Source organism: Python bivittatus, unplaced genomic scaffold (genome assembly GCF_059951505.1).
Source record: "Python bivittatus isolate LINGU-HERP-01145 unplaced genomic scaffold, Pbiv_v1 ctg000750_np1212, whole genome shotgun sequence".
Classification (NCBI taxonomy): Eukaryota; Metazoa; Chordata; class Lepidosauria; order Squamata; family Pythonidae; genus Python; species Python bivittatus.
The window spans coordinates 206,104-348,086 of record NW_028277102.1 but is presented as its reverse complement, the minus strand read 5'-3'; the positions used below and the strand labels follow the sequence as shown (position 1 = coordinate 348,086).

General features: G+C 41.8%; 7 protein-coding genes, 1 long non-coding RNA gene and 1 pseudogene across 13 annotated transcripts; 7 read left to right on the top strand and 2 right to left on the bottom strand.

Moving 5' to 3' along the window:
- The first annotated feature begins 24,046 nt into the window (after positions 1-24,046).
- LOC112542431 (uncharacterized) lies at positions 24,047-40,075 on the top strand. The gene is made up of 3 exons (XR_003086190.2): positions 24,047-24,229; positions 28,625-28,812; positions 39,628-40,075. It is a non-coding gene; the product is annotated as an uncharacterized LOC112542431 (long non-coding RNA).
- On the bottom strand, positions 34,064-42,950 carry NFKBIL1 (NFKB inhibitor like 1). 4 transcript variants are annotated; one of them, XM_015890520.3, is made up of 5 exons: positions 42,870-42,945; positions 41,620-41,937; positions 39,601-39,716; positions 39,205-39,322; positions 34,064-37,797 (listed from the first exon to the last, which is right to left on the bottom strand). In XM_015890520.3, the coding sequence occupies exons 2-5, from the start codon at positions 41,894-41,896 to the stop codon at positions 37,259-37,261; spliced, it is 1,050 nt and encodes a 349-aa protein (XP_015746006.1). In that variant the 5' UTR covers positions 41,897-41,937; positions 42,870-42,945; the 3' UTR covers positions 34,064-37,258. The 4 variants fall into 4 exon arrangements, with proteins under 4 accessions (XP_015746006.1, XP_025031044.1, XP_025031040.1 ...); XM_025175276.2 differs by lacking the exon at positions 42,870-42,945 and adding an exon at positions 42,789-42,864; XM_025175272.2 differs by having other exon boundaries at positions 34,065-37,797; positions 41,620-41,997; positions 42,870-42,950.
- Positions 42,951-44,871: 1,921 nt separating this feature from the next.
- Positions 44,872-54,415, bottom strand: GPANK1 (G-patch domain and ankyrin repeats 1). Of its 2 annotated transcripts, XM_007443743.4 has the most exons (4): positions 54,114-54,415; positions 52,213-52,312; positions 47,761-48,369; positions 44,872-46,724 (listed from the first exon to the last, which is right to left on the bottom strand). In XM_007443743.4, the coding sequence occupies exons 3-4, from the start codon at positions 48,345-48,347 to the stop codon at positions 46,262-46,264; spliced, it is 1,050 nt and encodes a 349-aa protein (XP_007443805.1). In that variant the 5' UTR covers positions 48,348-48,369; positions 52,213-52,312; positions 54,114-54,415; the 3' UTR covers positions 44,872-46,261. The 2 variants fall into 2 exon arrangements, with proteins under 2 accessions (XP_007443805.1, XP_007443806.1); XM_007443744.4 differs by lacking the exon at positions 52,213-52,312 and having other exon boundaries at positions 44,873-46,724; positions 54,114-54,414.
- Position 54,416: 1 nt separating this feature from the next.
- Positions 54,417-60,499, top strand: CSNK2B (casein kinase 2 beta). Its single transcript, XM_007443742.4, has 7 exons — positions 54,417-54,574; positions 55,071-55,153; positions 55,414-55,516; positions 57,724-57,839; positions 58,119-58,194; positions 58,514-58,703; positions 60,122-60,499. The coding sequence occupies exons 2-7, from the start codon at positions 55,082-55,084 to the stop codon at positions 60,210-60,212; spliced, it is 648 nt and encodes a 215-aa protein (XP_007443804.1). The 5' UTR covers positions 54,417-54,574; positions 55,071-55,081; the 3' UTR covers positions 60,213-60,499.
- Positions 60,500-68,077: 7,578 nt separating this feature from the next.
- On the top strand, positions 68,078-74,102 carry LOC103067589 (16 kDa beta-galactoside-binding lectin-like). 2 transcript variants are annotated; one of them, XM_025176616.2, is made up of 4 exons: positions 68,078-68,476; positions 70,098-70,171; positions 71,138-71,309; positions 73,904-74,102. In XM_025176616.2, exons 1-4 carry the CDS (start codon positions 68,468-68,470, stop codon positions 74,048-74,050), a joined length of 402 nt encoding a protein of 133 aa, XP_025032384.1. In that variant the 5' UTR covers positions 68,078-68,467; the 3' UTR covers positions 74,051-74,102. The 2 variants fall into 2 exon arrangements, with proteins under 2 accessions (XP_025032384.1, XP_025032383.1); XM_025176615.2 differs by having other exon boundaries at positions 70,095-70,171.
- Positions 74,103-81,482: 7,380 nt separating this feature from the next.
- On the top strand, positions 81,483-92,712 carry LOC103048739 (zinc finger protein RFP-like). The gene is made up of 5 exons (XM_015891158.1): positions 81,483-81,884; positions 83,281-83,376; positions 84,690-84,920; positions 91,205-91,208; positions 92,195-92,712. Exons 1-5 carry the CDS (start codon positions 81,483-81,485, stop codon positions 92,710-92,712), a joined length of 1,251 nt encoding a protein of 416 aa, XP_015746644.1.
- A 12,791-nt stretch (positions 92,713-105,503) lies between these two features.
- Positions 105,504-116,449, top strand: LOC112543164 (zinc finger protein RFP-like). Its single transcript, XM_088128578.1, has 6 exons — positions 105,504-105,770; positions 109,336-109,569; positions 112,310-112,332; positions 113,612-113,724; positions 115,167-115,199; positions 115,895-116,449. Exons 1-6 carry the CDS (start codon positions 105,504-105,506, stop codon positions 116,410-116,412), a joined length of 1,188 nt encoding a protein of 395 aa, XP_087984704.1. The 3' UTR covers positions 116,413-116,449.
- Positions 116,450-119,644: 3,195 nt separating this feature from the next.
- Positions 119,645-127,327, top strand: LOC148214100 (E3 ubiquitin-protein ligase TRIM7-like; annotated as a pseudogene).
- A 2,394-nt stretch (positions 127,328-129,721) lies between these two features.
- On the top strand, positions 129,722-141,570 carry LOC107326649 (E3 ubiquitin-protein ligase TRIM7-like). Its single transcript, XM_088128577.1, has 8 exons — positions 129,722-129,788; positions 131,348-131,640; positions 133,929-134,024; positions 136,577-136,807; positions 137,008-137,017; positions 137,083-137,137; positions 138,539-138,657; positions 140,855-141,570. Exons 1-8 carry the CDS (start codon positions 129,722-129,724, stop codon positions 141,370-141,372), a joined length of 1,389 nt encoding a protein of 462 aa, XP_087984703.1. The 3' UTR covers positions 141,373-141,570.
- Positions 141,571-141,983: the final 413 nt, after the last annotated feature.

Sequence of the window (141,983 nt, the reverse complement as noted above, 5' to 3'; positions counted from 1 at the left end):
TTGTATTTATCAAACAGTATTGCATGCTACAGAAAAATCTTTCATGAAAGGAAGAATCAAGCAATGTGGGAAACTTCATTGTTATCTTATTTTAAGCATTTTTTAAATTAAGGTAATATACATTGTTTTTTGGGACATAATGCTATTACACACTTAATAGGCTACAGTACACTGTAAATATAACTTTTATGTGCACTGGGAAACCAAAACATTTGTGTGATTCACTTTATTGCAATATTCATTTTATTACAGTGGTCTGGAACCAAACCTGCAATATCTCCGAGATATGCCTGTACTTTCACACTTGCAAGATTCTGTTCATGTAACCTTACAATAAAGCTAGAGTTAGTACTTCTGGGTGTACTTCTTGTCTGCACTACCTCACAAGGCTGACATCAATCTTGCAAGTCTCAAAGTACATCTCTCTCCCCTTCGCCTTTATGGTCCAAGAAACCAGAGAGGGACCCATCTGAGATGTTTGCCATCTCCCCATTCCTTCTGTGGACTCAGCTGCTGCTTTTCTGACCATTGTCTAGTCTGCGTCTCTTCCACCTCTCTCCCATGGTCATTCCCACATATCATTACACCACCCCTCTCCTACCTCTGCTCTATACAACTAATAAGCTGGAGAATGTTAACAAGGTGCACCTTTATTTAAAAAAAAGAACGGTGATCATCAGGCCCATCTCCAGAAGGGGAAATGGCACTTAGCTAGAAACATGAGCAATATATATTGTATATATATTCCAGTATATATACTCATTCCAGTATATATACTCATTTAAAGAATATTCAAAAATTAATTATGTATCGCCAAGCCAGGTTACATTATGTCAAACACACGCTGTTCTTCTAGAACAGTGTTTCTCAACCTCAGCCACTTTAAGATGTGTAGACGTCAACTCTCAGAATTCCCCAGCCAGCATCTCCATAGAACTTAAACTGGCTGAGGCTGAGAAACACTGTTCTAGAAGATTTATAGCATCTGCATTCTGTACAGACATTCTCCCTTTATCTGCAGAGAAGGACTGGTTCTGACCACTTAGGACTAAGGTGGCCATACCAACACCTAAGGTTACTAGAGTTTACTTCAGGAGATATCTTCAAGGCCATCTAGTTCCTGCTACTGTCCACATAACCTGTTTTCTTCATATTTTCCCCTTTATTAAGCAAGCTCCTTTCCCAGTTCCCTGTCACTGCCAGTCACCTTAAGGTCCATCCAAGATAACAATGACAAAGCCTAACAATTTTTACACGTCTCAAGCTTGTCCTTGCACGGGGTCAGAATAAGGGGGGGGGGGGGGGGAATATCACTGAGATCTTCTGCCTGGCAGCCTTAAGCCCACTTGTCTCTCAAGAAGAAACTAGATGGAAATGAAATTGGCTTAGGAATTTGCTGTCCGGATTTCAATCCATTTTTCAGTTTTGGCACCAATGCTCGTTAGATACTAGGTTGATGGATCTCACTGCTTTTTTATTCCTCCCACCCCTGGTGGGAAAGCAAACCCCAATCCTTTTCCTTTCCATGGGTAGGTCTTTGAGGATATGTGGTTTCCACTGAAATGAAATCACTGTATAAGTTCCTCTCTTCTGATGCCTCCTCATACCTGACACCTTCCCATCCAACACGTCTATCAGTAGTGGAAGAGAAGCAACCCAATTCACTTTTATGTTATTCCTATTATTTGGGCCTGAAGGCAACACAGGCAGAACTCTTGTTATTTATATCTGGTTAAAAAAGGAAGGCCCACATTTTTTATTTATTTTTTTTGGCAAAAAGATCCCACATTTTACCAAGAAAGTCCCTTTAGAAAGGAGCAGGCAGTCCTGCAGCTGAGCGGGAAATGCTGGGGAACTGCTGAGCAAGCAGGACCAGAACCGTTGCAGCCAATTGGACCAGAGGAATTTCCTTTCAATGAAATGAAATGCATCACCTCAATCGCACAGCACCCCTCATGTCATCAGAGGTTGGAAAATGCTACTGTCGAAGTGGGGTGAGAAAAGATAGGGGGAGGTTGCCTTCACAGTGAGCCTGGGATGGGTTGGGGACAAGACTGTGTCTTTCAGTTCTTGAGAAAGAGTTAGTGGATTATCCTCAGGCTGGGCACAAGTAGAATGGGGTGACAGATGCTTTAACACCAGTACAGGTGAGGATGACGTAAGGCTCATGGCTTGAGGACAAGATGAAGCCCTCCAAATGATCATTAATTATCTTGGCTGGCCCTCAGGGATGCCTGAGGTAGGGGTAGGGTAAAAAAGTCAAGATGGCAATGATTTATGGACCCATCTACCCAATCACTTGAAGATCTGATATTGGCATTCTACAAATGAGTTGCCTATAGGTGTAGATTATGTACGGATAGTCACAATGATATATGGTGATTTCTTAATTGAAACTGTTATGTAAACACTTTTCATAGATATCTCTATATGCATGAGAAACCCTTATAGGTATAACTGATCATCTTTCAATTGCTCCTTCCTTCCTTCCTTCCTTCCTTCCTTCCTTCCTTCCTTCCTTCCTTCCTTCCTTCCTTCCTTCCTTCCTTCCTTCCTTCCTTCCTTCCTTCCTTCCTTCCTTCCTTCCCTCCCTCCCTCCCTCCCTCCCTCCCTCCCTCCCTCCCTCCCTCCTTTCTTTCTTTCTTTCTTTCTTTCTTTCTTTCTTTCTTTCTTTCTTTCTTTCTTTCTTTCTTTCTTTCTTTCTTTCTCGCCTGCCTGCCTGCCTGCCTGCCTGCCTTCCTTCCTTCCTTCCTTCCTTCCTTCCTTCCTTCCTTCCTTCCTTCCTTCCTTCCTTCCTTCCTTCCTTCCTTCGTATATCTATATCTATGAATCTATATTTTCTTTTTTTCCTCTCTGTTTATTAAATAAACAAAAATAAATAAAAAAAGAAGATGGCCCCAATCACGTCACTGCAACTCTGTCTCTTTTGAAATGGACCTGAAGTCTGCAAAGCATATTTAAAAAATTCAGGGCTTCAGCTGCATGGTCGTGATTTCCATCTTGGCCTTTTTGACCCCTCCTCCCCATCCCAATGTTGTCTCTCTCCCTCTCTCTCTGTAAGAGAAGCCTACAGGTTTCCCACCCCTCTCCTGCAGGTAGTCTGGCCTAAGCTGCCTCTTGCCTTTGAGCCTTGCATTCCTCATAACACTGCAAAGGGGATTTTTGGTGCCTTCAGCACTGCCCCATCACAAGGGAGACTTCCTCTCTTGCGCCTGGTCTGACTTTACCAGTCCTCTTCATGCCCGTCAGCTCAAGGCTGGGGCTTCAAATACGGAATTTCATTTCCCCATCGTCATCACCACCGCTGGATTGACTTCAAAACAGTAGATCCTGCCCGTAAATAGCAGGCTGGGGTGTTACATGCGATGCTTTCACTTCCTCATTGCCTGAGAACCATCTCAGCCTTTGTTGGTCAACAAAGCCACCTCCTCTCTCACCGGAATTTCTTGCATTTTGGCTGCACATTGGAGCCTAAACTTCCTTTTGGGGTTTCATTTCGGAGACGTGCAACCTGATGCTAGGTACGCTCAAGTGAAAGTTCGCTTTGAGCTCCCTGAATTCATTTTTTTTTAAAAATAATTTTTATTAAAGAAATGTATAACAAGATAAAAACAACGCAAATTTTAGAGAATAGATAAAGAAAATAAAGAAAAATAGTGAATAGATGAGAAAGAAAATAAGAAAAAGAAAGAAAAGAGAAAAAAAAGAAAAAGATTATTGTATAAAGAAGTGGTTTCTGATCTTCTTAACAGCAGTTATAAGAGCATTTATATTTTATCCTCTCTCTCTAAGATTACATCATAATTTCCTTCTTTCCATAGTCACTTCTAATCATCAAACCCATAAATCACAAGTTCATTTTTTTTTCTTCAGCAAAAAGTCCATAAGGGGTTTCCAGTTACTAATAAATGTGGTTATTGTCCTTTCCCTAATCAGACAAGTTGACTTTGCCATCTCTGCTATCATCTTTACCGACCGTTCCTCCCAGAGTTCAAAGCTCTCTGAGTTCAAAGGGATTATTCACAAGTAGATCAATATGCACAGAAGTGCAACAGAAGAGCAAAACTGATGTTCACAGAGGTCTCATGCCAGTGTTACATGGCAATTAGCTCTTGCAGAAAAATGAGATACTGGAGATAAAAATAAGAGGAAGGGTCTTTGTCAGACCAGCTCCTGTTGTCTCTTGAACCAAACTGATCTCAGTATGGACTTCTACCAGGCCAGTATGGACTTCTACCTGTAACTGGTATGTGGGAAAGATTTTGGGAAAGGGGCAAAGAGATGCTACCTAGAGAATGGTCAGATACGAGAGGGCGTAGCCCACAGCTGGATAGTGAGCGGAGCAAGAAGGGACCCTCCCTAGTTTCTCAAGCTGTAAAAGAGATGGCGGGAGATTTGTACCTCCAGACTTGCAAGATTCTATTAATGTAGCCTTACAATAAAGTAGAATTAGCTGACCTGGTCGTGTTTCCTCTCTGGTCTATCTGGTAAGGCTGACATCAGTCTTGCAAGTCTGAAAGAACAAATCTCCCACTGTCAGCTTTACAGCCTAAGAAACTAGGGAGGGTCCCTTCTGAGCCTCTTGCTTTGCCCACTATCCAGCTGCAGGCTATGCCCTCTCTTATCTGACCGTTCCCTAGGCAGCATCTTTTTGCCCCATCTCTCAAGGTCTTTCTCACATACCATTACATACCCTTTCCCACTCTGGATTAACTTGTGCTTCCTGGTGTCTTTGCCAGCTACGAGGAGCCTCATGTTAGCCGGGGAAGGAAAATGCTTGAATGCAAATATATTTTCCTTTTGAAATAATCCAATATGGGGGAAGACTTGGCTGCACAAAGTTCATTATACGTACACAACTCCTGAGTTCCGTAAACCATCCAGGGAAATTTCTCCAGGTCCAGCTAAACTCCTGCTGATTTTATGAACACATCCATGGAGTTTTCTTGGCAACATACAAACAGAAGTGGCTTCCCATGGCCTTTTCCTGGCCATTTTCCTCCAACTTTTCATTCTAGCCTTACAGCCATGGTAGTCTCCCACCAAGTATTGACAAGACCTGACTCTCCTTACTTTTGGAAATCAACCACATCAGCTAGAGACCCAGCATGCAGAAAACATACAACAGCACAGATCACATACCTACACACAACTTTTATTTACAAAATAAACTTAGTATTTTTTCAATGTTATCATTATTTTTTTAGTTGGGTCTAGATAAAAACTAGGTTCTGTAGCCCACCCTGCAACTTTGGCCAAGCTTTTGTTGATTTTCCTTAAAATAAATGAAATGTCTTTGGATAATTTTCCAAATGCTTGGCTGGGTTTTCAAGATCTTTGGACTGGAATGCATGAGTGAAGCACTGCAAAATAGTCCAATTGCTCTGATGCCAAAATTTCTCAAGAGCTTAGGAGAAAGAGAAGAAAGAGAAGGAGGAGAAGGAGAAGGAGAAGGAGAAGGAGAAGGAGAAGAAGGAGAAGGAGAAGGAGAAGAAGGAGAAGGAGAAGGAGAAGGAGAAGAAGGAGAAGGAGAAGGAGAAGGAGAAGGAGAAGGAGAAGGAGAAGGAGAAGGAGAAGGAGAAGGAGAAGGAGAAGGAGAAGGAGAAGGAGAAGGAGAAGGAGAAGGAGAAGGAAGGAACTAGAAGAGCTTTTAGCTTGCTCTTGATGATTTTCAATACTACTAGGTGCTTCTGATGCTCCCCATTTCTTGGGAAATTAAGGGGTAATCAGGTGGTATCTCAGTAATGGGGCAAAACATGAGAGGAGAAGGAAGAATAGAGGGCTTGGATTGGCAACTGTAGCAGACTATGGTCTCACAAGCAGAATTCAAATGTCACAAAGGGAATGTGGTGACAAATTGAAAACCTGCCTAATAGAGTAAGCTACTCCTGGGCAACTTAGTTCAGGGGATTCAAGATTTCCAATCCTTGTTTAATGCATACAAATACTACTATAATTTGTGTGTTTGTGTGTGTGTGCATGCCTTTGAGTTGATGTTGACTCCTGGCAACTACCTGGAAAATCCCTGTAGTTTTCTTGGCAAGGTTTTCAGCTGTGGCTTGCCCTGGCCTCCTCCTCCTTCCTAGGGCTGAGAGAGAGGGACCAGCCCACGGTCACCCAGCTGGCTTCATGCCGAAGGTGGGACTAGAACTCACGGTCCCCCAGTTTCTAGCCTGGTGCCTTCACCACTATACCAAACTGGCTCTCTTTCCATGAAGTAGTATATGCTAATATAAGGAATCCCTCATCTACTTTTTTCCCCCAAGTTAATTGTTTTATTGCATTATAAAATACAAATAATACATTATAGAGTACAGATAATAACTGAGCACAGTGATATATAGAAACTGGAAACTGTTAACACAGTGATGATGAAGCTAAATCAAACTTTTAAAGATAAGAAAAAAGATTTATAGCAAGGTGAAATATGATTTCCAAGATGTTAATGAACATAAAGTTGCTTAGGTGGTGCAGTTAATGCTAAATATAACATTGATTAAAAGTTGCAAAATGCATTCAATTATTTTATAGCATGAAAAAAGTTTAGATCTTTGAGCTTAACACTAAACATTTAATACTTAAGTCTGTTATGTATTGTTATTTATGAATATTAAAAGAAAGAGAAAAAAGAAAAGAAAAAGAAAAAAGATCTGCTTGGAAAAAGTAGATAGGTACTTAATTCTCTGTACACCAACTGATTTACAGTGTTTATAAATATTTAGATCCCCTTAAAAACTGTACTGTAAATGTTTGTATTTGCTTTGCTGTTCGACGTATTGTATATATGGAAACTATTCTATTCTATTCTATTCTATTCTATTCTATTCTATTCTATTCTATTCTATTCTATTCTATTCTATTCTATTCTATTCTATTCTATTCTATTCACAGGCTATTTGTCAGGTTCAGCCCAAAGAACTCCAAGAGACAATGCAAATACAGTTCTGTTGCGTTTATTAGCTTCAACCTCCAGACAGAAATCTCCCCCAACTGAACCCTAGTTCCCAAGCCAGCCAGCCACAACACCGTGAATTCCTTAGGGAGGTGCCAGCCTCATCTTCTTGAACTTCCCACGCTCCTGTTGGGGGCTGAGAACATGCTTATCTCCCTGAGCCTGGCCTTCATAAGTCCATTCCATCACACTATCTGAGGGACCGCCTCTCCCCAGTTTCATCTGCCCGTCTTACCAGATCCAGCAGAGAGGGCGTGTTATGGGTTCCATCGCCTAGGGAAATCCATTTGGTGGGCCCCAGGTGGCGGCCTTTCCTGCTGTGGCGCCTGCGCTGTGGAATCTTTTGCCCCCTGACATGAGACTGGCTGCGTCCTTGTTGAGCTTCTGGAGGTCCCTTAAGACTTGCTTATGCCAACAGGCCTGGGGACCCCAGGGGTCAGGTGAATTAGCGAGGTGGCTCCCTTATTTTTAACTTCCTTTTCTTCTCTATTTTATTTTGCTTTTTATATTTTTAATGTATTTATTGGCTATTTTTGGCTTTGTTGTACGCCACCCAGAGTCGCCTGTGGTGAGATGGGTGGCTATATAAATTGGCTAAATAAATAAATAAATATTCTTGCTTAAATTTGGTTAAACTTCTGTTGTGGATCTATACTTTTGTCCTTTTCTGGCAATGCATTTCCTCATTTGGGGCAATGTAGTAGGGACAATTCAAATGGTGGAAAAATAGACATAGGAAAAACTCTGCATTTGTTCTTATTAAGTTCTTATCTATCTGAAATGTTTACCAGAAACCTGAAATAGTAGGAATTATAAGCTGGCTAAAGAACTTTACATCTTGTGATTGGAACATTGTGTATTTATTATGATTCAACGTGCTGTCGTGTAAAAATGGAAATTCAGCCTTTAAAAAATCAGTGTTTTTCAAAGGTTAGTTTTGTGTTTTTTAAATGCACTGATTCTTAGTAACTAAAACTGCAAAGGAAGACTTTCATTAAAACACATACACATGGACAATGAAAATTATGGACCTTAAGACTGCAAATACAAATAAAATACAGTACAGTTCTGTGGCTTTGATTTTTTTTTTTTTTAATAGAAAAAGCTCTTTGAAGCTCCAGGAGCTGGCGGAGGAGAAGTAACCAAGATTCGGTGAACAGATGACATCTAAAACCTCACTCTCCTTCTGGGCTGTTTGATAATTCCTATATCTGGGCTTGGAAACTAAGAAATGGAAAGATGGGTTAGTGTTTGGAGGGGGGACAGCCAGGGACTAGGAAGTTGAAGAACATCCCAGAAGAACTATGGCAAATTAGGTCCATAATGCTGCCAAGAAAACTGCACAGATGGTCCAGTAGCATCTGTAGTGAGGAGTAAAGGGGGCGGGGGTATAACAAAATGACATCCTTTTATATATATGTTGTGATGCTGTACACAGTTACAAAAGGTAGAACTTGTGTTGAAACTGCACAACGCTGGCTTTGTAATTTGCTGAAAGGAGGGAGGAAAGGAGCTTCTGGAGGTGTCCATGGATGGATCCATAAAGTCACCAGAAATCAAGCCTGACTCAAAAGGGTCTCCCTTATAAAAAGCAGACACCAAACAAAGTGCGTGAAGTAAGTGAATACACAACACAATGGCTGTAGCTTTGTTCTGGTCCAACCTAACAAAAGAGTAGTAGGATAAAGGAGTCTACAACAGATAGAAGGTGTTCTCTAGCTTTTGTGTAGAAGAGGCTTTCTTCTGATGAATGAACATCTGCTATAGCATAAAATACAATTGAGCTTCCACCTTCTGCCCATAATGTTCATCTTATCCATCAGGTTTTTGGTTCCCATACCAACCCATCACTCATCCCAATTTTGGGGTGTGTCCTTTCCCTCACCTCTGATTGCACACACACTTATTTGCCATGATTTCTAATTTTTTGAGATGAAGCATCAAAGCAAACATTGCCTGAAAAAGCTATGGAAACCATAAAGGTATTTTCTACTCAACTGTAAGAATTCTCCATTTATAAAAAACAGGGATTCCTCTCCATGTGGCACTTTATTGAGCGGGGAGAGGGGGAGGGCTCAGTTTGAGGCCCCAGGGCTGCCATGTATCTCTCTGACAGCCCAGGCTGGTCATTTTTAAGTTGACAGAAGAGATAAATGTTTAATCTATTGGGAGTAATAATACTGACTGTGGCTCAAATACTTGACTCTGCCTCTTTCTCCTGTATCTACTTTTGGGCAAACTGAAACAATATTGGACATCTATATTTTATGCCAAGGCCAAGCAACTTCTATAGTTATTCACTTGACTTTATAGCTTGATTGATGATGACATGCCATCAAGTTGTTGTTGACTCTTAGCAACCACATAGATATTCTCCATGACAATCTGTCCCTAACCTGATCCTTCAGGATCCCCATTGCCACTGTAACTGAGTCCATCCCCCTTGCTGCTGGTCGTCCTCTTCTGTTTCCTTCCACCTTTCCCAGCATTAGAGCTTCTCCAAAAAGCTGGATCTTCACATAATGTGTCCAAAGATAATTTGAGCCTGGTCACTTGTGCCCCAAGTGACAACTCTGGGTTGATTTGTTTGATGATCCATTGCTTTGTCTTTCTGCTCAATCTCTCTAGAGGAGGGGGCTTTGTATTGAATCCAGGAAGGGCCACAGACAATATTTCCTCAATCCCCATTGCAAGGTCCAATCAGGTGGCAACATTTAGCCAACCTATGCAAAATCAGGCTTGGTTATTATTTAGAAAGGAGATCACAAGAAAACCCATGCTCTGGGCTAGACAGCGAAGTTGAAAAAAAAAACAGCTGGAAGAAGACAGTTGCAAACCGTTTCCATTGTGTTGCTGTGCTGAGCTGGAACAGGAGCTCATGTTGAATCAATGGTATAATCTGAGTGCTTTCTTATATGCACGTAATGCATATATTTCTTTTTACGCTGCAAACCCCGTCTCCTATGTAACATACCCACAGTCACACCCTTTAGAAATGGAATTTTTAATATTGTGCCAACCTGTGCCTGGTGATGACTAAGTGATAGTACGGCTCACGCCTTGAAAGAGTCAACTATTGCTGTGTAACAATATAGCCATCAGGACCTTGGTTTGACTCACAAATCAATCTTACTGTGCTTCCTTTCTAGCAATACGTCTGTAATGATTTCCCCCTATGAAGAGGGCCTTGTGTCTCCCTTTCTGGTTGTCTTGTTTCCTTATCAGTTGTAAAGCAATTGTGTATTGAGGGTCCTCTGCTAGCGTAGACTCACATGCTTGAACTGTCTCTGAACCATATTCTATAGAAGATCTATGGAAACTTGTGGCTTGCGGCCTTGGCTTCTCTCTATGCAGGAGATCAATGACTCGCTGTAACTTGCTAGTCTGGGGGTGGGGGTTTCCACCACATTGCCAGGAAAATAGTATCATCTTGTCTGGGAAGTCATGAAGACCAGACTTCAACTTGAGGGAGATTTCATCCCTGAAATGTTGCAGCATTATTGAGGTGAGGTTGAGGTACAAGGGATAGGGAACGCTTGATGCATGCCATCCATGAGGAGGGGCAAGTGGTGTTACAGGTAGTCCTCGCTCAATGACTGTTCAAAGTTACAATGGCGCTGAATAAGGAGACTTACAACTGGTCCTCAATGATGTGGCTATTGCAGTGTCCCATGTCACAAGTCACGTGATTGCAATTTGGGCACTTGGCAACCAGCAGGTATTTACGACGATCGCAGCATCCCGCAGTCACATGATCACCATTTGCGACCTTCACAGCTGGCTTCTGAGAAGCAAAGACAGTGGGGAAGCTGGCAGGAAGTTGCAAGTCACAGTCACATGACATTGTGCTTAACAACCCACAGTGATTTGCTTAATGATTATAGCTGGAATTGACGAACTGACATCCAATCAATCCAAGTTTATTGATTAGCCCTTAGGCCATATCAAAATTCAAAATTTCAAACACAAAGTGTTAATAAAACCCAATGTAATAACCAATTAGGTAAAATGGAAATAAAATACAACAATTAAGTATACAGATAAGTGAGAGTACAGATCATATTTCCGTGTCACCCCTACAAGTTACCCCAATCGACCCCATGTATGCAGATCTCAGCTGTATTGTTTTACTCAGATACCGATCTGTATTATGTTATTTTCGAGTTCTGACCACACATAAGATAAGTTGTTTTAATATGTGGTTCCCAATGGGTCATTCGGTTAATGTACGATCCAAGGTACATATCTCTCTCCTTCTTATTCAAGTTACAATCAAATAATATACGTGCTAAGCCTTCTGTCTCTGATGCTCCACAGATACAAGTGCGTTCATTATAAGGGATACAGTGGAACCTCCCATATCTAACCGTTGTGTCAAGCTGGTCAAATCTCGCTCGGGTAAATACCTCCCTAAGGTGTTTCGGCATTTGTGTCTTTAAGTAGTTGGCAGTTCGAAAAGTTTGTTTATTAAGGCTCAGCCATTTCAAATTGCCAACCTTACTAAGGGTGGCTGACGAACTGACGTCGTAAGTCGGGTGCCGTCATGTGACTTTTTGCTTTATTACCATGTGGCTTAGTGAGGGAGTTGTTGGTCCCAATTACCTGTATATGGAATCACACAGATTTGTGTAATTTGTACAATGACATCACGATGCTCAAGATGTTGTCATGGCTTCCAGTGGGGGCCTATGCCTAGATGATTCTGGTTAATCAAATTTCCCTTTGTTTTTCTAAAATCACTTCCCCAAAACTCATTCTAAAGCAAGGGCCCCCTCATTACTTCCTTGCATTCATTTTCCAATCCCTAGCTGCTTGCTGGACCATTGTGGGAAATATTGGCATTGGCCCCAAGCTTAGCATGAAGTGGAAAGGGATTTAGATCTGGGCTGATTAAATGCCCACGTCACATCCACAGATTGGGGATTTTATAACTGAATCAAGGAGTTTCCTAGCAGAACTCCTGGGTTGTCGTGCACTTTGGCACTAAAGAAAGTTGGCAAAATCTACCAGGAAAAGCTTCAGGGGGAACAAGAATCAGCAGCTGCACCCAGATGAAATGAGGTCATGACTTAGGGCTAGGCACTTTATTAGAAAAAAGCCCCTGTTGACACAGGTTGGCAGTGGAGTTCCCAGAGACGAGACAGAGATAAGGTGGCTGAGACCATGAAATGCACATTAAAGACACCTTTGCCCCCCTCACTTCTCCTCTCCCTGAAAAATTAAACAGGGAGTCATGTTCTTTGAACGTGTGTGCACCCAAGGAGGCCTCTTGCTCCAGATAAATGGTCTGAGCCAGCCATTCCCTTAGAAGGAGCTTTATCTGTTCCTCCACTCCAACTCCCTAGATTAAGAAGTGGCACGGTCTGAGTGTGCAATGAACTTGAGCATGCAATGAACTTTTGACATATTTCCTAGGAAACCAAGCGTGGGTTTGCCAAACAACACTGCCGAGTCACGAAAGAACGTTGTGACACAATGTGGGCGTCACAACGTAGAGACCGGCCCAATACAAAAGGCTTCTCCTATAGTTTCTATCGCTGCAGCAAGAACAACGACTCGGAAATACACACACAGTTCCAACCAAACACGCACAGAGGGAAAATTACCGACAGTTATGACCTTAGGGCTGTTGAGCTAAATCGGTCATTGCTTTCAACAGGCACTTACGCACGGGCACAAAGAATTCAGTGAATCAAGGAACTTCCAAGAGACAAACAATTAAGGAGACAAACAAACAAGCAGAACACAATGCCCTAATCAAGGAACGACCAAGGAGAAAACCACACCCCCACCAACCCTGGCAGGGCTAGCTACTGTATATAAACAGGGAGCAAACCCCACTCTCTTCTGGCACTGATGACGTTCCCTAGTCAGGTAATGAAACGTCTGCAGGCAAACCACCAAGCTCAGAGAGCACCAAGGACTCCACCGTTCAACCCTGAGCTACAGATCTTTCTTCTTTGGAATCTGTATTAGTCCCATGACATTTTAATTTGTTTTGGATCTTTTGCGTTTCTCTGACCCGTGTTCTGGTTTCATTGGTTCCCTTTAAGTTGGTGTTTATGATGTGCTTTTAGCTTCCTCCTCAGCGTTACCGTGAGTTGAACTGATTCAGCAGCTTTTACCTTGAATAAAATGAAATAAAAATAAAATATGTATTGGTATACGGTTAATGATGATTTCCCAGCGCCAGCCATTTTGTGAATGGGCAGAGCCCCGAGAAAAGCTTTTTTGCAAGAGGGCTCACAAGATGTTCTCAAAATATCAACTGTGTCTGCCTTTTCTTTAGCAGACTGGGCTGAAATTCATTAATCAAGCGTATGAGAATCCAGGAACGTCTGAGAAGTAATTTCTGGTAGAAAAGTGACAAAGCCATCATGAACGTGTTCCAGCAACTGCTGGCTATCGAATGCAGGTTCTATTTATAAGAATCAATATTCAATTTTTTTTACCCCTTTTTCTTCTGCCCACCCTGACGCAGAAGACTAAAAGTGATTTGCTTGGGGGAGGAGATTGGTGGCAGCTACTGGGGTTCAAAAAAGTCAAAATGGGGGTTGTGGCAGTACAACAAAGTTGTGCCCCTTTGTATGGGCATGCAACGTTGACACATATTCAAAAGGGCAAGGCTTTGATTATGCTGGTGTGACCACCCTCTTGACTTTTTTGAGCCCCCCAATATCAGGTTGTTAGTTTCTGACTATGTGATAACTAGCTTCCATGCCACCAGCCAGAAAAACTTAGGGACACCCAAAATAAGGTGGCAGACATCAGCAGTTACTAGCCAAGTTGTACTTGGCAAGTGTGAGTAACTTTTTATTAGCCAAGAAGGGTGCTTGCCATTCTGGGGCCTACACAGGGGTGTGTTGGGAAGAATACTTCCAGTTGGAAGTGTTTAAACAACAGCAACAACAAAAACCCAAGCAAAAACAACAAAACAACAACGAAAACCAAAAAAATTGTGATAATATTTTTATCTACAGTATAGTAACTTTTTATCTTTTTAGAATGCTTGTTTTTATCTACCTGTGATTTTATTTAATTGTTGTACACCGCCCAGAGTCGCTTTGTGTGAGATGGGCACCAAATAAACAAACAAACAAACAAACAAACAAACAAACCCTTTAATTTAATTTACATTCAACTAAAATGAATGATCATAAATATGAATACCCTCCAGCCATGTATTCAATGGTTTCTTCTTCCTGTTCCTCCATTAAAATTACAATTTAATAGGAAATTGGGGGGGGGGGTCTCTGGGGACCACATTCAAGGACCACATTCAAAGTTTTCATGGGTTGCAGGTGACCAGGGACCGTCTGCATTATGGCTACCTCGTGGTCTTTTCTCCCTTGCTTTCTCTAGCTCAGTGTTTCTCAACCTTGGCAACTTTAAGATGGCTGGACTTCAACTCCCAGAATTCCCCAGCCAGCATCTGGCTGCTAGCTTCTCATTTCCAGGAGTTGCATCCTCAGTAACACATCCAGGGCAGAGCAAGTGGACAGAGGCTGTTCTACCCAGTCTCTAGGACAGAGACAGCTTGGACTGGAATGTGCCGTCCTCCTCGTGGCCTGCCTATGGCTCCCCATGTACATCTGGATACCACTGGAAAGACACCAAAGGCTCAACTGGGTGGGGCCCTTTCTGTGTTCCTAATTCAGGAAGAACAACAGTTGCTTGACTCATAGCAACCACTGGTGCATTTTCAAGAGGTGAACTGGGTCCAAACTACCAGATCTCCTACAGATCTGATCTCTCAAAACCACATTCACTGATATCAGATTCAGATCAGCAGGCTGCTTGAAATAGATTACTGTGATGCATTTTACAGGGCCTTTCAAGGAAACTGCAGCAAGCACAGGGATCTGTGGTTTTACTGGTAAATAAGAAGCGAGTAATAAAAAAGGGCATCCCGTGGGGGAAAGAAGGAGCAAAAGACCCCTCGTGATGTTGTGATGCAAATCCTCGCTTTGGTATTTGCATCACTGAAGTTTCAGGCAGGTATACAAGGGGTGAAGCTCACATTGTGATGTCATGATGCACATTTTGACCATGGTGGTTTGCTTCGGACACATCTCTGACAATAAGATCTTTCACATCTTTTGAAACAGCTCCTAGGGTGTTTCAAATTTCAATTCATCGTTTGGAGGTGGTGATCACCTTAATTTAGACTCGCTCTGCAGTCAGATGGGTGGTGACAAATTTGACATATAAATAATGATACAAATAAATAAAATTTGGATTCTGCTTTGAGCTGAAGGTTGGATGCCCTAAATACTTCTTTCAACTAGATGATTCTATATATAGCTTCATCCTTTCATAGAGGAGGAGGCTGATTGATTGACTGTCTTCTGGTAAAGTGATTCCATTCCCCATAGATGCTGTCCCGAGTCTTTTCACTGAATGAAATTTAAGCAAAGTTCATCATGGAGGAAAGTGAAATTGAATGTACCGATTTAGAATGGGAGATGCCAGAGTTAAGAATAGCACATGCGAAAAGGATTTTGAAACCGTAACTCATTACAGTTTGAATGTGAGCCAAATATAATTTTAGGTTGAATCAGCTGAAAAACAGATTTTAGATCATGGGAAGGAAAACTTTCATTATAATCTGCCTTGTTTAGACCTCCTTCAAGTACTGGGTCACGTTCTGCCTACCATGTTTTAAGAAACTTTCAGAGAAACTGGAATAGATACTGAGAAAAGCAATGAGGATGACCATGGGACTTGAAACCAGGACTTACGAGGAGAGACTGAGAGATCTGGAGATATTTATCATTGTGAAAAGCTGATTGAGGAGATGGGGTAGCTATTTTCAAGAACCTGAAGGTCTTTTGAAGGACCATCCTCGTCCAAAATATGGAATAACAGATTTCAGTTACAGGAAGGCAGATTCCAGGGGAATTTAGGGAAAACATTCCTAAGCCCAAGATACTTCTATTCTGGAACAATCTGTATTGGTGATGAATTCTGTCACCGAATGTGTTCATACAGAAGCTGAATAGTTGTCTGTTGGGGATGCTTTAAATGGACTGAGTGCAGAGACTGGAACCAACGCCTTGAATGCCCCCCTCCAATGTTATTACTTCATGAGGACTCTGCACCAATTTAATAGTAGCTCTGGATCTCTGAGATTCTACAGTATCAACTGAGTTTGGCATCTGAGTGCATTTAATTCAGATTTACCTACAATGGCAAAACTTACACAAAAGGAACATCAATGTCCAGTGTAACATGTATAGAATCACAAATCCTAATCTTCTAAACTTGATACCCATGCTGTCTGTCTGCTAATCAAATTTGCAACAGAACAGCCCTACCATCTAACTTTACTAACTGCCCTTCTCAATATCTACTCACCACCACCTTCACCAAACAGTCTGCTTTGTTAAATAAGTGATGGACCCTCTGTTAAATGCATGCAAAGATGTGTGGAGTCAGAGTAGTGGCCCCAGGTCCTCAAACCCATGCAAACAGGATGGAACAATATGTAGAAATAGAATTGATAGGAGCCCCTGTTCCTATTGACTGTTTTATATAAGCAGGATCATGCCAAGATAGGAGCTGGGATGGGTAGACAGGCAGAGCCTTAAACATAGCATCAAGAGCTTAAATTGAGCTGTGAGCCAATGAGAGCCTCTGGCTCTAATATTTTTTTCCTTCTGGCTCACTTAAGCTCTATACAGCTCTATGATTGGCCATTTCCCTGTTGGAGGAGTAGAGTTAAGTGGTCAGAAGGAAAGCAAAAAGAGAGTTCTGTTTAAGCATCACAGAAAGGGTTAAATTCACCAAGCAATCAGCCCCATTCCAAGTAGTAGTTCCTTATCAGGCTAATCTTCTAAGGCAGTGATGGTGAACCTATGACACGCGTGCCAAAGGTGACACGCCATGACATTTGGGGTGACATGCCAGTGTTCACCCACACCTGACAACAACTGTTCTCCCTGTTTGAGTTACCAAAGAACTGAGTTTGTTTTACTTGTACTGCATTTTTGTAATTATTTGACCTTTCTTGTAGCACCACACATGATTGGACTGTATTTTTTAAAAAATAAATGAATATGTAAAGAATTGTTTCTCTTTTGTTTGGGGGGAGGGGGGGTTATGATATGCCAGCAGAGTCAAGTTAGGCATTTTCCGAATTTGTGACATGCCAAGCCCAAAAGATTCGCTATCACTATTCTAAGGCATCCATACTTTTCAGTACTGATAGCTGCAGCCATTTTCATCTTAGGTTAATTGTTTTGTTTTCAACATTTTAAAATTTTTTATCATGGAGTATAAGACAACCCAACTGAAAAATAATTATTTGGTACTGGGATGTCAGAGGTGAGACCCTGCCCCTTGGTACATGAGCCATGCACACAACACACATTAAAAAGGGTGGGGTTGCAATAATGCAGTCCCTGTTGTCATTCTGACCTTTTTGATCCCCCAGAGAGTAGCCCTGATGTGACAGAAAAACATATCTTCTTATCTGGTAAGTACAGTATACAAGGGTCAGTATGTCCATGTGATTTTTATTTATTTATTTTTATTTATTTATCCAATTTCTATAGCCACCTGTCTCACATTTTGTCAGCCTTCCCAGGCAGGCCAGACAGGAAACACAACCAAATGAGCTAATTCTATTTTATTCTACTTTATTGTAAGGCTACATTAACAGAATCTTGCAAGTCTGAAAGCACAAATCTCCCGCTATCTCCTTTTTACAGTCTGGGAAGCTAGGGAGGATCCCTTCTGAGCCTCTTGCTCATTCTATTATGCAGCTGCGGGCTATGCCCTCTCTTATCTGACTGTTCCCTAGGCAGCATCTCTTCACCCCGTCTCCCAAAGTCTTTCCCACATACTGTTACACATTTGTAACTCTGGGCGGCTCACATAATTAAAAAACAACCAAATAACACAACCAAGAGACAAAATACACAAATCAATTAAAAACACACACACACAATAAGCCCCTTTAGAACCAAACTGAAAACCCAAAATTAAAACCAGAAAACTTAAAAAGCAGGCAAGTGCAAATCATGGATCAATCAGTAGAGCCATCCAGCAGGCTCCAAACCATAGTTGGATCCCCAGGTATGTTGATGCCATTGTTTGTCTTGGTTAATTGCTTCTATGATTTCTATTTGATGTTTTTAAGTGTTTATGGTTTTTTATGATTGTTTGCTTCATGTATTCATACTATGGTGATTTCAATGGCATAATTATAACCTGCCAAGAGTCTCTTGATTACAGTGGGTCAACAATAGAAACAAATTAATAGCAATGATAACGATGTTGATGGATATTTGACCACTGAATATGGAAGACCAACATATGGTAGTGTTTTGAAAACATTGTGAAAATCAGGAAAGACTTGAAACGCCAGAAAAGGACCGGGAGATCTGAAACAGGAACCGTAAAGGTTGCAACTTCTCTGGCACTAATTGTAAGTCTCTTCTGTTCCTGCAAATCTTCACCTTTATCCTGCAAATCTGTCACCCTTAACGACAGAATCTCCACTGTCAGCAATCCATGTCGCGCTAGAAACCGAAACCGAAAGCAACCCCAATACCAGCAGAAAGATTCTTGTGGTTTACCACCCTTCGGGCAAGGCTCGCACTCAGACTTGGAAAGGGGAAACACCCATCAGGAGAACTCAATTCGCATGTATAGGACATTTCGTTCTTCAAGTGATACAAGCAAACCTTTCGGGTCGCAACCGTGCGGGAGTTTCCAGTGCTGGCTCTGCTCGGAAGCGTCCAGTGAAAATGCAAGGGAAAACAGTCTCTGGGTAGGACAGGAAACCAACAGCAGTGTGGGTTTCATTGTAGATATCGGTGCCCGCTTGCTTTCTCTTGCTTCTGCTTATCCTCTTTTCCAGGGGCGTCTGCAATTGAATGAGATACATGCTTACAGCAGCAAGAATGAACTTTGCTCAACACCAGAAGGAAGACATGATCCCAACAATATTTGGCTGGGAACTCAAACTCGGAGAATATGCAAGACTAGCAGTGTACTTACGCAATAGGAGCTTCACTAAATTTAAGCAAAAATGGTTCCCATACATACCACACATGGTATATATATATACTGTATACATATATAACCCCTGACCGTCTGGCTTTTAAGGGAGCCTGAATGTCCACAAATATCACAAATTAGCAAATGTATAAAAAGGGGGGAGTCAGAAACCAAGCGTTCTTTCAATTATTGTTGTTTTCCTTTTTCGTTCTTTCTTTTTTACGTTTGAGGCGTTTCAACTGTTGTTAAATTTGCTTCGCCTGTCTTGTTTCCTTTTATCAATGTGTTTGTGCGAGTGTGTGTGTGTGTGTGTGTGTGTATACACATTGTAACAATGCAGTGGCGATTTTAAGATTCAGTAATTCGTTTAAGGTTGAAACAATACAAGAGAGATTTTAATATTAAGTAATTCGTTTAAGGTTGAAACCGTCATCATGTAATCAATCCTTTAATGTGAGTTGCAGCGATTGTTCTGTTTAACTTCGGATGAAAAAAACCAAATAATTATCTAAACGGTAATTAATACGGATATAATTTTTTTCTTTCCACTTGCTACTTTCAATGCTCTAAGCCAGTGTTTCTCAACCTTTGCAACTTTAAGACGGGTGGACTTCAACTTCCAGAATTCCCCAGCCAGCCATGCTGGCTGGGGAATTCTGGGAGTTGAAGTCCACCCGTCTTAAAGTTGCAAAGGTTGAGAAGCACTGGTTATCAAAATAATAGAATGTTAATCATCTTTAATCATATCATATGAACATCACTGTATTGAAACAATGCAGTGTATCAAGATTTATAACCATACAATCAAAAGGAAAAAAAAATTAAAATCTGCAAGATGGCACTTGTGGAGTCATGATCTTGTGAGCATGGGCAACATCTTGTGAGTATGGATAACATCTTATATGTGTGCAAAAGGGATGGATTGCAGACTACAAACACTGCCCCTTCTCTGCACACCACTGCTCTTTGCATTAAAATTGCATTTTTCTCTGCTTGTCCACATTCATTCCACGTTTTGCCAAACGAATTAGAAACCGACTGGAGAGATGAAAGCTTGACAAGAAAGGTTGCCAGGCGTCATTTTTTTTAAAGGGGGATTGCGCAATTGATTAGAATTAAGGTGGAGTTTGTTGCTCAATGCTGCTTTTAGGGAAGCATGAAAAATCGAGCCAGACAGCCTGAGTGTGTTGGTTTGTTTTCCTTCTGAAGAAATTGAGCAGAAGATGAAGTTCGCCGAGAGGGTTGCTGGTAAAATCTGCTCACCCTCCTCGCCACCAGCATCCCCTCCCAAACTTGTCTTGTCCCTAAGGAACTCGAGTATTTATTTCTCCTGGGGAATGATGTGCAGCGCAGAGTTTCTCCTAAAAGCTTTTTCTTGGAACTGCTGAGCTCAACTATGCAACCACAGAGAATCAGAGTGTCCAGACTACCAAAAAGCAGAGAGGGGAGCTGGGCGGTGCCAATCATTACTTACAACAGGCCACACGCTGCCCCCTTTTCACCCACATGTGCATGTCTTAACATTTTTCCATCTTGTTTCCCTTTAGAAAACATTCCATCAGGGGACACAAATGCCTCTCCTTTTCTTGATAGATAACTTGCAATCATTTACCCTGTGTTTCCCTGTCAAGCCCAACTACCTTGGTCTTTGATATATTAATTCTCAGATCCATACGCCTCGCTGCATTATACATGCTTACTAAAATTCACTGCAAATTATTCTGGGTCTTAGTCAACCACACGGCGTAATTTGCTTGCAAAAGTACACGTGCAATGAGCCTCCCCAGCCAATGTGTGTCTAAACGTTGCATGTCACGGGTCGATCAGGTAGCCCTATACGTCCCTCAGACAAATCAATACATCACCATATTTATCCATAAATACATTCAACAAGCAAGAGACCATCACACATCCATGTCTTACTTCCTGCTCAATGCTGAACCATTTGCTAATCATTCCACTGATTCTCGTGCGTGCTCCACTTTCATCATATGCTGTTCTTTCTGCATTTAGCAAAGGGGCTTTCAACTCTATATTCAGGCCACACATTCCCTCATCTCAGTTTGTTTACTTTACATTTTTTCTCAATCAACAAATGTACAGTACAATTTCTTCTCACGCTTGTACATTTCTCAATGACCTGTTGTAGAACAAATATCTGGCCCGTGCACCCCCTGCCAGCTTAAAACCACTTCCTAAGGAAACCCGTGTTTTAGCACTTCTTCAGTTACATCATCTTCATCTGTGGCATTACTACTTTTCATCATTCTCAAAGCACTCATGACATCCAGGCCAGATTTTTTTCTTGGACCTTAATATTTCTAGCATTCCTTTTAATCCCACGCTTCACTGTATCACCTTCATTCCCACTTAGATCTTTAAAACACTCCTTTCAGCATACTGTACTCTCAATTCAGATTCACTGCTTTTATTTTTAATTCCATTCATTCTTCTAGAGCAGTGTCTCTCAACCTTGGCAACTTTAAGATGTGTGGATTTCAACTCCCAGAATTCCCCAGGCAGCATCCTGGCTGAGGAATTCTGGGAGTTGAAGTCCACACATCTTAAAGTTGCCAAGGTTAAGAAACACTGTTCTAGAGGCTCCTCATTTAGCTGCGCTCACCATCTTCCCAATTTTTTTGTTATTTTCACTAAAATCACTCTGAAGTTCTCTGCTGTTTGAATCTTAACCATGTCTCGCTCTTTTTGACCACATTCTTTGCAGCAATATTTTTCTCTATACACATATTATCATCCTCATTTTTTGTGGTAATCAATCTTACATGTGTTTTTTTTCATCATTCCACCAAGAATACTTTCTCATACTTCTCATCAGCATATCTCCACATACTTTGGCAGCTATCTATAATATTATTTTCACTCTATTCCAAGAAGTTTCCAATATCTCTTTCTTTGCATCCATTCTCCATTCATTCTTTTGGGAAGTTAATCTATCTTCTAATACTTTTTCATATAGGCTATGTACCCTGCCTGGAGTCATTTTACTTTTCTTCATTTTTCTTTCACTTATTTTCTTTCCTTCCCTGTCTCATTTTTTCTCAAGATCCACTCTTGACACTACCAAAAAATGGTCTACCCCACATTCAGAACCTCATCTTTCACCAATTCTCTCAATCTTACATCATAAACAAATCAACCACGCTTTTAGATTTATATTCCATCCTTTGTCGTGCATACTGTAGGGACAGACTAACCTGGAGTCCTTGGGGTTCTCTGAGCTTGGTTGTTTTCTTGCAGACGTTTCATTACCCGGATAGGTAGCGCCTTCAATGCTAGAATGGAGTCGAGTTTGCTCGAGAGTCCTGTCCACCTTTGGTCATCCTTGCCATTTTTTATTTTTATCTATTATTATGTTTCCCCCCTTGTTTTTATGGTTTTACTTGTGAACCATTCAGAGTCATTGGGAGTTGGGCAGCATACAGATTTAATTAATAATAATAATAGTTCATCAAATGCACTCTATAAGATCAGACACCTTCATTCAGGTCTATTACATCAACTTTTCTCTCAGTTTCACATATAAGCATCTGTTTTTCCCCTTTTATTTGTTTCATTTGTTAATTCTTGTTCACCAATTTTTCTTAAATTGTGATCATCATCAGATGGTCCCATAAATAGTCTTCTACATTGCCTGTCATAGCTTTCAAAGGTTTCACATAATGCTTTTTGGTAAATTAGAGGTTTAGACTAGGTTATTATCCTCAATTACATTCATTCATTCATTCATTCATTCATTCATTCATTCATTCATGCAATTTATATGGCTACCCATCTCACTCACGGTGACTCTGGGCAGCTTACAGAAATAAGACCCCAAATACAAAACCCACTACACTCCCACCCCCCTGGCGACAACAATACATTCAAACAAACCACTTGATGGGCTCTGTATCAACCTGGGATCCTCAGGCCCGCTGGCAAAACCATGTCTTCAGGGCCTTTCGGAAGAGTATCAAGGTGGGGGCCAGTCTTATCTCCACAGGGATGATGTTCCACAGGGAGGGAGCCACCATGGAGAAGGCCTTTCTTCTCAATCCCACTAGATGGACCTCCTTAATGGTGGGGGGGGGAGGACCTGTAACATACCCTGCCTCGCCAATCTGATGGGTTGGGTAGATATAACTGGGAAAGGGCAATCCTTCAAATCACCTGGCCCCAAGCCACATAGGGCTTATGCCCCAAGCAGCATTCCCTTCTAATGGTAAGGGCAATACCAGTCAGTTTTGGCCAGGGTGTCACAAGTACAACCAAAATCTAGTCTTCCCCTAACTGGACTCATCCTGTTCTACCCAAGCTAAGTAATCTAGAGTACTGTAATGGAACGTGGGAAAGACCTTGAGAGACAGGCCAAAGAGATGCTGCCAAGGGAGTGGTCAGATAAGAGACAGCAAAGCCCACAGCTGGATAGTGGGCAGGACAAGAGGCTCAGAAGGGACCCTCCCTAGTTTCTCGGGCTGTAAAGGAGACAAGGGAAGTGTTGTACTTCCAGACTTGCAAGATTTTGTTAATGTAGCTTTACAATACAGTAGAATTAGCTTATCTGGCTGTGTTTCCTGTCTGATCTACCAGGTAAGTCTGACATTTGCTATTTGTTATGCAATTTTCCCATATAACCTTTTCTCAATATATGCTTCCTTCTGTGCAACAGTTCCTAATATACACCCTTTGCACAACATTTTCAGCTGAGAAATTCAGCACAAAATTTGCATATTGCATTTGCAAAGCGTGTGAATTAGCTCAAGTCACTTACAAACGCAGATTATATTAAATTCTTCCCATTTGTAGGGTGGTTATTGTTGTCTAGTTTTCATCATTATTACGGTTTTGGCTAAAACCAATTGTGAGAACTTTTTCTGTGCATCTGCCTAGCTCGATATTTTGTCTGTCCCTTAAGTTATGTCCATCTTTGGCTGTAAAAGCTGAAAGGCTGTTGAGCAAGCAATTAAGAAGCTTTAGTGGGCCTCTGAAGGAGGGCGGGATCAAACTGTGCTCGATTTCATACCAGAGCTCCCCCTTAGCCAATCCAGCTGCTCGCTGGACTTGACATCACACAGAGGAAGTTGAAATTGTACCTCGGAAATCAGCCAGACTCATTTCTAAACAAATGCGCAATGCCAGATTTTCCCACAAGTTAAGCTGGGGTCAGGAAGATGGGAAACAAATGCGTTCCCACATTCTCAGGAGTCTGCCTGTGAAAGCACACCTTGCTGCAAGATCAGGAACATTCCCATTTTCACGACGACTCGCAAGGTCAGAAGAAATACTGTTTGCTTACATTTGCTCAATATTAGCCCTACTGTTGGGGAAAAAAAAAAGTATCTGCTTTGATGCTGTTTTGAAATCAACATTCCATTTTAGGGCAAAATTTTCACTGGGGAATTTCAGGATAGTGACTTTTGTGTTGCCAAATACCGATTTGTCCCCACGATAAATTTGGATCCTTAAGGAATTCATCACTTCCTTCATTGGTCTATGTTGCTACACTCTGCGTGGTGAGAACTGTACAGATGCAAATGTTCCCCAGCTTTTCTTTCTTGGGAGCGAGGGCACTTCTCTTCTTTTTATTAAATTATTTACTTGCTCACTTTAGGCTTAAAGGTCGTTCCAGTCCCCAGGGACTCTGAGCAGCTTACTCTCCAGAAGCAGTACTTAAGATTAAAGCCTGAAACGATCCTGAAATTAGCAATCAAAAAGACAGCATACAACCAGAAGACCATATTCCATTGGGGCATCATCTCAGGAGGAAATCAAAATCCGTCTCAGCCCCCAAAGGTTCTCCAGAAGAGGCAGGTCCTAATAGTCTTTCAGAATCTCAGTAGGGTGGGGTTTGCTCTAATCTCTGGGGGGATGTGATTATCATGTATGATTCCACCCCCAACAACAGATACTATTTTCCCAGTGGATTTTTGGGTGTGATCACCCGTGTCTTATAGAGACCAACTCAGTTCTCTGGCTCCCACAGCATAACTGCAGGCTTGCTAGTTTCTCGCTTACCAAGACAACCTCATGTTTCCTCTTCCTGTCTGATTGGGGGAGATGGGGGTAATGATGAGTCATCTCAAAGCACCTCCTGAACCATCTTGGGTCATTTTTTCTCCCACTGAGAAACATCACTTGAATAGTATAGGTTGTCAACCAATTCCTTTGTCATCATGTCTTAAGGGGTAATTATCTCAAGGGAACTCAAACATAAATGTTGGAAGGGGATTTTGAGCAACCACAAATGTTATTACGGTATGACTCCTCTCTCAAATCCTTTCACAAGCCTCTTGTTCTCCTTTTCATAATGCAGCACAAATTCTTTGCCCCTTCTTTTCAAGCTCTCCTGTGGGCTTCATCGCAGGAGGGGTGGTAGCATCTAATTGATTCCTTGGGCTTGGAAATTAAATCAGGTGTGCTCTGGTTAAGACTTGGATGGCTGGCCACCAGAAAATACCAGGATTGTAGGCCTGGTATGTGTGTGTGCCTCCAAGTCATTGCTGACTCCTGGCGACTGCCTGGACAAGTCTCTGCAGCTTTTTTAGCAAGATTTTGGAAGTGATCTGTCTGTCTGTCTGTCTGTCTGTCTGTCTGTCTGTCTGTCTGTCTGTCTATCTATATTTATATAGCTGCCCATCTCACATAAAAGTGACTCTGGGCAGCGTACAACAATTAAAAAGAATAAGATCAATTACAAGTAAAAATAATGATAAAAACACACAAAACAGGAGAGTTCTGTATTAACTATATTAACTGTAGTAAGAGAGCCACTGCAAAATCTCCCTGGTCCCCTGGGTGCCCCAGGCCTGATCACATAGCCAGGTCTTGAGGGACTTGCAGAATGTTGAAAGGGATGGAGCTAATCTCACTTCTGGGGGGAGAAGATTCCACAAGGTGGGCACCATGGCAGAGATGGCCCATCTCCTGGGACCTGCCAAATGGAATTCTCTGGCAGATGGGACCCTCAGCATGCCTTCTTTGCCAGACCTGATGGGATGGGCAGATGTTTGCCCTTGCTTTCTTCTTCTTAGGGCTGAGAGAGAGCACCCAGTCAGCTTTTGCACCTACGGTAGGACAAGAACTCACAGTCTCCTTGTTTCTAGCCTGGTACCTTAAACTACTACACCAAACTGGCTCCCTCTAAGCTAGTCTGGGAAGTGGAAAACCACCCCAGAAGAAGGCAGTGGTAAATCACTAACCATTTCCATGAACCAAGAAACCAAGAACCGAGAAAAATGCATGGTTGTCTACAGAACTGAGCTTGAAGGCACCTGTTTTCAGTGGCTTTGCCCCAAACCTTTGTCAGCATGGGAAATCTCTGAGCCTGTTACTGAGACCTCTCCTATTAACCTCTCCACTCCATGTTCTGACCCATTAGGCAAGAGGGTTTCTGGAACCACCATTTTAATTTCCTATTGTGCACTCTAAGAGCTTAAGGGAAAGTGGATGATATATACCATTCTGATCGCCCTACTTGAGATGGGAGGGCTGTTGAACCCAAACCTACTCAAAGGATAAAGGAAGAGAACAGGCAGTAATTCTGCAACTGCTGTGGTGTTCTTTTAAAACTCCAAGAAGGTCCATTTGTGCAAAGTAGATTGGGAATCCCTGTTCTATATTTGAACTTGGAGGCAATGCACTAGCTACATCTTCCTATGAAACACTGCAAAGCAGCTTGATGGTATTGCTCCAATAATAACAGGGCTAAATATATAGATCTTTTCTGGATGAATTAGGAATGACTATCCATGAACTAGAGAGCACCTTTTCCCCATCTCCTGATTTTCATTGAAATCTTTTGCATGTGCTTTACCAGTGATTCTTCTCTCAAAGAGATATTGGGGCTCTCAGCACCCAAGAAGATCCTTCCTGTATGTTTGCAGAATTCTGATGACAAGTCTGGGGAAATTTATAAAAACTTATTCATATTTCTTTAACAATATTATACTTCTGTCTTTGTGGTTTATTATGTCATTCTTGTCTGGGAGAATTACTTCTTAGCTCAAGGATACATTTATTCTTCCATTTCACAATGCCATATTCACTGTTATGCAGAGAGATTGAATGGTGTAGTCATAGACTGGGTGTCAGGCCTAGCCCAAGGAACTCCAAGAGACAATGCCAATTCAGTCCAGCTATCTTTATTAGCTACAACCTCTAGCAAGAATCTTCCCAGACTAAAACCCCAGTTCCCAAAGTCCTCCAGCCACAACAGTGTGAATTCCTCAGGGAGGTGCCAGTCTCATCCTCTTGTTCCTCTCACGCAGTTCTGGCGAGCTAAGAAAATGTTTATCTCCCTGAGTTTGGCCTTCATAATTCCATTCCATCACATCGGGGTAGACTGTGGTAGGACTGGGGTAAGACTGAGGGTAGATTGGGGAGAGCCAGTTCAAGTCTACCCTCAGCCATGGAAACTCACTGGGAGACTTCAGATCAACCACTCTCATCCCAACCTATCTCACAGGGTTTTTGTGGGGAGAAAATAATAGAATCATAACATTGGAAGGAATCTTGGTGGTCTTCTAGTTCAATCCCATGCAAGAGCAGGAATCTTCATACCATCCCAGACAAATGGAGGAGCAACCTTTGCTTGAAAACCTCCACTGGTACATATAATTCTGGAGACAGGCTATTCCACTGCTTAATAGCATTCATAGCCAGGAAATTCCTCCTTATTCTGAGTTTGGGTCTCTCTCTGTAAAGCTTCCACCTATTGGTTTTGCTCCTAACTTCAGAAGTTGTGGAGAATAGATCTTTACCCTCTTCCCTGTGACAGCTTTTCAAGTATTGGAAGACCAAGTCTGCCTAAAGCCTTCCCTTCTTTGGACTACAAATTTCATTTCATGATGCTTCATAGGATTTATGAAGAGGAGGGAAAGCTAAGTCTTGAGCTCCTGCAGGAAAAACGGGACATAACTCTGACAACTTAAATAAAAATTTGAGGAAGCTGCAATCTACTGAACTGGCACCAAGTCTAGCAAAATGCAACAGCCTGTGGTTGATAGTAAGCATGAACCTTAACAAACTGGTAACTTCCTGACTAGAATTCCCCTTGATTTTAGCAAAGCATTCAACAAAGTCTTCCATGAGAATCTAGTATGGAAAATGGCAAAATATGAGGTGGACTATGTTATGATGGATGAATCAAGCATGATTAGATGAAAATTCCTATATCTCAGTGGTTCCTAAAGCTGGAAGAAAGTTCAAGCGGCATATTAAAGAGCTCGGTTTAGTCTGTGTGCTGTTCAGTGTATTTATAAATTATTTGGGTTAGAAAATAGGATTATCAGATTTGCAAATGACAAAAAGCCAGAGGGGATTGCAAACAATCTCGAGGACAGTCCTTAGTTTCAAGAGGGACTTGTAAAGTTGAAACAATGGGCAGAAACCAGCAAGATGAATTAACAAAGCTAAGTTTAACTCCTATGGGATGAATGGGAGAAATCAAAAGAATAGGATGGGATGGGGGTGGGGAATCATACTGGGCAACACTACATTTATAATGGTTTTGGATGTCTTGGTAGATACCGAACCAAGATAAACCAAACAGGTGGTGCAACTGCAAAACGAAAACAGAACAAAAAAGGAAAGGTAATTCTAGGCTAAGATATAGTATTATGAACAAAAGAAGTTACTGTTCTTTTTTCTGTATTGTTCACACCACAGCTCCAATATTGCATCCAGTTTAGAGGGACATTGACAAAGTGAAGCATGTCCAGAGAAGAGCAATCAAGATGATAAGGAAACAGACAAACAAACTGGAAGAACAAACTTAAGAGGAACAGTTGGTGGCACGGGGAATGTTTATCCTGGAGAAAAGAAGACTGTAGGGAGACCATGCTGGCAGTCTTCAGGTATCTGAAAAATCATGGAGAAAGTTTAGTAGTTTAAATTACAAGGAAGTTGTAATTTAAAGAAGTAGGAGTAGTTTAGAGTTTAAATTACAAGGAAGCAGATTTTGTCTGGAGGAATTTCTAGGAAGAATTTCTTAAAAGTAACAGCTGTTCAGGAATGGAAGAGACTCCCTGTAATGGGAAGAAAGAATAACCTTGAGGAACAGGAGGAAGACCTTAAACAGAGACAATGGTCAGATAAAAGAAATCTGAGTCCAGGGCAGAAATGTAATTTGAGAAAGTATCTTAAACAAGACCCTCCCTAGTTCTCAGGAAGAAGAAGGGAGGGAGGGGGGAAGGCCATTCAGACTTGCAAGAGTCTGTTATGGTAACCTTATAATAAAAGTAATATTAGCATTCATAACTCTGGCTTCCTAGTCTGACCTACCTTGAAGGGCTGACCCTCCCTGGGGAGGTGGTGAACACTGCTTCATGGGAGGCGTTAGCTGAGACTGGATGGCCGCCTGTAGTAGTGGATTCCTGCACCAAGCTCGTGGTTAGACCAGATGATCTCCTAAGTCCCTTTCAACCTTTCCATTCCAGGGTTCTGAGATAATGCTTCCAATATTCACGCTGGAAGTCTTCCCAGATGTCCTTAGCTGCTTCCTACAGTTCTTTCTGAGCCCTTGAGGATTCCAACCTTGGATTTGTTTTCACTTTTCAAAGCCCAGTATAATATTTTTCTTACCGAAGGGCAATGGGGTAATTGATTGAAACCGTCCCACGTCTAGGGCCCCCCCTCCAAATTATGGCTCAGGATTTGAAATGATCAAATGGGTTAACGCTTTGCATTCAAGGCATTTAAACTACAGTAATCACATAAATGCAACCCCAAGGGTCACCATAGTTGGGGTTTCCCTACCCACAAACTGCTTTATTGAGTCAGTCATTTCAATGGAGAGAGAGAGAGAAAGAGAGAGAAATGAATTCTGACTTCTCCCCCACAACCCCAGCTTCTGAGAGCCTTATAAATGCTTGGCTTGAGATAAAAATCCACAACTGTATACATGAATCCAGAAAGCAAGATGGCTTTGCTAAAAGCTTTTCTGGAACTAGCAAGGATTACGAAGCTCTCGTCAGAAGCAACATTAAGGAGACACCTTCTTCCATCATGTTTTGTCTTCCTGGAAAGGATTTATCCAGACAGCAGTTTCCTTCCTTCCAGGATGCCCCATGATCAATATCATTTCTCTGAGTGTTGTGAAATGAAGGAGTTGCTTCTGGCTTGCAATCGGAGAATTTTTTCAGATTCCAGAGATACCAAAACTTGCTGCAATCCTAGGGAACGTCAGCTTTTTGAGTTTCCACCACTGTCCCTGGTTATCCCTCCTCCCCCACCCCCAACTTTGAATCCCAATGTAAATACTGTGGCCAGAGCAGATAATTTCACATCCAGCCATCTCCTCTGTGGTTTTCCCCAGATGTTCTAGATAAATCTCCCGTCAACCTGCTCACTTTGTGTGTGGGTATGTGTGGGGAAAGACAGCTTTCTTGGCCAACCCCAAGCAAAGATCAGGATAGGTTGCCACCAATTAGGCTGAACCTCCTGACACATCTAGCAGGAGAACGCTCAGGCTTTCGACTTACCCAAGACGGTTCTCTTCCATTCAGATCCAGGAAACCAGGAAGGAAGATGTGCTTAATCATCCTGTCCAAAGGCCAGAATCCAGAACTCAACAAATGGGGTGCCAGTTCCAAAGCACAAGAGTTAGCCAGCTGTATCATTGTGCATACTTGTACATAGGTAGCTTTTAGGAAGCAATTCCCTTTGAAAACCAGGGAAGTGAAATTTCCAGATAGAAAAAGAAGTTTACTGGGAAAAGGGCAGAGTGGAGGAAACAAAGGAAGGGAAGAATCACACATGCAGAATTCTGAGTAAAATCAGTACAGTCTAGGCCTAGCTGAACCAGTTACTTGTTTCCTTCTTGAATAAGCTAAGTTTCAGCTCATGTTCATTGTAGAGAAGAAGTTGGGGGAGAAATATTTTGGGACTTGTGCTTGGAAGTTCTCCCTCCCTCCTTTCCTTCCTCCCTTCTCCTTCCTTCCTTCCCTCCCTCCTCTATTTTTTTCTGATTGTTACAAGCCCCATTTGAACAGGAAACCACAACTGAGCTTTAGGAAGACCTGGAAATATTCACTCTTGGGAAGAAATCCCTGGAGAACTCTGCAATTTATAACTCTCCCATTCATTCTAAAATAGACTTCACACCAACTAACTTCTTTCTTCCCATAATACCATGAGGCAGAAGCTTTCTTTCCCTTCCACAGGCAAAAGGGCCTTTGGAGAGAGAACAGTGGAGGAAAAAAAAAAGGCATTTTCTTCTCATCTTTGCTTTTTTTTAACCTTGATCTGATAACTGTAATGTACAAACAACTACTTTCAACTTTATTGATTAGTCTTACAACCATATCAACAAGAATAAGAAACATCAGTAAAGGTAAAACAAATAACTAATACATGAGATCCATGATACAATAAAATATTATAATAATAAAATGGGATAGTACTAAATATAATACTACTATAAAATAATATAATAATGTGTCGCTAATATCATAAATCCAGATTCATATAAGACCATCACCCCTACATGATACTCCAATCTGTTCTGTATATCAGGCTCTCAGCGGAACTGCCTTGTCCACAAACTTGGCAGTCCTACTCACAATAAAGATATTTGTGCCCGGAAGAAAATAGGATAATCTGTGCTTGGGGTCCCAATAGACTGTTCTTTCCAACAGAGAGGACAAATAATTAAGCCTGGGTGAGTCATAAAGTTTACAGTCGAACAAAACATGGACAATATCTTCTATGGCTGGGTCTTCACATACACATAGCCTCTCATCATAAGGCAGGTGATGTAAACGACCATATGTGACCATGGAGTCCAGTAATTCTAACCTAGCTCTAGTGTAGGCCCTTCTTAGGTTTTGGATTAGACTCATCGACAGTACAAACAACTAGAAAAATATATTTTTAAACAATATATTTTAAAAAAGGGAAAGAAGAATCAGACTAAATACGCACATGCTTAAAAGCTAAAACTGGATCCATGTCTGGTTTCTTCTGACTTGATATTCCTGGTCTCCGAGTTTTTCAGTAGGACGTTCAACAAGTGCGGTATAAGGAAATGGAATTTTTGTATTGTTGAAAATAGCAATACAAACTGCTGGCAGGGAATAGTTTAAGAAATGTGGGGGCTCAGTGCGACATTAAATTTGGAGCAACCCTCTGAAGGGGGAAATGTTTAAATCTGCTAAATGTGATGGGTTTCTGTTAATATGCTTGCATGGAACTCTTCCATTAGACTAAAGCAAGAGGGACAGGTATACGGCGAGGCTTAGAAGGAGTGGGTGACTGTCTATGTATGGCAAAAAACTGATAAGAAACATTCCAAAGGGTTGTAAAAATGGTAGTAGTGTGCAAGGGTGTGCACAAGCATATAAAACATCACCAAACATTTGATGCACATCCCTATTTTGGAACCATGCCCACTCAGCTGACTGTAATAAAACTCTTCTTGGATCCTGGCTCAAAGTCCATTCCACCAGAAAAACCCAGAGCAAAATTCCAGCCAACCCTAGATGAATGTTGCAGATAGATTCCAGCAAAATGGAACCTACAGAACCTGAAGGAACCCTTTAAAATGAATTCTAGATTCTAGAAGAAGCATGTGGGATATAAAAGTCCCCATGCAGAAAAATACTGCTTCAGGGAATAATCCCATTGGCCTGACAACAGGACAATGACCCCAGTGTTGTTGGATCAACCTGCCCCACCTGAACATCTCCAAATCCTCCATTGTGGATCAACCTGCCCCATGTGAATATCCCCAAGTCCTCCATTGTGTTTGGAGGCAAACACAAGGTGCTCTCTCAAGCGTGGTGGGATGGTGGCTGTTATCAGCCATAACTTCTTAACTCTTGGGTCTTCACTGCTTCAGCCTGTTGTTCAGCATAGAGGAGGATACTTTTCTGGGGTCCAATGCAGTTGCAGAAGCTGTGGCCCTCTTAATGTGGACCTCCTTGCTGGTATTTAATTGAATGAGTAGATTCTTGGCAGCTGCTCTGTCTGGAGTTGCATCTAAGGAGTGATTTGCTTCCTTGTAACAATGTGAATACTTGCAAAGAAATGACATACTGGGCCAGGTTGTTTCCCATGGGGAGGGCTGGTATCTACAGTTCCATGTCATATTTCCAAGTTTCTTCCTAGACCTGATAGTCTAGTTTAATTTTTGCAAGAGGCCATTCTATGGGTAGAATGCACTCCTGAAGGACTGTTTCTCCTAGCAACATCATGGCTGGAGCAATAAAGTCCTTATGGACTCTGGTTATATGTAAACCAGGGTCTCTCCGTCCCCTCTCCCAATGATGGTCAGACAGGTAATTTCCCAGCCAGCTGCAAAGTGGTTGAGGGGGATGATCCTTGGGGATTTGAAACTGAGTTGGAGCTGATGGACAGGAGGCTCAGAGCAAGGTTTTGTGCTCCATGGAAGGTTGGGGTTAATACAAAACACTGATTCCTCTTCTGTTGCTTGGCATGATCTGTTTTATAATATCCTCCTCCCCACCTCAAAAACAAATAATCGTGTCTATTTGGATCTAATGACTGGAACCATGCCACTGGAATCTCCCGATTGCAAGGAGATACTTGAGAAGCTGGGGGAGACTTCCGCTGCTTTTTCGAGACTATGGATTCTCAAAGGTTTCCTTCCTTGCGTCTGCAGCAGAAGAGTTACTGTGTGTGCTGCTTCTGCTGTCCTGACAAGTCCTATGAGGACACAGCTTGGCGAACTTCCTCATGCAAAGCTAGGAAGGAGATGAAAAGGGATTATTCCACCACTCCTACAACAGGAGAAAGTCTGTAGCACGGACAAGTGAGACTCCCTCCTCATCTGCCCCCTTTGAGGCCAGAACTGCTCCAAACAGACCCCCCATCTGATCTCAAAGGTGTGTGTTTTTCAAAGCTTTGAAGTTCCTCCTGCTTGTTATTTCTGCAATTAATCCAAAGTGGGTTCTGATTCTGGTTTCATGAAGACGAAAATGTTTATCCTCTGAATCTACCATATCTCTGTACATCTCTTCAAATCCACCACTGATAATGAGAACAGAATACTATATTCCAAGGGCTTTTCCTAAAGTACTTGTAGATTCTGGCATATGATATGAAAAAAGTTTTGTGCGTGTGTGTAAACTTGGGAAGGTATCTGGCTTTTATCCTGTGGCATCTCCATCACCTTCCATTGTTGGCTATCTGGAGGCTTCCTCCAGTAAACGCCTCCCTTCTTCTTCTTCTCTCTCACCTTCTTCATTCTCTTTCCTTCTCTTTCTTCTCTCTCTCTCACTCTTTTCATGCTCTTTTCTACTGCTGGATTCCCCGACAGAATTCTGCTATCTTCCGATTCTATTCAAAAGTTGGACTACAACAGATCCATTTCCTGCTTCCTTCATTGCTGTTTCCTGTCCCTGATTAAAACCAGCAGAAATAGCAATGACACCAAACTAGCCACAACCGGAAACTCTTCCTGAATTTCAGTTTCCTAAGCTACTTCTGAGAATATGCTTTAATCATCTTTTTTCCCCCTTGGAATTTTTTGGGAAATTCTTCAAAGTGCGTCTCATCTCTTGTCAACCCATTGTTCCGAAACTTCCCCTCCTTCTAAGAATTCCCCAGTAAAAGATATTCACCATGGACTCTTACCATTTAGGCTGAATCTTCTAACACTTCTGCAATTCTGGAAGTTATTTGCCCTTCTTTCTACCAAGGACTTCTTTTTTTTTTAGTTGTATGGTGAGGTTTTATACCTGCTCAGAGCTTCAGATACAGTACTGATCTGTACTGTGGTCTGCATATACTAACTGTCCAAATTGTGATGTGAGCACTGGAGAAGTCAGAGTTCTCCATAGTAGGCATGCTTTTTTGGGAAGGCATGAACTGGCCTCCTCACTGCACAGTTCAAAGCAGTTTCCTTTTTCATCATCTGGAAATGTCCTTAGCTGACTCATGAGGGATGGTTGAATGCCATTATTAATTGTCACAAAGAAACTGACCACTACATAGAAGCAACAGCAGACGTTGTTATACACGAAATACACATAAAAGAATACAATCCACCACAATTTCAGTTATGAAAAATATCCCTCTCGCTCTTCTGGTAACGTTAAATACTCTCGCTCACAGCATCAGGGGAGTCTGATGATTGTGTAATATAGGTCCCACTCTTGAAATCTAGAAAGCTTGATAAAACTTGCTAAAGCTCAACTCATCCAGAGAGTTAGTGCACAAAGTAGCAGCTGGCCCCATACCTGAACATGTGGCCAGAAGTGTGTCATGTTGATAGCAATGGCAATAGGCACCATGGAAGGTTTGATGGTCAAAGAAAATGCTGTACTCCTGCACTGAAGACATGAGAGAAGCTCCTCTGGTGGTTGGCATATCCTGTATATCTTCATCAAAGTCAACTTTCTTACTCTCCACGCCCTGTTAATTCTAATGAAGATGACCTCGATGGAGATAGGCATGACCTGTTGCCTAGATCAGAGGGGCTGAAGCATTTTTTAAGGTCCAGAATGTCCAGATGATGTTCAGAAGTGGCTCAGACACTTCATTAATTCACTGAATTATAAGGAGACGGCGGTACTGCACAATCAGACTTGCAAGATTCTGTTATTATAGCCAATCTGAATAAACAGAGTTTTAGCCTTCCCATGGAGTTGACTTCCTGGTCTGGTCTACCTAGGGGAGCTGTCATAAGGTGAGAGGCTAAGCTCTTGGGATTCAAATTCTGATCTCTAACTCAGCTATGTCTCTCCTGGAGAATAAGGAGCTTGGTGAATGTGGTTTGCAAAATGAAATGTCAACATTGCCAGTAGGCATCATATTTTCCTTGGCTGAGGTTCAAACCAAGATATCCATTTGGAGAAGGCTGGAGTTGGCTGTGTTTACTAAGCCATATTTTTAAAATGATTTTTAACAAGCCATATTGACCTGGCTTACATATAAAACTCAACCGTAATGGATGTGTTCACACATACTGTAGTGCTAAGCAAAAGAGTTTATTTCAACCATCTGGTGAGTCTAGCCTAAATATGGTTGAATCTAGATTGGCTGAGTTCACTCATTGCACTTAGCCAGAAACAACGGTGACCTTGTTTGCACATAACACTAAGAAAGAAACAAAGAAACCACATGATGGGTTCGCATTTTTATCATTAATGCAAGAAAAGGATATACGTGGAAGCAACATTTTGCTGTTTGAGATCAAATGCGAAATGTCCTCTCCCAGCAAAATATATAATTGCAAAAAGACTGACATCTGAACCCAACTTTAATATTGACAATAAGGGAAGTCCCCAACCCTGCCCTGATTGACCTGCATTTTTAAATTAACATCTGGAAGAGAGGCTGCTTAAACAAGCTAGCTCTTCCTATTTATTCTTGGAAGTTGTGAGAGAACGTTCTGCTCTAACCCCAAACAGATCATTATTTCCTTATTTTGTTGCAGCAGGTGCCGAGCTGGACACTTAATCCTCATTCATATCTAACTTTTCCTTGCTGATGCCTAAACTAAGCAACTCTGTATGTGTGTGGGAGAGCTTGTAGGGCTATAAAACTTGCCCAACGAGAGCAATCCCTTTGTGAGTTGAATTCCGGAGACCCTGCTTGGGCTGACTACGGCCGACTGGGGAAGAACTCCTGGTGCTCTATCTAATTAATAGGGACAATTTAAATAAACATGATGCTGTTTGTTTTGGGCCTGGCATCTTCTTTAATGTCCTCCTGCTTTGGTTTCTGTCCTGCAAATTCTAAATTAGCCAGCCACCCAAGACTTTCACAAAACACCCCCTTGAAGTACACAAGAAAGCTGGATTCTCACCAAGTGACTCAGACTGATTGCAAGGAAAAAGGAAAACGATTGTAGAATCTTGGAAAATTGAGGGAAAAATAAGCCAGAGAACAAGAACAGGAGCTGCGGGAAACCAACTAAAGAACTGGGATGGGTAGATGGGGAAAGAGAGAGGAAGCTTGTGAACATTTCTAGAACGGATTGATAAAATTATTTTAAAGAAAATGCAACACCAGTAGTGGCCTCAACAAAGAATCTTTTCTTAAAAAGTCTATTGAAGTTATTCAGTTTGCCTGGATCAACCAAAGACATTCAAAAGTAAAGTTTTATGGTTTCTTTTGTCCACAGTGCAAGAAAACAGGACATCCTGTCTGTGTTCAGTTATCCTAACACATTTCATTCATACACACCAGTGTTTCTCAACCTCAGCATCTTTGTGTGAACTTCAACTCCCAGAATTCCCCAGCCAGCCATGCTGGCTGGGGAATTCTGGGAGTTGAAGTCCACACATCTCAAATCTGCTGAGGTTGAGAAACACCGATGCAGACAAGCAGCAAGATCTATTTGGCAGCTTCAGCCAATCGATTGAAAGCTTGGGACAATGCTGTGACAGCGTCCAAGATCCGACGGCGATCCTGTTCAGCCAAGCGTGTGCCGCAGCGCTGCACAAACTTGTCCGGATGCCACAGCACCTGCTGACGCCGGAGGAAGCGCCGATAAGCTGGTCTGTCTGATGGCTCTACACCATGAAGGGCTGCTGCGGCCATTTCCTCAGGAGTCCCAGCTGGGCTCGGCCAGGGAATGTCCTCGTAACACAGCAGACGCGAGCTATCTGAGGAGAAGACCTGGCTGCAGCCTTCCTCGTAACGTCTCTTCTTGGCGGCCTGAACCTCTTTCTCCTTGGCTCGGACACGCCTCAGGTATTGCAGATGGTCCTGCTCCAGGAAGTGCTGGAGTGGAACTGAAGACTTCTCAGCTTCCCTTCTAGGTCTCCCGCGATGCTGTTCCTCTTCTTGCCTACGTTTATGCCTGTATTCTCTGTATATGCGATCAGCCCAATCCTCGTACGTTTCTGAGTTGGAACCCGTGGAGAAATCCTCTATAAAAGAACAGGAGATAGTCAAGGGGCGGATCATGTTCCATGGATGGCCCTTTCAAATCCCAGTTGATGCCACGTCTCTCTTCCTCTCCAGGGCAGCAGGAAGAGGGAGCTTTCAAAGCCCAAAGGCTGCAAATTGCTTCCATAACAGCAACACCAATGCTTCAGAAAATGAAAACCAGGTAGAGTCTCTGGTCAAACTGATTGGGGGAGAGATTTTTTTTTTTAAGACTTGAACATATTGGCTATCTCAGTGTTTCTCAACCTTGGCAGCTTTAAGCTGTGTGAACTTCAACTCCCAGAATTCCCCAGCCAGCCATGCTGGCTGGGGAATTCTGGGAGTTGAAGTCCACACAGCTTAAGGCTGCCAAGGTTGAGAAACCCTGGCCTATCTGGATGCTGAGTAAAATCTACCTTAGGGACATCTTAGAATAATTCTGTTTTAATGTGAATCAGTGAAGAAAAAGAAGGGAGCAATGCCAGGGATTTGGAAGAAGTCAGCAGAATGTAGAATCCAAGAGGTGAGCACGTAACAACACAGCGTACGGACTCCACTTCCCATCATTCAGCATTAATCTGAAGTCTGTGCTGGCTGACAGGATGTTCCGTAACTCATCTGCAGGGCATCAATTTGAGGATGGTTTTAAAGATCTTATATACCTGGGAAGAGGCCACTATCAATGGTTATGTATATCACTCGGCAAGTCATGCCATTAATTATTTTAGTTCAGTTAAATCCCTGACATTTTTACCTTCCTTTCTGTTTCTCCCAATTCTCAAGGGGGTGTATGACAGTGAGAAAAATATGAAATTAATACAATTGAAATCAAAACCAAAATTAAATTGTTGCAATAATTGATGTTAAACGCTTGGCCAAAAGGCTGTGTTTTTACTGTCTTCTTAAATACTGGTGTGTGTGTGTGTGTGTCTCCCCCAATGCACGTCCTTCAGGAGCACATTACATGTAGAGCCAAGCCAGTTAGGGTATTAGAGGTCAACAGCCACGCCTGAACTTGTACACAGTGGGGAATTTGTATCCAGCGCAGATCTTTTAGTATCAGCATCATATGATGCCATATTTTGCACCAATTTCAAATCACTCTTCTATTATTCTTAGGCTAGCATCCAGGAATAATATTCTAGCAACAGCTATTTTATGAGGTTAAGATCGAGCACAGGACCTCCTGGTCACCATAAAGTTTTACCTAGGATCTATGCTAATTCCTCAATCACTGTTGCTTTATTCTGGTTTTCCTGCTGGCACTGTTGCAAGCTCTGGAATAACACTGAAACCATTTCCCTAGGATGCCTCTGCTGGGGGCTTTGGTTCCATGTCCGAACTGATTTCCTTATTTAAGTATGCAAAAAAACAAAACAAGAAGAAAAACAAAAACCCTCCAAGTGTACCTTCATTCTGCCATGGGGTCTCTTGAAACTCATCTTCCCACTCATTGAGAAGTTTGTATCTCCACTCCTGCTCAGCCTCACATTCTGCTTCATTTTCCTCAAGCATTTCTGGGGGGCACTGTGGAGAATTAAAACATATCAAAGTCTGTGTCTGGGAGAAGAACACCTAAAACCAAGTAAGTTGATGGTCCCTCCCTCCCTCCCTCCCTCCCTCCCACACAAGAAGGTAATATAACAGTGATAGTCCTAAAATAATACTATTACAAAATATTAAAATAATAATGATGAAAATAAATGATATAGATCTCTTTCTCTCTCTTTCTTTTCTCTTTCCCCGCTCTCCATTAAGTTTTCATTGACTTTGACAGTCTCCTCCTAACCGAGCCATACTGATACCCATTTCTCTTCTGCTGCTGTGTTCAGGAGGTCCCCCGGTGTCTTTCCAGCTCTGTTCTTGATGCTCATGGCAGATGGGCAGTGGATTCGCAAGGGTACAAACAGATCTTCATACACTGAGAAGAAAAAGCAACGTTAATGATTAGCGCCCTTTAGTGGCTTCTGAGCTAATTGCAGCAAACTGTGTTTGGACGTTCATAGTTACCACACACACTATAAACAGAAAAATAGGTTTCTTCATTTCTAGACTACAAAAACCAGCTTGTTATATTATTGAACAAAGAGCCTCACAAATCCTTAAAGACTAATACATTTACTCTTCAACGATGAATCTGATGAATCGGACTGTGGTCTATGAAAGCTGATGCCATAATACAGCGGTTTATCTTAAAAGTGTCACAAACATTTGCTCAGCAATTCATGTTAACCAGCATCCATTCTCCTTTCTATGACACAGGACCCCAAATCTGAAATAAAGAAGGAGAAAACATGACCAGAGTTTCTGTTGCTGTCTGAATACCTTATATTTCTTATACCTTATTTTTTTTCTGGAAGAAGAGAAATGATGGATCACGGGAACTAGCGAAAAATACCCTTGAGAACTGATGGGATACCTAGAGCTACGCTTTGGTTCCTAATCTCGTAAAGATTTCTGTGATGGTTTTCCTCTTTCATTGTATTTGCTAGACTTAGGGCTCACTTTTCCTTCAGTACTTCAAGACACCTCATGGGGGTCTCCTCTCATTTTATCATTAACCTTTTTATTGCTCCAATAGCAACCTTGTCAGGAGTGCTAGGCTAGGCTGGGCATGAGTGACTCAAAGTCACCCAGTGAATTTCTACAGCTGAAGAGGGACTGGAATCTGGATCACGAGGAGGCACAATAATGAATCTTCATGCATTAGGATGAGACTGGTTCTGGCTACAGCATCGAACTCTAACTGGACAGGAGTTCAAACTCCTGCACAGCCTTCTAGCTTGCTATATGGCCTTGAGCCTGTCACAGATTCCCAGTCTCACTTAGCTCACAGTCACTGCGAAGTTAAATGGTGAAGCAAGAAAGGAGCCACCTATATTGTCCTGAATTCTTTTGATGAAATGTGGAGTAGAATACGTGAAAGAGCTGTTCAGCCAAAGGTGCCCTACTCATGTTAGAGCCAGCATGGTGCAGTGGTTGAGGAATTGGACTTGTACCAGGAAGAGCCAAGTTCTAGCTTTCCCTCAGCCATGAAAGTCTTCTGGAGGACCTTGGGTCAGTCCTTCCTGCTCAGCCTAAGAGCCAGAATGGTCTAGTGGTGAAGGTGCTGGATTAGGAGTAGGGAGACCCAGGTTCTGGGCCCCCGTTAGCCACAAAAAGTCCCTGTGTGACATTGGGTCAGTCCTTTCCTCTTACTCCATTAAGCTATCCAATTTCTCTTTCAAACTTATCTCTCATCGTCACATTGGTTGGCAAAAGTTTCCATAGCTATATATTGTATAAAGAAATGTAGCCTTTTATTAATCCTGGGTCTCCCTGCGTTTAGTTTTAATGGACAGCCCCAAGTTTCTGGGCATAATTCAAAGTGCTGCTTTTAAGCTAGAAAGCCCTATAAAGCTCGGTATCTAGCTACCTACGGAACAACCTTCTCCAACCAGAATTGACCCAATATGTTCATTCTGGGAAATGTTTCTAGTAATCCCTCATTGTTGTGAAATAAGGGGTGCTGAAGCCAGATGTCATTGTTCCTCTATTACCATCTCAGCCTCATGGAACAGCCTCACCTAGAAGCTCGGCTTCCCCCGGCTCCTACCCAAGTGAGCAAAAAATAGGAATGGTTCCCATACAGGTCCTTTCTACTCAAGGGGGATCTCGGAACAATAAAGCAAGCTATGCACAGAGAATCTTTCTGTCCTATTGCTAGCTTATCATCTCCATATAGTACAGTAGATGGGAGATCTCCATTTTTGAAAGCAGCTGGGAAGCTGACGTCCTTATATTTTAACTGAGTAGCAAAACCAAGTTCCAAAGCTTTGTCTCACCATGGCCTCCTGCACGTGCTACTTGCCGGGCAGCCAGATGCAGAGCTGTGTCTCCACGGTGGTCCAGGAGAGAGGGGTCTGCTCCGTGCTTCAGCAAAAGGACGGCAGCTTTGTGGTCCAGGAGGACACAGCATCGGTGCAGGGGTGTGTGGTTTTTGCGTCCCTTCGTTTCACCCAGGTCCAAGACCTCCCTGTGATGCCGCAGGAGCCTGTGCAACTTGTGACGGTGGCCGTGTTCCACGTAGCGCCATAAGCGACGCTGGTACCTCAGTGTCATGGAACTGGACAGGCAATGGAAGGAGCTGCTCCCCAACGAGCCTGAGGAAGATACGATATCAGTACGTCTCTCTCAGCCCAATCCACCTCACAGGGTTGTTGCTGTGGGGAAAACAGGTGGCAACAGCATTACATATGTCCGCTGCCTTGATTGATTGATTGATATATATATATATATATATATATATATATATATATATGAAAAGATGAGATACAAACAAATAATAATAAACATAATAATAGATAAAATAACTATCAGTCAATTGCAAAAGGCAGCTTTACTTGGAACAGCTTATATCCTGAGACGATACCTTTAACACCATCAAACAACATCTGCCTATCCCAGGTCCTTGGGAAGGACTCGATAGGTGGATAAAAGTGCCAAATCCAGTCTAAGCATCCGGCTGACTGGGCGACCAGCCGTAATAATTCACTCTGCAAGTCACGAAAAGCAGCCCTTCTGGCCCTCTCCCCAGGGGCGTTGGGTTAGCTGAGCCCCCTGCCCCATTACCTCTCCTATGCAGAATGGCAAAATCCCTTCTCCAGGCTCAGTGATGGGCAAAAGGAGAGGGAGTGACTGTACAAAAGCCACCCAGGTCTGATGAGCCCCAATATTAATCAAAACATCCTTGGCCTTTCTGGACCAGCTGCAAGGGTGGCCATGCTTCCCTTTATAAGAAGCACCACCTTAACTCCTGCCTGCTTTGGGGGTTGCCTTTAATTCTCCAGGTATCTTCCCCCGTGCCTCCCCACCTACTCAACCTCTGATGCAAAGCCCCCAACTCTTCCCTATGATTCCACCCGTCTTAAAGTTGCCAAGGTTGAGGAACCCTGCTGTATGGCCAAACTCTTCCCCTTTCCCTTCCTGTTCTTCCCACCCCGCCCCAAATCACCCTTCTCCTTTAATTCGGGCTCCCTTCTTCAATAAACGAGCTCTTCAATAAATCCTCCTTTCTTCCGGAAACCGAGATTACCTTCGCAAGTCTCCAGCTCGTTACCCAAAAGTGGCCGGCTTCTATAGAGGAAATGGAAAACATACACGCACACAAACGCCAGTGAGGGCGGAAGTGCCTTCCAGCAGCTCTTCAAACAGCAGCAGCGATCGTTAGAGCATGCCCATACTTGGTGCTCGGCGTTTAAGAGTCCGACTGGGAAACTAGAGCTGGAAGCAACCAAGCTCAGAGTACCCCAAGGACTCCACAATCCTAAACCTTCTCCAGTCCGATGTCCTTCAGATGTATTGGAGTGCAGTCCCCACCATTCCCAGCAGGCACAGACATTGTGAGGTGAGAGGAATGGGAATTAGGGAATTAGAAACTTCCTCTGTCCCTGAAACACTTTCTTCGTTTTCTGTAGGCTACTATATCCGGGATGCAAAATATGAGATGAACAGCAGACAGGAGCAAAGTGATAGAAAAAAATTATTCACACTCTGCTGCCATCTATTGGTTACCCAGGTTGTTTGCAATCCAAATATGGTAGTCCTGGAGAGAGGAGTATGGGATTATCTCAGTTTGTCTACTTATAAATATCTGCCAAAATGAGATGTGAAAATTAGATTAGGAATAGTAGAAAATGGGAATTCATACTGAAGACGCTGTCAAGACATCATTGTTTGAAATAGATTCTTCTTACATGTGGGTGGTTCAGACAGTTGTTGTTCAGTTGTTAAGTCATGTCCGACTCTTCTTGACCCCATGAACCATATCGCGCCAGACAGACAAACATACAAACCCATTGTACTATTTCCTTTTGGGACAAGCAGTGTTGTGTAGAACATGGAAAAGGAATAAGAAACATTAAGCCAAAGAAATTAAAGGCCTGAAAGAACAGGAGGAGGAGGAGGAGGAACAGAATGGAAAATGTAACTAAAACTAGTTTCCGACAACACAGTTCACTATATCTCTCCCTACTTTTCTATCCTTTCAACTCATCCTCTCTTCCACCATGTCCAAACATCACTTCATGCACTTCTCATTTCCCCCTTTTTTCAGGATTTCACCAACGTCACCCAACCACGATTTTCTTGGCCTTCCTCTTGTCTCATTCACATTTCCTTCATGTATCTGTTCAATCCTGATTCTCGATATGACTAAACCGCCCTAACACGCTTATTTCATGCTTGTCAATCAATTTCTATGCAAAGTACATTCATTCAGCACCCATTCATTCTAGAATGTATCTCTTCCTTCTATCATGCATAGTTCTTAACTAATCCACACCCACTGCATTCGAGATATCCAACTCTAACTTCCATACAACAAAGTGAACAGGATATACTTACACCCCCCCGCTTTTTTGCTTCTTTGAAATACATGTTCCTTCCTTCCTTGCAACCAAAACATGTCATCCACTTTCTACCAGCATTTGGATGTCTTGAAATTACTCCATCTGTTTTTCTATCTTTAGTTCTATGTGCCCTAGTTTTTTGCCATGTATATGTAATTTGGAGTGATTCACCCCATTTTCCCTGTCAAACACCACTACCTTGGTATTTGAAATGTTAATTTTCAGATCCACACTCCTTCTTACTTTATACAGTCTGAAACTTATAAATCTTAAAGGTCCTTATCAAACAACACAGCATAAAAATGTGGTGGGGTGCCTAGGATGCGTTTTATCAAAAGGTATATACTACCTACTCTTTCAATTCTTAGTGGTTTATAACCTATCAGTACCAGGTTGGAGAAGACAAATTTCCAAGTAGCTTGAAGTAACATGCAATGGGTCAACCCACTTCTTCCCATTCTACATTACAGTATCTCTACTCCCCAATCCCATGCAGTAATTCAGATTGTGAATTGTTTAAGGCTTTCCAATGAGCTTAGGGTCTAAAATCTTGTACTGTAGTGTGGTGGCCTTCCATCATGACATCTCCAGGTATAAATAAATGCAAAACACCAGGACATAAAAATTTGTATTACTGATAGTATATAGTAGCATTTAAAAATATGTAACAACAATTTACATTTTATTTATTTTTATTTATTTACCAAATTTTTCAACCACCCATCTCCCCCCAATGGGGGAACTCTGGGTGATTCACAACAAACATTAAAAACATAAATATAAATACATAAAACGTTAATTAAAAACATCACTAAAAAGGAGGAGAGTCCAAGAGGATGAAAAATCTGAGGCTGAAGATAGAAGGCCTCTATGGGGCTAGCCATCCCCATGCTTGGGGTATTCCCTCCCCACCCCAGGCCAGGTGGCAGAATCAGGTCTTCAAAGCCTTACGGAAGGCCAGGAGTGTGGGGGCCAATCGCACCTCCAGGGCAGAATGTTCCAAAGAGTGGGGGCTACCGCAGAGAAGGCCCGCCTTCTGGACCCCGCCAGTCCAAGTTCTTTCACTGAGGGGGTCCGAAGCATGCCCTCTCTGTGTGATCAGGTGGGACGGGTTGAAGTCATAGGGGAGAGGCGGTACCTTAGATAACCTGGTCCCATGCCATGTAGGGCTTTAAAGGTGATAACCAACACCTTGAATTGGACCCGGAAGCAAACTGGCACCCAGTGCAGCTCGGGGAGCAGAGGCATTACATGGGCCCTCCTTGGGGCTCCAACAATAGCCCACGCAGCTGCATTCTGGACCAGCTGTAGCTTCTGGATACTCTTCAAGGGTAGCCCCATGTAGAGCGCATTGCAGTAGTCTATCTGGGAGATAACAAGGGCGTGAGTGACTGTTCTATCTGGAATCCTGGCAGGTGTCAGGCCTAGCCCAAGGAACTCCTGGAGACCGTGCAGGTTCAATCAGCAAGGTTTATTAGCTAGTGCTTGTTTATAGAATCTTCTCAGACTGCCGGCTAGTTCCCAGGAACAGGAATTCACTATCTCCTAGAACGTTAGGGGTGCGTCAGCTTTTGCCTCTTATTTCCAGCGCATTGCTCTGGAGATGAGATCACGTTCTTTACCCCCCTTCCAGTCCCATGCCATTCCATCACAGCAGGTGAAAAATTTGTTACTGAGCAGTTGGATGGGCCATGCAAGCTCTTCTTTCTGTCTTCCTTCTTTCCACCCCCACCCTCTCATTTAGGGATCGTTGTTTCAGACTTCCCTAGGGCTCCAACCCTATTTCTTATTGATTTATTTTTAAGTCAAGTCATGTGAAGTATAAATTAAGTTGTATAAAGTCAGGGATGCACAGAAAGTGCCAGTAGTTTCTGTTCCACACTGTTCTCTGCTACTGATTAGACTGAAAAGAGAACAAGGACTCTGGCTGGTCACAATCACAAAGCGGCTGAGAGTGTTACACAGAGCCAATTTTAATATATTCAATAAACCATGATTAAATAAACTATGCTTTATTATGATGTTCCATTCATAGTTGGATATGCCATCATCATGATCATCAACTGTCCAAAACAGTTCAAAGATCAAAGTTCATGTAAGTACGGAGGTTGCGTTCCCAAGCTGCAGCCTTGGCGTCTCTCCGGCGGGCCTCCCGTTTTCCCACTGTTGCTGCTCGTTCTTTCCTAGGTTGTCGCTCCACAGGTTGCTCTACAGCACGACAGTCATTGGCTTTGAAGTGGGTAACCTTGGGTTTAAGGTTACTGCAGAAGCCCAGGCCCTTTTGATCTCTCTTGAGGACAGTCTGAATAGGGAATTTGCGACCAGCACCTTTTGGCCCCAATCCAGCCTCTTTATCCCAGCCCCCTTTGACCATCAGTTGGAAGCCCACGTTATTCTCGGGGATGCAGTACTGGGTGGAGGGTAATGGATCACGCCGATTGAAAAGGTGGGCAGTGGAACGCTCGTGGAGAGCCACGGTGTCCTCAGTATAGTGTGCCTGGCACACTTCGCAGTATTTTCTCTCAGTCGGTGACTGTAAACTGCAGAAAGAAGGGAAGTTATTTGAGACAAGGCAAGCCACATTTACACCAACTGTAACTTTAGTCAATCTGAAAGATGGTAAAGGGAGACCGAAGCGGGGCTATAGGTTTTTCTTGAAAAAAGTTTTATCTCTTTTCTGAAATTCTATGTATGAACAGTATTAGAGGACCATGGGAATCTTTTTCAAATTAATTTTGCCTAATCTGGAGGACTCTGTGACAGCCTCACAGGTCTTCATTGGTAATAATTCTACAGCATAGAATTATACATAGAATACACCCCTCAGAATAACCCCGGGGAAGGGGATTAAATGCTGCTTATTTTTATCTAGGCAAACAGTGCCTCAAATTCAACAATAAAAAATGTAATTAATTTTCCATTGCTATAGCAGATGTAGCCAATGGTTACAGGGAGGGCCATATAGGCTTCTATCTGCCGGCACCCTGGAAGAAATGCTTATATTTGGCGGATTCAGTGATGGGCCTTCATGGACCAGTAGCCTGAACCAGTTTAAAGCAACTTTACACATATTTAGGGTGATAAGATTTTCATTGGTGAAGTTGTAAATGTTGCTGAGTAGGTTTCAGAAGGAGAAGATGGAAGGAACAGAGATTTTCTAAAGGTCTCTGACCTCAGTTGGTCACTGGTTATTGAGTTATTTATTTAAATTTATTGGCTACCCAACTCCAGTAGACTCTAGGTGGCATACAAAACTAAAAAAAAACTAAAAAAAATAAAAACAGCGAGAAACATTAAATCAACAGGCTTAACATATTAAGACTTGAGAAGCAGTAAAACTGTTCATGGCAGAGAATGGATTCAGTGGTCTTTGCTTTGCTATACCTGTAGCCATTCAGTGCAATAACTACAAATCAATATTAGGGGAAACTTTTTAATTCTGACAATTTAGCTTTGACTTGTTTTCGGTCTATTCTATGTCAGCGAAATAATGCAAAGGAACATTCAGAAGCAAATCCACTCAGAGAATTTCCTCCTAAAGGAAAACTGGGCAAACCCGGAAACAGGCCAACTCACCTAGAGGATTCATTTTTCACTCGAGGCCTTTCACTCTCCCGAAGGATGCTGACCACCTCTTCATGTCCTGCTTCTTCAGCCAGATCCATAGCATCCCGGCCTTGTGATTCACAAACCCCCACCCAAGCAGCCTCGCGTCTCAAAAGATAACGCACTGCCTCCCCTTGTCCAGCATAGGCTGCACACATGATGGCTGTCCAATAAAAGCCATCTCTATAATTCACATCACACCCTTCCTTCTCCACAAGCATTTGGAGAGACTTCAAGTTGCCATCCTGAGCAGCTTTCAAGAGCTGGTTGCCTTTGCGGGTGTCGGTCTGTCCTGGGCAGCTTGGGGTGTGAGGAGACACCTGCGCTGGCCAATGGAGTCCATTAACTACCCTTGGTTTCCTCCGTAACACTCTTTTAGGACTACTTGTAAGTGCCAGGCTCTCATAAAAGTTACGTGCTGCTTCACCAGCTGCATTCCCTTCCTCCTGGCTGGTGGTACAAGAACCTTTGTTCTTTTTCTGAATGTGTCCATCTCTCCAGAGATCTGACTCTTCCCGGGCACGAGTGAAGGTGATCAGTTGTTCACCGTGGTTCATGTTGAAGCGGTAACCACACAAACTGTTGAAAGTGAAAAACAAGAAATCTGCATAAAAAGGTAAATTATTTACTACAGACAAAAGTGTACATGTCCCTGCAACTTCGTAGCGGCACAGAATGTGGCATCAGGCACAAAAACTTCCTGAAGACTGGTTCTTTCTTTCTCTCGTTAAAAGTAAGACTCTAGCCATCGTGGTTAGCTGGAATTGATTCCTTTTTGGGTAGTCCAACATAACAGGCCTCCAACCTGATGCCGTCCAGACAAGGGTCCACAAACCACTACCATCCCCAGAGGGCTGGACACACATGAAGTAAGTAAAGAAAATCCAGAAAAGAAAAGTGAACAACTGGTTTGTTATTCTGCCATTTCTAACTTTTGTTTTTATTGTCTTGTTTTTCTCATTTGTAAACTGATGATTTAGAGAGTTGCTGGGAGTCAGGAGCCATATACATAATAATAACAATAATTTAATTAAATAATTACATTATTTAAAAATAATACATCATCATTATTATTATTAATGTTGATACAGTATGACATCCTAGGTTCTTGGGAAGAACTCAGTGCGAATGAAGGCTAGAAACCTGGCAGCTGGGATTTCACATTGTTGTGTATAATAATAATAACAATGTAACAACATCTGCCTATCCCAGGTCCTTGGGAAGGACTCGATAGGTGGATAAAAATGCCAAATCCAGTCTAAACATCTGGCTGACTGTGTGACCAACAATAATACATCTGAATGGCACCGTTCTGGTAAAAGATACCCTAGAGCCGTGTTTCTCAACCTTAGCAACTTTAACACATTTGGACTTCAACTCCCAGAATTCCCCAGCCAGCATGGCTGGCTGGGGGATTCTGGGAGTTGAAGTCCATGTCTTAAAAGTTGTCAAGGTTGAGAAACACTGGCCTAGAGAAAAATAATAGCAACCCCCACTCCCGCAATGGTAAAAGAACAAAAGGTAACATTTTCTACAATATAAAATACCGTCCCTTTCGTTGCACAGCAGGAAGTGAATGTTCACCATAGTTAGAAAAAGTGGAAGAATCCTATATATTTCACAACCTTAACCCTTACGGTTGAACTGAGAACTGTTATTGGAAGGGGGAAAAAAACCCCTCCCTCTAACCCTGAATTTAACCCTCGCGTGTCACTCTACCTTCGTATCTCTAGGGCTCCTCTTAAGACGTCATAGCAACACGCGAACTCCCGAGAGGATTTTTAAACGGAAGCGCCGGTGCGGTCGCCTGGCAACGCGCGGCAACGCTACGCAGGCGCGGACGAGGTTGAAGTTTATGAAGCACAAGCCCGACTTACCCTCGAGTACTTTTTGAACAGGGTGGGTGGATTAGAAGCACAGCAGTCTGTAATTTAAAGCGTGCGAATTTGAAGGGAACCTTTCACACAGCGGGGGAAGGGAGGGAGAGGGGTTGAATTAGCGGAGGAAAGGGGTCCTTAGGCGCCGTTGAGGTTTTGAGGCATGCGCAGGCGTGACGCGAGCCCTCTCATGCGCATGCTCAGTTTGGCCCTCAAAGGCTCGTGCTTTTTCCCGCCTTCTCCTGCATGACCCCTTTCATTCTCTGAAGTTTATCCTAATTCGCACAACTTGGCCCATTTCTCCAATACTCTACCGCCTTTTCAAGCATAGCCTTTTTTTAATGGAGATTTTAAGAGAGCGATTACCCTAAAAAGTCCACACTGCGCCACCTGTCACTTGTAAGAAAACAGATTTCCGAAAGTTTTTAAGATTTAGTTAGGTTTATCTTCTGCATTACCCCTCAGGGGCACCATAACTACGGTGACCATATTTCCTTGGACAAAATAAAGGACGAACCTGAAAAGGGGGTGAAACTGAAAGAGGTTCATAAGGATTTTAAAAAATTGTTTATGTTTATTACTTTGCCTTGCAAAGGAAAATTTAAGAGCAAAAACAGGAAAATAAATTAATCTAAAGGGCAGCTTTCTGAAATAAAGGACTGTCCTTTATAATAAAGGACATGTGGTCATTTTAACCATAAGCCACAGTTGGTTACTAATTTTTTGAATGTTTATTTTAAAAATAACAAACTCTAAAACCCAGAAAAGTGTATCAATTACAATTATTTACCTCCTGATTTTCAGGATGAACAATCCAAATAATATGAACAATATAAATAAAAATACTATAAGTGTCTTACATAGCTAGAATCCATCTCACAGAACAGCTGGTGGTAAAAAAGTATAATATTTAGATGGAGCAATTTTAAGTTGCAAAACTCTGCTGGATTGGAGTAGCATATCGGTTCCAATAAATAACATTTTGATTGCCTTTAGATGAAAATTAAAAATTGTCTTAATCCGAATAAATGAAGATTGATATAAAATTTATATAACAATGACAGTGACTCTTCTTACAGAAGAGGGAGATATCATCACTTGTGCATGCAAAATAATTATGATTAATTTAATGCACTTTTTAACTAACTATGAAGACTGCAGACTTCCTGAGGCAACTCTTAATGTAAAACTTAATAAATATCAAGATGCCACATTCCTAAAATCAGTTTTCAGCAAATTTAAGAGTGAATCAATTCTGAACAAGTCAATACCGTTATTCATATTTAAGGTTTAACTCAGAACTGGTGACAATTGTGGAAAAACAGAATGTAAACAATATGAAATAAATAATATATATTAAAGATACCATAAAATTAGTAAAAAGCCAAACTATTTTATCACTCTTTAAAAAAAAGAAAAATAGAGCCAGCCATAGTCCAAAGGAATTTGGTAGGACATAGGCACTTTTCTGACAATAGAAGAATGATGATAGATGATGACATAAAATAAATATGAAGCACACAGATAAGTAAAATTATTTTCATGGCCCTGGCTTGATAAGAAAGTCCTAAGTAACCCAAGTATTACTCATATGTGATGGCTGTTCCTTACTATATATATTGATCACTGATCTTTTTCCCTTTTTCCATCAAGCAGGCATGGCTAATTAATAGAGAAAACATGACGGCCATTTTGAGAACTAGCACTGCAGATAGGATGAGCCGGCGAAGCAGCACCAGCATCCGGGATGGTAACTTACTGGGGAAGGGAGGTCAGCACTGATTTGGGGGAAAGGATCTGCTTCCTTCTTATATAGTCTTTGAATTAAAAGTGGGAACAACTCCCTGATCTTTGTTATCCCCCATAGTTACTGTATTCTTTTATAATACCTGTAATTGGTGATTTGTGATTGGCTTAATTTGCAATGTGGGATTTAGGGAGGGGGTTCTGAATTTAATTCAAGACCCGATAATTAAAGCACTGCTCATTCAAATATGGCACCCTTTTATGGGCCACTTCTGTTTTCGTCCATGCAGATATAATTTTGATGTTAGAACCAAGACTAGGAAAGAATGTGCAAATAAAGAGAAATAAGCTGCAAGGGGAGCCAGCACTACAGTGTTTGGCTTTGCTTTGTAAATGGTGTTAATTCTTCAAAAGCCATTATCTTGAGAACAGCACGCCCTGGCTTGCATCTCAACCTCATTACACTTTTTCTGTTGCATTTTTTGGAACTAGGCAATATCCCATATTCACTGCTATTTACTGCTTTCACTAATCTTGATATAACACCAAAGTAAGATAATGTACCTCTTTTTTTAAAGTCCTTTAAGAAATGGTGTGTGTGTGGGGGGGAATGTATTTGGCTACTGCTGGGAACCTGCCACCCCACAAGTCTTGTTATGCTGTGTCATCATGATGAAGTGGGGCTGGGAGAGATGAGCAAAGAATGCCAGGAGTGCAAACTGGAATACAAGCTCCCAGCAGGGTCACCAAAAGCATGAAGGCTCTCCCTGCTGACCAGCTAAAGCGGACAGGCACTTACATTCAAGAGAAGCGATGTAAGAAGATCCTGGAGGCAGATGATCGATTTAGTGACAACGGTGAAGGCATCATTTCACGCTGCATGGCAACGTGAACCGCTCCTGTGATTGACAGTATAGTGCTGGATTATGAGCTCCTCAGGTTGGATGGCACACAACATACTACTACTGAGGAAGAGCTGAGAATCTTTAGAGTACTAATGGTGTTTATGATGTGGTTAGATTAAAGGGTTCCAGATGGCTAGTTGCTGAAATTGCCATGCAGTGGGAAAAAAAAATAAAAAAAAATTCCGATGCTTCAAAAAAGAATTATAGGGAATATGGAACGTAAGACTCACGAACATGAAAAGCTGGAATGAACTGACTACACGTTGACACGTTCAGTCAGAAGTCCACAGTGTTTATTACTCGGGACACAAAACCCGAAAAGGAATGGCATTGCTTGCATACTCAGGAAGGATATACCGCAGCCGGTACTTGGATGCAGTCAGTGACCGAATAATATCAGTTAGACTTTGTGGACAACCCTGGAAGTTATCCACGTTTATGCTCCAACCGTTGATGCAGAAGCAGTGGATGAGTTTTATGGTCAAGTTCAATCCGAAATTGACAGAACATGCAAACAAGACATGCTGCTTGCGGTTGGAGACTGAGATGCCAAAGTTAGAAATTGTAAGGAGGAAAATGTAATTGGACTATATGGCCTAGGGAACGGAAATGAAACAAGTTATCAGTTCCCGCTAATCCAGCTATTTCTTTATTGCTAATCCAGTGTTCCAACAACCAAAATGACATCTATATACGTGGACGTCACCAAATGGAGCACGCAGAATTCAAATTGACTCCGTTATTGGTACAAGGGAGCGGAAGAGCTCAGTGATAACACCAAAGACTTGGCCAGAGGTCATCATGAAGGGCTCATATGCAAGTTCCAAGTTAAGCCAAAGCAGAAGGAGAAAGCCAACCAGTTTCCATGATATGATCGTGGCTGGCTGGGGAATTCTGGGAGCTGAAGTCCACACAGCTTAAAGTTCCCAAGGTTGAGAAACACTGTTCTGCGCTCGGATTGCTCCAAGGCTTAGCTAAACACCAACGGATTTAGGAATTAAAGGGCTGTGAAATGAGCGATCACTTCTATCATTATACATTGGGAAATCTATGGTGGGCAGGATAGACTAAAGGACCGAAGTGACATCAGGCAAAGTGAAGGCAGAACAGCATCTACTACCTGTAGTTCCTGTATAGTTTGCTAGATGTGGCTAGACTGCAGTTCCCAGGATGTTTACCATTAATCATGCTGGCTAGGACTGATCAGCACTGGAGTTGCCCATTTATCTTCGTACAAGGCACTTTTTAGCCATTATCCCCCCCCCCTTTTTAAACAATTGCTCAAAATAATTTATTTGTTCAGTGTATAAGGCCAGTTTTTCTATCCCTCACTTGGGGACCGACCAATAACCTTTGACTACGTTATTAAGGATAGTTACGGCTTCCCTTTTCGCATTTCCGCCCCGTTCTGGGAAAGCCACTCTCTTCTAGGAATTAACTCGTAGCTTTCTGGGCTATCTGATACTTTTACCCCGCTCCCCCCCCCCATGTAACTATATCATATACCATCTGCCACTGTCCCCCCCCATGATCCACTCTTCCTTCACTTTACGTCCGTGTGCATCAGCGCGAATAGGGACCGAGGAAAGAGCAGCTGGCACGGAAGGGAAAAGGTTAAGCCCCTTGCTTCTGGCCGCCCTTCCGCCCTGCTATTTGTGTAAAATTGTGCTTCGGAAGTGATGTCTCATTCTAATCGCTTTTTCGCTCATAAGTAACAAAAGAGCCCGAAGATCGGTGCCAACCCCTCCCCGCGTTAATCTGACTACGATTCCCGAAAGGGTTGTGGCAGACTTACCTCCCTCCCCAAGGACGCCTCGATCAAGCATCCGTGTTATTTTTCAGGAAGCCCCGCTGCTCGTTGTGCTTTAAAAATGGGGCCTTCTCTGCACTACGTTCAGCTCACTGCGCGCGCCAACTCGCCGTGCAAACCCACTTCTTCGCCCTGTAATCGCCTAGGCGTTTCTCGGGAGAGGTACTTCTGCGCAAATCGTTCTTCCGAAAAACGGCCGCGGTGCAAAGGAAATCAGCACTAAGACCCCCAGCGTCCATTTCCTTCTCCGTTGCACTCTGGGAGTAGTAGTTTCTCCTTCCCTGTTTGTCCATTTTCTCCTTACTCTGAAGTACTGCAATCCCGTGATGCCGCTTCCTCGGCGAATCTAGCGCGTGCGCTGTTGATGCTGGCAGAGGCCTTGCCGGTCCGAAGCTTGCTTGCTTGCGCCCCGCGTCCCTCTCCTTGAGGCAGTTGTGCCTTTTGGGGTGAGTTATTGGGCTATAGGTTTAAGGAGTTGTTGCCCAGAACACACAGGGGAGGAATGGTCAGGTTATGGAGCTCCCCGGACAAGGTTCAGGGAAGAGCGGAGGTGGGGGTTGGGGGCGGCGGAGATGGTGTGAGCCCGGAGTTTAAAAAAAAAAAAGGAAAAAAAAAAAGGAAGGAAGAGTGTCGACCGCACGTTTCTTGCAAAATGGTGCGGTACGGGTAGATATTACTGTTCTGAAAAAAAAGCATTTTTAGTGATAAGTCGGAAGTGGGTTTCTGTTGACAAAGAAGAAACAGCTTATGGGATTCTTATGTAGCGTTGGTTCCCATGCACAGATGCAAGACGGTAGTTTATCGGCCGGCGTAAAACAGGGCTGGGGAGCATGAACTGAAAATCATGTCTGTAGAGTGCTTTGTATAGGGAGTTTTTCACAAAGAATTTGTGAGCGGTAGCTGGTAAACACTGAGGATGCTTCTGTTCCTCTCTTTATCTAGAGGACGGGAAGATGAGTAGCTCTGAGGAGGTATCGTGGATTTCCTGGTTTTGTGGTTTGCGTGGCAATGAGTTCTTCTGTGAGGTGAGTTGGGAAGTTGTGAGTTGTGTATGCAGTGGGGGCTGGAAATTAGGAGGTTTTTTTTTTTTTTTAAGGATGTGATTTGAACAAAGCCTTGAGAGAGAATAAATAGGGTTTTAAATAAATAGGAGCGTCAGGCAATTTTAGAAATGTGTTACTGTACTTGGGTCTCAAGGGAGCTTGAGAAAGCAAAGTAAACTACAGGTCCTTGAGAAGTCAAGATCAGTTGATCCTGGTTTCTAGTGCTTTATATCTGTTTTCAGGTGGATGAAGATTACATCCAAGACAAGTTCAACTTAACTGGCCTCAATGAACAAGTTCCCCACTATCGCCAGGCTTTGGATATGATCCTTGATTTAGAACCAGGTAGGAAATGATGATCTAAATCTGTTTGTATCGTGGGTTACTTGACATCACAGGGACTTCTGAAAACATAGTTGGCAGGCTCTAACCTCTTGACCCTGCTATGCCTGTGGGCTGCCCACCCTTGGCTGATGCTGGTATGCATGCTGGCAATATGCACTTGGCAGATACACAGTTGACATTACTCAGAAGACATTTTGGTGAAACTGTAGTCAGGGCATGCATTACTATATATAGAGCAGGGCTCACTGGATATCCTACTGGCCTCAAGTAGCATATGCTACTAGGATATGCTACCAGGAGCATAAACATGATGAATTGCCGCAGGCTGATCATATGGGAAGCTTTTGCTAACCAAGGTAGAAAATGTTGGGATTGAAAGTCTTCAGGCATCTTTTTTCTTCTTTCCAATTCAACAGTTGGAATTGTGTCTTGTTTGTCTATCTGTCACCAGAATCACTCTTGAAAACAAAACAGAATGGAACCAAGTTTGGTGTGTGGAGGTTAGGGACAGAAAGCCAACGAAAGGAAGATTGAACTTAAAAATGGGCTGGATCCAGCTTAAAGTTTTGAAGGAAAATATTCAAGAAAATATTCCACCAATTTTGGGAGATGTGGTTGGGCAGCAGCTAGGAATGTTGTTGACTGCTCCATCCTAGGCCTTCGTCCTTTCTTCCTCCCAGTCGCATGACTGAGAGCAGAACGTATGCAGCCTGGGCCCCACGTCCCAGTGGACACGCATAGATGCAGTGTGTGGGGAAAGTAGAAACATGCATATGACACATTACTTCCTAACAGAAAAAAATACAGGCTCCTCCCATGGCAACAGCTGGTAAAGGGATTGGAAAGAATTCCAGAAATTATGCCTTGCATACTTTTTTTCTGTTTCATGTAATAAGAATAGAAGTCACAGGTTATATAGTATGCTGTTACTAACCAGCATATTCCTCTGTTCAGCTGTCTTCATAAATATTAATTCTCCGAAGGCCTGGTAGTCTGCAGTGAATCCTGCTCCAGTTCCCAAAGGGAGGATTTTTAAAATTATTTTCCAGTTTTCTACCAACTTTCTGCAGAGCACTCAAATTTCAAATGTTGTCTCTTGTTTTCCTCTATGTTTTGTTTTGTGCCTTTCAGTCAGTCTTGACTCCTGGCAATTATGTAAACAAGTTCTTGCAGTTTTCTGGGCAATATTTTTGAGGCAGTTTGCATTTGCCTTCTTCCTAGGGCTGAGAGAGAGGGACTGACCCTAAGTCACCCAACTGGCTTTATGCCTAATGCAGGACTAGAACTCACAGTCTCCTAGTTTCTAGCCTGGCGCTTTTAACCACTGCACCAACTCGGCTCGTTCTCTGATGCTAATGTGTACAGAATTAGAAAATAAAGATTTTGAGGCATGTTAAGAATAACAGTAACAATGTGGAAGGAACAGGAGAAATATAAACTACCTGTCCAGTTTTGAAACATTTTGCTTTAAAAATGTTTCACAAACTTTGTTTAATTAACATGTCTTCGGAGCAAAGATACGAAAATCTTGTTTTAAATATGTTGATTTGAAACATCTGAGAAATGACATAGACACCTGTCATGTTTGAGATACAGTAACTAATTCAAAGGTTTCTGATCTTATGGCTGGTGTGGGTCTTCCGGGCTGTGTTCTGGAAGTTTTGTTTCCTAATGTTTCGCCAGCATCTGTGACCGGCATCTTCAGAGAGCAGGAGCACAGACAGGAGCAGTTCTCTCTGTGCCCAGGATGATGTGACCCTTTTGTGGGTATTTATAGAGATCTGAAGGGGGTGGGTGGGTGGGTTAATGAGTGGCTGCTTGTTTTGGTGTCAGAATTTGTGTGTATCTTCCTGGGGGTTAGGCAGGGTTTTTTCTTCTATTGGGTTGTTAACGAGTGGCTGCTGAGGGTGATTAGCATGTTCATTGTGTGAACTGTTTCTGATCTTAATTTATTAAAATAAATCTATCAAAATATATTTTTCCATTTGTGCTACATTGTGAATTACAATTACAATTTAGTATGGCAGGAACAAAGTGAAAGACAGGGTTAAGAAAACACTGGATAAGTAAATGCATAATACTAGAAGCGAGGCACAGTGTAGAATTGGTATGAGATAATGCTTCAGTAGGAGAGCACATCTCTCTTCCTCTTCCTCTCAGTGCCACTGTGCATTGCAGCAGAACCCTTCCTTCCGTTTCTCTTGCAGATGAAGAGCTTGAGGATAATCCTAACCAGAGTGACTTGATTGAACAGGCAGCTGAAATGCTCTATGGACTCATTCATGCCCGCTATATCCTCACAAACCGTGGTATTGCCCAGATGGTAATTATCCATACTATTTAGTAAGCAGGCACCCTGTAATTTATTTTTTGATGTTCCAGGACTGTTGTTCCCAGCCAGAGATTACGAAACCTAAAAGAGAGCAACTTTTTAATGTATACTACAGATTCATCTAGGTGATTGAGTTGACTGGCTACTGCAGATTCATTCTGATGTTCCTTAGTGATTTCTCTGATTAATCTCTGAAGCCAGCGAATTAGTTCCTTTCCAATTTATGGAAAGATTCCACTTTCTATATTTTTTTTCCTTCCCTGTTTCTAGCTTGAGAAATACCAGCAAGGAGACTTTGGATATTGCCCTCGAGTTTATTGTGAGAATCAGCCTATGCTGCCCATTGGTGAGTATGTTATATCATGGAGGAAGTGATTCAGAGCTAACATAGGGTCTATTTTATAGGACGAGATCAAGAAAAAAATTGGATTTAAGGATCAGGGCGAAATAATAGACAGATTAAACCGTAGGATGCTTTCAGTTCAGGCTCTTTTAGAACTAAATTCTTGAATCATCTGTTTTGGAAACCTGCAAACTTTTAGATCTTGGGACTGTTGGTGGAAGCCAGGTTGGTAAGTCTGTTCCAGAAGTCATATCAAGTAACTTCTTTAAACTAATTTAATTCCTGAACTTCTATCTTAACTGCACTTTGTCTTCATTGTTAGGTTTATCTGATATCCCAGGGGAAGCTATGGTCAAACTGTACTGCCCCAAGTGTATGGATGTCTATACTCCCAAATCTTCCCGCCATCATCACACAGATGGTGCCTATTTTGGAACTGGTTTTCCCCACATGTTGTTCATGGTGCATCCTGAGTATCGGCCGAAGCGGCCAGCCAATCAGTTTGTGCCCAGGTAAGACCCCATCCAATGTGTAACAGAGTATATGGGATAGAAATTCAGTCATCCCTAATGATATTGCTGCCACCCAGAGAAGAAAAGGTGTGGTTCCCTAAATGGAGGACCCCTTCAGTATTAAGGATAGAGCTGTGCTAGAGACTTCTCAGACAAAGCAGGAACCTCTGTGGTGCTGGAAAGAAGACTTGAAAACAGGCCTACTTTTTTGCGTGGGCCAGTGTTACTTGCCACTGTCCTCTGAGCTCATAAATTCCCATTTCAGTACTAGCAGAGACTGTGGCATTATTGTTACGGTCTCCAGAGACTCCCTTTCAGTGAGGGCTGAAAGGTGGCCATGTTCAGCAGTAGTATCAGACTCTGTGTAAGGGCTGGACTGTGTTGCTTCCCAGTATTTTGCTTAGGAAGAGATGCAGACCAAATTCATTGCTAAATGTGATGAACCGGTAGAATGGAAGTAAAGGGTTAATGGGATGCTTCCTTATAAGGCAGCCAGCCAGCCAGCCAGAAGCTGAGAGGATAGACAGACGCGGGTGTAAGAGAGGCAGTTGACAATGTGACAGAGTAAAAAGAGGGGAAGGAAATGGAAACAACCGGTATATATAAAACAAAGGCGGATACTGGTAGTTCTTACAACAATTTAAACAATTATTCTGTAAATAAGAATGGAAACATATCCGGTATTATACCAAATACTGTGTTATTGTTAGATCCAATTTTAATTGCTTATAAGGAACTGATCCTCTGAATAAATGAGGTACAGAATACAAGAACAACTCTCTTCCTACTCCTAACTCAGTTTGAGATACTATGCTGCCAGAAAAAGAATAGAGAAGTATAAGAACTTTTAAGTTTATCATTATGGGGCAGGATTTTATATATATTTTTATATATATATTTTTCCCTCAAACTAAACCTGAAAAACCAGAATCACAAAGTAAATCTGAGAATGTTCCCTTTTTGAGACTTTGTTGTTGTTGTTCAGTCGTTAAGTCGTGTCTGACTCTTCGTGACCCCATGAACCGTATTGCGCCAGGCCTTCCTGTCCTTCACTGCCTCCCGGAGTTTGCTCAGTTTCATGCTCATTGCTTCAGTGATGCTATCAGAGAATTAATAATACTGAATATTTTATTTTCTTCTAAACCACAGTCAGTGGAGACCCTGATTTTACTGTGCTTTTCTTATCCTTGGAAATCTTAAGCCAAAGTTACTTTCCTGAGGCTTGTTGTATAACATTGGGTCCATTCCCACTTCTATCAAACTTGACAGTTAAAAAAATCTAAGATTCCTTATTTGAACGGAGTATTCACACAGAAATCTGACAAAGTCAACCTTCACCAAGGTATATATTTGGGTAAGGCTTTTAATTCTTCCTCCCCATCCCACTTTATTTTAACTCCTTCATTTCTATATTTCAGACTTTATGGATTCAAGATCCACCCTATGGCTTATCAGCTGCAGCTTCAAGCCGCCAGCAATTTCAAGAGCCCGGTCAAAACTATCCGTTGATCTTCTGTATCCAGGTGCCCAGGATCCTTCCCTGAAACTTCCTTTACCCCAGTCAGGGCTGCTCATACTTTGATTTTGGTGAAGTCCCCTATGGACTGTTTGTCACTTTCAGCCTGATTTTTAGTCTCATTTCTGGTGCGTGGTTGAAATAAATAATAAAACAATTTCTGTTAATTCCCAGAAACACAGACTGTGACAGATACATTCAGTAGCCAACTTGAATGTCATGATTTTGTGGGGCTTTTTTTTTCTTTTTTAAAAATAAAAAAAACCATTAAAAATGTAAAGGTTGAGAATTTAGTTTTTCTTTGGTCCGATAGAAAGGAGTAAATTGTGGGAAGGAATGGTATAAGAAAAAGTAAAGAATTAAAGAAAAGAAATAGATATGATTATATCAGAAATACTTAAGTTGAAATCACTGAATTAATCTGGTAGAATCCCAGATCCTAAATTATAAATGTAATATTACCTATCACTCATGCAGTTTTTTTTCACAATAATGCTCAGCTCGAGTATGTTCATAAGGAGTGAGGGAAGATGAACTGTTTGAGTCAATATACTTTTAAATCATTAATTAAAGAAATAATGTGTTTTAACTGTTTGGGTTAGAAATATATTGTATTTAACTTGAAAGAGAAAATTCCAAGTAACAGGAAATTCTGGGAATTTGGGTCTTGGGCACTCTGTGTGAATTGGCATGAGGGAACGGTGAATTACAAATATTTAGTGAGGGAATATTTCTAGCGTAGAGCATCATCACCTTTATGCCCATCCCGTTTGATTTGTGAGCTGTTGATATATTGAAGAGAAGTTGGATTTCCTGTCAAATTGTTAACAGTGTAATTGTATATCCCTCTAAGCTACTATTCCTCACCAGCACATCCTAGCCAACACCATGCTTTAGATTAGCTCTTCATACTCTGTACAGTATGAAATTCCAGTGGCCTACAATGCTTTTGCTATATCCATATCCTGCAACGGTGCTACAAATACTGCTAATGCTCTCACCTCTCCTGTTGCTGCTGATCGTCCTTTCCAGTAAGTTTTGCAGAAATTAGGTATGTGTTTTAGCCAGGTGAAGTCACCTGGCTAAACATGCTAAGCCATCAGGCTCATTTCTTCCTCCCTCCAATTCCATAGAACTGTTGCTTCTGGTAATTGTTCTCCCTTTGCTCTTTCCCAGTTCCTCTCATGTTTTCCCAAACTGTGAGGTATATTGCCACGTAGGAAGATTTCAGGTTTTCTTCTTAATTCCTGCAAACAAGATTTATGAAGTAAAAAACAGTGCTCCACCTCAGGATTGCAGAAAGAAGGAGTAGCTGGGATCTGGAGAGATGTAGAGGGCCATAATTCATATGGATAGCATCTCATTTTCTAGTAACAGGAACACCGGCTAGAAAAAGGGCTATACAACTCCTTTTGTGTTATTTTTGCTGATCAGCATTTGTATCTGAACTGAAACAGTCCAACCCATGTCTTTACTTCAGGAAATGCATCGATGCCACTGGATCATTAAGAGAGCATCAGCAGCCTAAGTGGTTCTGCAACTCTATCACTGCAGTTCCAGCCTTTCTGGAATCTCTTTTCCTTATGCATTCGTGAGCTTTGTAAGAGCTTCTCCATAGTTTGGGAGAATATCATAGCCTGTAGATTTTGGTCTCTGACTTACCCCGCTCTCCATCCCATGGGTTAAACTGAGAATTCTAGATGTCTGAAGTCAGAAATTTCTCTCTCTCTCTCTCTCAAATGTACACAGAGACTCTGGACAAATGCTGCTTTAAATACATCTAAATCATGCAGCTAAAAAGTATTTTTGAAAGTTCATGTGTGTGACGTGAACTTATTGAAACTTGCATACTCAGGGGAGGAGGTGGGCTGCGTTCATTTGAATAACAGAGCAGAACTTTGGGGGAATATAATGTCATATTTCAAATTACTATCCCGCCATTGGCTCTAAATTTACTTGTACCAGCACAGGAGAGGAACTAAATAATTGAAAATGCTTTCCATGTCTGTGATCGGAGGTTTTGTCACTGGCATGAGTTAAGAAAGGCCTTTCTCTGAGCTTAAGGATAACAGTTATTAATCAAAATAAGCAGGACAATTCAAGACAGATAATTATCTGGGGCTTTCAACAGTAAAAAAATACTTCTCACTTTATGATTTTAATGAAAATGATTTACCAATCTCAAGTCAAAGTTTCTAAACTTCAAAGTACATGTACATGGTGTCAGAAGGATTAACCCCTTCCTTCCTTTCTTTGTTCATTTCCCAAGCCGGGATTAAAGTAAACCAGATGATCGATGGAGGTCAGAGAATGTTTATTCACCCAAAGGTGTCTTTGGGTGGGTGGCTGCAAAAGGAATTGATTCTCCATCCACTTTATGGGTCGTTTAGTTTAAAGTTTAGCCAATCAATATTAACAGAATGAAATGCATCAGCTTATTACAATAGTTTCTGTTCTATCAGCATGAACATCTTCCTTTCATACAGATGTTTCCTTATCTTAAAGTTATGGCAAACTTATTTATGGTTAAGCAGAAGTCTCTTTATCTGCAGCTAAAACAAAGGGCATTTTATCTTACTATACATGTGTTTTTCTATACATAAAATATATGTCTTCCTTTGCTTCATGACATATTCACTTGTTTATTCTGACAGGAGCCAGCTACTCACAGGAACCAGCATTACGACCTATCCTATGCCATCTTTCCTCATTGTAAACATATTCTAACAATGGTACCAGTGATCATTAAAATAAACCTGAAACACTTTATGTAAACATGTCTGCAAGACTGGGAGATGCATTTGTGGCAGGGGGTACAGAGAAGGGGTTTGTCCGTATGAATGGCTGTGGGGTGCTTTCAGCCACTGCTCTCATACTTCTTTCCAGTCACTTAACTGAAAGATTGCCCCCTTAGATTTCTCACAGAAGGCAGGGAGGTGATAGATACTTTGATAGATATTACTATCAAATTATATTATGGATGGATGGAGGGATGGATGCTGTTTTTAGCAACAGAGTGTCACCAACAGCATCTATGTGTCCAATTAAATCGAAATGGTGCAAAAAGGGAAGCGCCAGGAGTCACTACAACTCCCTGAATTTCCCAGGACTAGGCTTAAGTGCCTTGATGCTTTCAGCACAGCTAATGGGAGGGGCACTGCGAATCTCAGCAACCCAATGCGTTTCACTTATGGTTTGTGGCTAGTCGTGCCATTGCGCTTTAGTTGCTTGGATGATTGGAGGAGGGCGAACCACATGGACTGGGGAACTGGTAAAGAGAACGGGACAGTGCTTGCCTGGAGAATTCTCTGAGCCCTACGCGGCATTTGGAGCTGACTGAAGGTTAGAGCCTTCCAGACCACAAGGACCTGTGTGGCTTTTGGGCGATGCAGGCAGGGGGTGGATGGAGCACTGAAGAAGATGCATTTCTTGAGGCCCTCCTTTAAGTCAGTCTCTCTCTTTTAGCTATTGGCCTTGAAAGTGGTGGGATCAGGACTAATGTTGCTTTTTCACTTTCTTGGACTGGAGGCAGTTCTAGCAGAACTGGGCAATCTGCGGTGGGGGTGTGGAGGAGGAGAAGGGGGCGGGGATGGAGGAGGAGCGTTGGGCAGAAGGAGAGATGGTGGATGGGCTCCCTGAGTGGAATTGGCTACGTTCTGGTGGCACCTGTTTCATAGATAGGAAGAGAGGCATACGAATTAAATAACCAATATCAATAAATGATGCTAGCAGGAGGCAGGTGTTTTGGAAGACACCTTGCATTTGAAACGCTGGAGAGGAATTCCAAGAGGTGCGAAAGTCTCCAGAATACCTGGCTTAACCAACACATTCCTGCTGTCCCAAATCCCAGCCTTTTTGAGCCAATTTTCCATTCCATCCATTCCTATCTGTTCCTGCAGCCCTTTTGCTTTGTCCAATACTGTATTATGCAAAACCTTTTGTGTGTGTGTGTGTGTTGAAATAAAACTCCCCTCCATCTCTTGCCCATTGTTCCTTTCTGTGAGATTTTTTTGGCCTGTCTGTATAAGGAAAGCAATATCTCTCAGTGAGTTGGCTCCCAACATTACAGAGAAGATTTTATCTTGAAAACATCCACCGTTTATGCTGGGAAGGGGGTCACAGACCTGCTTTATGCAGCTATTATTTTAAAGCAGTCCTCCAGATGTGTTGGACTCCAACTCCCAGAATCCTTAGCTGGATGCTTTGTGTGTGTGCATTGTGTGTGTGTGCACCCTTGAGTCAGGTTTTTTTTTTTTTTTTTTGGACTCCTGGAGACTGCCTGGACATGATTAAGATGGTCTGTTCAGCCACTGATTTGGGGGGATGTGTTTGAGGTTGGAAAAGAGCTAGGATCCCAGTTTATGATGCAATCCAAAAACCTTTGTGCTGTGCTTCCCTCAACCTGGTGCCCTTCAGATGTGTTAATCTTCAACTCCTAGAAGCCCAGCATACTTGAAGAACACCAGACTGGACTCGGCTGCTCTAGGCTACAAACCTTGACCATCTGCTTAGGAGTACAATCAGGAGATAGAATGACTGAAGCTTTGTTTCTGGGTTTTGTTTTTTTTCCTCTTCCAGGGACAGTTGATATTTGAGGATGGGGCTATGTACTTAACAAAGAGCCAGTGGGATCTGCTGGAGTGCAAGCAGAAATAGATGTACAAGGAGGTCATGAAGGAGAATTATGAAAGCGTAGCCTACCTGGTTAAAGAACTGATTCCAGATTATAGGAGGTGGTTAGATTTCACTTGCCTCTGTCTTTGGAAATTTTTTTCACAGTACGTTGAGAGCATGCATTCCTAACAAATATAGGATACAGATCTTAAACAATTCCAGTAAACGGATAAATTTGGACAAAAATGGATCACAAAATAAAGACTTTATTTTAGCTCCTCACCTAAGAATTTGAGAAGGTGTCTCTCGAAGAGCACCTACAGTGGGTACTGGTTCATGGTGCAGAGTTTGGATTCCTTGTTGAATACAAGACTATATTCCAGATTTAAGTTCATTAAATGACCACTCATAGACAATATGAGATGACCTTGCCCTTCGCAAAACATTGCATTGGAGTGTTTTGCCCTGCCCTGCCCTTGCCTTTTAGTGGATCAAGATGTTCCTAATTCTCAAAGGATCCTGCCTCGTGCCTGCCACTTTCCATGACATCCCACTTGCTCGGCCTAGGACTGTGAGAAGGGTAGGTCTCGGGAACATCCTAGGCATTCATCTGGATAGACTTCTCCAGTCATTTCCATTCTCTTCCCTGGGTTTCTAATCAGAAGATCAGAATTGGCTCGGTTCGCGCATATCCTGAGTCAAACCCAAACCCATGATGGATTACAATTTGTGAACTCAGCCATTTGAAAACTGGCTTTATGGTTCAGAGCTGGGCTGTGGCTTATTCAAAACACCAGGGTTAAAATGTAGTGGTTTGCAGATCGAGACAGATAGCTTGGGGGAGGCATTGTTACTACAGTAGTAGCTTCATTGCTCTCTAGATGTTGGAAGCAGAACTTCTGTTGCAGCAAACCTGCTCAGTCTTTGGAGTTCCTCTGGGTGATTTAGAACCCTGGGAACAAGGATTGTAGGGGGCTTGACATATGTAGACCAGTTTACCTCCTGCAGACATGCAAATGATTGACATGCAGGGACTGACAGCCGGGACATAACACACAAAGTGGTTGGTTCACACATCACATTAAGACTGGGCTCAGGCGGTGGGTTTTTTTTTTTTTTTTTGTCTGCGCTCAGTCATTGCTGACCCTGCTTGGACGAGTCCTTGCAGTTTTCAAGGCAACTGTTTTCGGAAGTGGTTTGCCAGAGCCTCCTTCCTAGGGCAGAGCCCAGCTGGCGAGTGCAGGAGGCGGGGTTTCCGTTGCTTCACGCCCTTTTCGGGCGCGTGCGGTTTTTCGCGCTTACCGGCAACTGCTCCCAATTCCTTTTTGCAAGGCGCCACCAGCATTTTTCCTCCCACCGGAGTGAGAGTCCCCATTTATCTACTCACGTGAGTTTTCGAACTGTTGGGTTGACAGGAACTGGGGAGGAAACAGGAGCTCACCCTGCTAACGCGAAGGCTGGACTCGAACCGCTGAAGCGTCGACCATTTCAGCGTCATTAAGCCGCTGCGCCACCGCGTCCCCTACCAGGCGGTGGGCACCATCAAGTAAATTTGGGCAATATCATAGCCCTTCCTGTCTTTTTTAAATAAAACTTGAACAGTTAATTTTAAGAAGGGGAGGGGGAATAAAAACGCTCTTTATCTCAGAATCTCATGACACAAAGATCTTTGTAGGATTTGACTATCTCACAAGAATTCGGCTCAGTGTGACATACGAACTCAGGCCAATGAGCGACTGACAACATTAAAATGGGTGTATTTTTTTTACAAGCCTCTCTTGAAAGTGGTTCAGGAAGAAGAGAGGCTATTCCAGTGAGTGAATGCCACCCTGGAAAACACCAATCTTGCCCGGCAGAATCTCCTTCAGGATTCCAAGCTGACAGAGTAAAAAATTATTCTGACTGCGGTGGAAAACCTGCACCAAAGATTTGACAGGGAGAAATGCCCAGAGATATAAAAACACATAGACGTTTTTGATACTGTCTCTAACTATGGAGACACTGAGGTTCTTTCTTTAGCTAGACAGTTTGAACACTCCCTTCCGTTGAATTACAGTGAGGAAAGACTGCTGGGCGAATGGGTTGAACTGAAATGTATGGCCAGTAATTTTTCATTTTTTTAAGTTGCGCAAGAAAACAATCGCAGAGGCCCAAAGGTTCCTGTGTTGAGTAAACTAGCTGCAATTTTGGCATGCTTGTGCATTTCCACAGCAAGTTGCAAAAGGGGGTTTATTGTTATGAATCTGAAATTTTGACAGATTGAAGCTGACCAGTGAGGTGAGGTGGCTAGTGCTCTAATGAAGGTGGTTGTCAATGGGTGCAGCACTGATATTTAACATCTTCAGGTGGTTGTTGTTGACCTCTGGCTATTGACATCTAGTGCAGTGTTTCTCCACCTTAGCAACTTTAAGGAGTGTGGACTTCAACTCCCAGAATTCTCCAGCCAGCAGGGCTGGCTGGGGAATTCTGGGAGTTGAAGTCCACACACCTTAAAGTTGCTAAGGTGGAGAAACACTGATCTAGTGTATCAGGGACAGGATGCAGCAAGAGGCTGCTTGGACACTAAAAAGTAGAATTAACAGCATCTGAAGAGCTATACAGAATATAGAGCTAATATGATCCCTTCCTGGAGCACTTAAGACACAATCCTATGCATGTAACTCTCAGGGATTCGGTGGATTTGCTCCAAGAAAAATATGAATGGGTGACAGTCTAAATCTGCAAATCTGAATTAAGCTGCTCTTTGCTCGCCTTGTGAGAAATCTTAATTACGGCACTCATCTTTTGAGAGGAACTACAAATCAGAAAACATTTTTTTTAAAGAAATGCTGGCTGCTTCTCTTTCTTTTCCTATCCACGAATACTTAGCTGAAGTTTTCAGCTGAGGTGCCAATATTTTCGGCTACCATGAGACTCTCCTGCAATGTCTACGCTTGCTATTCTGGGCTGCAGTCTCTCCACAGGCTTCACCGCAATTCCTCTATTTAATAGGAATGACTGACACATGCGACCTGAGTAAAGCTCGATCCCTTTGCGTAAACGCCCCCCTCCTAAAGGTCTTCACCGCTCTCCTTGCGCCCTAGCGCTGCAAAACCCGCCCCCGCCCCAAAGGCAGCCAATCCTCAATGCGCTACTCTCTTGCCCACCAATCAGAATGGCACGTGGGTTGGCCGTGCGCCGAACGGCTGCTTGGGAACTGTAGTCCTGCGGCTCTCCTTCAGCCGGCGGCCATAGATTCCCGGGGATGACCAAGAGGGATTCTGGGAGTTGTAGTCTAAATGGACTTTTCCCTGCATAGGGTCCCTAAGACAGGTTTCTGTCCAGCAGCGAGAGAGCTGCAGAGAAGCAGGGCTCGGCGTGGGACGTTTGCAAACATATTCATCATTTCTGTTATTTCTATTTCGCGCCCTCTCGCGGCTCCGTTGATGAACGCTCATGCCCACCTGCAAAACGCTACAGATCCGTTCTCTTCTCCGCTCTTTAATTGGGGCTCAGCGGTTCAGTCCTGATTGGCTGGTGGGAGAAAGCACCTGCCGCTGAAAGCTATTTCAAGAGGGCGGGGAAACTCCCTGGGACAGTTGAGGGGGGCTGGTTTGCTTTTCAGGGTGCGATCCCTCGGAGGAGTCCAAGAGCAATGGCAGTGGTGAGTGGAAACGGCGATGCATTTCTTCTGGCGTGCAGAAGTTGGGGAAGGAAGGTGATGGGAGTAATGTGGTTTTATTGCCTAGACCAGTGTTTCTCAACCTTGGCCCCTGGCAGATGTGTGGACTCCAACTCCCAGAATTCCCCAGCCAGCATTGCTGGCTGGGGAATTCTGGGAGTTGAAGTTCACACATCTGCCAGGGGCCAAGGTTGAGAAACACTGGTTTAGGACTTTGTGTAAAATATATATATATAGCATTTCCTCAGAAGTGCAAAAGTGATATTGGAACTCACATTAAACTATCCTGAAGAGAACATTCAAGGAAGTGGTCCATCTTGGCCAGATTTGGGTTCTCCCAAGTTGGAGAAAGATACGCTAGAGCACCCTGCTTCCTGTTGCACAGTCCTGGTGGGACAGTCTCTAGCGCCTCAGAGGCTGAGGATAATGGATAATTATCCAGCCTGATAACATTGCTTTTCCATAATTTTGTCCAGTCCCTGTTGAAAGCTGCTGTGGATTGAATATTAGCCTTGCCACGTGCGACGGAACTTGGATTATGGAGCCAGCAAAAAAGATACTTATTTTCCAGTGTCTTAGATCTCCCACTAGTCAGCCTCCTTAGCTAAACCTGGCTTCTGGTTGTAAGGAAGGGAGAAAATGTTCTCTCTGTTCCTTTTCTCTGTGGTGTGCACAGATATGTGTACAAACTTTGTACTATGCATCTCTTTGCGTTCACATGTTGTACTGTACTTTCTAAGCTGAAGAATCTGAAATTGTCCCAATTTTTTGATCTCCTGGGTTTCAGCACAGCTTTGGTCTTCTACTGAATTGCAAGCTTGTTTCTGTTCTTTTCCTTACATAAAACTTTTATGGAAAGTTATCTGTGCTAGTTGTTTTCTACCCAGGATAACTTTGTCCATAAGCAAACTGAATCAAGCTTAAGGCAACTTAGCCTACATGAAACTGGCTTCACACATTATGCTAAAGTATAACTGGGTTTGCTTAGTTTTGGCTTAATCTATGGAACCCAACCATTTGTAAGTTGCAATGTCTAGCAAATGGGTCAGCATGATGTACAATCTAGCCAATTGTGGTTTATTCATTAAACCATGTGAAATAAAACAGTGTGATGTGAGAACTCGGTCACAGTCTATACTAAAGATGGAAAATTTCTGGAAACTCTGAACTGGGGGAAAAACAATCTTAGGTTTCTGAAAAAAAGCACTTTCAGAATTTGAAATGTGTACATTTTAAATATATTTTTAGTACTTTTTGATCTCTAAATTAGAAATAACGAGGGAAGCAAATCTAAGAGCGAAGGAGGACCAAATGCTTTTTTGGTGTGAAAAGAACTGTTCCTTTAAAAAAATGCACTTGAAAAATACCTAATATAGCTTGTCTGCTGCTTACAAAAATTCTATATGTAGTTTTATATAGATGTCTTATGAACAGAAAAGAACAAAAACACCTCCTTGGGGGAGGTTTTCTTTCCTGATTTTTTCCTGTGCTTTCAATTCTCATCTGTAGCCTTGAGGTAACCACAGAATATTGATTTATTAAATGTTCTGTTTTGGGCTGGAAGTTTGGCAATTCTCACCCTGCACTCTTCTTTTTTTAGCAGCTGGTTGCTTATGTGAAAATCAGGTCTGGGGACTGCATCAAAGTGAAAGGCAAGATAGAAATGAATGCTAAAAGGTTTGTCAATAATAGAACTATAGTTACACTATGAAGAATATTGGGTTGGGTGGATGCTGGGTTGAATCATTCCATAATAAAAGGACTGTGAATCCATTTTTGTTTAGTGGATAGCTGGACCTCAACATGTCCTTTAAATGTATCATCTCTTTGTTGTGATTTTTTTTGGAGAACCTGGGTAGTTTTTAAAAAATCATAATAAACTGCCTTTGTATGATTATACAGTGATGGTATTCCCTGAAGGGACAAATACCAAATAATATAAATTGCTTCAAGGGCTATATTTCCATGCTATTTAAAACACAGAGGCAGTGGACCATTTTGATTCTTGACCTGGAAAAAGGCTAAGTTTAAAAATGTTCTTGCAATTCAGGTTTTCTTGTATCTGTGCATGTGGAGTTATAGGCATGATCTAAGGCAGTGTTTTTCAAACTTGGCAACTTTAAGATGGGTGGACTTCAACTTCCAGAATTCCCCAGCCAGCCCTGGGGCTGGCTGGGGAATTCTGGGAGTTGAAGTCCACCCATCTTAAAGTTGCCAAGTTTGAAAAACACTGATCTCAGGGCAGAGGGTTAAAATTTGTCCAGCACACAGGATGAGAATGTGCATTGGCACATCAGGCTTAACCTTTGAATTACTCAAAGACCCAGCACGTTGTATGATTTCATAAATTGGTTATTTCTGGATCAGGTCCCAAATTACTTTGGGGTAATTGTTTTGTAGTTATTCGAATGGAGTCAGGCTGCATTTTCTAGTCATGAAGAGAAAGGGTTAATTCTCCCCCGTGGTCTTAGGAAATAAAGATGAAAGCCCAGAGCAGCCTCACAAGTAGGGCTGCTCTGGACCTCCCATCTTTATGGTTTCGTTAATTTTTCTACTTGCACACATACCTGTGGGTGTGGAAGGTTAAATAGGACAATAGAATTCTTGGACTATCAACAAATGGCCAACATTTGTTCTTTCTAGTTTTGCCCTCAACTTGGGACAGGATGAGTCTGAGCTGATCCTTCATTTCAACCCTCGCTTCGAGAGTCAGGAGGATGTTAGGACCGTTGTTTGCAATTCCAAATCATGTGGAGAATGGGGTATAGAGCTCCGGGAGTCAGAGTTCCCTTTTTATCAGGGGGAAGACATCAAGGTAAGAGAAATTTATTGTTAGTCTCCCCTCTACTTGGTACCTCCCTGATGTGTTGACTTCAAACTCCAGCATGGCTACCAGACCTGGAGTGCACCAGGTTGAAGAAAGCTGAACTCGACAACTAATCAAAGTAAAAGCATAGCTTATCAGGATAGACAGAAAGACTGATATAGTTGGACAGATTGGTGGTGTTGGTTGATATTGGGGAGAATGGCTCTCCTTGAAGCCAGTTAATGTCTCATAGATTAAAGAAGGATCAACATGTTTTTTTTTTTTTTTAACTTTACCACACTGCTGGTTCACCAATACAAGAATGCCTGGTTAAATTTACATGACATGGTACACTAATTTGCAATTGCCTTTGTGCTGTCTAAAGTTGGATGTTGGGTTCCTTTGAAACGGTAGGAGAGTTTTTAACCAAGGTTTGTTGTATTTACTTATTTGATTCACGCCCCACCTGGTGAACATTCAAGGTGGCTAACAAAATGTTAAAAGAATAAAATGTCAGGTTAAAAACACAGATTGAAGTTAACAAGAGAAAGTACTGAAATCATTGAATTTAAAACACATCTTTGTAGAGTTTCTAAGGGTTGAGCAAATGAGGATCAGTGCAATTCCTATGCATTCCTTTGCCTGGGAGTAACTCAGGAGAAACCCCTTGCTTCTGTGCCAGAAAGATGAGACTCTACAAAATGATGAGACTTTACAAAACCGGCATCTTTCCTGCTGAACTGAAGAGCTTGACCCCTTCAGGTCCTGAGCTAATCAGCCTCCTAAGCCATTGGGAGGCCTAAGGGCTTTAGACCTTTATTTGTTCCCTACATCATCTGGACACTTCACAAGGGGAACCTCACCGAGATCACATTGCAGAAGTCAAGATGGGCAGTAACAAAGGCATGGGTTGTAGCTGCTAAATCCAGCTGGCTTACGAAAGGATGCAGCTGATGTGATGTGCGAAGGCGCGACATCTGCAGCTCCGGTGACGCCTGGGGCTCGAGGAGCACTCCCAGACTCCCTGCATGATCCTTCTAGGGAAATGCAACCTGAGCCAAAATACGTGAACTTTACGCTCAAAATCTTGTTTCCAATTTATCAATGAACTTAGTTTTGTCTGGATTTAATTTTTAATTTATCCTCCCTCGTCCAGCTCTTTATCAACCTCAGGCAATTCTTGGAATTGGATAAGCATCATAAAGCATATTGATGATATTCCACAAACTCTGGATGACCCACTCCACTAGTTTCATAAAGACAGGAATTACAGCTTTAAGATACACACCAGTGACTAAGAACTCAGATAGAAGGGCTAATTGAAGTTAAAGGTTCCTTCCAGCTTCTGGTCAGAGGGGTTCCAAAATTGCATTGCTTTGCCACAATGACTCTTCTGCTCCTGCATGCTTAGAGCATGACATAGGGAGCCAATGGCCGGATTAATTCAGCATGCTAAACCCATTTTGACAAACAGAATTACTGTGTTCACAGCTTGCTTTGACCAAATAAACTATACAGGTAGGCCTTGGTTAACAGTGGTAATGGGGACCGCCAACTCTGTCACTGAGCGACACGGTTGTAAAGCGTGATGTCACATGACCATGCCAACTTATGATGGCAGTTGTGGTTAAGTGTGACATCATGTGGTTGCCATTTGTGATCACATGACCTCCTGCCAGCTTCCCCATTCACTTTGCTTGTTGGAAGCCAACTGTGAAGGTCATAAATGGCGATCACGTGACCATGAGATGCTGCAACTGTTATAATTGGGAACCGGTCACCAAGCACCCAAATTGTGATCATGTGACTGCAGGGGCACTGCAGTGGCCTCAACTACAAGGAAGGGTTGCAAGTCTCCTTGTTCAGCGCCATTGTTAACTTTGAACAGTTGCTGAATGAGTGGTCATTAACTGAGGACTACCTGTCATACAGCTTTAAGACCATCTGACTCATTCAGTGTGCTAAGACAATGGCTGGGCTCCCACAGTATGCTGACCCATAAATGACCCAACACTGTTTTAGTTTGTTAACATGGGTAGTTTTAACCTTGGTTAGATTTGGGGTAAGCTAAATGTCTTGGGGTGCCTATGTTATCTGGGTTGCACAAAACTGGAGGATCTTTAGATGCTAGCAAAGAAAAATGCCCTCTAGTGGCATGTCTAATTGTGTGAATCCAGGGGCCTAAATTAATCTAGTAAACCATGATTAAAGTTGGGCAAGATTAGTGAGTTTGAACACTCCTGCAGCTTTTGTATTATGGTTTGACTTAATTTTAATGCTTTACCATTTGGTTTGAAAGCTTTATTCTTTTGTGCATGATCTTTGTGCCTTCAAGTCAGTTTTTGATTCCTGCTGACTGCCTTGACAAGTCCCTGCAGTTTTGTTGGCAAGATTTTAGAAGTAGTTTGCCACTGTCTCCTTCCTAGGGCTGAGAGAGTGACTGGCTCAAAGTGGAACTAGAACTCACAATCTCCTGGTTTCTAGCCTGGTGCCTTAACCACTACACCAGACTGGTGTTCTCTCTCACGACCTTTACAGCATCTAACAGTATAATAAACTATGTAAGATTTCTCTCAAAGGACTTTATTTTTAATTTCTTCCAGCTCTTTGTCTACTTCGATGCCAAAGAGGTGATAGTGAAAATGCCCAGGGGCCACGAAGTCAAGTTCCCAAATAGGATGGAAGTGGAAACAGTGGAATTCTTCTCTATTGTTGGTGATCTTAAAGTCAAATCTGTCAAATTTGATTGATCCCCTCCCTTGTTTTGCACCTAGAAATAAAATTTGTGTGAATAAAGTGAGACTATCCTTGCTTGATTCTGTTATTCAGTTTCAAATCTCCACTCAGCTATGGAGATTCATTGTAGGACCCCAGGCTAGCCTGCTTCACAAGGCTGTTGTGGGGAAAAAATGGGGAACAGGAGCTTTGGAGAAAACAGAAGATTTATAATAAATGACCTTTAAGCTGTGAGGAGCTTCACTTAATCTACATCCAGTGCTTCCCACTTAGAGGCAAGGTACTCTATCTAGTTGGCTCCTCCTGCATCATAGCACTCAAAATATACACCCTTGGCCAAAAGTTTTGAGAATGACACAAAGATTAATTCTCACAAGGTCTGCTGCTCCAGTGTTGGAAGATCTTCATGCAGATGTTACAGTGGTATACTGAAGTATAAGTACAAACATTTGCATAAGTGTCAAAGGCTTTTATTGACAGTTACATTAAGTTTATGCAAAGAGTCAATATTTGCAGTGTTGACCCTTCTTTTTCAAGACACCTGCAATTCGCCCTGACATGCTGTCAATCAACTTCTGGGCCACATCCTGACTGATGGCAGCCCATTCTTGCATAATCAATGCTTGGAGTTTGTCAGAATTCGTGGGCTTTTGTTTGTTCACCTGCCTCTTGAGGATTGACCACAACTTCTCAATGGGATTAAGGTCTGGGGAATTTCCTGGCCGTGGACCCAAAATCTCGATGTTGTGGTCCCCAAGCCACTTAGTTATCACTTTTGCCTTATGGTAAGGTGTTCCATCATGCTGGAAAAGGCATTGTTTGTCACCAGACTGTTCTTGGATGGTTGGGAGAAGGTGCTCTTGGAGGATGTTTTCGTACCGTTCTTTATTCATGGCTGAGTTCCTAGGCAAAATTGTGACTGAGCCCACTCCCTTGGCTGAGAAGCAACCCCACATGTGAATGGTCTCAGGATGCTTGACTGTTGGCATGACACAGGACCGATGGTAGCACTCACCTTTTCTTCTATGGGCAAGGTTTGTTCCGGATGCCCCAAACAATCGGAAAGGGGATTCATCAGAGAAAATGACTTTACCCCAGTCCTCAGCAGTCCAATCCCTGTACCTTTTGCAGAATGTCAGTCTGTCCCCAATGTTTCTCCTGGAGAGAAGTGGCTTCTTTGCTGCCCTTCTTGACAACAGGCCATCCTCCAAAAGTCTTCACCTCACTGTGCGTGCAGATGCACTCACACCTGCCTGCTGCCATTCCTGAGCAAGCTCTGCACTGGTGGTGCCCCAATCCCACAGCTGAATCACCTTTAGGAGACGGTCCTGCTGCTTACTGGACTTGCTTGGGCGCCCTGAAGCCTTCTTCACAACAATTTAACCCCTCTCCTTGAAGTTCTTGATGATCCGATAAATGTCTGATGTAGGTGCAATCTTAGTAGCAGCAATATCCTTGCCTGTGAATCCCTTTTTGCGCAAAGCAATGATGGCTGCACGTGTTTCCTTGCAGGTAACCATGGTGAACAGAGGAAGAACAATGATTTCAAGCACCACCCTCCTTTTAAAGTTCCAGTCTGTTGTTCTAACTCAATCAGCATGACAGAGTGGTCTCCAACCTTGTCCTGGTCAATGCTGACACCTGTGTTAACGAGGGAATCACTGACATGATGTCAGCTGCTCCTGTTGTGGCAGGGCTGAAATGCAGTGGAAATGTTTTTTTGGGGTTAAGTTCATTTTCATGCCAAAGAGGGACTTTGCAATTAATTGCAATTAATCTGACCACTCTTCGTAACATCCTGGAATATATGCACGCTGCCGTCTTCCACACTGGAGCAGCAGACCTTGTGAGAATTAATCTTTGTGTCATTCTCAAAACCTTTGGCCAGGCCTGTACACTAGGCCCAGGAGCATGGAACTTATAGTCTTCTACAGGTTGTTAAACTACAACTCCCAGCAATCCCAGCCCAGGAATTGTAATACAGCAACCTCACAAACTCCTTACTCGCACTTAGCCAAACTCTGTTGGTTACAAGGAGTTGTCCAAACTCGGGAGTTACCCCAGCAAGCTTCATATTTGGACCGTGTAGGAAGAGAGCTGCATTAACCCAGGGCAGCCAAAATTTAGAGAGAGTCCGGTAGCCTCACTAACCCTTTTATTTAAGGCATCGGCTTTCATGAACTGCATTTGCACCTGATGCCTTAACTCAGAGTTAGTTCCAAAAGAGCCTAGCAGACATTTCTTCATATTTGGACAGGAAGCAAAATTGGAATTATTGTGGCGGACAAATGCGAGCCTGCATTTTGATGTACCAGCAGAACCTTGGTCGTCTTAATTTTAGGCCGTTCCCTAGCCCAGCACAGGCTATTGATCCCTGACGGTGCTGGATTTATACAGAGGCAAGCTAGACCAGTGCACTGTCTTAAGAACATAAAGTGATTTGGCTGAGAAGAGAATGCTATGTTGAGCAGAGTACAGCAGTGCTCCCAGAAACCCTTTGCCCAAGGAAAAAATACACACCAGCATGATAGGTATGCAAACTGCAATGTCCATATCTTGTTCTCCAAAGAAACTCAGCCAGAAAAATATATACTATCTGGTTGTTTATTGATAAAAATGCAAAACTCCATAAAATACAAGTTGCATACAAAATACAGGAAAAAACACTTCTTCTCATATATTCAGCATCCAAGACTTATCCACAAAAACAAAGTCTCTAGCCAAAAACTCTCAGAGAAGAGGTACACTACTTGGTTATTAGTTACAACTACATAACCCATAGATCTACATACCTACATAGTGGCTAACACTCTACAACTGCAGGGCTGAGCATAAAATGCTCCAGTTATATTGGCACTCCATGCCCCTCCACTGGGTAACTAGCATACACACGCCAATAGGTGGCAGTAATTAGCAGTATACGTGCACAACACGCAGGTCACAAGCTGTGTTGTTTACATGAGCTACATAAGCTAGCCTGTTGTACAGATAATGGGATGACTTTCTTCCCATGAGAAACTCCTGACATGCTACTCCAGCCATAGGTTTGTAAATCATGGCTTATGGTTTGGTACAGGTTAACAAAAGCTGGGTAATTATGGCTTGGGTAATCCATAATTAAACTGCTTAACAGGTGTGAATGAAGCCCAACCAACATTGCCCCCCAATACTATTAGCTTCTGGTGGTTCATTCTGCTGCTGAAACCCCAATTCCTCTCTTGGTTTGAACCCCATTCTGTAAAGTAGGAGAAACCACATTTCCTCCATGGATGGGTGTCTGAGGGGAACTCCAAGGTTTATGGAAGATAAAGCAAAAATTGAGTATGTGTTATCAAGTTGCTGTGACTCCTAGTAACCATGTAGATAGATTTTCTCCATGACAATCAGTCCCCAGCTGGTCCTTCAGGTCTTCCAATGGTGCCCCTGTTGTAACTGAGTTCATCCACCTTGCTGCTGGTCACCCTCCTTTTATTTTTCCTTCCACCTTTCCCAGCATCGGAATCTTATGTGAGTTAGATACTCACATAATGTGTCAAAGTAGGATAATTCAGGTCTGATCATTTATACCCCAAGTGGGTTGACGGGGTTCCTCAACCTGAGCAACTTTAAGATGGGTGGACTTCAACTCCCCATGCTGGCTGGGGAATTCTGGGAGTTGAAGTCCACCCATCTTAAAGTTGCTCAGGTTGAGGAACCCTGGAGTAGATGACCCATGCTGGCTGGGGAATTCTGGGAGTTGAAGTCCACCCCTGTTAAAGTTGCTGAGGTTGAGGAGCCCTGGAGTAGATCACACATTGCTTTGTTTTCTTGGCTGTCCACGGTATTCTCAGGAGTCTTTTCCAACGCCAACGTTCAAAGAACCCTTGGAAAAATAAGAAGGAAAGCCTTTCCAAGCCTCCTTATCCTGTTTCTTGAAAAAAAGTTATTTCTTGAATATTTCCAATTTTCCCCACAGAAGAAGAAGAAGAAAAAAAAAAAGCGGGGGACGGAATGAAAGACTAAAGCGCGGGAAGAAAGGTCTCCATTTGTGACAGGTGTTGCTAATGTTGGCCAATCACGACGCCGGAAAGATCAAAGGCACGCGGCGCAGAAGTCCCGGGCGTTCTAGGCTGAGGACTGGGTGGGCGCGGAGGCTTTGGCTCCCATAAAAGGGAGGGGCGGTTGCACGGGGATTTCGACTTTTTTGCGCGGTTCGCAGGTCCTCCGAGTATCCTCCGCATCTCTGAACGCGCTGCCGTCCCCTTTGCACTCGCGGTCGGCTGCTTATCCGGACCTTTTGCTTCTGGCTCTAGGTAAACGGGTTTCTCTCTGCTCTTAAACCTGGTTTGCTTAAAGGCTCAGGGTTTTCTCACTGCTTTATGAGTGTGCAATGCGGCATAATTAACAGTAAATTCATTGTAATTTGATGTATTGTTTACATTACTGTGGGAGATGCCAGGGTGTGTGTTAACAGTAAATATTAATAAAAAGGTATTAACTCTTTATTTAAATAGCATTTAATACTTTATTTGGTTTTAAGTATTCAAAACCAAATATTTTTGGTTTTGATATTTTTTTTGTAAACGTTTCATTTTTTGGTTGTGAGGTGCCCGGAGTTTGGTACAAAATGAACGGCTATATAAATGTTTTAAATAAATAAATGACTGCTGTAACATGGGGTCTTTCAAATGTCAAATTCAGATTTTCAAACATCGTTCTTGGCTAGTGAATGGAAAGAACTGAGTTATTTGCTACAGGTCTGTCCTGATGGAGTGTGTATGTGAGAGACAGTCTTCTCCCTTCTTAAATTTTGAACAAGAAGCTTGTGAGGTAGTACAAGAAGTTTCTTAAAGAGGGAGAGACTTAACTGTATTTGAAACCATTCCATCAGATGCATGTCCTCCAATGTGTGGGGTGAGCACATTTAAGCGTATTGGGGCTAATGGGAAGGCATTGTTTGTAAGCCTTTAAAAAAAAAAAAAGTACAGTTTAATTATATTGAGGCTACTAGGAAGAGAAAGATACATGTAGACATTTTATGTATTACTAGATTTACATCCTGCCTTTGTTTTCCCCGCAACAACAACCTTGGGAGGTGGATTGGACTGAGAGAGAACACCTGGCCCAAAGTCATCCAGCTGGCTTTCCTGGCTATGGGAGGACTAGAACTCACAATCTTCTGGTTTGTAGGCCAGCACCTTCACCACTACACCAAATTGGCTCTCATATTGAGCGATATAGATACTATATCAAATGTAGGTCCTCAATGGGTGGAATGAGCACGTAACATCTTAAATTCCCACTGGTAGGAAGACTAAAAACTCATTCTTCAGGCCACTGTTTAAATGAGACTTAACAAATCACTTGATAAACTCTGGTCTAGTTGAAGGTGGCCTGATAAGTTCCTGGTTATCTGGAGTGGGGTTGAGTTTGAGTCTCTTCCAACAGGTTAACTGGCCACAAACTCCTGGCTGTGTTGACTGTGGCAAAGCATTTTATGTGATGTGATGTGATGTTTTGTTTTTTTATTTTATTTTATTTTATTTTATTTTATTTTATTTTATTTTTATTTATTTTTTATTAAATGTAATTAATATATTTTTTATTGTTTTATTTATTTTTATTTTTATTTTTATTTTTTTTATTTTTTGTTTTATTTTTTTTATTTTGTTTTTGTTTTTGTTTTTATTTTTATTTTTATTATTTTTATTTTATTTTTTATTTTTTGTTTTTGTTTTTGTTTTTATTTTTATTTTTTTTATTTTTATTTTTATTATTTTTATTTTATTTTTTTGTTTTATTTTTTGTTTTTATTTTGTTTTTATTTGTTATTTTATCTGTTTTTTAAATTTTTAAATTTTTAATTTATTTTATTTCTGTACCCACCCATCTCAACCAAGTGACTCTGGGTGGTGTACAATGATAAAAACAATTCAAACAAGTACAGTGCAGCACAAAATAAATATATATGGCAGCTGAGAAAAATTATCCCATAATTATCAGTATGGCCAAGAAAGGGGACCCTTAACCCATTTGGGCCCAGGCATTGGTTTCTGCTGAGTGCTTCTGATGCAGATATGTCTTGTCTTAACGCATGGGCCGTTTTAAGACTCAGGAAGAATGTTCCTTTAAACCAGTGTTGCTCAACTGTGGCAACTTTAAGGTGGGTGGACTTCAACTCCCAGAATTCTCAGCTGGAGAATTCTGGGAGTTGAAGTCCACCCATCTTAAAGTTGCCAAGGCTGAGAAACACTGCTTTACACCCACCCCCTCCAATTTCTTCTTGGTGGGTCTTGTGCTAATGAGATTTTTCTCCTCTCCTGCTCCTTTAGCTCAATGGCCTAGTAAGAGAGAGAGAGAAAAAAAAAATCAGAAGAACCTCTTAGCACTTTTCCCGACTAACAGCTTATGCCTTTTAGTCAAATTTGTTGTTAGGAAAAGGTGCTAAGAGGCTCCTTCTGATTTTTTGCTGCCATAGGCTAGCACAGTTTGCCTCCCACAGTGTCTCTGGTAAAGGCAACATATGAGGATTCTAAATGCTGCAATGATTCTTGAGTCTTGTTTTATTTCTTTTCTGACTTGGATGAAGAACAGTGACTGATTTAGTAAATTTAAATTCAGTACTGAATTTTGCCTTTTTTTTTTTTTTCCCCCCCCTTCCCTTCATGCTCAGGTAATTGTAGGCTTTCCTTCGCATGCCCAATTCTGGCAGGGAGCATTGGAAATCATGATCACGTGACTGCAGGGACTCTGCGATGGCCACAGCTTTGAGAATAAAGCTGGTCTGAATGTCGTGGAAATTTAAATTCAATAGGAGTAAATGGGTCCTGGATTTTCCACACATTCTTTAAGTTGGTTTTTAAGTACCTTGATTTAAAAATGGTTGCAGTATAATGCACTGTTTGGGCTAACGTAAAGATACAGATAAACACAATGAGAATTTTAGTAGTATATAGATAATAGTAATATATTAAATTTATATGCCTCCTGACTTGCAACAACTCTTAAGAAGTCCACGCATCTTAAAGTTGCCAAGTTTGAACACGGGTCTAGTCATATTTCATGGGCTTCAAAACTGATAAGCAGGTCCTATCATGTTTAATATTACCCCTGCTGTTTCTGCAATATGGTATGGGATCCTTGATGCCCACCCCAGAGTACCCTTTAGAGCCCCACTGGCTGTGATGAGCATCACTGGCTTGTTCTGATGTTTGTTGGTGAAGAGACTAGCACTGTATCCCATCTCCATCTCTCAATCTTAATCTAGAATCTATCTCTCAATATTAACAACTAAGTCTTTTTGGTGGGATTGGAAGACAGCAATCCTCCTCATATTTTCTTTTTCTTCCATAGGCTGTCCTTTGTAGGAGCTGTAGAAAGCAGAGCTCTCCCTGACTTCGATACTCAAGGATTATTGCATCTTCTGGGAAGGATAAAAGGGGCCTTCAACTTCTCAGCATTGGCACCATGAGTGAGCATAACACCCTCAAAAAGTTCCGCTTGGAAGTGACATGCTCCATTTGCTTGGAGTATTTCAGTGATCCTGTGATCCTTGAATGTGGGCACAATTTCTGCCACCACTGCCTTGTGAAATACTGGAAGGAGTTTGTAACAAACAACATTTGCCCTCAGTGCAAAGTGGCCACAGAGTCTAAGGGCCTCATAAACAAACCCCTTGAAAAATTTGTTAGGATGCTCCAACAGCTGAACGATGAGCCAGAAAAAAAGGGGGTCTGTGAGAAACATCAGGAGCCTTGGAAATGTTTCTGCAAGAATCACCAAGCCGCCATTTGCATGAAGTGTGCTGAATCCACAGAACATGAAGGTCACAACACCATCTCCCTGGAGGAAGCAGCCCAAGAATTGAAGGTGGGTGGATGGGAATCCTCTGTTTCTAAAATCATGGAATAATAATGGTTTGTTTTGCAAAAAATAAAAATGCGGAAAAAATTTGGGACTGAAAAGAAGGAATACTGTTTGAGGAATGTGATCAAGGGTAGGCAACCTTATTTCTTACCAAGCTGCATGTGGTTCTCGGAGCTCCTTGGACTCCATATCAGTGATTGGAAACCCCCTATGGACTTTTTGCTGAAAAAAGAGAAAAATGAACTTGTGATTTATGGGTTTGAAGATTAGAAAGGTAGCTTATGGAAAGAATGAAATTATGATGTAACCTTCGAGCAGTGTTTCTCAACCTTGGCAACTTTCAGATGTGTGGACTTCAACTCCCAGAATTCCCCAGCCAGCAGCTGGCTGGAGGTTCTGGGAATTGAAGACCACACATCTTAAAGTTGTCAAGGTTGAGAAACACTGATTTAAGTGTTCCACAAAATTGATTTTTTTAATGAAGAAACTCTTTAAAAACTGAACTCTTTTCCATGCATTTATTAAAAAACAAAATACCTAGACTTTTAACTGGTTTGACTTGACTCCCTTAATTGCAATGCCATGGAAAGCAACAAATCAAGTATTCTGTTTCATTTTTTTTTTTTCCCAAAGAGTCTCTTATATTGTGGTGGAATTATATGACAAACTGGTGGGATAGTAAGGGGATGGTCTTCGCTGACTATCAGACATGTTAGGAAGGCTGAAATCCAGTACCTTTGAGGGAAAGGCAAGTTATTGGTACTGCGAGACTGAAAAGCTTAGATTTTTATTTATTTGCTTGTTTGATTTCTACACTGCCTTTCTTTCAGGCGCTCACGGTATGTATGTAGTTCTACTTCCTCCCATTATTCCCCTCAACAGTGGTTGGGTTGAGGCAGGTTCTGGCAACATGTAGGCATAATTTGTCACCAAATTAGTGCTCCCATTTAGAAGTGAGCTACAGCTCAGAAAGTGTGTGCCTTTTAATAAAATGTGTTAGTCAGAAAAGGTGCTACCAGACTCCTGATTTTTTGCCACCATAAACTACTCCTCTTACACTGTCTCTCTCAACTCTTGATCAAGCAACATGAGGCTGTTGGATGTTGTAGTCCAGCAGTACCTGGAAAGCTATCGGTTCCTCATTTTTGTTGTAACTTTGTGTGGTTCTTTGACATTCAGTTGGCCCCAGGTAGGCAAGGAGTCTTCGGACTGAAAGGGTGGAAAATAGGCCATCATTCAAGAAATGTTCACTTGAGGGTAGTGAAGAAAGTGATGGCTTCCTAGAGAAAGCAAAAGAGGTGGAACCAAAACAATTTCCCCATGAGTCTTGATGAAGGAACCAGTTATTAGTCACAGGTCCCAAAATGTGACCTTCTGAATAAGCTTATATTTTTTTCAGGATTATTTCCGCGAGTTCCTTGATTATCTAAACAACCAGCAAAGTGCAATTCTGGAGCATAAAACACGTACAGAAACAGAAAGCCTAAACTTACTCGTAAGTGTTGATGTTACTGGCAAGTCATTATTTAAGATTTTTAAAAGTGAATTGCATCTCACTGTGTGTGTAGAATGACATCCTTCATTGGGAGGAATCTGGTCCCTGATATGGAGCAAATCTAAACCATGGACACTATCAAGTCCTTTTTAGGGTTGGATCAGTAGAACTCAAAGCTATAAGATGTCTAATCCTTGCTTAGTGAGTTGGGTGGACTCAGCCATTGTACAGTTAAACACTGGATTAAAATTTAGTATGTCATGAGAACCTTGCCACATGATTTATTCCACAAGGCATAGTTAAGCAAACCATGACATGTGAACCAACTCAGTATCTCCTGCTCTCCTGGTGTTGTAAAGTTTAATCCAGTCTTTCCTGAACTTTCCATTTATTAGACCTATATAACCGTTTAATCAGATTCAGCATAGCCAAGTTGCTATATTGAAGGGACTCTGGTTGGCAAAGGCTGGTAGAAAGGGGGTCATTCTGTCTTTCAAAATTGCTAATTGTTAAAGAGTTTGATGCTGGTTTGCCCATGACAATGGAAGAGGTGGAGAGGAGAAGATTCGTCAGATTTCAGTCTGACAACTGGCCCCCAACATGGTGAGGGTGACTACAGAAGATGTGAGTTGCAGTAGATTAGCTCTAAAGGATATTAGGTTCAGCATGTCTGCTCTGTGAGTACTGACAATGCTTTGAATGTTTACTTGCCTCCTGTCTCTTCCATTGATGTTGGTGGTCATCCAGCAGGTAAACCTGTTTAAAAATAATGCCCAAACAGCCACGGTTTGCTGGAAGAGAAAGCATGCAGTCTGGGCAAAATTCATCAAGTGTCCAGCTCACATTTAAGGTAAAAATGCTGTATGTTTATTGACAAAGAGAGCTAGGATACGTGAATAGGTTGTAAGAAGCCATAAAGTCCTGAATTCAGAGCCATGGTTCTGAACAAACAAGGTGGCTTCATGCTTGATTGTCATTAATTCTCTTCTCCATTTGCATTTGTCAGAAAAATAATATTTGTGTGGCTCATGGAATATTTGTTAAAAAAAAAAAAGGGGGGGTTATAATTCCTTACGAATAGCCATTTTTTTATCACATAAAAAGCCACAAGAATCTTTGTTGGGTTGGTGCACAGTGACTAATGTTGCTTATTCTCCACGAAATATCTGAAAAGATTCTTGAAGGAATTGTAAGAAATTCCAAAAGCTCAAATGTGTTTTTAGCATCAAACATTTTATTAAATGCCTTTCCTGCACACTTTACATTAGTGGCCAATTCTGATGTGTCCCTTTCTTTCTGTGGGCTTCTCAAAGAAATTGACAGAGAAAATTAAGAAAGAAATTGACCTTGAGTTCGAGGAGCTACGCCATTTTCTGAAGAATGAAGAGTACTTTCTGATGACCAAGATCCACCAGATAGAGAAGGAAATCAGAGAGAAGCGGGACGAACGTATGAATCAGCTCTTTCAGGAACACACTTCTCACGACAGACTGGTGCGGGAGTTGCAAAAGAAACGTGACCAGCAAGCAAATGACCTTCTGCAGGTAAGCTGGTAGATGTTCTCCAGGGGAGGTTTACTACCAAAAAAAAAAAAAAAAAATCATCTCCTGCGTTCATACATAGTCAATTCATCAATTGGATTCACCAATTCATCAATTGGAAATTTGGGGCTGTCTAGACAGTGCTGAACTTCAATTCCCAATAGCCTAAACAAGGATGCCCAAAGGTGCTGAGTGCTGGGAGTTGTAGTTCAATTATATCTAGAATGCCACAGGCTGTCTATTCCCACTGGCACAAAATTAGGTGGGTTACTCAGAAGTATGTTCCACACTGTATTTAATGAACTCTCCTCCTAGCAGGAGTGGGAATCTGTGGCCCACCAGATCTTGCTGAACTTCAAATCCTGCCATCTATCACCATTGGCCTGGCTGTTGGCTGTTGCTGGGAAGTGTAGTTCAGCAATAATTCGGTAGCCACAAATTTCCCATCTTTTCTGTCCTGAACTGCAGCTGTGCTCATTGTTTTCCACAAAAGGGGCTTTAGTTTGTGTTTCTCAATTTTCTAATACCAGTCTGTTTTTGGAGAGGGCCATGTTGCATACTGTACCTTTGACATCCAGTTCTGCCAAGTAACTTTCCTACTTTCTGCTAAGAGGATGCAATGATTCCTCCTGTTGCTTTGGAGAACATGGTGATTATTATTGAATATAATGGTGGTGGAGATGGTGATGATACCGATAATGTGCAGAGGACTACAAGACAGGGTATTTGCCCGCTTGTATGAGTGACAGTTTTTAATATATTTGTACTGAAAGATCTGCAGTGGTTGACCTAACCTGGCACAATTTAAGGTATTGGCAATTCTCCCTTAAAACTGCCTCCTTTGTTATCTTAAGTCAGTGTCTCTCAACCTTGGCAACTTCAAGGTGTGTAGACTTCAACTTCCAGAATTCCCCAGCCAGCCATGCTGGCTGGGGAATTCTGGGAGTTGGAGTCCAAACATCTTAAAGTTGCCAAGGTTGAGAGACACTGGCTTAAGCCATCTGTAGGACAGTCCTTGCTAATCCCCTGTTAATCCTTCTGCTTTGGGGAAGAATATAGTCCCTTGGAAATTGCCTCTGCCCTCATCCTTTAATTATGAATTTCTTTCTCCAGATTTTAAATTGCAAGGTGATATTAAGGAATATTTTATCACTAATTTCTATTTTATATACTTGTGATATTTTGTTTTGGTGTTTAAATGTTGTTAGCAGGAAGACCTAATGTCAACGGAATAAAAGGACACAAAACCTTATTCCGGAAGCTCTTTAGAGCTGGACTGTTGGGCCACATGTTCAGAAAGAGACCAGATTCCCCAGACTGCTTCCAAACCCCCATTTATATAGAGTAGAAGGCAACATTGTTGGTTATTTGATAGGTGCCATCTACAGACTGGTTTTAGGTCTCTTTCCTGGAGCTAAGTGGAAGCTGTTCTGATTGGCTGATTGTAGAATCCTTCTCCTGGGGGTCAGGTAAAGACAAGAGAAAGGTTATGCTCCATAGCTACTGAGACAAGGTTTTCTTCTGCCTCTCCTCTTCCTGTTTGATTCTCTTCTCTGCCTGGTGAGGAGGATGGATGAACCTCCACGGGCAGGACAGTGTAACTTTCAGAGGCTTCCAATGTCCATCAAGGCATGTATCGTAAATGGTGTCCTCTGACCTACTTTACCATGTAGCATATTAAGAACTCATATGGTGTTTTCCCACCTACAAGCCACTCTGAAATCTTTGAGAGACAAAGCTATTTTCACCTGCCATTACTTTTAAAGGCTTGGGGAACATTTGTTGTTCAGTCATTAAGTCGTGTCTGACTCTTCGTGACCCCATGAACCATATTGCGCCAGGCCTTCCTGTCCTTCACTGCCTCCCTGAGTTTGCTCAGTTTCATGCTCATTGCTTCAGTGATGCTATCTAACCATCTCATCCTCTGCCGTCCTCTTCTCCTTTTGCCTTCAATCTTTCCCAGCATCAGGGTCTTTTCCAAAGAGTCCTCTCTCAAGTACCTTTAGTTGAACCAAAATTGCTTCCATTTATATGAAGACCCATCCTCCTTCCTATGCTAAGTGGATAGTTCTTTGATCAGCACAAATAGGAGCTGTTATCAAAATTAGTTTTTGTTTGTTTTTTTTTAAATTCAGAATGGTTTGTGGCCAGCACTGAAAATATTCTCTTTTTCTTCTAGGATATAAGAAGCACTCTACAGAGGTAAGTTGATCCCACAACCAAGAGATAATCTACGTAGCGAAGCTTAATTTAGACTTCCTTGCTCTGGTGTTCTTGAGATGTATTGGAACTATGTTTGCAGGCTACATGATGTCACAAGGCTGGATTCTACATATCTGTTGGAGGGCAATGTCAACCCCCAAACTGCAGATCACCTCCATCATGCAGTTCAATCCAACCATGCTATCCTGCAGGAAGGGTAAAAAAAAGTCAAGGTGTAGCTTTGTGACCTTTTTATGATGGTCGTTAAGTGAATCATGTTGTTAAGCAAATTCCTGCAAAAGTCCATTGAGGAAGCTGGATTTGCTTAATGACCGTGGTGATTCACTTAACAACCATTGTAAAAAGTTGTAAAATTGGGTCCGGTCACATGCTGACTTGCTTAACGACCATCCTGCTTAACAACCAATTTTCCGGTTCCTATTGTGGTCATTAAGCAAGGACTACCTGTATATTGTATTGCATTGGTGAAAAAGGCTCTCTCCGACAGCATCCTGTTCTACCAATTTGGTTTTACATACTTTTCTTCCTCCCTAAAGTTCCAATGCTTTGGTTATTTTTCTCTGTTGCTGAACAGAAGAAGGAAACCTCTGTTTGGAAGGCTTAAGCATGCCTTAGCCATTATATCTCAGTCACTATCTCTTAGCCTAACCCTTCTCACAGGGTTGCTACGGAGATAAAAGTGGAAGAGGAATTATGAAGTATATTGCCCTGAGCTTCTAGAATGGTGCTTTCCAACCAGGCCACTTCCAGACATGTGGGCTTCCACTCCCAGAATCCCCCAGCCAGCCTGGCTCTTGCTGAGAATTCTGGGAGTTGAAGTCCACCTATCTGGAATTTGCCTCTGTTGAGAAACAGTGCCCTATCTAGAAGAAATGTGGGATGTAAATCTGATATATAAATCTGACATAATTAATAAAAATGACACATACTGTGTCACTAGAGACAGTAAAGCTGATGCATAGTTGCCTGGGACTTGAGAATCAAGCAGATTTTGAGGCTGCCTTTAAAGCAGTGTTTCTCAAGCTCAGCAGCTTGAAGATGTGTGGACTTCAACTCCCAGAATTCTCCAGCTGAGAATTCTGGGAGTTGAAGTCCACACATCTTCAAGTTGCTGAGCTTGAGAAACACTGCTTTAAAGGAAGTATTTCTTTTCTTACACCCCAGAAACATTAGACATCAGGATTGGCAAGGAAAATATATTTTAGAGCGTCTAATTTTTCCCCATTTAAGAACATGCCTTGGCTAAGAACCCAGTTTGTAGATGCTGCCTAGTTTCAACAGGGAGATGCAAAAGACTAGAACTACAAGCTTAGCAAGCAAAGTGCTGAGTGCTCTTCCTAGAAAAATAAGAGAGAAAAATACCTGTGATCATGAAATCTATTCATTTAGTGCATCTCTGCGAAGCACATTCCTAGGATCCCTTCCTCTATTTTGATAGGGGTATCAAATCATTTTTTTTTTTAAATTCCTGTACAAATAAAAGTTTCTGACTTCTTCCTGGTAGATCTGGATGAAAGATGAATGAATTAATATAATGATGCAGAAGATTTTAAACATTAAAATTGCTAAGAAACCAGAACTTTTTAAATTGGGACTTACAGACAGTGAGTTAGAAAAGACTCATGGTAGACTGATATTGTATACAGTAACTGCAGCAACATTATTGTACGCACAATAATGGAAGAATAATAAAATTCCCACAGTGAAAATCTCAGAATTTGTGGAAACGGCAAAACTGCCCTGTTTGGTCAGAGAACAAACAATACAAACTTTTTTGAAAGACTGGAAACTTTATATGGACTCTTTGCTGAAAGAAGAAAAAACTGAGTTGATGATTTATGGATTTGAAGATTAAGAAAGATGCTGTTTCAATGGAGGAGTGAAGGGATTTGTAAAATGCTTAATGGGGCGGGGGGGGGGGACAATGAGGATGTAGTTACCCGTTGAAAAGAAGGTTGGTGGTAGTTAATATATTTCTTAACTTGAGTTTTTTTTCTTTTCTTGCACTTTTCCGATTCCTTTCCTTTCCTTTTGAGTTTGTCTTTCCCTATATGTAATTTCTTAAGTATAAATAAATAAACTTAAAAGAAGGAAAGCAAATGAATGAATGCCTGTTTCCTTTCAGATGTAAGATAAAGGAGACTCTCCAGTCTTTCCAACCTTTTCCCCGTAAGGCACACTGGGAAATATGGGATTTATGGGATGCTAGCATCTTTCTGGAGATTTCCTCCAAGCAGTTCCAAGGTAAAAGAGACGCTGGCCAATTTATACTCACTATTACGCCATGGCCCAAAGTATACGGGTGTTTTGCAAACCAGTCTCTGCCTAGAGGATGTGTGTAAGTGCCATGGAAGAACAGAATAGTACCCCAATGTGCTACCTGCTCTTGAGAAAGCTGCTTTGTTGGATTAGGCTGTATTGATTTTCACTTTTCTTGACCAAGATTCATTCTGCCCCTGGATGTTGAGCAACAGTTGGGATGTGAACCTCTGCAAGTAAATTGCTGCAACAAAAGAGTGCAGTATTGAATGCAGAGTTCCTATCTTGTGTTTTTTACTGTCTAATGTCCTCCGTTTTCTCTGCCCACCTGAGCAAACTCATCAGAGCTCAGTTCTCACTGAGCTGTGTATAACCTTTCTTGCAGTCCATTGATTGATTGATTGATTATGTGCCATCAAGTCCTTTTTGACTGACCACATAGATAGATGTTCTCCATGATGATCTGTCCCTAACTTGGTCTTCCAGTGGTGCTCCCACCACCGCTATAATGGAGTCCATCCCCCTTGCTTCTGGTCCTCCTCTTCTCTTTCCTTCCACCTTTCCCAGCATCATCTTCTCCAGAGAGCTGGGTCTTTGCATAAGGTGTCCAAAGTAGGATGATTTGAGCCTGGTCATTTGTGATTGAGTGAGAACTCTGGGTTGATCTATTAAGAGCTTCAGTAGTAACAACTGCCATTTTGACTTTTTTTTTTTTTTACCCCAACCCCTGGGCACACTGCTGCTTTCCATTAGTTCTCCAACCCTTCATGCAATTGGTGTTTTTGAACTTTAGCAAACCTTGGTTGCCCTGCTGATGGCTCCCTCTAATGCTCAAAGGATAGTTTGGTTCCCCTCCTCCCAAAGTTGGTTTTATTACAGAGGAGTCACCACAATCTTTCTGTCTTAATGTCTGATTTCGATATGTGGTATATTTAATACATGCGATATATATTCCTTTGCCACCACAAACTTCCTATCTTAAATGGTGACTTTGATGTGGTAGCCAAGCTGGCTGATTGAAAAAGAAAGGAGGAGGAGGAAACAAGATATTAAATTCAGAGAAGGCAGAGGAATTTTGATGGCATCGGGAAACCAGTGGGCATTCTAAGGAGATAAGTAAAGAAAAGGAGAGGATATGAAATGAATGAAAGGGAAAGGAGTGAATGGATGAATCTGGAGACATGTAGGACTTCCAAAAGCTGCTAATTCTTACAGGAAACCCAGCTTGGTGTGATGGTTAAAGGCACTGGGGTAAAAACCAGGAGACCATGAGTTCTAGTCCTGCCTTAGGCACATAGCCAGCTGGATGACCTTGGGCCAGTCCCTCTCTCTCAGCCCTAGGAAGGAGGAGGCCAGGGCAAACCACTTCTGAAAAACCTTGGCAAGAAAACTGCAAGGACTGCTCCAGGCAGTTGCCAGGAATCCAGACTGACTTGGAAGTGTGCAAACACACAGTTTACAGAGTGGGCCCCACCACAGATGAAGTCCTCATACATTATAGCCAGGCTCTCTTGGTTGTCATGCCTGTACCCCCCACGTTACATTTTAGTTTAATCTCTTTGCATACTGTCACATCTGTATATATATTTATAAGCTCAGTTGTTTTCTTATTCAGTACTGTGTTGAGATAAAATAACTCACAAGCTTTATTAAGGGAACTGTTGACTTAAGAAGGGTGATCCGCATGTCAGTAAGGGTGGAGGGAAAGTAATAGAGAGTATTAAAAAAAAAAAAAAAAGACAGTTTTATGATCAGACTTTGACTTTCCTTCCCCAGACACTCTGAAACCTGGATTTCCCTTGCAGCAAGGTAAGTTTGCAGATCAGGGTAGATCATATTTAGGATGGAGGGAGGCTGTTTAGACTTCTTTGTTGCCATTTTACTAGCATTTAATTCAGAAAAAGTTGCTGTCTGCCTCCATACATGTGAATTTGCAGAGGCAGAGGATGAAAGAGAAGGTCCACATCAGATCACAGCTGCCTTCTGGGGCTTTAAATATGCTTTTTAAAGGGGGTGGGTGGGCTACCTCTATGACTATATTGTTTCACTATTGGTTTTATTTATTATGGATTTATATTATTTTGTGCATTGGCTAGAATCCCTTTTGGACTGAGGCAGTAAATAAACCCTACAGGTAGATAAATAACTAACATCTTTTTCAGCCTGAGGTTTCATGCTTTTTAAAAATTGCTTTTACTAGACCCAGGGGTAGATGGGGGGAAGGCTGAAAATATTCGGGGTATGTTTTTGTTCTTTGGGGGGAAATGGAGGGAAAGTGAAAAAAAGATGCATTAAGATTAACCCAAACCATTGCATTTCGAGGAGACAATCTGGCAGTCCAGATTTTTTGGGGGAATGGGAGGAGAGTCGGAGAGGGCAGCATATGGCCCAAAAGTTGCCTTGATAGATTATATGCCATCAAGTCATTTTCAGTTCCTAGCGACCTCATAGATAGATTTTGTCCGTGACAATCTATCCTTAACCTGGTCCTTCAGGTCTTCCAATGGTACATCCATCACCACTGTAACTGAGTCCATCCCCCTTGCTGCTGGTCCTCTTTTTCTCTTTCCACCTTTCCCAGCATTAGAGCTTTCTCCAGAGATCTGGGCTATCATGTCTAGGCTGCGTAGATCCAGGTGACCTCTAGGGAGCAGCAAAGAGTTAGAAAACCCTCTGCTGCTTTCTAGTGGTCATCTGATTATGCAGTCCAGACATGGCAGCCCTCAATGTTGGCATCCAAGATTGCTCTCCCCACAGTGATGCTTTCTCCATCTTTTATTTCTTCCCTCTTTCAGCGGTGATAACTTTAGACAAGGAGACAGCTCACCCCCACCTCAACGTGTCTGCGGACTGTAAAAGTGTGAAGCTGGGAAACGAGGCTCAAAACCTGCCGAAGAATCGCAAACGATTTGACTCAAGTCTCAGCGTGCTGGGCTGCGAGGAGTTCACGGAGGGCCGGAACTATTGGGACGTTTCTGTGGAAAATGAGGGGGAATGGACAGTGGGTGTGGCCCGAAAGTCTGTGAGGAGGAAGGATCCAATCTTCATTGGGCCCAAAAATGGCATTTGGGCCATAGGGAAGCGTGGCAATGAATATTTTGTCCTTGACCCTCCAAATTCTGTTCGGCTGCAGCACAATGGGGAGCTCAAAAGGATTCGGGTGTTTTTTAATTATTATGGGAAGCATGTGGCTTTCTTCGATGCAGAGGGAGCAGGCATGCTCCATCGTACCTTTACAACTATGGCCTCCAAAGAGATCTTTCTCCCTTTTTTTCACCTGTCTGATACGGCTGTTCTCACCCTGACTCCTTAAGCTGGTTGGAAGGAAGGAATTCAGTGGCTTTCAGAAACTCCGGACTCCAATTTTCACAACGCAGGCCTTAGCTGCTGGAGGAGACGGGTCACCCATCAACCCCACCTTGACTTTGCTCTTGTGACTCATCACAAACCAAATCTATTCATTCAAAATGCCAGCTTGCTTCTTGCTTCTAATCAAGTCCCTCCTCCAAAGGATTTCTTCCACAGGGGAAGTTTCATGTATGCCCAGTCATTCTGCCAAGCCAAACTCTGAATGTACAATTCAGATCAAATGCAGGTTAATTTTTAAGTTTGTATGTCTGAAACCCATGCTTGTGGGCTGTTTTTGTAATGCTGAAATTTATTAAAATTGGTTGAGTTTTTTATCTGCTTTTTTTCTTTTTCTTTTCAGCTTCAGAAAATACTCAAGCTGTGGCATCCTTGGTGCTCTCTGAGCTTGGTGGTTTGCTCGCAGATGTTTCATTACCCAGCTAGGGAACATCATCAGTATCTAGTTCAGTTCATTACCTAGCTGGGTAATGAAACGTCTGCAAACAAACCACCAAGCTTAGCGAGCACCAGGGACTCCACAATTCAACCCTGAGCTACAGATATTCTCTTCTATTAGAATACTCAAGCCGCATCCCCTTCCCTCTATTAATTTCCTTTTCTATCTATTGTGGTGTTCCTATAAGGCAGGAAGGAAGATTCAGTGATATTCTGGAAGTTGGTGCATTGCAATTTCCATCCTCCTCCTCATTGGCAATGCTGGTTGGTTGGCTGATAGGAGTTCTAAATGTTCTTTGTTATTAAATTTGTATGCTGCCCAATGTCATGAGTCATACCATCCATTTATGGAGCGCCATCTATTTTTTCATTCCTGCTGGGGGAACATGAAGGAGTTTTGTCTTCACTGCAGGGGGGCTAGATGAAGTCTGAGCCACTTACAGCCCTCCAAATGTGGCTGAACTACAGCTCCCAGTGTTCCTCTGTTGATCATGCTGATTGAGGCTGCTGGGAGTTGTAGTTGGGAAGGAGCCTTAGGAAATCATAATTTCCAACTCTCTATAGTCCAACAGCTAAGCAAGATGTACAAATTTATCCTTTTACTGGCAACTGGTGAGACTACAATCTAGCCCTTTGCTGGCTGGGGAATTTTGGGAGTTGAAGTCCATACATCTTAGTTGACAAGGTTGAGAAACACTGGTCTAATCTCTCCAGAAATAAGAGGTCCAGGAACTAAAACAAACTGAAAAGTCAAGAAAAGGCTGGGACTACTACATGTTGCCAGGTCAAGGCCTTCCAAAGGTTGACTGGTGGTGTCTTTCCTATTATAAGAATTTGTGTCTTACGTTCTTTGGCATCAAAACTCAAAACAAGGATGAAGCACTTATCAGAGCATTTTAACATCCCGGGACACTTGATTAGAAATCTCCAAGTGATGTTTCAGAACAAAGAAACTATGTTAACATGATAGAGCATGAGAGTGCCAAACTCAAATACAAAGGTTTCAAGCAAATTCAGAAAGCCTTAAATGCATTGTTTTTAACACATTACACTTGCTAATTGATAAAGTATTTGCAATCTGTCTCAGATGTAACCTGCATCTATGTTACCATTTCTCTCCCTGCCTCTTCCCCCGGGCCCTTACCTCATCCCTGTTCAAATTTTGCATCAGTTTAACCACCCCATGCATCTGATGAAGTGGGCTACAGTTCAACAAAGCTTATACCTTTTAATAAAGTATTTTAGACTCTTCTTGAATTTTGCCTATCGCAAATGAACATGGCTCTCCTGCTAAAATGTAGAGTCTAATTTGTGAGAGAGCCAAGGAGTAAAAATTGGTAATTTACATACTGTAGAAGACAAAATGTGACACCAGCATCAGATAAATTGTTTAAATGGTAAAAGATGAAAAAGGCCATTCCTATTATTATGTGCCATCAAGTTGCTGTTGACTCTTAGTGACCACATAGTTCCCCCCCCCGGAATTCCCATTATTACCGTGATGTATAACCATATAAATAAATAATCTTTACATCAGTCATCAACCAGATAATACAGGTAGTCTTTGCTTAATGACCATTAATTTAAGTGACCAAAAAAGTTAAAAGCACTGAAAAAAGTTACTTATGACTGGTCCTCACACTTACGACTGTCATAGTGCCCCTGCAGTCACGTGATCGCAAACCGGGCACTTGATAGCCAGCTCGCACTTATGATGGTTGCAGCGTCCTAAGGTCATGTGATCGCCATTTGTGACCTTCCCAGCTGGTTTCCAGCAAGCAAAATAAATGGGGAACCATGTGATTCACTTAATGACCGCCACAAAAATGTAAAATTTTTGATGATGCCTCCCTTAACGACTACCCTGCTTAATGATGAATTTTCTGGTCCTGATTGTGGTTATTAAGCAAGGTTTACCTGTAACATTAAGGGATGAAATTTACAACCATCACATTGTGAAAGTCTGGCTTGTACACTGGGGAATCATAACCAAAATTTAGAAGTACTAACTCAAGAGTATAAAGTTGTGGTTCTCCTGAACGTTTAAGTTTACAAAAATGACAGTGCAGTGCAGTATAAACTGTGTGACATAAATGTTATTACATAAAGCTCTGAAATAATTGCTAAGATTAAAAATAGCAAACCCAAAATGTTAAATCACTATATCACTAAAATTATAATACTAACATTGAAACTATAAGAACTAGAATATAGTGGAGTATAAAATAATGTATTTAGAAAACAGGAGAAGTAAAACTAAAAGGTTGAACAGCTAAAATAAACCAATAAAATATAAATGGACGGCCATAATCTTTGTTAGTCTGATAGCTGTAATGGCAGTGAATGAATGAATGAACGATTTCAGGATGGTCACAGATAGCATAACAAAATAAGCACCTAAATTATATCACTGATTATCACTATCCGTCTATGGATGGCGTTTACCTCTGAAGTAACAGAATTTTGCTACATTAGGGAAATAAAATGAAACTCGCCATTTGTGCTGCCACCCAGTGGCCGGTTGGGGGACAGCAGGCATAATAGAAAATACAGTAAGTAAATTATCTCTGCCTCAAATCCAGTGCCATCGATTTCACAATCCTAGCTTCTTTTTGGGGTAAAAAAGAAGTAAAAATAAAATCTATCTTATATTTAATTTTTTTTACTTTCTTTTTTTGTAAGATTAAAGATAGTTTTGTTAAAAATAAAGGTAGTAAATAAATAAATAAATAAATAAAAAGAACCATTACATATGCAAAGAGGGCTACCTCCGGGGAAGTAAGATAGTATCCAGAAGCCACTCCAGCAGGCTTCTCCCTAATTCACTGGGGTATAAGAAGAAGGGGAAATAAAGCACAATCAGGCTTGCAAAATTCTGTTATTATAGCTTATCTCAATGAAATTTAGTTCTATTTTTTTCCGGTGGAGTTGGTTTTCAGGTCTAGTCTACCCAATATGTAAATTCTAATTGGCACAATAATATATATAGGGGTTATATTCCAGACCATTTTAGGTTTGGCTTTTTTGCTGCCTCCAGTACTGTAATAAACAATGTCTGCCTGTGATGGATGGTGGTTTGGTCTCTGCTTACAAATAAACTCCAGTGGGGAATTTCTCCAACAGTGTGTCTAACTCCACAAGAAGAGCAGATCTGATAGACTTCAGGTCCTCTGATCTCAGAAAGTGTTGGGGAAGGACTCAGCAGATTTCTATTTGTGTGGCCTTCTGTAGACCCTGCCTTCTGGAGAAGACTTAATGCTGGGAAAGGTGGAAGGAAAGGGAAGAAGAGGTCAACTAGCAGCAAGGGGGATGGATGCAAGTTAGTGACGCAAAATGCTGAAGGACGAGGCTAGCGACAGATCGTCATGGAGAATATCTATGTGGTCATTAGGAGTCAACACTGACTTGATAACATGTAATCAATCAGCCATCTGTAGGGGTTGGGGAAACCAAACTGATGAATGGAACAGCAGCTTCATACATTGCAAATAAAAGTTTGCTTATGATTGTCTGATCTCAATAGATCCTCCTGCTTGTAACCTGGCAAAACTCCCAAAAAAGCAATTACTTCTGCCTCCAGAGGCGCAACATCCCTCTTTCTTCTGGTCATTATCTGAAGCTGTTTATCTAAGGGCATTGCTGGTGTCTTCATGCTTATGTGCAGTTTCCCATTGAAAGGACCGACAGCATCTTATTGACAACATCAAAGAGGGAATCACCCTTGTAAAAAATGCACATTTTGGAAATAGAGAGAAAGGGACCCCAAAGGGGTTTGATTTAAAATTTAAGCGTTTATTTTTATTTTAAATAACATGTTTGGAACTGTGGGAGGCTGAAACACCAGAAAAATTCACTTGCTGCGTATTTCACTGGGAGGCCACTCAGCCTCCTGTTAGAGGAACATTTTGGTTCATCAAGTGTGCAATAATGTAACTGGCTTAAGGAGAAGCAAATTGCTTTCTTTGACCCTCACCAGCCAGTTTTGAATCTATTAATGGTGATTTGAAAATAAATCCATCTATTGGAGGATATAGTTGGTTGTGCTTTGAAACCCCCTGTCCTTCATGCAATGGCTGGAGGTTTTTTCTGAGTTTGGTTGCTCTTTTCACAGGATCCAATGCTAAGATCAGGATCTTTCTTTTGGATAAAGATAGCTGGCTCATATTTAGACCCCAGACTAATTCAGCATGATAGGACTGAATGACTACATCAAAGGTCTTTTTCTTTCCCTTTATTGCTGTTAAGTATTCAGGGACTGAAATGGCAGTGCATGAAGCCAGTAAACAAGGCTTGGATACCAAATCTCTAGCGCTGTCATTTTTAAGACAATTTCTCAGACAATTTTGTGATGAGTGCAGCAGCTGAACAGAGCAACTGCCTCAAGGGAAGGAGCTATTGAATCTAGAAACCCTGGACTATAATTTCTTATGATAGGAGGGAGACGATTGGCTCACACACTCCATTTGCAAGGCTCACTCCAGCATATTTGTTTAATGAATGCCCAAGAGACTTGTTAATATGATTACTACTATTACTTCCATCATCATTCCTCTTCTTAAATCCCATGAGATAGTCAATTTTTTTGGTGCCTGGATGGCTTGTGTATTGTCTGCACATCAGAGTTCGTTCTCTGTCGTATCTTCTTTCTCCTTCTTCCCATCATAGTATCTCATACAGGGGGAGTGTAGATAAAGTACTCAGCTATTGGAGGATAACAGTTAACTGTATACGGTTTATTTCAGGATCTGGTGAAATAAAACAAAATAACTAATAAAACAAGGAGTTTAGAAAAGTAACAGAGAGCTTTAATAAAAATGTATTTTTATTTCACCGTCATAATGCTGTCCCCTAGCAGTTAAGTCTCTCTAGACCAGGGAAAGTATGTCACAATCTCCCATTGGAAGGCTGTTTCCATAATAAAATACATACACACCTGCCCCCTCCACTCCACAAAGGAGTTAAAGAAAAAGAAGTCCATTTTGTGCTCCCCAATTTGGTGATCCCTCAGTGGGCCACATTCCCATCATTGCCAGTCAAAATGGGTTTGCTGTCTGAGGATGGGGGAAGTTGTCCCACATGTAGGTGTATTTGGGAAACCCTGATCCAGATTGGGAGAGAAATACAAACTACCATTGGGGTATTTTAGGAAACAGCCTGGGTTTTTATTGATCCATTCATGCCAGTCATCCATCCATCCATCCATCCATCCATCCATCCATCCATCCATCCATCCATCCATCTGTCCATCCGTCCATCCATCCATCCATCCATCCATCCATCCATCCATCCATCCATCCATCCATCCATCCATCATTTATCTATCTACCTGTCCATCCATCCATTCATCTCCATCCATCATTTATCTATCTATCTGTCCATTCATCTCCATCCATCATTTATCCCTCTCTCTCTCTCTCTCTCTCTCTCTCTCTCTCTCTCTTTCTCTCTCTCGGTATAACAGTGAAGGTGTTAAACTAGGAATGGGGAGACCCATGCTCTAGTCCCCCCCACAAGCTCCTGGTGGGGAGGTGCTTTGGGTCACTCCTTTGCTCTCAGCCCGAGAGTCATTGTAGGGTAGTACAAACACACTGGACTAGGAGAGGGGAGATCCTGGTTCTAGTCCTCCCTTAAATACAGAAGCTGGATGGGGACTCTGGGCCAGTTCCCCTCTCTTCACCCTAGACTGAGCAGTTGAAAACATCTATTTAGCAACCTGCACTGGACCCATGTGCTGGATTATGGTCCACAATCTTCAGTGAATTCATTCTACAATCGATTGATTCAGGCTGATTCAATTCTATAGATATTTCTTTATTTATATTTCAAATTTGTCACTGCCCATCTCACTGCAGAGCGACTTTAAATATTTAAACATTCTGTACTTCAAAGTAAAGTTTCCTCACACTGCCTTGCAAATCCCAGTTGAAGGGTTTACGAGTAAAAACGTTAAAATAAATAATACATAACCAATAATGATTGCTAAGCAGTAAATCAAAAATGGAAAAATTCCAAGATTAACATTAACATGAATTAGGAGGGCGGAGCTGGCATCGCGGCGATACGGCGGGCGATCCTGGGCTCCCAGGACCGCAGCCGATATCTCCTCCCCTGGACGGTCCCGATGGACCTAAGCCGTCCCGTAGAGATGGCGATCGCAAAGGGCGCGTCCCGCGGATCTCAGGGACGCCGCAAGTCCCAGATTGATCCCGGGAGAAGCTCTTGAAGCCGGCGGAGGAGAGGCAGCGAAAATGGCTGCGAAAGCCGGGACAGCTCCAAAGGAAGAAGGAAGAGAGGGGTGTCAACTGGGTGAGATGGACTTTTACTATCCAACTATTCTTAGAGAACACCTTAAGTAACTTAAAGAGATTTTTAAAAGTGAAGAAAAGTGGATTAAGCGGCGAGATTGAGCCTTATAAAAAAAGGGGGGGAAATTTTTTTTCTTTTCAACTTTCCCTTTTTAGTGGAATTGGCAAGATGTTTTTCTCTTAAAAAAATATATTTTTAACTGGATTGGCTTTTTCTTTTTAATACTCAATAACTCTTTATCTTAAGCCTTTTTTTTTGACTAAGATTTCTTTATCGTTATAAGAAATTTATACTTTTTGATTTTGAAGTGGGGAAAGTGGAGTTAAGAGAAAGTAAATGAAAGAAAGTTGCACTGCCATCCAGAGGCTCGACATAGTGCTTTTTTTCTTCTATTGTGACACATGCTCAAAGACCCTGTGCTTTCTAAAAAGATAGTGGGATGTGCATGTTTATACAGGTGCCATCCGTAACTATAAACAAGAAAGTGGAGTTGAAAGCGATTTTGAAAATATCAAGATGGAAAGTTTGAGCTAGTCACAAGAGCTCTGATTAGTGGCAGTAGCTCTTCTTTCTGCTAGAAGCTCTGCTTTGCTCTCCATTCCCCCCTCAGTTGGATTTTTTTTAAAGAGACTTAGTCTTTTCCCTCCTCTTCTTTTTTTTTTTTTCTCCTCTTGCTTTTTTTTTTTTTATTTTTGGCAAGAACAAAGATAAAGAATCCTTTGACTCAATAAAGGTTTATCAAGATAATAAATTATACGAGAAACACAATGCAGAAAAAGATCTTTAAACTATTGAGGATGACTATAAAAAACTGGAAGAAGAGCTGCAGAAATTCCCGCAAAAAAAAAGAAAAAAGATATTAAAGCTAAAATGGACTTAATTAAACATAAAACAGGATCAATGGAAAAGGAAGAAATAGTACAAGAAATCAGAAACATTAAACAGAATTATTGTGAGGCCTATAAACTGAGAATTAAAAGGGTTAATCAACTGATAAATGAAGAGGGACAGACTTGTTCTTGGCACTGAGGGTGAGAAAAAGATTATACAAGATTATAATGGAAAATCGTACTAAGAGAATGCACAAAAGAAGAAGTAAAACAATATTGAAAGAAACTACTTCAGATGTTTAAAGAAAAAATGAGGGGAATACAACAATGATGGAACTGACAGAAGCTTCAAAAGCAGAATGTTTGAAAGGACATTTATTATTGCTTTCTCTTATCCAATAATATAGAAAAAGGAATAAACAGCTAGATATTTTGGGATATTGAATGAAAAGGGTGAACTCAAAATTATGCAAGCGCTGGAATAAAGTATAAATCTGAGATATATAGTTAAAAATTGTATTTGATTGTAAATGTTTCAAGAGATTAGACTAAAATTTATACATGGTTGAATATAGTAACATATAGATTTTAAACTAGAGACATTTTTGTTGAAACATGTAGTGAAGAATCTGGTTAGAACTGTAACCCGGTTAGAACTGTAACTGATATTGTAACTGATACTGGTTAGAACTGTAACTTTTAAGAATTGGAAAAATTAAAAAGTACTTATGCAGGAGGAAGTTATTGAAAATTATGGAATGTGCAGAGATGAGTTAAACTGAGATTTGAAATTAGAGTAAGAAGATAAGTAATTTTATATGACACTGAGAAAATATAGTAATGTAATGGATTAGGAAATTTTATAATAGAAATTTGATATTAATTATTATATATATACACATATAATCGATAGATGAAAATGTATTACTAATCCTATTGAAAGTTAAAATTTCTTGTAAAAAATGATTCTATAGATTAGCTATGAATGATTAATAATTGTTAATTGATAAGTATACAAGTATATTTTGAATAGATGATATGAGAATTTAAGATTATGAAAGGGGCACCAACGAGTTGGTAACTGGTTGACACACGGTATAAAATGGAAGATGCTTTTTTTATGCCTTTCTATGTTTTTGTTTGTTCATGTATGTTTTGTGTTTGTTGTAAAAATAAAAAAATATTAAAAAACAAAACAAAACATTAACATGAATTAACTGAAGGGGGGGGGTTGTCTTTGCAGCCTCGCTAGAAAGACACCATTAGCTCAAAGCGGGAGGGACACGTACGCAGGAAACCTTGAGGGTATTCAGGGAAGGGTCTACAGTTAAACTGGTTCAACCTGCCTTGTGTACCTTGAGGGTCTCCAGGAAAAGGTCTACAGCTAAACCGGTTCAAACTGCTATTCAAACTGCTTTGTCCCTGTAAACTATAAAAACTCAGCTTGCATTTCCGGTGGGGTGGCAAAACCCTGGCATAGTTGCTGCCTATGCGTTGGGCTATTGACCACCCAGCTTCCTTTACTCGGCCGAATAAAAAGCTGTTTCTTTTTCAGAGCCTCCTCCTGAATTCTTGGCATTGGATTTCTCTGGGATTCAGGGTTGCAGACCTTACATAACATTAAAGCATTCTAAATGATCACACACGGTTTTATGCCTACGTTCTGCTCTCCAAACAATGTACCCTCAGTAGAATAAAAGCAACTGGGTGCCTCGTGGAATTTTCACAGTTACCATTTTTTATTGTTCCTTTTATATTGTTGCCCGCTGCTTGTCAGAACAAAGTTTTCCTGGGCAGCGGATAACGCTGTTACTCCCTTACACTAATCCAGATATAGAAAGTTGTGGGCTTCGCATCAGAACCACTTACGGTGCAAAATAAAAGCACCCCCAATTGTCTTTTGAAACATTCCACGCTATCCGCAACTTTTTTGTAATCTATGCAAAAACTTTCTTCACCTATGCAAAAACTCCCCCCATCCCTTGTGTTCTCCAAATCAGCCGAAGTTTTGCAAAACCGAAAAAAAAAAAAAAAATCAGGAGCGTCTAAGAAAAAAAAAAAATCAAGGTTCCCCTCAACGTGTGCCACCAATTTCAGCCAATCATCATGGGCCCAGCCACCTTTTGCACACTAGGCTTCTTAAAGCCACAATCCCTGGGCGGATGAGAGTGAAATGGGCGGGGACAGATGGAGCAGAGCATTTCGGGAATTGTAGTTCAATGTGCCTTTTCTATAAGGGTAGGAGCAGCGGAGGGGATTTTAAGTGGGAGAAAGAGGGCCACCTTGTAGGTTTGTAATGCTTGTCTCTGCGTGCGCCTCACCTTTCGTGGTTACTGCTTTTTAAAGCTGAGTGATTTTTATAAAAGGCCATATTTTTTTCCTGAGAAGTGTTAAATTGGGCTCTTTCTGTTATGGTCCTGTTTCCTTCAGTATCTCTGAAGGAAATGATGCTTCGGGCTGGTCCTCCAGGGTCCTTGCAGAAACTGTACAGATTGCTGAACCTAGGTTATAAAAGGTGCCAATGTATTTAAGGGGACCTGCGCCCTCTTGGGTCTGGCAGGAGAAGGTCCGCGCTCCGTTTCTGCTAATTCTAGGGAGACCTAAAATTCAAGACAGTTGCTGGAGATGCAATCCTACTGATGTTGAGCCAGAAAGGAGAATGTATATTCTTAGCTCCTTGAATGGCCAGACTGTAAATGCTAATTAGCAGTAGCAACTGAAAAACGCCTAATAGAACTGAAATGGCTTAGTAGACGTTAATTCCTTTAATTTGTGTTATTGGTGGATCAAACCAAGAGAAAACCAGGTGTTAACCAACACAAAAGATCATGTTCTCTATTGTTTTCTGAAAGTATGTGATATTGTTACTCAAACTAGTAATAAGCTGGCTTTTCCAGGTTTTTGGCAGGGAGGGGGATAAATGAAGCCTTCAATACATGTGAGTGAAGTTCTACACTTGTGGGAATCCTCAAGTTTTGGAGAACTACTAACCAAGGGGCGACTTTCAGAAAGGGAACTTTCCAAACTAATATACTGAAAAGTCATGGAGCAAATGCCAGTTCCTTATTAACAAGGAGGTGTGAAAATGAAAAGAGAAAGGGAACAGAGCATTTTGGAAAAGTGGGGCTGGCTGGAATCAGTCCTGTCTGTTGTAGATTTATTCCCCCCCCAATTTATATAGCTGTGTATATACGGTTGCAGACATTGTCGGAAGAGATCCATGTTAATCTTTCCTAACAAAACAACAGAAGGATTCTGAAAGCACCTTTCCCACGGACTGCATCTTTTAGTGTTTTTAATTTAAAGGCATCCGTTTTTGCCGTCTGATGAAATGAGCTGCAACTCATTAAAGCTTATGCCTGTTAATCAAAATGGTTAGTTGGAAAAGGTGCTACCAAAGTTTAGCCCACAATAATGCATTTCCTCGAGGATAAGCCGACAGTGCCAAAATGCACCCCCCAAATCCAAATTGGGTTTGGATTATCCGTGGATGGGCTCATCCATGAGTATATATGGCCATACTTTTTAAAAGTACCTGTATATCCTATATATACTCATGCATAAGCCCAACCGTGGATAAGCCAACCCTCACATTTTTAACAAAAATATCCTGAAAAATGTCGGTCGGCTTATCCGCGGGTGGCACATTTTTTAGGGTATTTTTTTAAATAATATTTTATTAAGATTTTAAAGATACATATTTAAAAGTTAGAAATGAAAAAGAAAATTTGAAATACAAAATATAAAGGAAAGGAAAAGAAAAAGTGAGGTAAAGTAAAAGAAAAAAAGATATGAAAAATAGATAATTTCCAATCTATCTCTGGTCTTAGAAATAATAAGGCTATCATAAGTGCTAGTTTTTAATACATTAGATAGGAATAATTCTTTGTCTAAATATATCCCATTACATTTATAATCTAATCTTCAAATCCCCATGTAAGCTTCACCCCACCTGCATTTTGCAAATAGTCCATCAACGGTTTCCATTCGTTAAGGTAATAATTATTTGAGTTTTCTTTTAAGAAGCAAGTCAGTTTATCATTTTCTGCCATATCCATCAGTTTTAACAACCATTGTTGGTTGTGTCTGGGTTTTCCAAAATTGTGTATAAAGAAGTCTTGCTGCGGTAATCATTTATTGAGTAATTCTAATAAGATGTTTTCCTATTTGAAGGTCCATTATCCCCAACAGGAATAGTTCTGGTTTAAATGGGATCCATATTTGTAGTATGCTCTGCATCAACGTTTGTATTTGAGTCCAAAATTTCTTTGCAATTTTACATGTCCACCACATATGGTAAAACGACCCCTTACATTTCCAACAAACGTTGGAAATTGTCCCATACATCTTTGATAGTCTTTGGGGTGTCATATACCATCGATACATCATTTTATAGAAATTTTCTTTCAAGTTATAACATAAAGTAAATTTTAATCCTTTAGACCACATATTTTCCTATTTTTTAGGGTATTTTGGTTAAAAATTTGAGGGTTGGCTTATCCACAAGTATATACGGTACTTCTTTTCTTCAGTTCCATCAGTTAGCCTGGAAACACCAGTGTTAGTCATTCTGGAGTAGAGCGATGCCAGAACCAAATTAATTAAATACATTCATGTTCAGTATTAGTCTTGAATGTGTATAGAAAGTGCCCGTTTCTTAAACCTGCATGACTGCATTTTAAATCTTCTGATGTTGGGTTATTCTATCAGTGGGAGAGGCCTAATGCTTGGTTCTCTTTCTTTTGAAGGCAATGGTCAGCATGCCATCCAAACTGTGAAAATGTTACTAATCTGTTTTGGTTGGAACATCACATATTCTAGGAAGGAGGGGCTTCCTCCAAATTCTGGTGGGGTTTGCAATATGGTGATCCCAGTTCCTTTCTCTTCTGTAGCAGATTCTCTTTTTTTTCTGCAGCTCCAGCGGGTGGTTTTTGCAATTAGCTCTTTCAACTATTGCGTTTTGCTACCCCAGTGAAGAAGTCGAATGAGCCTTTCCAGTTCTGGTGGAGGAGCCATGGCCCTGCGGTCCATTGTAGAGAAGCTGCAGCAGGAATTAACATGTTCCATTTGTTTCAAGAGTTTCTTACATCCAACAACACTCGATTGTGGGCACAATTTCTGCCATGCCTGCCTTGTGAGTTACTGGGGGGAATTTCCCATTGAGATGGCTTGCCCTCAGTGTCAGGAGAAACTCCCTCGGCTGAACTTTATACCAAACAGGCAGCTGGCGAATATTATGAAACTGGTTGAAGAGCTGAGTGATGGTATAAAACAAATGACAGAAAAGGGCCGAACATGTAAGAAGCATTCTCCAGCTCTGAAGGCTTTCTGCAGGAATGAGCTTGTCCTCTTCTGTTCAATGTGTGACATATCTCAGGAGCATCTGGCTCATAATGTTGTCCCTGTGGCAGAAGCTGCCCAAGAGTACAAGGTGGGAACCTTTGACAGAAGCTGCCCATGTCACCTTTTGAGGTAGTCTAGACAAGAAGCATAAACCATGAGGACTAATGCTACCTTTATTGCAAGATTACAGTAACAGAATCTTGCAAGTCTGAAAGTACCGTATTTTTCTATCAATAAGATGCCCCCATGTACAAGACGACCCCCACTTTTCCAACCCAAAATTAAGAAATCAATATTTTAAAGATAGTGCAGAACACATTTTTATTTAGTAATTAGGTAACATTGACCTGATACACTCGGTGGGAGGAGGTCCAAACCGTCTCTCTGCAGCTCTGTTTCCAGGCTCTTTTGCATAACTGATTACATTCAATCACGAGTTAAACTGTCGATAGCTAGTCTCTGCAAACAGACTTCCTCCAATTGGTTTGTTCAGCATCAGCTGAATCAGTTACATAAGGCTCGTGATTAGAGGAAGTCTGTTTGCAGAGACAAGCTATTTCACTCGTGATTGGAGGCTAGCAATAGGAGGCAGCCTGTTTGCAGAGACAAAGTATGGGCAGTTTTGCAACTGCGTGGTTCTCTCCTTGGCTTACTTCCTTGCATAAGATGCCCTTCAATTTTTAGCGTAAGGATTTTAGAAAAAAGTATCGTCTTATAGTCGGAAAAATACGGTATTTCTCCCCTCCTTTACTTTTATTTCCAGAAAACTAGGGATGGTCCCTTCTGAAACGCTTCCCATGCCCCCTTTTTCTTCTGCGGGCTGAGATTCCTTTTGCATGATGATTGTCTATTATGTATCTTTTTCTCCTGTCTCCCAAGGTCATTCCTACATATCATTACACCCAAGAGCATAGGGGGAAACCTGTAGGCAGAAGCTGCCCAAGAGTACCGGGGGGGAGGGGGAGGGACTTGCAGCACTAGAAGATTAGGAAAAATAGTTGCTTCTCTCCTTTTTCTAAAACAAAAGCAGAAGAGGGGAGAAAATCTGCAAAAGAGATGGAGGGGAGATGAGACAGGTGATTTGCCAAGGGCTGTCTGATTTATTTGTATATGTTGCTTAAGATTTAAACCCATGTTTTGGCCACTGTTACCCAACTGATTTTTCCTCCAGATAAAGATAGCCTATTGGAAACCAGCTATACAGAGGTAAAAGTTAGGGGCACAATTTTGGTCATCTAGTGGGGAATTTGAACTGGGGAAAAAAAGTACAATTTAGAAAATTGACTTCAATGTCAAAGCATTTCTGAAATAATTCAGAATAATAAGTTTGTTCCTCCTACATTTGAAATAGTTGTCTTTCTACTAGATATTATTTCTTTTTAATAGAACACCTTTTCCCCAACTATATGGTTTATACTGGAAGAAAATGCCTGTCGTTCCCATTGGATCACCAAACCTTTACATGCCCCTTTCTCTGCTAGCATTGGCTGTGCTGGTTGGGGATGATGGGAGGTCAAATTTAATGCAATGAAATGGTCCCCAGCATGGAAAACTGTCAAATAAAGCTTTCAGATGAAGGCAGAAAATAGGCAGCCTTTGCTTTTCCGCTTTTCACTTCATGCCAGCAATCGTAGGATGAAGATTTTGAGGGATCTGGATGATTGCGCATGTGCGTAAGTGCACACACATTTAGTCTACAAATGGCTGGAAGAGAGCAGCCTGGGAGTTTAGGTCTCAACACATGTGGAGGGTGTTGTGTTTGCAAACATTGTGTCAGTGATTTCTGAATAAAGCGACTGTGGCTTATTTCACAAACAATGTTTACAGTACCCCTACCTGTGCAATGTTTAACCTCAGAGTCAGAACCTAAAGAGGAGGGGAAGTGGGCCAGAGGAAAAAGAGGCAGAGAACTGGGACAGTTGCAACCTTTGTGTGAAGAGAACTGTGATGATGTTCTCCTACTATTTGATGATTATCTCAAATCAATTTCTTTTCTATTCTAGGGCCATTTGTTAAGCTGCATTGGGACTTTAAATAACGAGAAAGAAAAGATTTCAAACCATCACGCAGATGAAGGAACCCAGTCTATAACCCTGATTGTATGTGTTATTAGGAAACGAACAATGGCTTCTTTTTTTAATGCTGTTTGGAATACCTGCCTAGAATAGTTTAGTCTTCCCCAAGGATGTTCTAAGGATCAGTGTCTTAGAAATCCTGCAAAGTTTTCCTTGAGTTTGATTCCTGGAGATTACACAAGCAGGTAATTGGTTTGCTGTGGCCTTCTGCTAAGATGAGATTTAATGTTTTTTTTTTACTTTCCAAACTACAGCCCTTGGATTCCCTGGTGGTCTTCCATCCAAATACTGACTAGGTCCAAATCTGCTTAGCTTTTTCAAGATCAGTCAAGACTGACATAGTGCTATCATCTGCTGGGAAATTTTCTGTAAAATGTGGTGTGTTTGAAAAGCCGCTAAGACTAAACCAGCAGTAGACAGCCTTTGGGAGGCTGGTAGCACATTAAGGATGTTGAGTGTATGTCCTGAACACCCCATAAAAAGGTTGCCATAAGGGTTGTTGCCAGTTATGAAACAACTACTTACTGGGGGCAAACGGTTAAGGCTATTCCAGGATGCTTGTCAGTCTTGTGAGGTAGTCCAGACAAGAAGCACACCCAGATGACCTAACTCTACTCTATTGTAAGATTATATTAATGGAACCTTGCAAGTCTGAAAGTACATTTCTCCTCTGCCACCTTTATAGCCCAAGAAACTAGGGAGGGTCCCTTCTGAGATGTTTGCCATACCCTCATTCCTGCTGCGGGCTCAGCTGCCTCTTATCCAACTGTTGCCTTGGCTGCAGCTCTTCCCCCTGTCTCCCAAGGTCATTCCCACATACCATCACAATGCTCTATCCATTCCTGCTTATCTTTGCCTCTTTTTCTTGGTAGCTGATCCTCCCAGACATAGCAATGGACTGTACTCACTACTTTAATGCTCTGTGAATGTCCTTATATGGCCTAGAGCCATTCTTATGAACATTTTTTAAGTGTGTTTGTATGTATATGTATGTATATCTGTCTGTTTCAATCAATCTGTGGGAGGAAATGCAGATGATGGTGCTTGAAAGGCCACATATCTGTGCATGAACATCCACAGCAGGAAGCAAGTAATTGTCAGCCTTCCCTCCTAGCAATGTGAACCAGAAACTGTTCATCTAAAGAACATGTCTCTCAGAGTTCTGATTAGTAATATTTGTTAGAAGGAACATTAAGTTTACAACACAAGATTTCATGCAAGCACTCTGTTTTCAAATGAGAATCCTATATATAGGCCGTCTGATCTGCTTTCTCACACTCTTCCGCTTCAGAGGGGAGAAGAGGTGTATGTTTGTGAATTTGCACCTCTTGATTGTTTAGGTAATTGTTGCTAGATCTTATCAGTGTGAGAAGTTTTCCTCACAGTGGCGACATGCCGATCCAGACAACATTGCACAAATGTCACAAAGTATGTACTTTGCACTCTTTGTATGATAATGTCCTTGATGTCATTGTGGCGTCTAACTGATGCCTATGTGTCTATGTCACTGAATGTCTTTCCTATGCTGACTTGGTTCCTAAACAAGCATCTTTTTCTCTTTTCATCCACTGCTTGCAGGAACAAATAGAAGAAGAGAGGCAATGTATGATGGCTGAATTTGAAGAAATGCGCCAGTTTCTGGAAGATCAGGAGAACTTTTTGCTGCTTAATGTTGTGGGAGGGTTAGAGAAGGGGATGTTCTGGAAAAAGTCGCAGCATGCAGCCTTCATCTTCCAGGAAGTCTCAGCTTTTGATGATCTCATCCAGGGACTGAAGGAGAAGTGCCATCAGTCAGCAGTTGAGCTTCTTCAGGTAAGAAATTCCTAAATAAATTGGGACAAAGGCATCTGAGAGAACAGCTTCTCCTAGATAGAGCTGCTTGGCTGCTGTGATCCTCCTTGGAAGCCTTCTTGATTCTGCAGTAGCCTACAGATATTTGTACACCTTTTCTCCAGAAAGAAGGCATGCATTGTGGTTACCATTCAGGCACATGCTGAAAATATTCCTGTGCCCTTCAGTATTTCACTCCCTGTTCCTTCCAGGCACTGATTATATTATGGTACAGATGTGTTATTGCTTTTACATATTGCATGGTTGATGGTGTGTAAATGGAATAGAAGAATAGATTCTGGCAGACAATGTACAAGTCTTTTCTACAGAAGGATGACACTTAACAGTTGCATCCCTTTCAGTGGTTAACTCTTTGTAGAAGAAAGAGCAAAGACCTCCTTTACTGCTAACCAAGAGGGACGGGAGTCCAGGCTGGAGCTGAGTGAAATGTTCTGAGGCTGGGTTCCTTAGTATGGTTTCCATGATACCAATATCGCTTTCATGCCTGCTATGATCCCTGATCCCCTGACACGTTAAATGTCTTGAGATGTTTTTAACAGTGTCCATATTCTTTCTTAATGAACAGAAACGGGGTATTTGCTGACTTTTGGGTTTTAATGTGCATATCTGTCAAGAAAAGAAGGATAATGGTATTCTGGGAAAAGCAAGCATACTGGTTTCCTTCTACTTCTTGAATGTGAAACTTCCCCATGGTGGCTGTTTTGTGTGAACCCTTAATGTGCCTTCAAAACCCCCAATATGCTCACCAATCCAGACCACTGGTATTTTACTCCTGTAAAGGTGCTTGAGTATTAATTGTGCTGCTGTTTCTATGATACTTTTCTAACCGGTTGTAGGTTAAGGCTGGTTTCTCTCCTCCTGCCTTCTGTCCATAGACTCACTTTGATGTTTCGGGGTCTCAACGTTAGAACTCTTTGACTCCAAGGAAAACATCTGAGTATAAGGAAGCACTGCTCACACAGTTAAGAAAGTCTCCTATCTGTGAATCAAACTTTCAGTTCTATGGCTTCCCCTCCAGTAATGTTGGGATAAATAACACTCACTAGAACTTTCAGATGTGATGGAGTTCCTTTACATTGGCCATATAATCCCACCTGTTAGCATGGAAATGTTAAAAAATTAAGAATAAGAATAAATAATTTATAGAAGAGATTGTTTAATATAAATTATGTCTCTGTGCATGAGTGTGTGTGTGTATACACATACACAAACATAATTTATATTAAACAATCTCTTCCACATACACACACCCCTTGAAAATTTACCTTTAGAAATGCAGATTTTCAAATAAAACCCATTTCAAGCAATGGAACACTGTGCCTAATGAGTTCAGTTTTGTTTTCATCACAAAGCATTCTGGGTTGGTTTTCTCTTGAGTTCCTTTGCTCTTTTCTTTGTAACATGTAGTTACTGCAGATGTCATCCTGCTTTACTGTCTCTTTTTATATTGTCTTTTGATGACTTTCCTGTGATGTTAAGACCAAGGTTTATAGCAGGCTTTAAATCCATGATTCCCAACTTATGGTCCAGGAAATATTGGTGGTCTGTGGGAGTGTAGTAGGTGGTCCTTGGTGCACATCCCCTAAACCCTAAGCAACTTTAATGCAATCCAATGCACGTGGAGGACATCCAGTTACAAAAAGCTGTTAAGGCCTTTCCCCCACTTGTACCTAACTGTGGCACAACCATGTTCTAGCAGCCTCTGTTTTTCTGCTGTGATCTCATGATGTTGCCTTCATCTCCTTCTCAGCCATTAGGGAGACAGATATAAGGCACCCTTAGCTGTACTGGTGTTAAAATTCCATGCTCCTCTTTATTCTGACACCATCCAGGGGCAGCCTCAAGGTGTGTAAAATCATCCAGGCTTTTTCACCGATTACCTTGGAGGGGAGAAGCAAATGACCAGGAATAGAGACAGGAGAGCCATCAGCAAAAAGAGCAGCCCATTTCATAGGTATAGTTTTCTTCTGACTGAAGGATGAATGGAGGGCACTTCAGTTCAGCAATGAAAAAAAGGTCCAAGGAAGCTGCTGAGACAGTATTTCCTGGAGCTGTTCTAGAAGACTTTCACATCTAGGATGGAACTGCCTTGTCCTGGGCAGGATTCCCGTGGAGCTGTCCCAATGTGCCACCTGTCCAATATGTGGATCAGGATATAGTCTCGCTTTGATGTTCTCAACTGGGCAGGAGAATAGTGGAATGAAATGGGGGAAGCAGGTGCTGCAATCAAACTATAGTTCTTTCTGGAACTGAATGGAGAAGTTGACATCATCACTCTTCCTCTAAGCACAGCCTGTATAGCTCCCTGACATTAACCTAGAATGAAGGCAATGAAGCAAGTGAGAAAACAGCTGGGACACAGGTGGGAAAGCTCATGATGAGCTCAATTAAAAACTAAGTGGGAGGATCTGTAAATTGCTGATAGGTACCTGTTTTGCATATTGAACCGTCTTCCTGGAGTCGGCTGCTTCTAGATGTATGGATTCCCAGAATTCCCCAAGCAGCATGGCCAATGCTGAGAATTCTGGGGTGTGAAATCCCACATATCTGGAGAAGACAAAGGCTGGGGAAAGTTGACATAGAACATCTCAGATACAATGAGTAGCATTTCCAGGTATTAGAGCAGTCTAGGATTTGAGACTCATCTTTAGTATGAACAAGCACCTAATTCCTTTCTACTTTAACTCTTTCTCTCTTCTAGGATATGGGAAGCACTCTTAAGAGGTGAGCTGACCTCTCCCTAAATTGGAACTGTGGATGCACGGAGAGGGGCTAGGCACAGAGAACAGTCAGTTTAATGAATTGCTTTTATGTGTGTTATTCGTGCAAAAATGGAATAATAGAAACCAAAGATCTTTGTTGACGCTCCAATTGAACCCCTTAAAAAAGAAATGGTGAAATCATGGACTCTGTCTTTTTTGTGTTTTGACATATCAAAAATGAAAAGAAACAAAACAAAAGGAATTTGATTGCCACTTTAAAATGTTTGAATAATAATTTGTTAGACAATCTGATACAAATTGCATTGCAGCATATTCAAGCCCAGTTAAATCTGGAGACTTTAAATTAGTATCATGACTCATAACTATGGTCTGAATGATGATGATCTTCATTGATGATCTTAAGAGAAGTCAACAAGAATTATTTATCATTACAGCTTGCTAAAAGACATACGCTGAGGTCCATTTTTGCATGTGGTTCTGGTTAGATATCAAGTCTTTGGGGACATCTGACTTCCTGAGGTTGGTATCTAGTGGTTCTCTTCCTGCTTTTCTGTTTCTGCCCAAGACTATAGACTTTCTGCTGGTCCCTGTTACCTGCATTATCCCAGATCACCATGCTTTGGCAGAACGGTGGGATACACATTCCATAAATAAAATAGACCTTTTGCCTGGACTACCAAGTCTCATATGATTTCTCAAAGGAAAAAGAGTAGTCACCTAGAGCAATCCACCCAAATGTAGGAACATAGGATCAGGGCTTAGGGCAGGGATGGGCAAACCTTTCAGGTGTGGGATCTCATTTTGTCTTTATGTCTTGCCTGGTGGATATGACATGGCATCACTGGAGTGAGTGAACTTGAAATTTTCAGCCTGTGTCTTGAAAGGGGGATGGTTGAAGGGCTAATATGGATGTAGAGTATTTACCCCTTAAAAGATTTTTTTGGCTTATGTTTTGTTAAGCTTGGGTGGTTTTAAAAGCCCCTAGCATTCTCATCAACCCACTGATAATTGTAGTCCCACATGCTTCAGGAAAGGCTCTGGGAACCATAGATTGGGGGCTGGCTCTTTTAGGAGATGTTTCTGATCCCCTATAATTATTTCAGTTGCAACCTATTCACTTCCCTCAATTTATCTATGGGGCAGAGGGCAAAGTTCATTTTTCCGTGTGGGTCTACTTGGCAGTTTTGGATCTGAGGATGTTCAACACTATAGAAACATAGATTTTGTCCCAGATTTTTCCATTCCTCCAAAAATGGCCCCTTTGGTTTGTTTTTTCTTAGATGCAAGAAAACATTTGTGAATCCAATGATGTTTCACCCATGGGTGAAATTGGGACTCTGGGATTTGTTTGACTTCAATGCCTTTTTAGGGAATATCATGAGACAATTCAAAGGTAAGAAAAGGACTGAAACAAAACACAAAAATTGGTGATGCAAAGATGCTGGGTGAAAAGTTGGTGTGGGTAAATGTTGGGGCCATTGTATAGCTAGAAGGGCCTGATCAGTGGGGAATTTTGAGGACCACTTAAGAAGAAAGAAGGGGAGCCAATCACAATGGCTTAATCGGCTTTTGTTTCAGAACTCTGCTATCAAAGTTGTTAAATGGAAATAAGATTGGAGTGGGTGGCATTGTGGGGAGGCTGGAGAGGCAGCAAGAAATTCTTTCAGGCTGAGGTCTATACAATGCCTTTAAAAGACCTGCTGACATTAAAAAAAAAAAGCAATTAAAAGTAGAATGCTTTGTATGAAAAAAAAATCTGGATTCAAACTTGGCATCTCCAGGAATTACTGGGAAGGACTTCTTTTCTTAAAAAGGGGCAGGTGTCTTAGGGAGTAATATTTGAATTACAAAAATATGAAAACCTTTTGCATCTGACATTTAAGTCTGCAGGTGATTCCAAACTCTGCAGATGAATTTCAAGGCAGTATGTGTGTAACTGGACATTAGAACTTCGTTTACATACCCATCATTAGGAAGGTTGAAAACATTTCATATTAAGAGAAGGCAAATATTGGATTCACGCATCATGTTACACCATGAGGTATAAAAATGAACTGGTTCTCATATTTGCAAATACAATCTAGATTCGATAAAGATTTTAAAGCAGAAGGTATTTATGATGAGCTGACTGTTTTAGACAAAATTTTGATGGGTACTGATGAAAAGGTGATTAAAAAACTTTATGGACATTTACTAGAATTTAAGATGGAGGAAGAACAGGTTAAAGATACAATGATCGCATGGGGGAAAAATTTTGGATACGGAATTGATTTAGAGAAGTGGCAAAAATTATGGTCTCAAAACTATAAAATGACAATGTCAACTGCATATAAAGAAAATTTGTATAAGATGTTTTATAGGTGGCATTTACCTCCAGCAAGGATTGCGAGAATGTACAAGAACAAGTCTGATAAATGTTGGAAGTGTCATCAGAAGCCCGGTACATATTACCATATGTGGTGGACATGCCCAGAAGCTAAAAGATATTGGATTAAAATCCACACATGGTTGGAAAAAATGATAAAACAACATATAGACTTTAAACCAGAGATATTCCTATTAGGAATTATACCTGAAACATATAGTAAAGAACTGAAATATTTGATTGTAAATGTTCTGACAGCGGCTAGAATTGTATTTGCTAAAAAGTGGCTCTTCTAATTTTTATAAGTCATTGGGAGGGCTTGGAAACGTTATTCAGCACTCAGGAATCTGCTCGATGACTGTTTACTTGGGATCTTGAAATGAAGTGTCCATGATAACATCGAGAGGAAATTGTATTTTGTTCTAACAAGCATTGTGCTGGATTACTTAATCTGTACTCTGTTTCCTTAGAGATCCTGATATCTGGATATCAGATGCAGAAAGGTATATCTCTGAGACTGAGGGATGGCTCAATCATCAGAAACCTCTTTCCTTTTATTTTGCATGGGGGTTCACCATCATTCTATCCTGGGACTGTTGCCCAAAACAAGAATTAATCTTTCCTTTTGGAAAAGAAAGAGATCATTTCAGTGCCTTTAAATTGGAAAAATATTTATAGCAACGCTACATATAGTTCTGTTCTGTGATTTCTGGTTATATTAATATTCCATACAGGAGGAATATTGTTGAAATGTCCTCATTTTGATAATCAGACCATATTTTTCAAGCATGTCAGGCCACAGCTTCATTTGGTGGTGAACTGGAGGACATTGCTGAAACCCAAAATTTCTTTGGAGAGTCACAAATCCAATAGCCTTGTGGTTGCACCCCTCCCTCCCCAATTTAGCACAGCCTTTTTCAACCTGCATCCTCTAATTCCTGCCTACTACTCTTATCATCACCAATCAGCTTTGACAGTGACGGGACAAATTACTTTTCCCTGTGGTCTAAAATGGCATGCCTTTTCAAGAGCTGTGTGTGGCTCAGGAGGCACAAATCTTTCTCTTTTTTTTCATTTCTGCATCTTCACTGTTAAAAATAAATCCCAACACATAGTAAAAGGCTTATCAGATACTATGGTTTATGGATGAACAGCTTCTATCTTAGGCATGACTTACTGTGATTGTGTTTCTTCCTAGCAAATGTGACTCTGGATCCTGACACAGCTCATCCTAAGCTCATTCTCTCAGAAGATCATAAAAGCTTCTGGGTGGGAGAGAAAAGTCAAGAACTCGCTGAGGATGACAGGAGATTTGACCACATGATGTGCGTGTTGGGGCGCGAGATGTTCCTCACTGGCAGGCATTGCTGGGAAGTTGTTCTAGAAAATGAGGGCGACTGGGCTGTTGGAGTTGCCCAAAATTCAATGAGGAGAAAGGGTGTTATGTCCTTTAATGCTATGAGAGGGATCTGGGCAATGGCAAAGTGGGGGTGTCACTGGGTGTACATTAATCCCCCAGCTTTCTCTTTTGAGCCAATGAGTTGGGAGATCAAGAAGATTCAAGTCTCTCTGAACTACCCTGGATGCCGAGTGACTTTTTGTGATGGTGAGAATGGAAACCTTCTCCATGTCTTCCCAGGAGCTTCATTTTCAGGAGAGCCCATTTGCCCTTTCTTTTGGCTTCAGAGGAAAGCCCGTCTCTCACTCTCGCCTTAGGGCAGAAAATCCACCCCCAGGTCCTGCTGCCTCTAGGTCTCTGGCCTCCAGGGCTCCTTTCTTAGTGTATGTTTCCCTTTGTCTCTCTTCCTTCTCTCAATCCCATCATCAGCACCAAATGTTTGGGATGGTGAATCTCAAGGAAGCTGGCGTGATATGTAGGATGCATCTTAAGAAATTGCTACTTATTTTTTAATGCAGCCTTACCTGATGTGAAGTCTACCAGATTTGGGGGACCAGAATTCCCAGCCAATGGGTGGGGGATTCTGGGAGTTGCATTCCCAAAAATGCTGGAAGGTGCTATGTTGAGGAAGACTGTCTCAGGTATTTTATTATATTAATGTTTAATGTAGGCCTCCAATTAGTTTTTTTTAGTGAGGAACGCAGCTCTTAATATGGAGAAGTGGAGCTGAAGGCACTGATTCCAGGTGATGGTATTTCAGACACAGGAACACTCTTATTAATCACACAACATGAATTGTAGTTGAGCGTAAACAGATTGGGATACTCATGTTTAAAAACATTATTTTGTGTAATATAGGTAAACACTGGTTGGTTTTTTACAATTTAATATGTGGTTTTTAATAAAGGACATTTCCCCCATTGCTTTTGCATTTCTTTCAGTTCAAAAACATCTCGGACACTAAATGCACATATAGGCCTCTCTTCATTTTTTTTTTTAAAAATGAAACTTCAGTAGACCTTGCATGACACTGTTGTAGTTTTACAGCTTGAAGCTCCAGTAGCTCTTATTTTTCTTGCAACTGAGCCATCCCTTTAAAGTTCTTTAGTTTCCCATCGTTTCCTCTCTCTAAGCCAGTGTTGTCCAAACTTGGCCACTTTAAGATGAGTGGACTTCAACTCCCAGAATTCCCCAGCCAGCCATGGGGAATTCTGGGAGTTGAAGTCCACTCATCTTAAAGTGGCCAAGTTTGGACCACACTGCTTTAAGCATTCTTTCTGGCTTTTTCCATCTCCTAACATTTTACCACTCATTCACGTACTAGAAATACTTGAGTAACACATTCTGACAACTTAAAGTGTATTAGGAAACATTAATTAAAGATGAGCTCTTATAGTAATTGCAATCCACATCTATATTCCTTCAGGTCCTCTCTACCTTCATTCTCTCTTAAGACACAACTCATGTGGATTTTTCTGGATTCTTTGATCCCATTGTTTGATGGGAAGATTATCTCCAGAACTCTCTTCCTTTCTGTCTTGATCTGCACCTTTTTTAAAGTGTCTGCATCCTGATTGAGTATCACTCCTTCTCCTTCTCTTTTGTGCTATCTTGCAACAGGAGAGGCTGAAGGTGATTTGCCATTTCTTTCCTGGCTACTGACTCTTCACTTGTTCCCTGCTTCTGAGCCTTTAATATTCTTTTCAGAGGAAATGTTGAAGGTGGAGGTTGGGATGGGCAGAGTTATCTATGCAATAGTCATAGTGCTTCTCATGCTCACTAGCACCCTTTGAGCAAGATAGCAGAGAACTGCACCTAAATCAACCTGGACTGATCCCCAACAGCTAATCAGGGTCAGACCTGGTTAATACTTGTATGGGAGATCATGAAGACAATCTGAGGCTAGACTGGCAAGTTTAAAGAAAATCCTGAAGACAATTGCGAAGCACTTCTGTGCCTTTGACACATGTTGGTCAATTACATTTGATCGGATGGAAATGTTCCTTTTACCTCTGTTTCATTTCTTAATTTTTTAACACTGCTTCGTCTCTGGGAGAACTCATACAAAGGCAACATACAGTATAACTACTCAAAATACAACTCTAAATGATTTTGATTAAATCCGGACGATTATGCCACGGAAGACTTCCAGCAACAAAAACAACCCGCTCTAGGGCATGGGCGCTGCGGGGAGACAAAGGTAACGTCTGGACAAGACTTGTCTAATTTACGGACAAATTTATTGTGCGACGTCAATGCGAAGCCCTCTCATGTTTCCCTCTGACTTGGAAGGACTTGTTTTAAGGAAAAGAGAGCGTTCGTGCAGCGCCTTCGGATCGGTAGCGGAAGAAGCCTCTTGCTTGCGAGCATTCTCAAAAGCTACTCAGTATCTTTCGACCGGCAGCGCTCACACCTGGAAGAACTCCCTTAATTTCTTCCGGCACTCAGAAATTGGGGTCTGCCCGCCAAGGGGTGCCAGCCGGCGACTTCCCTTTACCGCTGAAGCCGCGGCTATTCGGACAGTTTCGGGATTCTCCGAAACGAAACGAGAAGGAAAGCTAAGGATTCCACGGAACGCCGGTCTAGGCGTTCCCGGCCAATCATAATTGTCGAACGAAAGGAAAGTGAAGATGCCATTGGACGTGCTGCCACCTATCCCGACCAATTACAATTACGGAGAGAAAAAAGAAACCGGGGAGGGGGCGGGGCTCTCCTCCTATTGGAAGAAAAGAGGGCAAAACGCTGGCCGGCGGGCTCTCGGAGGTCCGTAGCAGACTGATGGGAGCGAAGAGGACGGAAGCAGGTGAGCGTGGCCGTTCGGGAGCTGCAGTTCCGTGGCCTTGTCAAGGCGTGGAGGAGCCTCTCTTCCATCCTCCTTGAGCTGCTTAAACGCGGCCTCTAGCTTTTTAAAAGAGTTCCCTGGCAATTGCTTGTGTGCCCCTCGGTGTTGCTTCTTTGGGATAAGTCTTGAGTGGGACGGCGTCTGTGGATACCAGTAAGTCTGTGTATAACCTTTTATGCAAAACTGGATTATGCTCCAGCATCCTTCCTCAACTTTGTATGCTCCAGAGGTTTTTTTACTAGAGTGCTCATTATCCCTGGTCCGCGTGGGCTTCTTACTGTTGCCTGACAGCATGTTTATTTGATTTTTATCCTACTTTTCATTCAGAACCTCAGTGCAGCCTAGAGGATGCTCTCTCCTCTCATTATTCTCCACAACAACAACCCCTTGAGGTAGGTTGGACTGAGGGAGACCAAATCACCCAGTGAAGTGAGGGGGGACCAGAACCTTGGTCTCCTTATGTCGGTCTGACACTTAATCTTTACACCACATTTTGAAGGCATATCTTTACATTCTAGATGGCACAGGTTTTTCTGTTTGATTCTGATACTAGCAGTGTAGGGAGCTAAGACATATTCCTTCCTCACCCCCTTACATTTCATCCTCTCTTGCAACAACTTAGGGCATTTTGGAGGGAGGGCTTTGGAGATAGAAATTCCTCCCTCCTGCCCCATTGCTGTTTTCTCTCTTCTTTTCCCTCATCCAGACAGGCGCTTACTTTGTGGTGGAACTGCAGCAGCTGTGCTTGCTAAACCCTGTCTAGGCGCTCGTGGGAACAAGAACCTAACACTCAACATTGCTCACTGTGATTTCGGATAGCATGGCTGCTGGGAACATTGGGAAGAAGCTGCAGGCAGAAGTAACTTGCTTCATATGTTTGGAGTATCTCATAGAGCCAGTGACTCTGGACTGTGGGCACAACTTCTGCCATGCCTGCATTGTGAAGTGCTGGGGTCAAATTTCTGGCCAGACCACTTGCCCTCGGTGCAGAGCAGCAGTTCCTCGGTTGAATTTCAAGCCAAATGGGCAACTGGCCAGAGTGGTCTGGTTAATCAGGCAGCTGAGTGATCAGACAAAGCAGATGGCAAGAATAAGCAAAACCTGTACGGGACATGAAGCGGCAACATTCTCTTTCTGCAAAGATGATCTCATTCCCATTTGCTTACTGTGTGATAGATCCCAGGAGCACCAGGCTCACAATGTTGTCTCTGTGGCAGAAGCTGCTGAAGAGTACAAGGTGGGGAGCTCGCATGGGGTGAAAAATATATGTTGGTTTCATAATAATATCATTCATAGAGGTGATGGGACAGGAGAGGCAGAACCTCTCCTGAGAATCTTCAGGAGCTTGATTATAGAATTTGGATGTGGAATAGGAGTCAAAGACAGCATTTGGGAGAAGGGTCCATATTGCTTAAAACTCATCAACCAGCATTCTATTTGTGAGCTGTTTCTTGTATTTGATTCCATTTGTTTATTTTTCTTTCAGGATCAATTTTTAAGCTGTATTGAGAATCTAAGGAAGGAGAAAGAAGTGATTATGGAGCTTCTCTCAGATACAGAAAAGCAATGTCAAGTCCTGATTGTAGGTGTTGCTCTTCCTGAGAAATGAATGATCATGATATCCTTTTTCCAGCAGAAGAGAATATCTGCAGCTCAGGGTTGAACTGTGAAGTCCTTGGTGCTCTCTGAGCTTGGTTGTTTGCTTGCAGACGTTTCATTAACTGACTAGGTAACATCTTCAGTGCCAGATGAAGTTACCTAGCCGAGTAATGAAATGTCTGCAAGCAAACAGCCAAACTCGGAGAGCACCAAAGACTCTACAATATTCTTTTTATAATTGTTAGGAAAGCAAAAATATCCCTCAGTATTACTTCTGCTGGCTAATGTTAATGGAAGAACCACAAATGACTGAACCCAGGTCTAATGGTTAAAGGTAAGAATCAAGGATTTTCTGCTTGCATCTCATCTTTAGTCCTAGAGGCAGAGGGTTTCCAAGCGAATAGTTCCTTGTACGGTTACCCTTATTTTAGCTTAGTTTACCCATCTTAAAGGTAAGTAGTTTTTGATTCTTCAGTGTGTTGGGTGAACCAGACCATCAAGTTAAACCGTAATATAGGTGATATTTCTGGACACAGCATGTTAGGTGAATACAGGAGCAGAATGTTATCAAACTGGATTGAGTGGTTAGAATGTTATATGAACCCAGGCAGTGATTATTGTTCTTCTTCTGGAAGCACCATCTGTGATTCTTCTTAAGAATTAATATGCTCCCCCCCCCCCATCCTACCTCTTTACTGCAGCAACTGGTAGAAGCAGAGAAACAAAGTGATGGCTGGGTTTGATCCTCTGCGTCAGCTTGTGGTACAACAATGCAGCTTTTGGCTTACTAAGGTTGAAGAGGTGAAGACAGAGATCATGTTGAAAATGGATGAACAGAGGGCCGTAATCTCCAAGGAACTCTTTACTCTTGAGGACATTATCCAGGATTTGGTTGAGAAACATGACCAGCCAGTGTTGGAATTCCTGCAGGTAAGAAATTTGGGTCAGTAGTGGTGGGAGCTCTTTTTCAGGGGGGAAAGGCTGGGATTCATCTTTCATGCTGTTTTGCTCCCTGATTAGGGAGTGAAAGAGATGCAAGGTAAATGCTGTTGCTCTTGTTACTGGGCTTGGGGAAGTGGCTGTCATGCTGGAATATGTCAACAGTAAAGGACACTGCTTAAAAAGAGAAGAATTTTGGGTATTGGGATTTTTGGGTATTCATTCATTCATTCATCTCGGTAAGGACACCAGAAATTTTGAGAACTTCTTGTGGGCATTTTTACAAAATGGTAGCCTAAGGGAGATGAGTGCATGAGTGTTCCTTGAGCAGAAAGGCAGGATATGAAGCAGGAAGCCTGGCAAACACCAGTGAAGGCATCTACAGACACATGGTATCTCCAGGCACCATGTTTAGCACACCTCCCTTGCTCTGGGTGTCAGAGCTGTCTGATAGAATCTTGCTCTTTAAGCAGTGGACCTAAGTCCAATTGTTGGTATCTTCAGCAAAGGTTAAACATCTGGACAGTTGCTCTCAGTGTCTAAATGGTAATAAACTAGATGGACCAATGGCTTGATTCATTCTTCCAAGAAGTATTGATAAGAGGCATGTCCAAAAGAGAAGACTATATGCAGCCCTACGCAATCAATTGCATACCTAGGGAATGTGCTAAAAATTGAGAAAGCATGATGTAACCGTTTATTCTACACTAGGAATCATTCTTAGTTCTACATTTAATCCGCAGAATGAGTTAAAAAAGGTGGTTCAACATCAAATTGTTTGGGTATATGTATAAAAACCGACTCACCATCAATGGAACATTTTTTCCTTCATATTGCTTTCTTACTCACCTGAATACTTGGGGTTCAATGGGATTTACCATGTTAGTCTGCAGGTACAGGACAGGATCAGTCAGTTCTTTCTGTAGTTCTCAGTCCAGTATAACCCAATTTGCAGAATATCTTGAGCTATTTTTTCCAAGAACTTTTTATTTTACTTTTTAAAGTTTGAATATTGCCCTTTAAAGATAGGCTTCCCCAGTATGGCCACCAAGTTTTCCCAGTCTTTATGTGACAAGCTTCAGTATATTGCTGTCCAAACTTTAAAGGGTGCCTTTAGAACCTAGATGGGGAATCTGGACTCTTCTATATTGCTGAACTACAGTTCCCAGCAGCCCTAGTTGTATGCTCAGTGGTAAGAGATGCTGGTCACTCTAGCCACAGCAACGTTTGGAAGGCTGTAAGTTTCCAGCTCTTCTTTAGAAGGACTTTTGGCAGACAAGTACTGAGTGTGTATTCCCTTTTCTTTCTCTTAGGGTGTCCAAAGCATTTTGGAATGGTAAGTGGATCTTGCCTTGAAATGGTCAGGCTAGTATTTTATTTATATTTATATTTGTGTGTGTATAGATAGATAAAATAGGTATTGAGAGCTGCCTGGTCTTCTGATATACAAAAAAAAAAAATTGACATTGTTTTAATATACCAATTCACCTAAATGGGATTATGTGCAATGGCAATCGATCTGCTTGCCTTGGGCACTGCAGTGAGAATGATGTGGAAATAAATGGTTTGGTTGAAACAATTGATCTTTTCTTTTCAAAGAAAAGTGTGAATCAGAGTTCGGTAGGCGCCTTGGTGCATATTCTTTTGAGGCATAAAAAAATAATTAAACTTGTAGACTGAATATTAGTGCATTAAGTCTTAACAATTAAATGAATAATTGTACTCAGATACGTTCTTCCATACTTAAATGCTACTTTTAACTTTTGCAAAGTCGAATCAGCAGTATCATAGTTACAAGTTGGTTGGATACTTGTATCTTTTTTGTCTCATTTGGATCCATTTTTGCATATGGCTGTGGATGGATATTGAAAATTGGGGTGGCATTTGGCTTCCTGTGATTTGTAGTCCCTTTTTTCTGGTTCCTGCATCCTGTTACTGATTTTTGGTTCTCATCTGACTCTTACAGCTTTTGTTATCTTTATCACATCTAGGAAATAAGTGGGGCTCGATTATCAGGTCTTGTAACACGCCACATTTCTCACAAAAGGCCATATGTACCTATGAAAATCCACCCAAACTTAGGATCACAAGATCTGGATTTGGGAATAATAATGCTTGAAACCACTATGATTTTTCCAGCTGTGGCTTCTTTTCCTGCTTCATTTCTTCTATGCATCAGGGGAATAAGAAGAAACACCATTCATCTCTCTCTGTGTGGAGAAATCTCTGGATCAGGCATATTAAAATGAGTTCTGTCCTCGAGGTCTAACTTTAGTTTACTTCTCACTTTTTAAGAACGCATCTGGGAATTGTGGGCTGCAAGGACAATTGACTACTGTCTGTTTCTCTGCAGGTGTAAGAAGAAGAAGAAATTTGAGAGGCCAGTGGCCTTTCCACCAGAGATTAAACATGAAATCTGGGGGCTGCAGGACTTCAGTGCTTTTCTACCGGGTGCTGTGAAGCAATGGGAAGGTAATGGGCCTTGGCATGTTCTAAGTCAATGCCACAGCTGCTTGGCAGGCCTGGATAAATGGGAAAAGTTGAGTGCCACTTGGAAAGTCAATCGTAGTGCACAAAAATGGAGTTTATGAGTTTATTTCAGAAAGGCACTCCGTAGGCTATTGCCCACTTGCATCATTAAGATCGGTCACAAAAGAGTCCAGTCTTGTTTTAGGATGAGATCTCCTGTGGGAAGGAGGGGGAGCCTGGAGCCTCTCCCACTGGCTGCATTTATTTATTTACCCTATCAAATTTGTCACTGTCCATCTTGTTAAAATGACTCTGGGTGGTTTATAAAGTGGTTAAAATCAATTAAAATGACAGTATACAATAATCCTAAATAAATAGAAGATAAATAAATCCAAGGATAGAGGTTAAAACTGGCAGTCACTTGGGGAGCATCATCAAGGTGCCAGCTACTCCCAGGATTGGGTAAGATTGTCGTCACCCCATGCAAGCTGGCAGAGCCAGATCTTTAGACCTTTCCAGAAAGCCAGGAGGGTAGGGGCCCGCTGCACCTCTGGGGGGATAATATTCCAGAGGGCGGGGGCAACGGCAGAGAAGGTTCTCCTCCTGGGCCCTGCAAGCCGACATTCTCTTGCTGAGAGGGTCTGCAACATCCCCTCTCTGCCTGGCTGGTTGATGTGATGGGGGTGAGTCGGTCCCTCAGGTAACCAGGACCCATGCTATGTAGGGCTTTAAAGGTAATAACCAACACCTTGAATTGGACCCAGAAGTAGACTGGGACCCAATGCAGCTCCCGCAGTAAAGGTGTTACACGTGCTGTTCTTGGGGCACCCAAGATTGTCCGTGCAGCTGTAGCTTCTGGGTTCTCTTTAAGGGTAGCCCCATGTAGACCGCATTGCATACCATTCTGGGTAATTTATTTATTCTTTTGCCCCTTTGATGGAGGGGACCTTGTGCTTGTTGGGGAAGGAGAAAATATGCCAGCCTGATAGCATTTCTGAAAATTACAAGGATTATTCAACAAGCAGGAGAGACACTGCCCAGAGAAGAGAGGAACTAAATGGATAGGAGTCTGTTTTGATAAACTATAGCAGTGGTAGATTTAGCCCCCAGGATAATTTGAGTATGGATTTACTGTGTGGGAGAGTTTTCTATCTGAAATCATTTGGTTGCTTGTTAATGGATGACATTGGCAATGCTTTCTTCTGTCCTTACTTTCATCTGTAGTTTTTGAACAGTTGGATAGACTTCATATAGAGAAAAAGGTTATTCTAACAGTAGACATCTTTTTCCATATGAGAACATGCTGAAGACCCATCTCTGTTTCTCCTTGGCCCTTCACTTTAAAATAAGAAAAAATGGCATTGTGGGGGAAAAATGTCTACCTATTGGCCCAAACCTGCCTCACTTAAAACAACCAAATCACTTTGAAGATGCAACATAAGTGTATTAAGCACACAAACAGCTCTAGTATATACTGGGCTCCCAACAGAGCGTTGGAGGCTTGATGAGCAGGCCTGATCAAAAGCAAAACTGCAGCTTATATACCGTTGGCCTGCTCCATTTCGAAGACAAGACAAAAAGGCACACAGTGAAAATTACAGCATGACCCTGGAATATTTTTGATAAACCCATCTGGGTGACCACCTTATTTATGTATCACTCCCCACTGGGTCAGCATGTTTGAAATAAGGTCAGTAAATACAAACGAGGTATTTACTGGACCACTGGTTCCTGTCTGGTTCAGTGGACCCTCAGGGTCAATTCAGCTTTATGTGAATGTTTCATTACAAGGGCACTTTAAGCAGTTCACGTGTGTGTGTGTGTGTGTGTGTGTGTGGGGGGGGGGCGCATCTCATAAAGTTGGTAGTGAATGCAGATCATATGTGTGGAGGGGGGTGGTTTCCTTTTACCACCACATTGATGTGGCCAGTGTGAGGTAGTAGTCAAGATGTTGGACTCGGAGCAAGGAGTTCCAGGTTCTAGTTCATCCTCAGCCATAGAAGGTCCTGAATGATTTTGGGTCAACGTCTCTTTTTTGCTTGCTTTCTCTCTCTGCCCAACCTATTGTAAAGGATAGTTTCATGGCAAAAAATAAAAAAAAAAGAGGCAGTGCATATTGCCTTTTGGTCTAGAACAGTGTTGTCCAAACTTGGCCACTTTAAGATGAGTGGACTTCAACTCCCAGAATTCCCCAGCCAGCCATCTTAAAGTGGCCAAGTTTGGACAACACTGGTCTAGAATATGAATCTAATAAATACATTTTTTTTCTTCCTCCTTTCCAAGAAACTCTGGAATCTAGGTATCAGCTGAAGAAACAAAATGGTAAATATCTGGGATTTGTGGATATCAAGTGGGCAAGAAGGTGGTTGTGCCAGTATCCCTTGTAGGCAGCTGAGGCTGTTTCAGCACGAGGGCTTTTAGAAAGTGGCATTACCTGTTTTTTAAATAAATGAAGGGGCTGACTGCCCCTAAAGGTTTAAAATGCTCTTTTCTTCCCAAGAAAAAGAATAAGGGGAAGGATTTGTTGAAAGGGAGTTGGTGGAAAGACTATTAGCTGTCAATGGAGAGCGAGGAAAAACCTGAATTCAGTTTTGGTGGAAAATAAAGTCTTTAAAGAAGGATTCCCAGGAGGGAAAGAAATACAAAAGGAATCAAGGCATAACTGCTGAGTTTGGGGTTATGTATAGTCCAGGTTTATTCTGTTGGTGTTCTCTTAAAATAATATTTTATGACTTTTCACTGTACGGGTCATTGAGGGCTACATATAGAGAAGGCCCAGCTAACTGGTCTGACCACTTGGATTACAAATCTCACAAGATGTTGAGGTTTGCTCTGGGAGAGGGAAGCCCTATTATATTAAAATAGAAAGCAAGAATCTTCTGAAAAACTACCTTGTGGCAGCCCTGGAGCATTTGTGGGTGCCCTTGGTTGGAAAAAGGCTGGGAGTGCCAGAAAGCTAAGAGCGAAGATAGGGAGTGTGAGCTAGACTAGAGAGCAAAAGCTGAGATAAAGTATATGTGCCTTAAGTTGAGCTCAGCTCCTAGTTACTATAAGATACGTCCAAATTGTTTTCTTGGCAATGGTGTGGAAATGCTTTGCCATTGCTTTCCTCCAGGCTGTGTTGTTGACTTTCCAATCTAGTCTACAACCCTGAGATTTCCTGGTGGTCTCCTATCCAAGCACTAACAGATCTGATCCTGCTTAATTTTGCTGCTAGTTGCTGTTTTGAGAAGCAACACCTAAATCTCTAAATCTGGGCTCTTTCATCCCAGCTGTTGGACTTACCATCTTCTTTTCTTACCCTTGTAGAAAATACCACTTTGGAGCCAGATCCAGCTGAACTGAAATGTATGAGACTTGGAGAGACCTTTCAAGATCCATGAGATTTTGCTGCTTTTCCCTCCCAAGAAGAAACAAGGAGGAAGGCAGATGACTCCTGGGGAGTCACAGTGGGAAATAGGGGTGTCTGCGATGTGGAGTTTTTAAGAACTTTGGTGAAGGAGAAGGTCTTGGTTGGAGTGAAAGGCTGGTGCAATTTCCAGCTGGGAGAATCAAGGAAATCTAACTGTGTTTCAACTCTTAGGGAACACTTTTACATATATTTACCTTCTCCAGAGCTTCATTTTCCAGAGAGGACTTTTATCCCTTCTCCTGATTTCAAGGAGAGTCTCTTACTTTTCTTCAAGGCCATGCAGCCTCTAACCTTCCTTCAGGGCATCTGCATGTGGGGGAGGTAAAAAGGGTCAAGATGACAGCCACGGCTATGCAATTAAAGGCCCATCCCTATTGATGGGTGCTCTGTGTGACGTGTGTAAAAAAAGGTGGGACATTGATCCCATGGTTGCAGCCGCCATCTTGACTTTTTGGACCCCCCCCCCGATGCCCCTGCTTTTATTTCAGCTTCCCTCCCTGTAAGCAGAACTAATCATGGAGATGCTGCAGCTCAGTGGGGCCTGAGTGACACTATAGGATGGATCTGGGCATCTATTTACTTGTTAATTAATAGGATCCCTCATCAATGAAGAATATCCTGACATGGAGAAAGGACATGGTGTCACTTTCAGTCAACTCAAGTGAAAAATAGGACACACTGGTGCAGTATTTCTCAACCTTGACAATTTTCAGATATGTGGACTTCAACTCCCAGAATTCCCTGGCCAGCTATGGAATTCTGGGAGTTGAAGTCCACACATCTGAAAGTTGCCAAGATTGAGAAACACTGCACTAGTTCCTTTAAATCATATTAATTTGTCCTGGATATTCCTCCAAAAGCTTCTTGAGTCACTGTTTTACAGTGCTGTTTTTAGTATGGTTTTAATGTATTCCTTAACTGAAAATAAACTAATCGTTATATGCTATCTAGCACATAGTTGTAATGGTTTACAAATAATGTATAGTCATTGATGTCTTCTAGATTCACTCTTTGGGAATCACTGTTGTAACAACCAGAAATTTCACCACCACTGAAATGGAGCATTAATTATTTGGAGGCTTAGAAGAAAGATATCTTAGAGTTGGAAGGGAACTTGAAGGTCTTCTAGTCCAACCGTCTGTCCAGCTATGGCTGTTTAGCTTTTGAGAATCTCCAGTGACCCCCCAATTCTATCACCTCAGGTTATCTTGGTATTTTTTCCCCCCCAGGGCTGATAAGCACATGTTTGAATGTGGCATATGCCCATTTTCATTTTCTCAGAGGGCCTCTTGGCCCAAAGACACAGCTGGAAATAGATGACGGCAGAGGCTGGTGCATTTGATATTTTATTTTCATGGACGGAGGAGGACAGGGAGCTGAGAGGCTGCCCTGATACACCCAACCATCCATGGGCAGGGACCCTGATGTGTGTGTTTACTGGGTGAATGGACATCTGGTTGACAGAGGAAGAGAAGGAAAATCTTATGAAGAATCCCCCTGCCCCATATTGGTGTTATGCAGTGTTTCTCAACCTTGGCAACTTTAAGACGAGTGGACTTCAACTCCCAGAATTCCCCAGCCAGCATGGGGGAGTCTGGGAGTTGAAGTCCACTCGTCTTAAAGTTACCAAGGTTGAGAAACACTGTTTTTATGGCTCAGCCAGGATGGCACGCTCCGACCTCCTACCAATGCCGGGAAAAAAAGCCTTTCGTGAGGTTTGCTGGGGCTTTATGCTGAGAGGACATGCAGAGGTGCTAATAGAAACCACCTTGATGATCATTAGTTTCCCGAAAGCAGCAAAAGGGACATCCCCTCCCCTCCCCTCCCCTCCATTTTTTCACTCGGTTACCAAACTAGGAAGATCATCTGCTTTCCCATTCGCGCGTGCCCGCCGAGGGCTTCGCTTCTTCTGCGCACGAAGCCCCGCCCACTTTCCCGGGCCGAGGTTCCCAAAACGAAACCGCAGGCCCGCTCGCGAAAAGAAAGGGGAGACGCCATTGGACGCGGCTGTCGCCCGTCTTGCCCAATCAGGATTGAGCATCTCTCTCTCGCTCTCAGGGCGGGTGACGGAGGGACAGACTAAAGGCAGAGCCGCGGCGCAGAGGCTCTCGGGAGTTGTAATTCAATAGGGGCGGGGTGGGGCGCCTCTAAAAGGCAGGCTGAGGGCTGAGCCGCGTTTCGCGGGACTTTCGGTTTTACTGAGCGGGCGGTTCCTATTGCTTGCAAATCAAGGTTCCTGGTTCAGCTCTTGAGGTATCGAGGCGAGACGCTCCTTTCACCGGATTTGCACCGGGCTTTGCGGGGTAAGCTACCCATAGGTTCTCAGTCCTTTCCTTTCCCTCCCTTCTCCTCCTTTGGGGACGCGATGGCGGATCGTTTCACTGCAGACACAGCAGCCCCGAAAGATGCTTGCCCTGATTTAGCGGCTGTGCGTAAGTCACTGAAAAAGCCTTTGGCCAGCCAGGTGCTTCCAATATGGTGCACTGTCACCCCCTAACAGGGATGATACTTGGGCAAATGATGGAAATCCAAGTCCCCATAGAAGTAGGTACGTGGAATGGTCAACCCCGATTTTGCCGCAAGTGGCGTTGCCTTAACTAAATATAAAATTTTAAACCTTCCTCCAAGCAGTATCGGTGCAGTGGGCTCCTGAAATGAAAAGGATTTGAAGTTTTTTTTTTGTTTATCTTAGTCTGCTTGCTCTTCCTCTCTAGGTTAGAGTTGTTTTCCTCCTGCTGGATAATATCCAACTCACTTTCTTCTTTTTTAAATTAAACCTCCCTTTCCAAATGTAAGGCTTGAGGTCACACAGAATGCTAGATTGTGGTTTGTTTAATCATTAACTGAATAAACCATAATTGGTGGAATTGGTTTGTGTCAAGATGTAACCATGGTTTAAACATAGTGCCTGAGTTTCCCAAACTGGCTAAGCCCACCCCAAACAAACCACATGAAGCCTCAGCCTGGGAAAGAGAATAGACCTAAACGTAGGCAGAATATGGATGAGTTCACTTGTCTTGTTTAAGCCAACATTTGAGTTGCATCTTTCTGGTTTAGGTTTTGTGTGAACACATCCTTTATTACATTACAATAGTCCCTGGGTTAAGAATGCCTGGGTTACAGATGACTCATAGTTAAGAACAGAGCCTATTGTAGCTAAATTTGAGTTAAATACACAATGATTCGTGTTCATTACACAATACTACTTATACAATATAATGCAATAATAGTGTTCTGGCCTACATACAAATTCAGCTTAAAGACAGACTTTGGGAATGGAACTCATTCTTAAACTGGGGACTACCTGTAGATTAAACCAAATTAAACTGTGGCTTAGCATGATGTATGAAGCTGATCAGTATTTTTAATGTTATGCGCTCTCAGTTAAAAAAGCCTGAACATTTTATGAGAACTTTTCTACATATGCACAATGTTGTTTATCTCAAAAGTGCAGAGTGTGATGGTTGCGTATGTATGCAACTGGCTTTAAGTGATTTTCTATGTAAAATCTTGTACATGTTGGTTGGATTTAAGCATTTTAACCCATGCTAGGTTAGCTGGATAAGTTACAACTAGCTGGGATCACCCAACATGCTAAACCAAACAAACCACATTTATGATTTAAAGTGTTGTGCAAAGAGTTGTTTTTCTTCACATTCACCTCTCACGATATGATTCAAATAGCAAGCTGTTGCCAACAAAAAAAGGCTGGTATTAAAATACCATGCTAGTCATTAAAAGATATATTTTTCTGTCTTCTGTTCCTTCCTCCCAGATTATAGCCTTGAAGCACTGAAAGAAAAGTTCCTTTTGGGATCTATGGAGATCTAGATAAGAAGAAAAGTGAAAAATCCACATTTTTTAAAAAAAATTGGTTTGATGGCTGCTGACAACCCCATGAAAAAATGTATCTTGGAAGTAAATTGCTCCATTTGCTGGGAATATTTCAGGGATCCCATAATTCTTGACTGTGGGCACATTTTCTGCCAAGATTGCATTATGAGGTGCTGGAAAGAGTCTCCAACAGAACTTGCCTGTCCTCAGTGCAAGGAGATAGTTTCTCAAGAGAGCTTCAGCCAAAACCAGCAACTGGACGATGTGATTAGATTACTCAAGCAACTAAGAGGTCAGGCAGAAGGAGAGACCATATGTCAGCAACATCAGGAACATTTGGAGCTCTTCTGTAAGAATGACCAGGTCTTTATCTGTTCAGTTTGTCATGGATCTGAGGAGCATCAAGCTCACACAGTTATCCCTGCAGAGAGAGCTGCTCTGGAATACAAGGTGGGGCCTTTCCATTTATGGTAGGATTTATGTGCTTTTCTATCTTTACCCAGCTGATCTTGGTATCCAACACCAACCAACCGTGAATCTTTGTAGGGATCAGACTTCACTGATTCTTTCCCTTGATTTTGAAATTGGGTCCTCAATTTTATGTTCAGTTTATGTGAAAACTTACCTCCTTCAGAAAACAATTATTTGTAACAATGAATTTTGTACCTTACCATTTGTAAACACTCTACTATAGACAAAAGCTGAGATTCTCTTTTACAGGTAACAATTGAAATACTTCTTCCTATTTCGGAATGTGTTTGGTATAGCTGGGTTCAGATTTGATGTTAGTTCTTGTATGCTAACACATTATTTTGGATAGTTATTGTATAACATAGCTCTACAGGGTGCAGTAGGCATATTGTAAGCTATGCCGAGAAAGATAAAAACTCTGTAGTCAAGATTTCCAGCAACTACATCAACAAATCCCAGAGTTTTCTTGACAAGATTTTCGGCAGTGGTTTGTCCTTGCCTTCTCTTTCCTAGGGCTGAGAGAGAGGGATTGGCCCAAACTTACCCAGCCTAAGGCAGGACTAGAACTCATAGTCTCCTGATTTCTAGCAATATTTGGTTTGGGAGATAGCTAGATAGAGGTAGTGCTCAGGTTATGACAGCAATGGGGACTGGGTTTACCATTGCTAAGCTAAGCAATCCTGACAGTTCCCATTGCTGTTGTAACCCCAGGACTATGTGGGTTGTTAAGCTGGAAGAGGCAGGAGTCCCAGGTAAGGAATATGAGGAGATGATGGGGTGCTAGCAGGCCAGCATGGGTGATGGGCAGTGTGGGTGGGCCAGCAAGGGCAGTGGGTGGGTGCTATAGAGTATGAGATCCTTGGGATCTCTTATTCCGTAGTGGGTCTCCTCAGGAGAAAAAGCGGTGGGAGCAACTTACAGGAGTGACTTGCAAACCTCCCCATTGACTTTGCTTGTGGGAAACTGGCAGAGAAGGTTGCAAACAGAGATCATGTGAATGCAGCTCACTGCAGCATCGTAATTGTGAGCTGAGCATCTGGATTGCAATCACGTGACCTTGGGGATGTTGTGACAGCCGCAGCTTTGCAAACCGGTCACAAGCCCCCTTTGTTCAGCTTCCTTGTAATTTTGAAAGGTTGCTGAATGAAGTCAAGGACTACCTGTAGATATGTTCTCTTCTGTGCTGTAATGTTCCCTTTTGTAAATGCATGTGGATCAAATAGCTCACAGGCAGTCCTTGTTTAACAACCACTCGTTCAGTGGCTGTTCAAAGTTACAGTGGCGCTGAATGAGAGAGACTTAGGACCAGTCCTTGTAGTTGTGGCCATTGCAGCATCCCTGTGGTCATGTGATTGCAATTCAGACACTGAATTGTCACAGCGTCTTGTAGTCATGTGATTGCAGTTTGCAAACTTCACTGCTGGCTTCCGACAAGCAAAGTCAATGGGGAAGCCAGCAGGAGGTTGCAAATGGAAATCATGTGATTGCAGGATGCTGTGACTGCATTGGATTTGCCCAATGGCAACTGGGACTGTTGGAACTGCCTTTGTAAATTGGTGCAGTCATGTGACATTGTGCTTTATGACCATATGTCTTAGCAGTGGTGTTCCTGGTCCCAATTACCGTTGGTAAGTGAGAACTACCTGTATTCTTTTGCAATAAGGCAACATATTAGGATTGAATTGTGTAACCCGAATTAGCTTTGATGAAATGGAGTGTTCAAGATTTGTGGTGGTGTGGTTACAATCATGCTTCTGTGAAAAAAGGGGAAATTGTCAGCTTGTGGGTAAAAGCCTCATACAGGTGCAGTAATAGCAGGAGTTTTATGTGACTACCTGAGAATATTGGGGAAGACCTAGTAAATAAGGAAAATCAAAAATTAGTATCTTTTCTGAGTAACACTTTATTAAAAGGTATAAGCTTTTGGGAACTGCAGCTCAGTTCATCAGGTGCATGGAGTGGTTAAGCTGTTCTACGATTTAAATTGGGGTGAGGTGGGGGGAAAGAAGGGGAAGTTAGGTTGTTAGGTAGGTGCAGGTTACATGTAAGACAGGTTATGAGTACTCATCAATTAACAACTGCGATGTGTGCTTGTGTTTGTTGCAAGCCCATTGATTAAAAAACACAAAGCTGGATAGAGTGATGGAGGCTTGAGGAAAGGGATAGGAAATATTCCTGAAGGATTTTCTCAGACTGATTTCAACTGATTAACCAGTTTTATGGATGAAGAGAGTGAGTACTTACTTTCTGCTCTTTTTTACTTTCAGGATCTGTTTTGCTGTTGCCTGAATGTTCTAAAGAAGGAAAAAGATGAGATTTTGAGACTTCAGTCAAACATGGAATATGAATGCCAAAGTCTGATGGTAGGTGACAGTGTTAACTGGGAATGATAATAGTGCCTTGAGTCAATCTTTGCTTCTAGTGACTACAAGCACAAGTCCATGGTCTGTGCAGTTTTCTTGGCAAGAGTTTGGGACGTGGTTTGCCCTTGCCTTTTTCTTCCTAAGGCTGAGAGGGAGTGACTGGCCCAAAGTCCCCCAGCTGGCTTTGTGCCTAAGGCAGGACTACAGCTCAGAGTCTCCTGGTTTCTAGCCTGTTGCCTTTAACTGCTACACCAAACTGGCTCTCAACTGGGAAGTAGGCAGCTGTAATTAAGCTGCGGTGTTCCCTATGACACTCTATGAAAGCAAAAGTTGGACTTTGAAGAAGCAGGACAGGAAATGTATTGACCCTTTTGAACTTTGGTGTTGGAGAAGACTGCTGCGAATACCGTGGGCAACCAAGAAAAAAGGGTCATCAAACAAATCAACCCAGAGTTCTCACTCAAGGCCCAAGTAGCCAGGGTCAAATTATCCTACTTCGGACACATTCTGTGAAGACCCAGCTCTCTGGAGAAGGCTTTAATGCTGGGAAACGTGGACAGAAAGAGAAGAAGAGAACAGCCAGCAGCAAGGGGGATGGACTGTATACAGTGGCAATGGATGCACTGTTGGAAGACCTGAAAGACCAGCTTAGGAACGGATCCTCATGGAGAAAATCTGTGTATGTGGTTGCTATGAGTCAACAATGATTTGATGGCACATAGTGAAATTTGAAAAAAATAATGCTGCATGCAATAGCCGATGCTGCTCTGATACTTCTTTAGAATGGTTCAGTCTTTCACTAGAACAAAAAACAAAACATTTTTAAGGATAGATAACTGACAACTTTTGGAAAAGGGCAGTGAAAATGGGGGGGGGGGGAGAGATACCTAGTGGGAATGTGATGCCCTCAGGTGTTTTCAGACTCCAGATGTCTTCAGCCTCTACCTGCTTGGTCAGAAGTCAAGAATGATGGTATTATAGTCGAAAAATGTTTGCAGGGATGTGACATGCCCATTTCTCCAGTAGTACAATAAGACCACATTGGGTGTTATATATTGATGGACACCATGAATTAGGATTGGATTCTGGGCAGGGAAACGTAGAATTGTAGCAGCTCTGTATGTTTTGAAAATCTCCCAGAAAAGCTTATAGTTGATTGAGAGGGCATTGTGATTTTTAGTGTGTGCATATTCATTTTTTTTTCATGTTGCCTTAATTAAAATGTTACACAAAAACTTGCTTCAAAGAGAAAGAAATATTTAAGAGTAGGAATCCTCACACATTTGAGGAAGTTGGGAAACAAAAAATGAAAGTTCTTATCCTTAGTTATCCTTACATTAGGCTACTGAAAATGTTTTTTAGATCAGGGATTCTCAAACTCTGGAGATTTGGAAATGTGGTGGCGGGCACTGGCTCACTAAGACAAGGTCATTATGGGAACTTGTTCCTGCTGTTCCTGGATGGGGACTTGTCCAAGCACAGTGGAAATGCAGCTTGGAAGGGAACCAGCCCTGGATACCTGTGAAAATTTAAATTTGATTATTGAATTTGGATTTATGACCCAGCCCCCATGAAATAAATGGTTTTCTTCATGGAGTATGTTTGTATGTGGGGGCACACAGCTTTATTTCTCATTTTGATCAATTTAATTGTGATCAATTGAAGTCCCATCAGTTCAGGTGACTGTGTTCATCTACTCTGTTATGCCATGACATTTAATTTGGTTGAACAGGTCATGGTGGCTTTGTTGGCATCTAACTTTTAAGTTACAATGCACTGTAGATTATTTGTTTTGACTTAAAGGTGTCTGGTTTAGGGCAGTGTTCTGCAGCCTTTGCATTCACAAGATGTCAGGATTTTAGTTTCAATAATTTGTCAGCCCGCAAGGCCTTTTCTGAGACTTTTGGAAATTTGGAAACCACACATCTGCCAAGATTGGGATATGTTAGTTTAGAGCAGTGTTTTTCAAACTTGGCAACTTTAAGATGTGTGGACTTCAACTCCCAGAATTGCCCAGCCAGCAAGGAGTTGAAATCCATGCATCTTAAAGCTGCCAAGTTTGACAAACATTGGTTTAGAGTAATATGTGAATCAGGATATTATATCTGGATTCATAACTTGCAATAAGCTTTGTTTTGCTTAATCTTGGTTATTAAACAAACCATAGTTAGCTGGGTTCATGTAGCCCTAAACTTAAAACAGATGTACAAGATGTACAATAAACTTAGCAAGATGTACAATCCAGCTGTAATTTGCAGCCAAAGAGAGGGTTTTGATTTAAGATTACAGGAAAGGAATTCCCTAGCTACTGTCAAACCTTAGCTTGACAACCCACTTAGTCATTTTAGTCAAGTTATTATCTGCTCTGTATATAACAGTTGCCTATTCCAGCAAAGTTTACAAAGAGATGTAATGTGAAGTGTTTTGACTATCCAAATTCTGTTTCTTCAAAAGTAGGTTGAAGGTGATAGGACTTGTTACTGTTTGTAAATGTGTTTTTCCCAATAGGGAAACAGATTAATTGTCTCTGTCTCTTCTTGGGTTTGTTATAGGAGCAAATAGAAATAGACAAAGACCTTGTGAAAGCTGATTTTGAGGAACTGCACCAGTTTCTTGAGGAGCATGAGAACATTCTGCTCACTAGGATGGAGGAAGTGGAAGAGAAGATTATGTGGGAGAAAAATGAGCATATTGACCGGCTCTCCAAGGAGCTCTGCTCCCTTGAGACCATTATTTGGGAAATGCAGGAGAAGTGTAAGCAACCAATAAATGAACTCCTACAGGTAAGACCATAGGGCAGAAATGGGCAGGAGTTCTCACATCTGTCCTTAGGCAGTGTTCCTTGGAGGAAGAGTGGGCATAAACCTCCAACATTTAGGAAGTATGAGAGATGTGAGTTTGTTTCTCCAGTTCACTCTCTCTGCCTCCATTTTGTCCAACTCTTCTCCTCTAATGATTCTGGAGACACATTGTGAATATTCAGGATGTGAGAAGTATCTGTTGAATGGCTTATGATGGGCACTGAGATTCCTCTTCTTTCTCTTTCCATCCATTCTAGGATACTGGAAGCACCTTGAAGAAGTAAGTGACTGTACACTAGGAATTAATCTTCTGTAGGAAAAGAAAAGCTTGGTCTTGTTTGGGGCCAGGTGGGTCAGTGTAAAAGTGAACTAGAAAGGTGGTAAAATACACTATTTGTTGAGGGCTTATTCTGAAAGTCTGTTGGATAATACTTCATCTTGCTCCTAAATTGTGTATAGTGGAGAGTAGATTGGGATCATAGTAAATCACATCCTTACCTCTTAATTGTCCAACAATAGCAACAGCTAAAAAACTTTCACTCTTTTATGTGAAAGGACTCAGTAGCTTGATGTTGGTACTGATTACATGTCCCAGACTGAATGAATGCTTAGAAGACATCTGTTAGTGGGTTCCTAAAGATGGAGTTGTTAACTAAGTGGCAGAATATCCACCTTGGATGCAGAAGGCCACAGATTCAGTCTCCACTGTCTCCAGGTAGGTTTGGATAAGTTTCTGCCTTGAAACCTGGAAAATGGCTGTTAGTAGTCTTAAGAGTTCATGTACTGTTGAAAGGTCAAAAGTTGCATGCATCTTTTTCCATCCTTCAAGAATAGTATTTCCTTCTGGAACCACTCTTCTTCTTGGGTGGAGATGGTCCCCTTTGTACAAGTAATGCCATCATAGCAGTTATTGGATTGACATCTTGCACTAAACTATTGATTTGGCTGTGTGTACTGTGTGAGTCCAGCCATTGTGGGTTGGAGAAGTGTAATTTATGGTTAACCATGCATTGTCAGCCTTGCGAGTTGGTCTAGAAGCACACCTAGAAGTACTAGTTCTAACTTTACTGTAAGGTTACATTAACAGAATCTTGCAAGTCTGAAAGTACATCTCTCCCCCCATTCTCACCTTTACAGTCCAAGAAACTAAGGAGGGTCCCTTCTGAGACTTGCCATGTCCCTATTCCTTCTGCAGACTCAGCTGCCAGTTGTCTGACCTTTGTCTAGTCTGCAGCTCTTCCACCTGCCTCCCATAGTCATTTTTATGTATCATTACATGTACAAACCAACCAATTGTGGCTTATTCAACAAACCATGATGAAACCATAGTTTATGCTGTGTGAATCCAGACCATGTACAGAAGTTATATTGGGTGAGGTAGACTAATGGATTCATTTAGCTATGAGGTGTTTTCCTATGTTCCTCTCCTTTTATTTGGGGATAAGGCCCAGGTAATTACATGATTCAAGTTTGTGTCTTAGCATCCACTGGTTTAGTTCACGCTATGCTAGCTGTAATGTGGTTTATTTTTGGCTTATGTGATCCTAGGTGATTATTGATACATCAGTGAGTTATGCTTAAGTAAATCCTGGCACAGTATAAAATGTGAATTAGTCACTCCCTCTTCTGCAATGCTTTTGCTCCTTATTCTCTTTGTGATTCCTGTGTATTCTGAATTTCATGGTTTGGTAAGTGACTTTTTTTCTTCTCCAGATTCTTGACAAAAGACACATTTGGTGGCCCAGTGACGATTCCAGCAGCACTGAAATGGGAACTCTGGGACCTGTGTGATTTAAATGCTATTTTGCAGAATGCTGTGAAGCAATTTAAAGGTTGGAAATATGATTCAGAGGGCAATGCCCCAATTCTTTCTTTCTTTAAAAATATGAATTGCTGTAAAAAGTTCACAGAACAGCTTATTTAAAATCAGCCTCCCTGAACTCTCTTGTTTTCGGGAGTGCTGAATTACAACTCCCATCATAGAATCAAATCCATCTTCGCTATAGTCATAGACCAGAATGCACAAGACCCTGGTGGTTAAAATGAAAAATGTGCACTAATCAGAGTATGCTGTGATCATCAGTATAACGTCCTGACTCTCACTTCAAGTCCATGTTGTACAGTCATACAACAGATTTGGCAACTAAAATGTGACCTTAGAATTTCTATCAGCTGAAAAGAACTAAGTATACAATTTGTTTGAATGGTCTGGAGGTTTTTTTTTGTTTTTTTTTTAAAAGAGGCTGAGTTAAAATAAGTCAAATCAAGAGTAAAATTGACAGTACTCAAGAGTACGTTCAGTTGACTCGATCTCATCCGGTTCACGTGGACAGAGTCCCTGGGAAACTGAGGTGGTGTGATGCTTTCTAATGTTGCTGATGGTTGATCATTAAATTGGGCTCTGGAAAATACCCATCAATATTGGTGATGGGTAAGTGAATACTAAGTAGACTAGTGGACTGTTGAGGGCTCTTTGAGGGTCAATACATCTATGAAGTTTGACTTTAAGTCATTTAGAACTCTACATCCCAACTCCCATCATTCCTGCCTCAAATACTTCTGTGTCTGCGTTGGGCCAAAGTTGGATGTTTCTAAGTCCTACAACCACCCTAACTTGTGATGAAGTGTTTGTTACTTTTCTGTGACAAAAAGGTTGGTGGGTGGGGCTGTTCTATGCAACTAAATTAGGATTCTAATTTTTTGAAATTTGCTGTCAAATTGTATTACTGTTACAGAATAATAATAAAAAAATTGCTACTAGAGAGTAATATTAATGATACGTAATGTAAGTTAACTTTAAATTGAATCACATTTGGTTTTTATTCTGATCCCAGCCATTTCTGTGTTTCGGCTCTTGACTGTTATTTGGAGTACAGATGGTCCTCGCTTAACAACCACAGTTGGGACTGGAATTTAGGTTGCTAAGCGATGCGGTCATTAAATAAATCATGTGATTGGACCTGATTTTACAACCTTTTTTGCAGTGGCTGTTAAGTGAATCAACGTGGTTAAATGAATCATGTGGTCGTTAAGCAAATCACATGGTTAAGTGAATCGTGGTTCCCCATTGATTTTGCTTGTCAGAAGCCAGCTGGGAAGGTCACAATTGGTGATCATGTAACCCTGGGATGCTGCAACTGTCATAAGTACGAGCTGGTTACCAAGCACCCAGAATGTGATCATGTGACTGCGGGGGTACTGCAAAGGTCATAACTTTGGGCACCGGTCTAAATCACTTTTTTAGCACTGTGGTAGTTTTGAATGGTCACTAAAAGAACGGTTGTTAAGCAAGAGCTACCTGTATAGCCTACAACACCTCTTTCAAAAGCCAAGTCCAGCCTTCAGCCTACAATAATTATTCTCTTCTGCAGCAGTGTTCATTCTTACCTTTCCTTCCCCAGATGTGATAAACTCTGGATTCCTGCTGCGTAAAGGTAAGCTTCTGGGCCCAAGGAAGGACCAAATTCATAAGAACCTGTTTACTGTATTCCTTTCTTATCCTGTTAGGGCCAAATCTGATTAACTTTTGGCACTGGGGGCTCCACAGGGTGTGTTTAAAAAGTCAAGATGTTAGCTACGATCATATGATCAAAACTCCGCCTTTTTATGTGGGATATTGGTGTTTAGTTTTGTTTGTAGAACTAGGTATCCTTGCGATTCCTTCTAACTTTATGATCCGAGGATCCAAACATGGCTCCACCATGAGAAATTTGAAAGGGCTGTGAAATAACAGGGCCACATCTGCTTGTGTTAGGGGGATGTAAAAGACAGGGTTAAAATTACCAGAGAACTCTCATTGTTTTTTCAACAATGTATTGTACATCTTAAGGGTACGTGCAGAACTTTCTGTCACAAAACATTCAAACTATAGAATAAACCTTTCTGAACAATATAGAAGTGTACCAAACTCAGAATGGCTTATTCCAGAGTCACTTTCTCTTTATTAATGTCTCCAGGCTCAGGAGGTGAGTTTTGCTCACCAATTATTCTGCTCATGCTTTTTTTTTTTTCTGTTTTTCCTCCTTGTAGCCCAAGTGACTTTGGATCCAGACACAGCTCACCCCAGACTTGCTCTGTCTGAGGATTGGAAGAGTATGATCCTGGGAAACAAGCCTAGGATTAAGCTCCATTGCTGTCAAAGATTTGACCAATGTCTTTTTGTGCTAGGGCATGAGAAATTCAAGGCAGGCAGGTATTACTGGGAAGTCACTGTAGGGAATGAGGATGGCTGGGGCCTGGGGGTTGCCAGGGCCTCTGTGAGGCGCAAAGGCGTTGTCTCCATAGATCCTGCAGAAGGAATCTGGGCAATGGCAAAGTGGGGAGACCACTGTGCAATTCTTCTCCCTCCTAATTTCCCCATCCTGCCTATCAGCTGGGATCTCAAGAGGATCCGAGTATCTCTGAATTATGCTGGACAGCGGCTGTCCTTTTTTGATGCAGATAGAGGGGTTCTGTTGTTTGCCTTCTTGGAGGCTTCATTTTCTGGAGAATCCCTCCACCCCTTCTTTTGGCTTCAGGGGAAGGCCCAACTTACTCTCTGTCATTAAAACCATTCAACCTTGCTTGTAGGCTGTACTCTTCCCAGCTCCATCACATTTGTAATTCTCAATCCAGATCTCAGTTTCCTTCCACCTCATTTCCATACCCTCCCAATCCTCCAGCTACAGAGGATTGGAAAGGCCCAATTTCTGTCTTTATGACAGCCTGATCCTTAAAGCAGCTATCTTCAATCTGGTGTGCTGGAGAATAATATCTTGGAATTTTTAGAGTTGAAATCCATCCCACCTAGAGGATACCTAATGGTGGATGGATGATTTAATGGTGCTCCTAAATGAGAAGCCTCTTCTTAAAATCCCTGTGAGATAAGGGGGTGGTTCTTAACTTGGGCTTTCCCAGGGATTAGTAATGTTTGAGGAGTTGGGGGCTACAATTCATGTCTCCTAACCTTCTAAAGGGCTGCAGTAGGCAATCTGGTGCTCTGTGATGTATCCAGAATGGGTATGGCCAATGTTTTCTGCAGTTTTGGCAAGTTTTAAAGTTTGGATTGGGAGCAGGAGGCCTCCAGAGGCAAACCACTCCCATTCCCATTTGTCTCTATCCAAAACCTCAAAGGTATTTACATTTATGAATGTTGAACGTTCTGCAATAAATTAAAGGT

Bases quoted from the DNA above. Each gene is read 5' to 3' on its own strand.
- NFKBIL1 (XM_025175272.2), bottom strand. From the start codon at position 41,896: ATGACACTGAGGTACCAGCGTCGCTTATGGCGCTACGTGGAACACGGC. The intron at 39,717-41,619 runs GTGAGACAAAGC...TTTTCTTCTCAG, and splicing joins AGCACGTGCAGGAGGCCATG to TGTATGAAGATCTGTTTGTA. The intron at 39,323-39,600 runs GTATCAGTATGG...AATTCTCCACAG, and splicing joins CAGCAGCAGAAGAGAAATGG to TGCCCCCCAGAAATGCTTGA.
- GPANK1 (XM_007443743.4), bottom strand. From the start codon at position 48,347: ATGAACCACGGTGAACAACTGATCACCTTCACTCGTGCCCGGGAAGAG. The intron at 46,725-47,760 runs GTGAGTTGGCCT...TTCTTTCTGCAG, and splicing joins GTGAAAAATGAATCCTCTAG to TTTACAGTCACCGACTGAGA.
- CSNK2B (XM_007443742.4), top strand. From the start codon at position 55,082: ATGAGTAGCTCTGAGGAGGTATCGTGGATTTCCTGGTTTTGTGGTTTG. The intron at 57,840-58,118 runs GTAATTATCCAT...CCCTGTTTCTAG, and splicing joins ACCGTGGTATTGCCCAGATG to CTTGAGAAATACCAGCAAGG. The intron at 58,704-60,121 runs GTAAGACCCCAT...TCTATATTTCAG, and splicing joins GCCAATCAGTTTGTGCCCAG to ACTTTATGGATTCAAGATCC.
- LOC103067589 (XM_025176615.2), top strand. The intron at 70,172-71,137 runs GTTTGTCAATAA...TGTTCTTTCTAG, and splicing joins ATAGAAATGAATGCTAAAAG to TTTTGCCCTCAACTTGGGAC. The intron at 71,310-73,903 runs GTAAGAGAAATT...AATTTCTTCCAG, and splicing joins ATCAGGGGGAAGACATCAAG to CTCTTTGTCTACTTCGATGC.
- LOC103048739 (XM_015891158.1), top strand. From the start codon at position 81,483: ATGAGTGAGCATAACACCCTCAAAAAGTTCCGCTTGGAAGTGACATGC. The intron at 81,885-83,280 runs GTGGGTGGATGG...TATTTTTTTCAG, and splicing joins AAGCAGCCCAAGAATTGAAG to GATTATTTCCGCGAGTTCCT. The intron at 83,377-84,689 runs GTAAGTGTTGAT...GGCTTCTCAAAG, and splicing joins CAGAAAGCCTAAACTTACTC to AAATTGACAGAGAAAATTAA.
- LOC112543164 (XM_088128578.1), top strand. From the start codon at position 105,504: ATGGCTTGCCCTCAGTGTCAGGAGAAACTCCCTCGGCTGAACTTTATA. The intron at 105,771-109,335 runs GTGGGAACCTTT...CACTGCTTGCAG, and splicing joins AAGCTGCCCAAGAGTACAAG to GAACAAATAGAAGAAGAGAG. The intron at 113,725-115,166 runs GTAAGAAAAGGA...CTGTTTCCTTAG, and splicing joins TATCATGAGACAATTCAAAG to AGATCCTGATATCTGGATAT.
- LOC107326649 (XM_088128577.1), top strand. From the start codon at position 129,722: ATGGCGGATCGTTTCACTGCAGACACAGCAGCCCCGAAAGATGCTTGC. The intron at 134,025-136,576 runs GTAGGTGACAGT...GGTTTGTTATAG, and splicing joins ATGAATGCCAAAGTCTGATG to GAGCAAATAGAAATAGACAA. The intron at 137,138-138,538 runs GTAGGAAAAGAA...TTTCTTCTCCAG, and splicing joins ACACTAGGAATTAATCTTCT to ATTCTTGACAAAAGACACAT.